Source organism: Dreissena polymorpha, chromosome 7, assembly GCF_020536995.1.
Source record: "Dreissena polymorpha isolate Duluth1 chromosome 7, UMN_Dpol_1.0, whole genome shotgun sequence".
Classification (NCBI taxonomy): Eukaryota; Metazoa; Mollusca; class Bivalvia; order Myida; family Dreissenidae; genus Dreissena; species Dreissena polymorpha.
Window position 1 is genome coordinate 6,782,906 of NC_068361.1, and position 144,179 is coordinate 6,927,084.

A 144,179-nucleotide genomic window follows, 5' to 3' on the forward strand; every position below is an offset into this window, starting at 1 on the left:
GACCATTCCAATCCGGACAAAGCCACATTATTCGTATGCCGTTATTGTGACGATTGGGCTCAGGTAAATAAGTCATCGCGCAAGCATGAAATAAAATACACAGGGGCAATGATGAGGTACACTTGCAGTTACAGCAGGGCGAGTCAATCTTGATACATCAGCAATCTCCGGAATCCTCCGTAAGATGTAAAAACCATTCACTTGATCCAGAGTGCAGCGCAAATCAAATACCGATAGGTAAAGGTACGCTAATTCTGAAACGGTTAAGTTAACAATTTTCGCAAAGAAAAGAAATCGTGATTAATTCTGAATAATCTGTACCAAATACTATTAATAACTTACTGATTAAATGATTATTTGTACGGTGATGCACATGGCTGAATAATCGATATTCTACTGAAATCTTGAAACTAATAATATATTTTTCGACTGTGATATAACTGTACACAAATTTTCTTAATAGATATCCAAACAATATATAACCACTTTAAACACGTATTTATAAACGTTGACGACGTGTGTGAAGTACGTCTTTTTAGCAAGTTTAGTACATAGATTGAATCATGCATCCCAACAAACACCCGACGTTGAATAGACGTCGAATGTTGGTTGAATTTCGGTCGCGACGTCGGCAACCAAAATACAACGCTGATTCAACGTTAGAATGGCGACGTGTAAACAACGTCGGGAAAAGACGTCTATACGACGCTGTTTTTTTGGTCATAAAATAACTATGTTGAAGAAATGTCTACCCAACTGGCACGTAACGTTCAAATAACGTTACGCTTAAATTCTATTTAGGTTATGATCACACAGAACGTTTTCAGAAAGTTGTAACAAAAATCAAAATATCAGTATTCGTAACTTTTATTGTGAACATTATCGGAAAACCAAATTTTAACGTTACGTACATTCCTAAAGTTCGCAGAATGTTATAAGAACGTGTAACGAGAGCGCCGATGGCGTTAAAAGCATAGGTGCAAGATACAGGGAAGTTTCTGCTTAAGTAAATGTTAAGGGAACAGTTGACTGAATGAAAAACTAAAAGGTATTCAAGAATGAGGCTTAATTAAACGTATAATATAATGACAACACAACAGTAACAACAACTTATCGTGTAATGTTGTCAGTTTAAAGCTCGGAAAAACAATGCTCAATGTGATATATGCAATAAATTGATCATTGTTCAATATAGAAGAAAATGAAGCAATATGTTTAATTCATATAATACATTTAACATTAATGCACAATATAAATTACAATAATACTTGCGATCATGGTGAATCAGCTACTCAGTTTCAAAATGGCGTCACGTGGTATAATGTAGTTCGATATCGCCATCCGCGAATTTCTCAAATCAATAATTTCAAACAATTACCGACTATTTAAATAGATAATCTTTCCATTTACATCAGTGTTTGAAACGCTTATGAAAAATAATTACCCAAGCCTTTCAAAATTTAAGCACGGACAGATCTGTATCGAACTATTCTTTTCACAAATGATAATATACGTTTCCCTATTCGTCTGCGTCAAGAATTTGTCGTAAAAATTGTGGTAAGCGTTAGATGCAGACGTGCACAACAGATTTAGTTCTGAATACAGATTTCTGAATGCAGACTTTTATAAAAACTCCTCACAACAGTTACTTCCCTTGCTTCGCCCGGTTAGTAGGTCACATAACCCCAAACCGGAACTCCTGTTTTTAGGGTTACATGCAGTCAGTTTGATACTTAGCACACATTGTTGAGTGCATGCTGCCTAGGATTTGTAAAATACATTGCAAATGGTTGGTTTTGGTATCAACTTGAAGGTATATTTGTAAGCAATAAGAAAATAAGCCATTTTTGTGCTCTACTTTTTGTGTTGATGGTTCCCGGCTTCGAAAGTAGGTCATACTATTTGAGCCCAAAATGGTTGTCTGCACAGCTGTCAAAACCGGTTTGCCTATTCTAAGGTAAATATTTTGAGTTTGCGCGTATAGAATTTAATGACATGCATTTTTTTCAAAAGATTATGCATTAATCTTTCCAATGATGTATGATGATATAGTGGGTATGCGCTTGATCATGGTAAAAATTGATATCGAACTTCAACTATTTTATATGTAATATAGAAGGAAATTAATTGCGCATGCGTAACCTTTAAGCACATCCGACCAAGTTAGTCGTCTGCCAGAATTTTGACATTTGACCATCAAAAACTCTCTGTATTGCAAAACATAACTGCCAGATGTCATTTTGACCCAAATAAGGGCTGTTTGCAATTGGGCTGTTGCACTTGGGGTCATAAGGGGGGTAAATGCTGGAAAATCACACCGAAACCTGTTCCGGAGACATATTCTAAGACTACTTAAACACCCGGTATTGTTTTTCAGTGCCATTTTGACATTAATTTGCATCAATCTCAATAATGAACCTAATGCATGTCTTTATTTCATCTGTATTTATTATTATTGTTTACTTTTTGAGCCTTTTTCTGTTAAAAATGCCCGCCAATTTTGGACCTACACTTCTATCCGCCTTCGCCTTCAACCCATTCAGGCAGATCTACTCAGAATAACACTACTTTGCCTTATTTTACCTGTTTGGATATCTCGCTGAGTTCAAGTAAAATCAAGTATTCAGCTGAAAACACAAAAATGATAATAATATTATGCTTTCTTTCCTGGAAGAATGTTGTTGCGATAGACCCTGCATGAAAAACACCAGGGAATCTGTATTTAAGTGACCTTAATATTATGCGTAAACCTAAGTGTGCATTTGTAGGCGGTGTCGAAATGGGTCTATAGCTCTGCCTGAACTGTCGTCCAATTGGTTTACAAGTCCGGCTGAAGTGACAGGCCATCAAAAACTGTACAGTGTGACTGATTCGGAGACGGCCCTCAACACTCGCCCAGTCGTGTCGAGAGGATCGGTGTCTTTGCAGGTTAGTACGCCGTTATTTTCAATTAAATCTATTGTAAAATGATTTCTTTGATATCCTGGCACACTTTTGTCACCAAAATTAGGAAATTTGTGTGTTTTACATTGACTGCAGCTCTGAAACCAAACTTTGTGGCGATAACTTTGCCGGTGTGCCCGACAAGGTGATGCCGGCGTGGTGAATTAACCATTTGCAGCAAATAAAGCGAGAAAGACTATTGAAAGCTTACTCTAATTGTATCTAACTTACATTAGTTGGCACCGTAATGGGCAAATGCGCACAAAAAACCTTTTTTGTTTTCTCAGATTACACGGAATTGAGCACCCGGGCCAGACTGACACTTTCCGGAGCCTGCCCTAGACGGAACTCGAGCCGAGGAATCATAGGTCCAGGTGTGACAAAAGACTTAAAGCTCATGTCTGACGATGACTTTTTTTAGTCAGGAAGCCAAGTGTGTTGTTTTTCCATGCAAGCGAGCCCTTTTGTTGGGTCAAATGACATCAGCATTGCTGCTTCTACATGGATTTTACCTAAAATGTGCAAAAAAAATATAAAAAGTTTGTTCGAATCCAGTTCAAAACCTGCTTTGATGCACAAATATTGCCATTGATGATTTTTTTCACTTATTAAGCCATATGTAAGATAAGCTTTGCCTATTAGAATCGAAAGACATGCCTTGTATGGAGTCTAAGTGCTGCATGTATGATGTAACCGAGTTTGGCTTTTCTACCTTAATTCTTGACGCGAAACGCTGTTACGCATGGCGCTTTCAACGGCAACTTTTATGAATTAATCTGTGTGTCATTGTACCGGAACTTTGTGATCTTTCTCAAAACAGATTATACCTGTGGGAAAAGTGCCTTTAATTTAAATTTGAAGGGGTTGGGTTCTCTTAAAGGTCACATAACCCCAAACCGGAACTCCTGTTTTTAGGGTTACATGCAGTCAGTTTGATACTTAGCACACATTGTTGAGTGCATGCTGCCTAGGATTTGTAAAATACATTGCAAATGGTTGGTTTTGGTATCAACTTGAAGGTATATTTGTAAGCAATAAGAAAATAAGCCATTTTTGTGCTCTACTTTTTGTGTTGATGGTTCCCGGCTTCGAAAGTAGGTCATACTATTTGAGCCCAAAATGGTTGTCTGCACAGCTGTCAAAACCGGTTTGCCTATTCTAAGGTAAATATTTTGAGTTTGCGCGTATAGAATTTAATGACATGCATTTTTTTCAAAAGATTATGCATTAATCTTTCCAATGATGTATGATGATATAGTGGGTATGCGCTTGATCATGGTAAAAATTGATATCGAACTTCAACTATTTTATATGTAATATAGAAGGAAATTAATTGCGCATGCGTAACCTTTAAGCACATCCGACCAAGTTAGTCGTCTGCCAGAATTTTGACATTTGACCATCAAAAACTCTCTGTATTGCAAAACATAACTGCCAGATGTCATTTTGACCCAAATAAGGGCTGTTTGCAATTGGGCTGTTGCACTTGGGGTCATAAGGGGGGTAAATGCTGGAAAATCACACCGAAACCTGTTCCGGAGACATATTCTAAGACTACTTAAACACCCGGTATTGTTTTTCAGTGCCATTTTGACATTAATTTGCATCAATCTCAATAATGAACCTAATGCATGTCTTTATTTCATCTGTATTTATTATTATTGTTTACTTTTTGAGCCTTTTTCTGTTAAAAATGCCCGCCAATTTTGGACCTACACTTCTATCCGCCTTCGCCTTCAACCCATTCAGGCAGATCTACTCAGAATAACACTACTTTGCCTTATTTTACCTGTTTGGATATCTCGCTGAGTTCAAGTAAAATCAAGTATTCAGCTGAAAACACAAAAATGATAATAATATTATGCTTTCTTTCCTGGAAGAATGTTGTTGCGATAGACCCTGCATGAAAAACACCAGGGAATCTGTATTTAAGTGACCTTAATATTATGCGTAAACCTAAGTGTGCATTTGTAGGCGGTGTCGAAATGGGTCTATAGCTCTGCCTGAACTGTCGTCCAATTGGTTTACAAGTCCGGCTGAAGTGACAGGCCATCAAAAACTGTACAGTGTGACTGATTCGGAGACGGCCCTCAACACTCGCCCAGTCGTGTCGAGAGGATCGGTGTCTTTGCAGGTTAGTACGCCGTTATTTTCAATTAAATCTATTGTAAAATGATTTCTTTGATATCCTGGCACACTTTTGTCACCAAAATTAGGAAATTTGTGTGTTTTACATTGACTGCAGCTCTGAAACCAAACTTTGTGGCGATAACTTTGCCGGTGTGCCCGACAATGTGATGCCGGCGTGGTGAATTAACCATTTGCAGCAAATAAAGCGAGAAAGACTATTGAAAGCTTACTCTAATTGTATCTAACTTACATTAGTTGGCACCGTAATGGGCAAATGCGCACAAAAAACCTTTTTTGTTTTCTCAGATTACACGGAATTGAGCACCCGGGCCAGACTGACACTTTCCGGAGCCTGCCCTAGACGGAACTCGAGCCGAGGAATCATAGGTCCAGGTGTGACAAAAGACTTAAAGCTCATGTCTGACGATGACTTTTTTTAGTCAGGAAGCCAAGTGTGTTGTTTTTCCATGCAAGCGAGCCCTTTTGTTGGGTCAAATGACATCAGCATTGCTGCTTCTACATGGATTTTACCTAAAATGTGCAAAAAAAATATAAAAAGTTTGTTCGAATCCAGTTCAAAACCTGCTTTGATGCACAAATATTGCCATTGATGATTTTTTTCACTTATTAAGCCATATGTAAGATAAGCTTTGCCTATTAGAATCGAAAGACATGCCTTGTATGGAGTCTAAGTGCTGCATGTATGATGTAACCGAGTTTGGCTTTTCTACCTTAATTCTTGACGCGAAACGCTGTTACGCATGGCGCTTTCAACGGCAACTTTTATGAATTAATCTGTGTGTCATTGTACCGGAACTTTGTGATCTTTCTCAAAACAGATTATACCTGTGGGAAAAGTGCCTTTAATTTAAATTTGAAGGGGTTGGGTTCTCTTAAAGGTCACATAACCCCAAACCGGAACTCCTGTTTTTAGGGTTACATGCAGTCAGTTTGATACTTAGCACACATTGTTGAGTGCATGCTGCCTAGGATTTGTAAAATACATTGCAAATGGTTGGTTTTGGTATCAACTTGAAGGTATATTTGTAAGCAATAAGAAAATAAGCCATTTTTGTGCTCTACTTTTTGTGTTGATGGTTCCCGGCTTCGAAAGTAGGTCATACTATTTGAGCCCAAAATGGTTGTCTGCACAGCTGTCAAAACCGGTTTGCCTATTCTAAGGTAAATATTTTGAGTTTGCGCGTATAGAATTTAATGACATGCATTTTTTTCAAAAGATTATGCATTAATCTTTCCAATGATGTATGATGATATAGTGGGTATGCGCTTGATCATGGTAAAAATTGATATCGAACTTCAACTATTTTATATGTAATATAGAAGGAAATTAATTGCGCATGCGTAACCTTTAAGCACATCCGACCAAGTTAGTCGTCTGCCAGAATTTTGACATTTGACCATCAAAAACTCTCTGTATTGCAAAACATAACTGCCAGATGTCATTTTGACCCAAATAAGGGCTGTTTGCAATTGGGCTGTTGCACTTGGGGTCATAAGGGGGGTAAATGCTGGAAAATCACACCGAAACCTGTTCCGGAGACATATTCTAAGACTACTTAAACACCCGGTATTGTTTTTCAGTGCCATTTTGACATTAATTTGCATCAATCTCAATAATGAACCTAATGCATGTCTTTATTTCATCTGTATTTATTATTATTGTTTACTTTTTGAGCCTTTTTCTGTTAAAAATGCCCGCCAATTTTGGACCTACACTTCTATCCGCCTTCGCCTTCAACCCATTCAGGCAGATCTACTCAGAATAACACTACTTTGCCTTATTTTACCTGTTTGGATATCTCGCTGAGTTCAAGTAAAATCAAGTATTCAGCTGAAAACACAAAAATGATAATAATATTATGCTTTCTTTCCTGGAAGAATGTTGTTGCGATAGACCCTGCATGAAAAACACCAGGGAATCTGTATTTAAGTGACCTTAATATTATGCGTAAACCTAAGTGTGCATTTGTAGGCGGTGTCGAAATGGGTCTATAGCTCTGCCTGAACTGTCGTCCAATTGGTTTACAAGTCCGGCTGAAGTGACAGGCCATCAAAAACTGTACAGTGTGACTGATTCGGAGACGGCCCTCAACACTCGCCCAGTCGTGTCGAGAGGATCGGTGTCTTTGCAGGTTAGTACGCCGTTATTTTCAATTAAATCTATTGTAAAATGATTTCTTTGATATCCTGGCACACTTTTGTCACCAAAATTAGGAAATTTGTGTGTTTTACATTGACTGCAGCTCTGAAACCAAACTTTGTGGCGATAACTTTGCCGGTGTGCCCGACAATGTGATGCCGGCGTGGTGAATTAACCATTTGCAGCAAATAAAGCGAGAAAGACTATTGAAAGCTTACTCTAATTGTATCTAACTTACATTAGTTGGCACCGTAATGGGCAAATGCGCACAAAAAACCTTTTTTGTTTTCTCAGATTACACGGAATTGAGCACCCGGGCCAGACTGACACTTTCCGGAGCCTGCCCTAGACGGAACTCGAGCCGAGGAATCATAGGTCCAGGTGTGACAAAAGACTTAAAGCTCATGTCTGACGATGACTTTTTTTAGTCAGGAAGCCAAGTGTGTTGTTTTTCCATGCAAGCGAGCCCTTTTGTTGGGTCAAATGACATCAGCATTGCTGCTTCTACATGGATTTTACCTAAAATGTGCAAAAAAAATATAAAAAGTTTGTTCGAATCCAGTTCAAAACCTGCTTTGATGCACAAATATTGCCATTGATGATTTTTTTCACTTATTAAGCCATATGTAAGATAAGCTTTGCCTATTAGAATCGAAAGACATGCCTTGTATGGAGTCTAAGTGCTGCATGTATGATGTAACCGAGTTTGGCTTTTCTACCTTAATTCTTGACGCGAAACGCTGTTACGCATGGCGCTTTCAACGGCAACTTTTATGAATTAATCTGTGTGTCATTGTACCGGAACTTTGTGATCTTTCTCAAAACAGATTATACCTGTGGGAAAAGTGCCTTTAATTTAAATTTGAAGGGGTTGGGTTCTCTTAAAGGTCACATAACCCCAAACCGGAACTCCTGTTTTTAGGGTTACATGCAGTCAGTTTGATACTTAGCACACATTGTTGAGTGCATGCTGCCTAGGATTTGTAAAATACATTGCAAATGGTTGGTTTTGGTATCAACTTGAAGGTATATTTGTAAGCAATAAGAAAATAAGCCATTTTTGTGCTCTACTTTTTGTGTTGATGGTTCCCGGCTTCGAAAGTAGGTCATACTATTTGAGCCCAAAATGGTTGTCTGCACAGCTGTCAAAACCGGTTTGCCTATTCTAAGGTAAATATTTTGAGTTTGCGCGTATAGAATTTAATGACATGCATTTTTTTCAAAAGATTATGCATTAATCTTTCCAATGATGTATGATGATATAGTGGGTATGCGCTTGATCATGGTAAAAATTGATATCGAACTTCAACTATTTTATATGTAATATAGAAGGAAATTAATTGCGCATGCGTAACCTTTAAGCACATCCGACCAAGTTAGTCGTCTGCCAGAATTTTGACATTTGACCATCAAAAACTCTCTGTATTGCAAAACATAACTGCCAGATGTCATTTTGACCCAAATAAGGGCTGTTTGCAATTGGGCTGTTGCACTTGGGGTCATAAGGGGGGTAAATGCTGGAAAATCACACCGAAACCTGTTCCGGAGACATATTCTAAGACTACTTAAACACCCGGTATTGTTTTTCAGTGCCATTTTGACATTAATTTGCATCAATCTCAATAATGAACCTAATGCATGTCTTTATTTCATCTGTATTTATTATTATTGTTTACTTTTTGAGCCTTTTTCTGTTAAAAATGCCCGCCAATTTTGGACCTACACTTCTATCCGCCTTCGCCTTCAACCCATTCAGGCAGATCTACTCAGAATAACACTACTTTGCCTTATTTTACCTGTTTGGATATCTCGCTGAGTTCAAGTAAAATCAAGTATTCAGCTGAAAACACAAAAATGATAATAATATTATGCTTTCTTTCCTGGAAGAATGTTGTTGCGATAGACCCTGCATGAAAAACACCAGGGAATCTGTATTTAAGTGACCTTAATATTATGCGTAAACCTAAGTGTGCATTTGTAGGCGGTGTCGAAATGGGTCTATAGCTCTGCCTGAACTGTCGTCCAATTGGTTTACAAGTCCGGCTGAAGTGACAGGCCATCAAAAACTGTACAGTGTGACTGATTCGGAGACGGCCCTCAACACTCGCCCAGTCGTGTCGAGAGGATCGGTGTCTTTGCAGGTTAGTACGCCGTTATTTTCAATTAAATCTATTGTAAAATGATTTCTTTGATATCCTGGCACACTTTTGTCACCAAAATTAGGAAATTTGTGTGTTTTACATTGACTGCAGCTCTGAAACCAAACTTTGTGGCGATAACTTTGCCGGTGTGCCCGACAATGTGATGCCGGCGTGGTGAATTAACCATTTGCAGCAAATAAAGCGAGAAAGACTATTGAAAGCTTACTCTAATTGTATCTAACTTACATTAGTTGGCACCGTAATGGGCAAATGCGCACAAAAAACCTTTTTTGTTTTCTCAGATTACACGGAATTGAGCACCCGGGCCAGACTGACACTTTCCGGAGCCTGCCCTAGACGGAACTCGAGCCGAGGAATCATAGGTCCAGGTGTGACAAAAGACTTAAAGCTCATGTCTGACGATGACTTTTTTTAGTCAGGAAGCCAAGTGTGTTGTTTTTCCATGCAAGCGAGCCCTTTTGTTGGGTCAAATGACATCAGCATTGCTGCTTCTACATGGATTTTACCTAAAATGTGCAAAAAAAATATAAAAAGTTTGTTCGAATCCAGTTCAAAACCTGCTTTGATGCACAAATATTGCCATTGATGATTTTTTTCACTTATTAAGCCATATGTAAGATAAGCTTTGCCTATTAGAATCGAAAGACATGCCTTGTATGGAGTCTAAGTGCTGCATGTATGATGTAACCGAGTTTGGCTTTTCTACCTTAATTCTTGACGCGAAACGCTGTTACGCATGGCGCTTTCAACGGCAACTTTTATGAATTAATCTGTGTGTCATTGTACCGGAACTTTGTGATCTTTCTCAAAACAGATTATACCTGTGGGAAAAGTGCCTTTAATTTAAATTTGAAGGGGTTGGGTTCTCTTAAAGGTCACATAACCCCAAACCGGAACTCCTGTTTTTAGGGTTACATGCAGTCAGTTTGATACTTAGCACACATTGTTGAGTGCATGCTGCCTAGGATTTGTAAAATACATTGCAAATGGTTGGTTTTGGTATCAACTTGAAGGTATATTTGTAAGCAATAAGAAAATAAGCCATTTTTGTGCTCTACTTTTTGTGTTGATGGTTCCCGGCTTCGAAAGTAGGTCATACTATTTGAGCCCAAAATGGTTGTCTGCACAGCTGTCAAAACCGGTTTGCCTATTCTAAGGTAAATATTTTGAGTTTGCGCGTATAGAATTTAATGACATGCATTTTTTTCAAAAGATTATGCATTAATCTTTCCAATGATGTATGATGATATAGTGGGTATGCGCTTGATCATGGTAAAAATTGATATCGAACTTCAACTATTTTATATGTAATATAGAAGGAAATTAATTGCGCATGCGTAACCTTTAAGCACATCCGACCAAGTTAGTCGTCTGCCAGAATTTTGACATTTGACCATCAAAAACTCTCTGTATTGCAAAACATAACTGCCAGATGTCATTTTGACCCAAATAAGGGCTGTTTGCAATTGGGCTGTTGCACTTGGGGTCATAAGGGGGGTAAATGCTGGAAAATCACACCGAAACCTGTTCCGGAGACATATTCTAAGACTACTTAAACACCCGGTATTGTTTTTCAGTGCCATTTTGACATTAATTTGCATCAATCTCAATAATGAACCTAATGCATGTCTTTATTTCATCTGTATTTATTATTATTGTTTACTTTTTGAGCCTTTTTCTGTTAAAAATGCCCGCCAATTTTGGACCTACACTTCTATCCGCCTTCGCCTTCAACCCATTCAGGCAGATCTACTCAGAATAACACTACTTTGCCTTATTTTACCTGTTTGGATATCTCGCTGAGTTCAAGTAAAATCAAGTATTCAGCTGAAAACACAAAAATGATAATAATATTATGCTTTCTTTCCTGGAAGAATGTTGTTGCGATAGACCCTGCATGAAAAACACCAGGGAATCTGTATTTAAGTGACCTTAATATTATGCGTAAACCTAAGTGTGCATTTGTAGGCGGTGTCGAAATGGGTCTATAGCTCTGCCTGAACTGTCGTCCAATTGGTTTACAAGTCCGGCTGAAGTGACAGGCCATCAAAAACTGTACAGTGTGACTGATTCGGAGACGGCCCTCAACACTCGCCCAGTCGTGTCGAGAGGATCGGTGTCTTTGCAGGTTAGTACGCCGTTATTTTCAATTAAATCTATTGTAAAATGATTTCTTTGATATCCTGGCACACTTTTGTCACCAAAATTAGGAAATTTGTGTGTTTTACATTGACTGCAGCTCTGAAACCAAACTTTGTGGCGATAACTTTGCCGGTGTGCCCGACAATGTGATGCCGGCGTGGTGAATTAACCATTTGCAGCAAATAAAGCGAGAAAGACTATTGAAAGCTTACTCTAATTGTATCTAACTTACATTAGTTGGCACCGTAATGGGCAAATGCGCACAAAAAACCTTTTTTGTTTTCTCAGATTACACGGAATTGAGCACCCGGGCCAGACTGACACTTTCCGGAGCCTGCCCTAGACGGAACTCGAGCCGAGGAATCATAGGTCCAGGTGTGACAAAAGACTTAAAGCTCATGTCTGACGATGACTTTTTTTAGTCAGGAAGCCAAGTGTGTTGTTTTTCCATGCAAGCGAGCCCTTTTGTTGGGTCAAATGACATCAGCATTGCTGCTTCTACATGGATTTTACCTAAAATGTGCAAAAAAAATATAAAAAGTTTGTTCGAATCCAGTTCAAAACCTGCTTTGATGCACAAATATTGCCATTGATGATTTTTTTCACTTATTAAGCCATATGTAAGATAAGCTTTGCCTATTAGAATCGAAAGACATGCCTTGTATGGAGTCTAAGTGCTGCATGTATGATGTAACCGAGTTTGGCTTTTCTACCTTAATTCTTGACGCGAAACGCTGTTACGCATGGCGCTTTCAACGGCAACTTTTATGAATTAATCTGTGTGTCATTGTACCGGAACTTTGTGATCTTTCTCAAAACAGATTATACCTGTGGGAAAAGTGCCTTTAATTTAAATTTGAAGGGGTTGGGTTCTCTTAAAGGTCACATAACCCCAAACCGGAACTCCTGTTTTTAGGGTTACATGCAGTCAGTTTGATACTTAGCACACATTGTTGAGTGCATGCTGCCTAGGATTTGTAAAATACATTGCAAATGGTTGGTTTTGGTATCAACTTGAAGGTATATTTGTAAGCAATAAGAAAATAAGCCATTTTTGTGCTCTACTTTTTGTGTTGATGGTTCCCGGCTTCGAAAGTAGGTCATACTATTTGAGCCCAAAATGGTTGTCTGCACAGCTGTCAAAACCGGTTTGCCTATTCTAAGGTAAATATTTTGAGTTTGCGCGTATAGAATTTAATGACATGCATTTTTTTCAAAAGATTATGCATTAATCTTTCCAATGATGTATGATGATATAGTGGGTATGCGCTGGATCATGGTAAAAATTGATATCGAACTTCAACTATTTTATATGTAATATAGAAGGAAATTAATTGCGCATGCGTAACCTAGTAACTTCTAGTATAAGGGAGACCACTGCGTAGGAGATTGAGATTTATAGTGCAGATAGAATTGTTTTACGAACGAAATTTGTTTTAGGTTATAAGAAGATTTTTTGACATAAAACGGTCTTAGAAAAATTCACTAAAACGGTGTCAGCAATAATTCTTGGAAGAAAACGTTAGAAAAATGTTTCCAAATAAAAAATTGTAGAATTACCACTTACTATATTAAATAGAAATTTCGTCTGATTTTTGATCAGGTGAGGCTTCATAATGGTCAACCGTATCATGTGCATTTTCGAAATGTAGTATATACCTTAAGCATAGGTGCGTTGCACCTATGCTAAAAATCACACAATATAAACATGTACATTAAATATGTTTTCATAAAGAATTTGACGGGTTTTTTTGTTGTTGTTTTTGTTTTACAAAATACGCTTATAAGTAGATTTGCATTTTGACCCGTTTGTGTACATGTATCTTCGAATGTTTGCAAGCGCAATTCTCTTGTTATCTTAAAATAAACCAGCAGATCTCCCGCGTGCGCGCCACTCGTTTCCTTTGTTCACTGACTAGTGGCAGCATTCAAGAAGAACTAGTTCAATGACCAACTGGCTAATTGGATTTTCAAACTGTGCTGTTAATAAATGTAAACAATTTTGTTCAATAATAAGAAAAGTTGGAACCTACAATCGACGATAAACAAGAGTTTGCGAGGCAGGTGTTTATTGTTATTTCAGTTTGTAATATTAAAATTGATATCATTATGCACTTTAAATTCAAATTCGGAATTATAGGAAAACTCGTACCATGGAGACTTCGTACCACTTTTGAATATACAACGTTCACTTAGTCATGTTTGGTAGTTATTTGTTGTTGAAAACATTCTTGAAAACACATGTTATTTCGTGAAAAATAAATATGTACACATAAACACCGTTATTTTGAACACTGATAATCCGAATTCAACGTTAATTGAAAAATAAAAACAATTTACAATGTTATCTTTAACTCAATTATTAATTTTATTAAAATCTAAAATTGAAATATATAATTATTTAAAATGTAGTTTATATAAATCGTTTGTTGGGCATGACATGATTAAGATATTGATCTTGTAGGTTAATTTCAAATTTAGTTATGAATTGATACAGTCATAAAATACATTATTAAATTTAAAGATGTTGTAATGCTTGATTGTTTTACCATGCATGCTAGTCAATATAAATTGCCGCCATAGAGTCTTTTGATGATTTTTGCTTTTGCAGACTCTTGGCAGACTAAGATTTATTCTGAACGCGAATTATTTCAGCTACCATGTATGCTAGAAAATTCGGTTTCATATATTTGTATGTTCAAGATGACGCATACGTGTGTTTTCTTGGTGTTATTCATGCGGTACATGTATGTCTTAACATTTTTTCTCCGTTTTATTACAAAAAAAGAACAGTCGGTCATTAAGATATTTTTTGTACTTCCAGGACAACTGGGAAGACACCCGCATAGATCCGGATTCAAGACAAAAAAGAAAAACAATGCGATGATATGTATTTGTATAAATTACATTCATGCAATAAACTTGTGTAGAATAAAGATGTGCTGGTTTTCAACCTCAATATGAAAATTAGATTTAGGTTCGTTTTAGGTTTAATTATAACGTTATTCCGCAACGTTTCGGGAACGTTAAGCGAACCATACATTTTAACGTTGCAAAGTGGTTGAATTTGGGTGCAAAGTGGTTGAAGTTTGGTTGCAAAGTGGTTGTAGAATAGTTGGATTTTGGTCGAAAAATAATTGAATTTTGGTTGTAACATGACGTTGAATCAACGTCATAAAATGACGTCTAAATTTTTTTCATTTACAACCAAAATTCAACGGTCATTCAACGTCATGGTACAACGTCTTTTCAACGTCTATTTAACGCCATATGTTTGCTGGGATCCTATTTAGTCTTTTTAGCACCCTTTTTAGCCTATTTAGCCTATTTAACTCGTTCAGTACATAGGTTGGAAAATACATGATACTTAGCCTTTTTAGTATATTCTTTTCAGCCTATTTGGGAGGTTTGGTACATATTTTGAAAAAATAAATCCTAAAAGCATATGTACCAGTATTTTTCGCTTATTAAGCGAACTTAGCATGTTTAGTGCATGTCTGTTATTAAATATGTCCTATTTAGCATATCAAGCATATTAAGAAGCCTTTCAACAAGTGTATTAAGTAGGTTGAAACAAACATCCTATTTAGTCTTTTTAGCACCATGTTTAGCCTATTTAACACGTTCAGTACATAGGTTGAAAAATACATGATACTTAGCCTATTTAGTATATTCTTTTCATCCTATTTTGGAGGTTTGGTACATATTTTGAAAAAAATAAATCCTAAAAGCATATGTACCAGTATTTTTCGCCTATTGAGCGAAGTTAGCAAGTTTAGAACATGTCTGTTATAAAATACATCCTATTTAGCATATCAAGCATATTTATTAAGAAGCCTTTCAGCAAGTGTATTAAATAGGTTGAAACAAACATCCTATTTAGGCTATTTAAAAACCTATTCAGCCTATGCAGTCTATTTAGCTTTTTAGCAATCTTATTGAATAGGTTGAAGCATTCATCATATTATTAAATTTAAGCCTATTTAGCAAGTCATTTGCATTATTTACACAACCAGTTTGTATGAACCGTTCAGTGCCCCTTTCGAACAAACAAGAGTTATCCCAAGGAAGTGACACGCTGATCTACCTTCGGCTGACCTAGTTTCGGCCCACGGTTTTTGTTAGGTTTGTCGTCAGGAGGATGTTCATCAAGCCTATTAAGCGTAGTATACGCAATATCTACGGCAAGTCGATATGCAACTTTAAGGGCCCCTTTCGGAAAAAACAAGAGGACTCGACTGCCTGTCATGATTGCCTACTTTCGGCTCGGAGTTTTAATTACGGTCGGCATCAGAGGGACGTACATGAAGCCTATTTAGCGTATTATGCGATATATCGACGACGAGTTGGTATACACCTTTAAGGGCCCTCTTTGAACAAACAAGAGTTATCCCCCGGCAGCGACCTATCGCAAGCATATTTCCAGTCGGCTGCGTGTCGGGCTGACCTAGTTTCGGCGCGGGGTTTTAATTAGGGTCGGCGTCAGGGACACGTTGAAACAGCCTATTAAGCGTAGTATGCGATATATCCACGACTAGTTTGTATGTACCTTTAAGGTTCCCTTTCGGACAAACAATAGTTAACCCCCGGAATCGACCTAGTTCGCGCTGATCTCCCGTCGGTTGCCTGTCGGACTGACTTTCTTTCGGCTCGGGGGTTTAATTAGGGTCAGCGTCAGACGTTCATTATTGTATTATGTGCTTTATACAAAGCGAAAGGGTAATACTATGCACTTTTAAGGGCCCTTCGAAAACACACGAGAGTTATCCCCCGGTAGCGACCTATTTCAAGCATATCTTACGTCGGCGCGTGTCGGGCTGACCTAGTTTCGGCTCGGGTTTTTAATAAGGGTCGTCGTCAGGTGGACGTACATACAGCCTATTTAGCGTATTATGCGATATATCGACGACGAGTGGGTATGCATCTTTAAGTGTCTTTTTCGGACAAACAAGAGTTTTCCCCCGGAATCGACCTAGTGAAGGCAGATCTCCGGTCAGCTGCCTATCGGACTGACCTTATTTCGGCCCGTGATTTAATTAGGGTCGGTGTCAGGGGGGGGGGGCGTATTAACAGCCTATTTAGCATATTATGCGCTATATCTAGGGCCCCTTTCGGACACACAAGAGTTATCACCGGAAGTGACCTAGTGCACGCTGATCTCCAGTTGACTGCCTGTCGGGCTGACCTAGTTTCGACCCAGGGTTTTATTTAGGGTGGGCTTCAGGGGGACGTACATACAGCCTATTAAGCGTAGTATGCGCTATATATACGGCGAGAGGATATGCACCTTTAAGGGCCCGTTTCGGACAAATAAGAGTTATCCCCTGGAAGCGACTTTTGCACGCTGATCTCCTGTCGGCAGCTTGTCGGGCTGACATAGTTTCTTCCCTGGATTTAAATGAGGGTCGGCGTCAGGGGGGGGGGAGGAACGTACGTACAGCCTATTTAGCATATTGTGCGCTATATCCACGGCGAGTGGGTATGACTTTTTAAGGAACCCTTTCGGATAATCAAAAGTTATCGCCCGGAAGCGACCTTGTGGAGACTGATCTCCCGCGTTGATCATTACAAACACCATCATCGCCACCACAACCATCACCTTCACCACCAGCATCAACACCAGCAACATCATCATTTCCACAACCACTACCACCATCGCCACCATCATCAACATCATTATAACCACGACCATCAGCATCACCATCACAACCACCGTCACCAAACCATCACCATCAATAACACCATCACCTCCAATATCACCACCACCATCAACACCACCATCATCACCACCACCATCACAACCATCACCACCACCATCATCACCACCAGCACCACCACCAGCGGCTAAATTGAAGAATCTTCATGGCATCCGAAAACGTTGCGCCATCCTTCTCCAGCAGTGGAACCGGATCGTGAAAGAGTCCCATCTGACACGAACTAGTTACTGAAATAAAAATAAATTAAACACTACTTTATTGAAAATATACACTTTAGTATCATTTTAACCAACGATAAGGGGCGATAACAGAAAAATAAAATAAACACGTATTAGCATTTATACCGGTAGGTAAATTAGAATACGTCCTTTTGCAAGAAAATGTCAGAGTTTACGTTAAACAGCTGCACTTAAAAAGGGATAAGATTATGTAAGACCTTAATTACTGCCTTAAGTTAACCGTAATGCTGTTGGAAAACAAAGCGAAAACGCTATCGAGAAGACTTGCATTTTAGAGCTAATTATTAAGGCGTTTTAACAATGCTTATGCTGACTCGGACGACTCGGACTCGCTGTACCAGCACCGTCGACCCGCGTCAGTGTTTACGCTAGCGGGCAAAAAAGTGTGTCCCTCGCAGTAAAAACTGAGGAGCCTTGCCAGAGTTTTTGCAGACAGACACAGACAGAGCGTCAACAACATTAAAACGTCCTAGCTCTACAAATCATGTCGAATGGACAGTGTTGTCTTTCTGCGTACCAACAGCAGTACTGCTTACCATAGGAACTCAACGACAATCGCACATCACAATTGTCTCTTTAATCACATCTGCCTAACGTCAATTTCAAAAAAGATATATTATCACTTATCTTTGTTTTTACAGCAGTGGCAGAGATGACATTTCAACGATCCATACTTCGGTCTTTTTACTGTGACCTCCAGCAGTTGGTCATGGTGTATCCGATCCCATAGCGAGTTACTGTCTGTATCCAAATAAACGGACAGCTGTTCGAAAAAGATGTTAGAGATGACACCTATTTACGTATATTAAATACAGACATAGGACATGTCGCCAATATGTTTCGTCGAAATCTATTGATTAAAGTTTTAAAGTGTTCCAAATCACAATGTGATTTAATTTTTTCAAATTAGTTGCAGCGCGACAATCTTTTACTTACGATAAAAACTGTCAGTTTTGAAAGTTCAAAATGAGTGGATTACGTACAAGTATTCATACACTTTTGGGCGCACAAGTGCATTGTTAAATGGCTATCGCTTTCATGTGGAAAACAACAAACATATAAATGTGTGATTATGTTCTGCTTAAATTCGTTAATATACTCGTTGTTTTCAATACTTTTAGCGGTGTTTTAGTCAACAAAATATTTGTTCGTTCTTTTTCGTTTTACGTGATACATGTGTATTTTTTTCATTTTCCTCAACCAAACTTTTTAACTAATCACACTTACAAGCACTGTCTCAATTGCAAAGCATACGCAAATATTACAGTAATAAGTAAAAAACATTTATATTTACCTAATCAGGCGAACTGCACATCCATTCATTTCAATATCCCAACAACCATTGATCAACCCGATCAAGTTTCACACCTTGATAAACCACATGATCACATCTCAGGAAGGTGTAACGTCCCACTAGCTCAAAAAAAAAATAAAGTAGTGGTGCAAAGATGGACACTGTCAATTGTATTTAATACAGCAATTATCAGCTTATTCACACAACTGAAGCATTGTGTCGAACTGTTAATGTATGATTAAAAAAGAATACTTTACATATTTTGTGATTTTAAATCTGCATTAACTGTTGTCCTATAATCTAACCCTAGGCTTGAAAGCGTATATAACGTATAATAATTATATAAAAAGAATCGCTGAATGATATTTGGATGGCACCAGTCGAAGTTTAACGAATCCTTTAAGCGTTAACACACACCTAGTGATATATATTTTTTAGTTTGGCCACACACCGTCAGATCGTCGATGGTATTTTTTTACTTGATCGGACGTAGGTTATATACTGTTAAAACATCGTCCAATTTCGAATAAGATCGTGGCGACAAAGTATGCAACGAAAGGCACTGAGCAATGTTCAATAGACTGATAAAAAGCAAGAGTTTAGAAAACCCCACTAATCACGCCGGTACAAACAACGCTGGTCCACTATGTCAACCAATTTAACGAAGATAGCTTACTTTAAATAATAACGATTCATACGGTGTGTGACTTAGAAAGGATTATAAATGGGTCAGCTTTATTTGTACCTGCAGATTAGTGTGTTTTTCCAAAAAGTTTTTTTTTTCCGGGATACATTATATTATCGTCAAGGTATCGGACGGCCACCAGTACAGTCATCCAAAGGCCCTTATTTTTCGGGCGGCGGCCTAAATTCGATTCATCTTTTAGTGAATTTCCTTTGCAATAATCATGCATGCGCGACGACCCTCACATTCACATCGGTACATTTATACTTTTATTAAGATTGAAATGCATGCCCCATTAGTAGTTCATTACATGTATACATGTAAGCGTAAAATATATATAAATATTATACAGTGCTCCAGCTAGGATTTAAAAAGGCCAGGGGGGCTTTTTTGTCAAAAGGGCACTCTCGACGCGCCTGTATTTTGTCAAAAGGGCACTTTCGAGCGCGCGGGCGTTTCTGGAATGCTTCCTGTTGCATGTTAATTTATATGTTATTAATAATTGTTAGAATATATTTTCCCATTATTATTAAACCATTCAAATATAATGTGTAAAATTGAGGTATAAATTAATTACAATGTAATAAGAGATTAATTAAGGATCATAAGTAAAAAAAAATAAGGGCAGGGGGGGGGGGGCAGGACGGAGGTTCGGGAGGGCAGGGCGCCCTTCAATTTAGGCCTAGCTGGAGGCTGGAGCACTGTTTAATTATAAACGTGACATTGACCTACCGGTCGCGATCCGTTTCGTCACAACCCACTTATCAGACCCGCAGACTAGACGCACGCAAGAACGCAGGGCAAATACACACTTTTGATGTAACATTGTGAAGTCAGCTCGGACACCGTTAGGCTGACGCAAGGGTACATCACTTTTGACGTATGTTTATTAATTTAAATAACAACAGAAGTGGATCTGCGAATGATGCGGTTGACATGCTGCACCGTACGTCAGTCGGTTGTTGTGAACTATGTATTTTACTGTAAACAACCCCGAAAATACTACCAGAAAAGAAAAAAAGAAAAAAAAAAGATATTAGGCGTTTATCCTGACTTTGAAATAAAGGTAGAAAATTGACGTTTAAAAACAAAGGTTTTAGCAGAGGCCTGTTGGTCCACGGTCGCCCAAATCATTTTGGCCAATCAGAACACTGATCTTGAATCAGGGGAGAGGATAGGCTATAGTAAGTGGTGGTGATCTCCCTTTCTGTTTTGAACTTGTTTAACAAGGGTTTTTAGAGAGTCCAGAGAATTTTATTCTCGTCAGTATTTTATACTGACCAAAGCTTACATACTATAAAACAGCTGTTGTTGACCAGAGACTACGTTGCAGTTTAAGAGAACCGCGTTGCGTGACATTTAATCGTTTGAAAGTGCTCGTTTAGAATTTGTAATTTGATTTCGCGACGTTACCTATTTAAAAACTGAACGTTGTTAAACTTGTTTGGAAAATCCAGGTTCGGATTGTATTTGAATTCGGGCGTTTGTTTGTTGTCTTGTTGTATTTTGAGTTTTTAAACTTCCCCAGGGTTCGTGGAACGATGTCCTTTGTTATTCTCATACCGACAATAAATAAATTTTGATTTGATTTGATTCGGGAAGCCTTTTGTTTATTCTGGAATCCGGAGAACTGCCCCCTTATTTTAAAGGTGGCGGAGAGGTGCCCCCCCATCAAATCGGTAGGGGCAGAGAACTGCCCCCCCTGTCAGAATTTAGTAGGCGGATATCTGCCCGGTGTCATATTAGTTATTAGTTACGTAGTGAAAACAATACTTACGGATAATTTTACTTTATCGCCGTACACATTTTATCCGGTAACAAATTAATTTCAGTACAAGTATATTGCCATTTATCGAACTGAATTACACAAATTGTCTAGAGGCATGTGATAATACTGTTTAAGGCCCTTGGTTCGCATCTTCACCACTCACTATACATGAATGCCTTGTAAAAGTCGTGTTTTAATAAGAGCGCGAAACATAGTCGAGATCCACACAGGAAACGCGTGCATATTAATACTGGCCATGTGTCGCAACTAAATATAGACGTGCAAAACAGTACTTATGGAGGAAAAGTTACATCGGAATTAATTTACATTATAAAGATAGTATTGACCCATGGAAAAAAAAACGTAACTAAACGTATAAAAAAGTAAATTAATAGGCAAAGCAAAGGCAATAATTTAGCTGACTTGAAGAAAAAAGTAAAGTGAAGTCGAATTAATAATCAATTTATTTATGTTGTTTAGTTAATTCATGTGAAATACAAAATAACATACATAAATACACACATTACATGCATACATACATTCACAGTTACAATCATACATACATACATTCAGACATACATTAAAAAATATATACATGCTTACATAAACGTTCAAAACATACATTCATACATACATACAATCTGCAACAGTTAGCATTTTGAGCAGATCATGTCGACATGCCAAACAAACAAAATCGGTAACAGTTTCTTTAATTAGCAGCTAATTAGGCAGGCAGAGAACTTGTTACCGTTAACGATAAGCACCGCGATCTTTTAATTGGTAGACCGGACCGACCTTAATTGTTAAGAACTTGTTAGCTTTGAATAAAGCCGCATACGGGTTTATTATATTGAACTGTCCAAATCCGTAATTGGCGAAAACAAACAAATAAATTATTGTTTTCAGCTTGCATACGGATGGATTAAATTGCATGCTAATTGTTTGTTTTAATTACGGGGAAAATATCAAATAATTCAGCCGCGAAAACTTTTTATTAGCAAAAAGTGATTTGTTTTTCTTTGTTAACATAGACGAAAATCCCGTGATTATCAAGATGGCGACGTCCATGCCGAGGCAGGTATTTTTTTGCCGTTTTATAACTTTAATACTTGTACAACTTTATATTACTTTTGAAATTTCACTCAATTTCCAGACATAATAGCAAGAAAGTTACTGGCGTTATTGTCATTATAATACTCGTTTTTTATATAGCCGCGAAATTTCTTTAATTAGGGGGCACTTCTCCGGGTCATCAATTCTGACAGGGGGGCAGTTCTCCGCCCCTTATTAATCAGCATGGGGGCAGTTCTCCGCCCTATAAAAAAACAGTGAGGGGGCAGTTCTCCGCCCAGTGAAAAATCTTTGGGGGGGGGGCAGTTCTCCGGGGGGCACTTCTCCTAGAGCCGTTTATTCTGTTTCAGGTGAAGAACATGTCTGGTGCAGCAGCGATGTTCGTGTTCTTATTGCCGGGGATTCCAATGTCCATCGTTTGAAGTCTGCATGTCCTCCAAATGCAAGGATTGACTTTCTGCCCGTATCTGGTGAATAATTTTTAACTGTTTATAGTTGAGTGTGAGACCCAACATGTTTCTGTGGCATGCTGCTTTATATTACCCCTTTTACTGTCTTAAATAGTCGATATAAATTGCCGCCATAATCTTTTGATGATTTTTGCGTTGGCATAATTATTTTAGCTACTGTCTTATACTGCAGTGAGGACGATTGAACTTTACCGGTACGCAACACTTAACATCAAACAGGGTACCCTAACCCTTAACACCTAACACATAACAACTTACGCAACACCTTATCCTTTTATCCTATATATTTCTTTAGTATCGGGGGCTACCGCCCCCAAATCCCCGCTTTGTCGATGGTTGTAAACAACTGCGTACCGGTAAAGTTCAATCTAGCCCTGCAGTGTTTGTTGCTGCCTTTGGAAAAAAGGTTGCTAATTTTAATATTTATTTGAAGCTTTGTGTACCAAATAATTGTTTTTATGCCCCCGGTAGGGTGGCATATAGCAGTTGAACTGTCAGTCTGTCCGTCCGTCCGAACACTTTAATGGTCATAACTTTTTCAATATTTAACATAGCACCGTTATATTTGGCATGCATGTGCATCTCATTGAGCTGCACATTTTGAGTGGTGAAAGGTGAAGGTCAAGGTCATCCTTCAAGGTCAAAGGTCTAATATATGGCATCTGTCCATCCGTCCGAAAACTAACATTGGTCATAACTTTTTCACTATTGACGATAGCAATTTGATATTTGGCATGTATGTGTATCTCCTGAGGCTGAACATTTTGAGTGGTGAAAGGTGAAGGTCAAATGTCTAATATATGGCGTCTGTCCGTCCATCCGAAAACTTTAACATTGGCCATAACTTGTTCACTATTGATGATAGCAACGCGATATTTGGCATGCATGGGTATCTCCTGGAGCTGAACATTTTGAGTGATGAAAGGTGAAGGTCAAGGTCATTCTTCAAGGTCAAATGTCAAATATTCTGTCCGTCCGAAAACTTTAACATTGGCCATAACTTTTTAAATATTGAAGATAGCAACTTGATTTTTTTTTTATGCATGTGTATCTCTTGGAGCTGAATATTTTGAGTGGTAAAAGGTGAAAATCAAGGTCATTCTTCAAGGTCAAATGTCAAATATTCCGTCCTTCTGAAAATTTTAACATTGGCCATAACTTTTTAAATATTGAAGATAGCAACTTGATATTTGGCATGCATGTATATCTCATGGAGCTGCACATTTTGAGTGATGAAAGGTCAAGGTCATCCTTCAAGGTCAAAGGTCAAAATTTGCAATATTGAAGACAGCAACTAGATATTTGGCATGCATGTGTATCTCATGGAGCTGCACATATTTGAGTGGTGAAAGGTCAAGGTCATCCTTCAAGGTCAAAGTTTGAATACATGTACATGGCTTCAAAGCGGTGCAATAGGGGGCATTGTGTTTCCAACAAACGCATCTCTTGTTTTTAAAGAAATGCTTAAAACTCCACTGAATATTGCTTCAATACCCAAAAAGATATTTTACCCTAACAGTTTCATGGTATTTACATGTACACGTCATGTATATTATTACACTGATAAAACATGTATTATGGAATCAAGCAAAATACCCTTTCTGCTGTAACCAAAATGGGGAAAAAGATTGCAAATCCAGAAATTTGACGCAACATAGAACAAGTGAGATAAATATTAACAAAGATAAGCCTGCTTGTCTCGAACATAGCAATGATGACTATTTTTCATAATATTCAATAACAAATGACAACTCAAGAAAAATTATTGCAAATGAAAACCAATTCCAAATGGAAGATCTTATTTTACTATGCAGGTGCAAAGTATGTGTCTGACCGGAAGGGCTTTAGAAAGCTGCTGCATCAAGAGCTGATGTCAGGTTGTTACGACATATTGTACCTGCATCTTGGCTCTAACGATGTTTGCTGCAAGGATAGCGATTTCTACCTGTATGTTGAACAGTAATTTTTCAGTTTTAGTTTTTATTTAACCTATTTACCTTAGCTTTATTGCAGGGAACGCACTATGCTTATTGAGACACTCGAGTCTGTTCCTGGGAAGAACCAGAACTTGGTGTTTATGGAGAAGATAATGAGAACCTCCTAACTCCCTATCACTAGGCGGACACCACATCCACTACAACATTATGCTTTTACATTGGCCTGTATTATTGAATGTCCACACCAACCCCCTAACTAGAAACCCTGGATCCGCCACTGAACAGCTTAGCAGCATGAATAAAAATGAGCTTGATCAACTTAGTATCATTTTCTTATTAGATTTTTTTGGATTGGCATTTTAATGAAATAAAATAAGTTAGTTTCTCAAATATTTTTGTAGTTGTTTGTAACTTTTTATGCCCCCGGTAGGGTTGCACATAGAAGTTGAACTGTCCGTCAGTCAGTATGTGTGTCAGTCTGTCCGTCCGTCGGGAAAAAAAACTTCAACGTTGGCCATAACTTTTGCATTATTAAAGATAGAAACTTGATATTTGGCATGCGTGTGTACCTCATGGAGCTGAACATTTTTTATTGGTGAAAGGTCATCCTTCAAGGTCAAATGTCAAATATATGGCGTCTGTCCGTCTGAAAACTTTAACATTGGCCATAACTTTTTCAATATTGAAGATAGCAACTTGATATTTGGTGTGCACGTGTATCTCATGAAGCTGCACATTTTGAGTGGTGGAAGTTCAAGGTCATCCTTCAAGGTCAAAGGTAAAAATAAAAAAATACAAAGCGGCGCAATATGGGGCATTGTGTTTCTGACGAACACATCTCTATTTAATAATTGTTTGTGATGGGAAGATAATACAATTAGCAACTAATACCATTACCTTATTATCCCTTGCCATAGGAGGAGGGATATTGTTTTGGGGTTGTCTGTCCGTCTGTCTTTCCATCTGTCCGTCCAGCACTTTTGTGTCCGGAGCCATATCTTAGAAGTGCTTTGGCGGATTTCATTGAAACTTGGTATGAGTATATGTATGGATAAGAGGATGATGCAGGCCAAATGGCATCGTACACCATCTGTTAATAGCAGAGTTATGGCCCTTTGTTTCTTAAAAAATGCTTCTTTAGTGTCAAATATAACACTTTTGTGTCCAGAAGCATATTGGCAGGGTATATCAATTCAATGAATTTGCTTGTTATTTTTAGTTGTGTGACGGAGATCCTTGATGTTGTATTCAGTGTGTGCACTGAAATACACGTGGTGCTTTGCGTGATTCTTCCACGTGATTTTGATGTGAGAATGTTTCCCCGATGGCCACTCTCAGGGGCACAGTTGAGGAACTACTGCCAGTGGATAAGGAGCGCAAACAGCATGCTGTGGGAACTGAGTCACCATGTGCCTTCTGTGAGATACATGGACTATGGAGCAACTAAACAGGTATAGGGAAAGATCTAGAGTGAAATAGGAAGTTTCTCAGCAACTGTTGCATGGAATTTCATCATCATGAAACTTAAAATAAATATATGCATCATTATACTGCGGTGGACCAATCCCAAATTCTGTTCAGACATCCTTCTTTGCTCAAGAGATATGCCCCCTTAATTGGTGAAAATTGACTCATTGAGCAGTTTTGTTGCAATTACTGGTTTCTTAATAACTTTTACATGAAATATCATGAATTTTAAAATAGATGTATTACTTTGTGGTGGTACACTTGCACGTTTTGTTGGTTTCAGCTCTAGACGTAAAGCCCCATAATTAAAGATATCTGTCTGTGCTGTAATATGGAAGTTAATGAAATTAAAAAAATAAACATGTATTATCATTTTTTTAGAAGTTCTTGCATAAGTTTCGTCAGGATGATCATTTTGGTCAGTTCAGAGTTGTACACTCTAATTGATTGAAACTAAAATATTTTTTCATTCGTTGAGGGAAACCAGTTCATTTAATTTGCTGCTTTAATATCTTAGTTATGTTTAAAACAAATTAGTACGGTAACTATCTATAATCAAAATTTAATTTTAAGAAGTCCCTGTACTTGTCCCATGATGGACTACATCTGAGTGCTGAAGGGGCTAGGAGGTGTTTAGCATCCATACAGGACGACCTGCCAAACCAGCTGTGTGTGGAGGCTGCTGTTCAAGATCCTACAGAATGGCCAGCTCTCTCAGCCACGGAAGTACCGGTTCAGGAGCATGACAGCACCATAGCACTCTTTTCGGATATTGTGCAGACTGTGAGTTTAGTGCTACAACAAAGTGGACTGCATTTATGAGCCATAAGCAAATGTGATTTATGCACAAAACTGCAATTCTGCGTCAGGCTAAAACCTTAACATTGACTCTAAAATCAAAGCGCTTCCACCTACAAATATTCATAACAATTTGATTTTGCTGTAATGTTTATATTTTTGATTAAAATAAGCCGTTTAAAAAAAGTATAATACCTGTATTATGGTTAAATAAATTGTAGGGAGCTCAACCAGAGATTCAAGACAAGGTGGATGCAAGTGAAGTACCAGTTCCCAGGGACTTTAAGCCTCAGACACATAAAATAACGGTAACTTTTCTATGCATTTAATCGTACAGATATTTCATCATTCTTAATGAACATTTATAAAGTGATTGCAATCCAGTATTGATTGCTCATATGGCTTGTTACAGCCTATAAATTAATGTTATGTCAAGAGCCGTAAAGCTGGGCACCCTGTCATGTCTCTTTTTAGCCTCGCCTTTTTGCCCCTGATCAGCACCATAATGCCCTTCATTATTGGTAGCTGTAAGGCAATAGTTGGACTGCAGGTCCTATACTTTTAAAGCAATGCCTTTAATCATCTAAGGCATTGTTTGTCATTAAGTGGTAAACATGAAAAGTTCAACAGATGTCTTTGTGTGAAAGCCAGACCACAGAGTTGATGTCATAACCATTCAGTTATATCAGAACATAACATTCTGTAATTGTATAAAAAATAAACTAGTTAGTTTATATAATTTTGTTTTCCATATTTTCACACACACAATTCATTCTCAGGTTGTCACAGCCAGAGCTAAGAGGTCTGCAACCAGAAATGTCAAAGGTATGGAAAGAAGGTAAAAAATACTGTTAATTTCAGATAAATAAATGTAATGCATTCTTAAGTAGTTTCATAAAAATCACCTTTCTTAATGGAATTACATACAACATAAACATATGCCAACATAAGGCACTCATTGTTGCTTTATTTTTAGACACCCCAACAATATTTATTAGCGAGGCTGTTTTCGGAGAAAACCCGAGGTATTGTTATAGCCTGCTCGTCGTCCACCGGCGTCGTGCTAAAACCTTATCATTGGCTCTAAAATCAAAGTACTTCCACCTTCAACTTTGAAACTTCATATGTATATGCACCTTGATGAGTTCTTCACACCACACCCATTTTAGGTCACTAGGTCAAAGATCAAGGTCACTCTGACAAGCTTTTGCAGCCGAGCATGGCACCCGTTATGCGGTGCTCTTGTTTTATATAAAAACTTGCTGCATGAATGCTATTACTGCAGTAACTCTCTTGTTAGTTTCATGTCAAATAGGTTTAATCGTTTTGTTAGTTTTATATTGACGGTCATTGGAATTAGTGGTCGTCCAATATTGTCCGGGACAACAAAAATATAGTTCAGACATAGTTTCCCTTTTTTACTGGATGGCAATTTTTAGCCTGAATGAATATTAATTTTACATGATTGTGCATTCACAGACACTGCATTAATGATCCTGTTTTTTCGTCAAGCATTAAAGGTCATGCTGCAGTGGATTTATTTACCTTGACATTACTGAAGATGTGGCTGTTTTCCTGCCTGCATACAAGTTGAATGGCTTATGCTTGGTACTAATTTTATGACGATATGCTCCATACTTTTTAACACTTTCCATCTTGACAATTTACATAAATATTTCTTTCATAGGTATTTTCATTACTTTGATTTTAATATAAATCAGCAGAATGTGTGTTTGATTCATCTGTGTCCTATTTGTATGTATCATAATATAGTAATTGGTTCAAGCATGAAAGACAATGATTGCCCTGTTTATATGACACTATATTTGTAGCATGCCAATTGATCTGATAGCATGGCACAATGCTATAAACAAATTTTATGTTTTCATTAAAAAGAATGAATTTAATGAAAGGGATGTATTCACATTATTTCAAATCATCTTCAAAGGTATACGCTTTTCAAATTATATAACCGGTAGTAATTTGTAGCATTTGTACTGGTAATATGGACTGATAGCATAATAACTTTTCAGAAACGCAAGAAGATGGAAGTCAAGACTGGTAAGGTTAAAAGGGAGAAACCTACCATGACGAAAAAGAAGAACAAACAGGTAAATCAATGACAGAAAGTATTCTTTCTTGTCAGATAAACAAAACTTGTTCAAGAAGATCCTTTAAAACACACATTCATCCTTTCATGTATGGTCATTTAGATGTTCTACAAATACAGTAAAACCAAGCTTTAAAGACGACACAAAGAACCTTATAAAATTAGTCTAAATAGCTGGTATTCTTACAATTCAGGTATAATTGATTATCACCAATAACCTGTTAAGCGGGGTTTTGGTGTATGTAAGTCTTCCATGTGCAAGCTTTTCAGGACCAGTCCTGGGCCTGTATTGAATTCATTATAATGTAAAGATGTTCTAAAGTATGAACCAATTGTGGTACATGTTTTTGTTTTGTTTCAATTTCCATGAGTTTTTCACAAATATTACTGAGATGCGATTTTAGAATCCTCAGGCTGAGTGGTATTTTTTAGGTCCCTTGCTACAATTGCCCAAACTGCAGGGTGTGCTGTTCATCTGAAGATGCCCTGCTCGACCATTTTATAACGAAGCATTCATCGTGGAAAGTTGATAGGCCTGACACACTTTTCAATCAGGTTTTAAAATGGAACACATATTGTTGTATAGCTTTATGTTATGTAAATATACTCTTAAGATTTTGAATGAAAAAATATAATACTTTTTCTCCCCTAACAGTTTAACCTGAGGGGACTTATGGTTTGCGCTCTGTGTGTCCGTCATTCTGTGAGTCTGTCACTTTTTCTGGATCCTGCGATAACTTTAAAAGTTCTTCATATTTTTTCTTGAAACATGGATATATGGCAATATGGACATTATGTACGTCATTTCATTTTGTTCCTCATCAAAATTTCTGGTTGATATGGCAACAAATATATATAATGAAAAAAAAAATCCAAAAAAATCTGATAATGGTGGAACCTGTAGGGGACATACATTGCTTGGCAATAGTCTTGTTTGTCTAGTAAGTATTGTATTAAAGGAAGGGTTATTCTATTATAGGAAGATGAAATCAACGTGCCATCCAACATCCATTGCCACCGAGACACTGAAGAGACGCCCCAACAAGATGACAACGCCGCAAATGAAGATCAAGTCAATGTGCCATCCCACTTCTTTTTCCAACGAGACACTGACGAGACGCCCCAACAAGATGTAGACACTTCACAGCTTCTTCTTATTCTTTCAAATGACGTTGAACTTAACCCTGGACCGGTGAGATATTCCTGCCTTATAATAAACAATATTAGTGGGCAAGTTCCTTAATCAGAGGAATTTTAACCTTGTTAATGTTCTATAAATAAATAAATATATATATATATTATATGTGTGGTTAGGGTAATTTAAGGAAGGTGCTAGTTTGAAATTATTATCTCATATATTGACCATTTTCTATTTGTATGCCCCAAGATCAAATGATCGGAATATATTGTTTTTGGCCTGTCTGGTTGGTTATAAGAGAAATATAAGTACTTTACTAAATTCGAAGGTTTGTAGGCACTTAAACTTATTTAAATCATATACTCACATGTGGGAAGATTTAATTCATACAAATATTGATAACAATGATGATGAAGAACAGCAGTTATTTGATGACAATATTGATGATGAAATGCCTGTTTCGGTTACATTAAGTACTGCTGCATACAATAACTTCAATGAGAAATCTGGACTTTGGAATTTTAAGTGTAGAAGTAAACATTCTCCCAGACTTAAAGACAATAATGAGTTAAGGAAAAGTATCATAAAACGTGATCAGTGGAATGATTTTAACCTTGTTCGATGTTCAGATGGCTGCCTAAAAGGACCTGTATTATTTCCAGATATTCCAGACAATACCGGTCCCTGTGGAAGCGGTTGACTCAAGCGAGAAGATGACGATAATTACAGTGAAAATGGACTGACCATACACGAAAGACAAAGGACATTAAATATTTACACAAATTTTGCACCTGTAAAATGTGACATTCATATACGTGAATGCTATAATTCAATTAGTAAGCCATGCAGAATTCTTTGGGATGAAGGGGACTTAGATTGTTTACATGTATTAAGTAGGGATACAGCAGCAGGAGATGAAATAGGGTGGGATTTTGTATCTATGGTTATGAATTCTAGTTGCACTTTTTCCTCTTACTGCCAGTTTAAAAATGAGATGTATAAAACTCGCCACAATAAGGCTAGGTTTATGGATCAAACAGTTTTTTTTAATTTTTGGTTCAGTTGGGCTTCAAACATGAAAATAGATTTCCATATACCCTGTGGTGTATGTGGTTATGGTCCTAAGAGATTGTGCTGTGATGGTACAAAAGTAGGGGTTGGATTTCGGAATTCAAATTATGAGGAAATTACAGAAACAAACCATGCTTTGGGCATTAATAATACGCTGCATCGTAGAATGGATAGATGTTTTTTTGAAAATTTGAATGAAATTAAAGAGAATAAAATTATTCCAGAGAGGGATTTATTGGACCGTATCGAGTTGTTAAAACAAGCACTGCCCTCTGAAGTTTTGGGTTCCTTCGAAAGATTTTATCAAATGAGTGATAATGAACGAGTTGCATATTCAAATGTTTAAAAAATGCTAGCCACAACAGCGTCCATTACAAGCCTTGTACCCCCTGCATATTGTTACAAAATTCAACTATTATTAAATAGCCCCAATATTGAAAATGATCGATTTAATAGTATTGTTAATGAAACTCGTTCGTTTGCACCTGAACTAAGTGATTTAATTTGCGAGTCTTTAATAAGCAACAATGAAATATTGCCTGATGACATTAGATTATTTTTGCAATATCTAATTAATGAATCAATGTCATTGCAAGTTACTGAACCAGAACCACCTGTACCTCAACTGGGCACATACAATCCTGAAAAGTTTGTAAGGGCCTATTATTTTAATGAATCTGGGTTAAAGTTAAGAAGTGTAAGAAAGTTTTCCATTGACAATGATAGCTGTGTTAAAAGAAATATAGACCATGACGATACGACTTTAGAATTTGAAAAATGTCAAAAGCTTTATTCCAAAGTTGAAACTTCTGCTCGAGGAACATCAACATTATTTCTTTGGTTCTGTGCAGACCATGGACATTGCTATGGTTTCCACATGACTGGGGCAGAAGGAAGAAAAGATCCCGCATTATCACTCTATAGCTATTTAGAAACCCCTCCACAAGACGTGTTTTATGACTTTGCATGTAATTTACAAGAATATTGCCTAAACAGAGAAAGTGGATACTATAAAAATGAACATTTTTTTCATGACATTTTCCATGGCTACTCCCACAAATGTTCTCGTGCTTTTACAGCTAGCAGACTTCAAGGCTTTGAATCTGTAAATTCTGAAATATGTGAACAATTCAACAGCTTTATACAGTGCATTAAAAGGTCGGCCCGTCAGATGTCACAGTCACACTATTGCTTTTACCTACAATTCTTTTTAAATAACTGAATGGAATAAGAAGAAAAAATTATCATATGAAAAAAGATAAGAATTGCTTTAGCTGGGTTAGTTTTATTTGATACTTAAATGATCTATAATTTTAAGTTCATCTGAACTTTGAATACTTACTGTTGCATCTTTTGATGCTTTTTATACGCCCGTATAAATACGGGACGTATTATGTGAAACCCCTTGGCGGCGGGCGGGCGGCGGGCGGAAGGCATCACTTTGTCCGGACTCTAATTCAAATTGTATTCATCCGATCTTCACCAAACTTGGTCAGCAGTTGCATCTAGTTGATATCTAGGCCAAGTTCGAATATGGGTCATGCCGGGTCAAAAACTAGGTCATAGGGTCAATAAGTGCATTTTCAAAGGGGCCACTTTGTCCGGACTCTATTTCAAATTGTATTCATCCGATCTTCACCAAACTTGGTCAGCAGTTGCATCTAGTTGATATATAGGCCAAGTTCGAATATGGGTCATGCCGGGTCAAAAACTAGGTCATAGGGTCAATTAGTGCATTTTCAACGGCGCCACTTTGTCCGGACTCTAATTCAAATTGTATTCATCCGATCTTCACCAAACTTGGTCAGAAGTTGTATCTAGACAATATCTAGGTCAAGTTCGAATATGGGTCATGCTGGGTCAAAAACTAGGTCACAGGGTCACTTAGTGCATTTCAAGCATTTAGCATGGTGTCCACTCTCTAATTGAAGTAGTTTTCATCCAATCTTCACCAAACTTGGTCAGAAGTTGTATCTAGACAGTATTTAGGTCAAGTTGGAATATGGGTCATTCCAGGTCAAAAACTAGGTCACAGGGTCACTTAAACCATTTCAAGCATTTAGCAAGTGCTCTCTAATTGAAGTAGTTTTCATCCGATCTTCAATTTTCAAAGGGGCCACTTTGTCCGGACTCTATTTCAAATTGTATTCATCCGATCTTCACCAAACTTGGTCAGCAGTTGCATCTAGTTGATATATAGGCCAAGTTCGAATATGGGTCATGCCGGGTCAAAAACTAGGTCATAGGGTCAATTAGTGCATTTTCAACGGCGCCACTTTGTCCGGACTCTAATTCAAATTGTATTCATCCGATCTTCACCAATCTTGGTCAGAAGTTGTATCTAGACAATATCTAGGTCAAGTTCGAATATGGGTCATGCTGGGTCAAAAACTAGGTCACAGGGTCACTTAGTGCATTTCAAGCATTTAGCATGGTGTCCACTCTCTAATTGAAGTAGTTTTCATCCAATCTTCACCAAACTTGGTCAGAAGTTGTATCTAGACAGTATTTAGGTCAAGTTGGAATATGGGTCATTCCAGGTCAAAAACTAGGTCACAGGGTCACTTAAACCATTTCAAGCATTTAGCAAGTGCTCTCTAATTGAAGTAGTTTTCATCCGATCTTCACCAACTTTGGTCAGAAGTTGTGTCTAGACAATATCTACATGTAGGTCAAGTTCAAATATGGGTCTTGCCAGGTTAAAAACTAGGTCACGAGGTCCCGTAGTGCATTTCAAGCATTTAGCATGGTGTCTGCTCTCTAATTGAAGTAGTTTTCATCAGATCTTCACCAACTTTGGTCAGAAGTTGTGTCTAGATGATATGTAGGTCAAGTTCAAATATGGGTCATGGTAAAGTTATCAAGTTGTCCAAAGTCTTAAAACGGGCGTATCTTGTGACAGTTTGGCACTCTTGTTTCTATTTAAAGACTGAGCGAGTAAACACATACTATGTATTATTATGCAATAATTGTTTTGTGTTTATATCTCAACTGAGCATAAAGTGCTCAGGGTGAGCTATTGTGAATGGTCTTGGTCCGTCATGGGTCAACATTTTCTACTTAAACAACATCTAACCTCTGTGCCAATTTTAATGAATCATGGCACGAGTTTTCTTGCATGAACCTCTATCAAAGTTGTTAAATGAAATGCATTCCATGCATAAATCTGGTTGCGATGGCAACCAAAAGGAAAGCTTATATATTTGGCATAAAACATCGTCTGGTTGACCTCCTCCGTAAATTTCAAAAGATGCTATACCCAACTCAAAGGCAAATTTGTCCTTATTTGCTCATAGTGAACACTTCTTTTAAAGGGCCAGGAAGAGAGTTCAAGTTTATAGACAAAAGCAACAGTCAGATGAGCGATATAGTGTCATCATGGCACCTTTATAGCTGAATCATTTATGAAAAATTGTCAATGATATGTTCTGTGACTTGTATGATTTGCAGTATTCATTTCGCTGTCTTCATGCACCTTACAAAAGCCATTTTATTATCAGTGTTCCTGATTCTGTTGTAGCATTTATTCTTGAAATTCGTTATTTTTCATATTTTTCCTAATTGTTATGCTCCCGAAATACAATTTCGCCGGAGCATATAGTTTCCAGTTTGTCCTTCCTCACTAGTTTCCCATAGCACCTTCAATTGTTTACCGATCTCTTTCATATTTGGCATGTAGGTACCTTGCATGGACCTTAACCTTTTGATGAGGTCACTGGGGTCAAGGTCACCAAGGCTAATAATAGATTTTTCCGTCACACTTTTGTCACAGTTTCTCATAGCACATTCAATACTTTAACGATCTCTTTCATATTTGGCATGTAGGTACCTTGCATGACCTCTTCCTTTTGATGAGGTTTGAGGTCACTGGGGTCAATGTCACCGAGGCTAATAATAGAATTTTTTAAGGTGGTTATTAACACATAGATTGACATAGCGCATCATCGGGGAGCATCCATCAGTTTCACTGATATTCTTGTTGTATGTTATATACGTGATCATAGATACTGTAAATTTTGTCTTATGCGACAGGTTTATCATGTAGAAGATGAGTACCCTGTGTTTATGCAGTGCCCATTATATAACACAGATATGATTTGTTTATTCCGCAGTGTTTGAATGAAATGGAAACTTTGGTTTGTTCAATATGTTAATGGCCGATGAAAATGACAAGCACATATTTTTGATTGCAAAATGTGTGTATGTGCATGCTAATATATAACAACTACGTAATTATCATGCAAATTAGCTGTCATTTTAATTCTGCATGCTTGTATTGCATTGTTTATTTATATCTGATAAAAAATACTGATTCTTAGGTTACTTTATAAGTATGTTACTATTTTGCATGCTTACATGTTATAGGTAGTTAATTATAAGGTAATCCTTGTTTTGGTGGTATTATAATGTATAGCAGCATTTGTTCTACGAAAGTGCATGCGTGTTGCATCATATGACTTTGTTTTCTTTAACTATTCAGGTTATTTTATATAATTATGAAATTAAACTATGTATTATGGCCCTGTGGCCTGACTGCAAATAAATATTCGTATTTGTATACAGTTTTTGTAATGTTATGTATGGTGGTATCATGTTGTTTCACTTTTTGATCAATATAACTATTATGCATACAATGTGTTATTATTCTTACCTCAAAGGAGCCATATCAATACAAATTACAACTTTCCTTCAAGTGAACAGGTTGACACGAGTGACTGGTGTATCGGGCATATCTAGGTTTTAAAAATGACAATGAGATTTACTATACGGTTAAACATTGTTATAACTGGTGACACGATTACAAGCGGTACATTTACCGGTAGTTTCATACAAATGTTACATAAATTCATGTGCCATATCAAGTACAAGCGGCACGTACATAGATAGTTCGCATACCCATGTTCAAGTAATATCTATTACAAGAGACAATTGTACCTTAGTTGGCATAGTCATGTTCAAGTGAACAATGTCGCATGCGTGATATCATTCAAGCGTCACGTGTTTCGGTGGTTTATATACGCATATTCAAGAGATCCATGTCGCATGCGTGACATTACAAGCGCCACGTGTACCAGTAGTTTGTATACCCATGTTCAAGATACATAACGCACGTGTGATATCAATTACAAGCGGTACATGTACTAGTACTTTGATATTAATGACGAGCGTCACTTGTAACGGCGGTTGACATACGCATGCCCAAGAGATCCGTGTCGCCTGAGTGATGTTCATGGCAAGCGTCACGTGTACCGTTAGTTGACATACGCATGCTCAAGAGATCCATGTCGCCTGCGTGATGTTCATGACAAGCGTCAAGTGTACCGATAGTTGACATACGCATGCACAAGAGATCCATGTCGCCTGCGTGATGTTCATGGCAAGCGTCACGTGTACCGTTAGTTGACATACGCATGCTCAAGAGATCCATGTCGCATGCGTGATATTAATGGCAAGCGTCACGTGTACCGTTAGTTGACATACGCATGCCCAAGAGATCCATGTCGCCTGCGTGATATTAATGACAAGCGCCACGTGTACCAGTAGTTTGTGTACCCGTGTTCAAGATACATAACACACGTGTTATATCAATTACAAGCGGTACATATATAGCCTTGTTCAAGAGATCGATGTCGCCTGTGTGATAGAAATATCAAGCGCCACGTGTACCTTTAGTTGGCGTACCTTTGTTCAAGAAATCCATATCACATACGCGATATATCAAGCGTCACGTGTACCGGTAGTTGGTGTTACCTTGTTCAAGAGATCCATGTCGCCTGTGTGATAGTAATATCAAGCGTCACGTATACCTTTAGTTGGCGTACCCTTGTTCAAGACATCCATGTCACATACGTGATATTAATATAAAGCGTCACGTGTACCGTTAGTTGACATACGCATGTTAATGAGATCGATGTCGCCTGCGTGATATTAATGGCAATCTTCATGTGTAGGGGTAGTTGACATACGCATTATCAAGTGATCCATGTCGCATGCGTGATATTAATGGCAAGCGTCACGTGTACCGTTAGTTGACATACGCATGCACAAGAGATCCATGTCGCCTGCGTGATGTTCATGGCAAGCGTCACGTGTACCGTTAGTTGACATACGCATGCTCAAGAGATCCATGTCGCCTGCGTGATATTAATGGCAAGCGTCACGTGTACCGTTAGTTGACATACGCATGCTCAAGAGATCCATGTCGCCTGCGTGATATTAATGACAAGCGTCAAGTGTACCGATAGTTGACATACGCATGCACAAGAGATCCATGTCGCCTGCGTGATGTTCATGGCAAGCGTCACGTGTACCGTTAGTTGACATACGCATGCTCAAGAGATCCATGTCGCCTGCGTGATATTAATGGCAAGCGTCACGTGTACCGTTAGTTGACATACGCATGCTCAAGAGATCCATGTCGCCTGAGTGATATTAATGACAAGCGCCACGTGCACCAGTAGTTTGTATACCCGTGTTCAAGATACATAACACACGTGATATACCAATTACAAGCGGTACATGTACCGGTAGTTTGTATAGCATTGTTCAAGAGATCCATTTCGCATCTGTCAACTCCATGAGAGTGCCAACCGAGATGTTTGATGAGATTCTCGCACGAGTGAGCCAAAGGATAACGAAACAGCGCAACAACTACAGACTTCCAATTGAACCAGGGATGAAGCTATCAATTGCGCTGCGGCATCTTGTGTCTGGTTCAAAGTACCGTGATATGCGATTCGGCTGGAGGGTACCCCACAACACTATTTCTCTTCTCGTGCTAAAAATAAGTACCGCTTAATTTACTATAGTGTTAAAATAAATTTAAAAAAGGCTTCTGTTAGTCATTTTAATATTTTTATATATTTTAATGTCTACGTCTAGCATCAGTTTATATGAATTGCATTGTGTTAAGTTATTGGTATAGGATAAAAGGCAAATAGATGAGTGCGCGCATTACAACACTAACCTTCTAAATTGTATATTGTAATTAGTACTGTCTTGTGCGCATATCTTGAAATGCACACAGTTATAAGAACATTTTATGAAGTAGTATATTTTTACTTTATCATCCACTCGCTAAAAGTCATGGATTATCTACTACATGTGTCATACACTTATAATCCACGCGAGCTTATTATACTGTTATCTTTTACGCGTCAGGTCTGTAGAGCAGTCATAGATGAGTATGCTGACGAGGTGATGCCGTTGCCAACAACAGCTGCCGATTGCACGCGATTAGCGGACGGCTTCAGGGACAGCTGGAATATCCCCCATACTCTTGGTGCTATTGATGGCGAACATATTGCTTGCAAATGTCCACCAAGATCCGGGTCTACGTATTTTAATTACAAGAAGTACTTAACCGTTGTCCTGCTAGCCCTGTAGGATTCTGAGTACAAGTTCGTCTGGGCTGACATTGGAGGCCGTGTTGCTGCATCCGATGCCCAGTTGTGGAACGATTCCGACCTGAAGGCAGCAGCTGAGAACGGAGACCTTAACCTGCCAGAACCTGAAGTTTTGCCACATGATTCTGAGGATGTGCCCTACTTTTTCATCGTTGTACGTTGTACGTTGGTGTTCGGTACTTTTCCGTTTCTCTCACGTTGGGCGAACGTTTTGTCCGGTACTAATGCATTTCACTGCCGTTTTATCCGGTAGAAGTCCTTTACTCGCACAGTCATATCCGTTAGCCGACCGTTAATTATCAGGTACATTTCCGTTAAACGTTCGTTTTTTCCCGTTATAGCACCGGTACTTGTGCGGTCATTGTGTGTTTCCTACGCTTCACACACCTTTTGCGAGAATCTTGAGCGGCAAAGCAGGTAATTTAATCACCGGATAATCAAAATCTGCATTTTTGTGCGTTTTTCTCCGTTGCATATTCGTAAGTCGGTCTGACCGGGCCTTGTAATTTTGTAATTTGCTCAATTCGTTTCTATCTAAAATCATTACCCATATAAATCGCGTCTATTCGACGTTAACCGGTTTCATAATAACAAAACACATTTCACAATGTATAGGCTCAAACAAACTTGGAATACTTAGGGAAAACGTAGAGCAAAATAGGAGGTAGCTTCACCCAGCTCCTTTTTTTGGTTCATCGCTCCTGTCCCTTTAAGGCATCAACATTGAAATGATGAATATCCTCCAAACTTTAATTAATTTTGTCAAGTATTCGATAACAACACTCACGAAGCACATGTGCTTACACCTGTAATTAAATACATTTTACTTACAAATACCCTTGATATAACACATAATCAGAAAATGTCATCGTCTGTTCCGAATTTCCACACTGCTCACTTCTTTAGCAGCACCAGGCACCTTTTGGGATCCTAGATCTTTCCATTGGTATACTTTTGACTGTGTAGTACCATTTGCATTTCAATTTTCTTGTGGATGTATCATCAGCTACGAAAACTTAGTTTTCTGTACGGTGTCAAGCGTTTGGGTATGTAGGAAGTTCGTCAGAAACGGTTAATGACGCTATTTTTGCATTGATACTTCATGCTGCCAAGCAATGACTGTATGCATACAGACACATCCTTAAACTCTATATCTACAGGCGTGTACGAGTACTTTAAAACCACAGCTCTTCTTAATATTCGTACAATAGTGTACTATAAATTAAATAATCTTATTATGTATCCCTGATTTGAAGTAATCTAAGACCAGAGCACATTTTCACCAACATTTCAAGTTGAAATAATAGACTCGTACTTATATTTTACAAGCAAAAAAAAATTCTGTAGGTATCAAATTATGTTAAAATAATAAAGTGTTCTCTGTCTAGTTCTCCGTATATTGAATGCGATTGTTTTACGATAAGAATACCTAATAGGTCAAATGCTTTTCCATTGCCTTTCTAAAGTCCCAGTCTTACACAGAGCAAAATTCATTTAGACAACTATCCGATTGGAATAATTTTAGGTTCATGAGGATCAATGTTGACACCAGTACTTCCTTCAACATTCAGATTTACAAAAAGCCTTATTCGTTTAATTTCTTGTTTCATAAAATACATAGTTTTGATGATTCATAAAGAGTCATTTTGATGTAAACGTCGTATTTCTTTACACTTTAGTGTGAAATTCATGAAACAACAAGATATGTGTTTGTCAGAAACACTATCAGTACGTCCCCTTCTGTGCCGCTTTGAAGCTATATATTTGACCTTGACCTTTCACCACTCAAAATGTGCAGCTCCATGAGATACACATGCATGCCAAATATGAAGTTGCTATCCTCAATATTGCAAAAGTTATGGCAAATTGTTAAAGTTGGAGCAAACAAACCAACCAACCAACCAACCAACAGGGCAAAAACAATATGTCCTCCCCCCTATAGTGGAGGTGGAGGGGGACATAGAAATAACAAGATGCGTTTGTGAAACACAATGTCCCCCTATATGACGTTTGACCTTGAAGGATGACCTTGAAGGATGACCTTGACCCTTCACTACTCAAAATGTGCAGCTCCATGAGATACACATGCATGCCAAATATCAAGTTGCTATATTCAATATAGCAAAAGTTATTGCAAAATGTTAAAGTTGGCGCAAACCAACCAACCAACAGACCAACCAATAGACCAACCAACAGACAGGGCAAAAACAATATGTCCCCCACTACTATAGTGGGGGACATAAAAAGCAAGGCAATCAAATCATATCGATAACAACGTTGAACTTCCATCATATACCTTTTTGGCAAATATGGAAGTTATGTAATAATAACAATACAGTGTTGTTGTTTTGTCATTTATTAAGTATACAGATCATTGCAAGATTCTGATGGCTTTTCTTGAAATGCATCACCAGCCATCTGGAACACTGAAAAAAGGCAATGGATACTCTGTTAAGTTATGGTGAAAAACAAATTATTTGCATTTTTTGTACAAAAATAAATTAAAAAGGCTCACATTATACTGCAAGCAATTCATAAGTTGCCTGCTGGTGACCCCCCCCCCCCCCAACATCATTAACAATAGTGCATTGTCTGTATATTACCATCAATTCAAGATTGTATGATTCAATCTCAATGCTTTGTTTTGGTTAAAATTGGTACAATGAATCATATTTATTTTAAGCTAACTCACATGCAATAGTTACTGAGAAACGGCTCCGAATGGAAAAAAAATCTTAAATGTCAGTCTAATAAGGGGCCATAACTCTTGAGCTATGAAGGTATAAATCATTATAATGTCAGGGTCAAAAGTATTTTATGTGGTGTGTTTGTGTTGAAAGTGTTCACAGATCCATGGAAGTGTTAGAGATATGTAGAAAGAATTATAAGCATTCTACAACATGTGTCATCACTTTCAGACTCTACCTGGGACATTTCAAAGGTTATCCATCACTGAAATGAATGTAATAAGTTGAAAAAAGGCTATATTTAAGGTAATAAAAAATATATTGGTACATAATTTGAACCAAACTTCTCAGGCAGTTTCTAATAATGGACTTTAATCAAAGGTTTACCAAAAATGGAATTTTTTTAACAAACAAAAAAGGCATGCCATGGCTAAACTATTAATTAAATCTTACCTACCATAGTGATTTTATTTACAAATGATCAAAGAAATGAGTGAAAATATATACTGTCTATGCTCACAAGTGAAATAAAATCGCTACCAGAACCAACACATTTTCACTTTATTTCATGACTCTCTGAACAAATTGTATACTATTATAGTTCTTGAATACATTCATATTGGCGAATTTGGCAAGAACCAGAATGAAATGTCACTTTGATTTTCAAAAATTTGATTCTTGAATCATATAAGATTTGTTAAAGGGCATATTGACAGCTAAAACGGAATTTTATTCTCTGAAATAAATGTATGCGTTAATATGAACTTATTTATATGTTTCTTAAAGCACAGACCTTGCTTTATATATTGTAAATATGTACATTACTAATTAACAAGAGCTGTCAGAGGACAGAGCGCTCGACTATTCAAGTGCTTGACAGTATAACGTAAGCCATCATGGAGAGGGGGTATAATGTGTGTGTGTGTGGTCATTTAATAGATGATATTTCAAAAAAAAGAAAAAAAAGAAAAATTTGAGGGGGGGGGGGGGAGTCAAGGTCATTCAAAAGTCAAGGTCAAATTCAACTTGCCAGGTACAGTACCATCATGATAGTAAGAAAGTATTTGAAGTTTGAAAGCAATAGCCTTGATACTTTAGAAGTAAAGTGGATCTAAACACAAAATTTAACAAAATATTCAAAGTTACTAAGACAAACAAGAATATCAGTGAAACTGATGGATGCTCCCTGATGATGCGCTTTGTCAATGTATGTGTTAATAAACACCTAAAAAATCTATTATTAGCCTCGGTTACCTTGACCCAGTGACCTCAAACCTCATCAAAAGGTAGAGGTCCATGCAAGGTACCTACATGCCAAATATGAAAGAGATCGGTAAAGTATTGAAGGCGCTATGAGAAACGGTAGCAAAAGTGTGACGGAAGGAAGTCTATTATTAGCCTCAGTGACCTTGACCCCAGTGACCTCAAGCCTCATCAAAAGGTAGAGGTCCATGCAAGGTACCTACATGCCAAATATGAAAGAGATCGTTAAAGTATTTATTTTTTTTAGGGGGGCGGGGGGGGGGGGAGTTCTGGGGTGGGGCATGGGGGATGGTTTGGGTGGAGCCCCTTGTGGTATGTCAGGTAAGTGTTGTTTTGTCAAAGTATGAATCAAATGTGATCATAAATCCCCTCCGATGAAACTGGTAGGGGACAATAATGAGCGGATACAAATTTAAAGGATAGAACTGAATGTTCAAACCTTTTATCTTGTTTGAACCTGATTGGTTTTGCAAATCGCATTAATTAATTGTGGTGAGCATTGGTGTTTTGTTTCTTGGAACAATGAAACGGGATATGTGATTTACTAAGAAGAATCAAAATCATAATGTGGCAAATGAATATTTATCTTCAAGTGTGAGTGATGCCAAATCCAAACTCTGCATATTGAAACAATATGGTCACCATTTGAGTGAGATTTAAAAGAAATATTTCTTAGTGGCCTAGGACCTTTGACCTGAAAGTATAAATTCAGCATATAACCTGATTGTAGCGAGTTGTTGAATGAGCTTTCTTGCATATATAATGGTATGTGAAAATTGAGTATTAAGTGTGACTTTGACCATGAGACGAGTTATTCCAAACCTAAGCTTTCAATTTTGGCTCGTTATGCATTTATACTTCACATTGCACCCTCTATTAATTACCTTGAAGACTCTCGTCACACCTTGGGGAGGTTGCTGCTGGGAGATAATTTTTAGGTCCAGGAAGCGCTCAGAAGCAGTCAATATAGCAGTAAGCATCTTCCAGCACCCTGTTATGGAGAGAAGAGTATTGGGGTTTATGGTGAGAACTGTGAGTGTCATTCTTTTGTACAGTTGTAGTGGCAGCCATTGTGTGAATACTCATGTAATCACTCTCACTTAAGTATCAATAGCTAATTATATATATATATATATATCATTCGGAAACCATTTTACTGCTTCAGGTCACTGTGACCTTGACCTTTGACCTAGAGACCTGGAAATCAAAAGGGGTCTTCTACCAGTCATGATCAATGTACCTATGAAGTTTCATGATCCTAGGCTTAAACTTTCTTGAGTTATCATCCGCAAACCATTTTACCGTTTCGAGTCACTGTGACCTTGACCTTTGACCTAGTGAACTGATAATTGAAGGGGTCATTTGCCAGTCATGATTAATGTACCTATGCGTTCTTGAGTTATCATCCGGAAACAATTTGATGGACGGTCTGACCGACATGTGCAAAACAATTAACCCCCTCTTCTTCGAAGGAGGGCATAATAAATTAATTTTGTTCAATCTATCTATTTATCCATTAATAAGTTCACACTTTCAAAACAAATATAATACAAACTTGGTCATAAACAATAATAAAATACCCCTGCTGTCCCTGTGAATGTTTATGAGCGAGGATCAAGGAATCAAGACCATTACTCTTGGATGTGAAATCAATGCAAATAAAAATTGTGTTTTGAAAATCTTCTTTTCATGCTGATCACATATTTACAAGTTTGAATGGATAGACAAATCCACAACAGACCAACCAACATACAGACTCCAATATACCAGGAATAACCCCACATACTGCATTGACACAGAATATTTTGCATGCTGTCTTCACAAAATAAGAAAAACATATTTACATGTTTGGCGATTTTAAGAGTTATTATGCAATCGTGACCTTGACCTCAGAGATATCGACAATTCTTTGGCATGACACACCGTTAAATGATGGTAAACAAATGTGCATTTTTTTTGTTTAATCTCACAATGAATGACATAGTTATGGCCCAGATAAACTCACAACCAAACTTAGATAGATATTCAGTCACTATTTATTCCAAACAAGAGCGCCGCATGACGGAGCAATATACGCCCGATTCGTGTGCCATTGGAGATGATACACTGATGATTGATGTATTTGTTTTGGAAATAAGCAAAAAAAAATTTCAAAAATCGCGAAAAAAATAAACCCGATGAAAATATCGCAAAATAAAACTGGATAAAAATATTGCATAAAAATATTGCATGTGTTAATCGGTTGCATGTCTCCAATCAGACCTGACTGATATATAATCTATATACTACCTCTGACCAAGTTTGGTGAATTCAACTTGAACTAGAGCTTTGTCACTGAATGTGACTTATACCCCCATACCACTTTGACGCAGGATAAAAAGTTGTTTAAAAGTTTCGGATGAATACAATTTGAATTAGAGTCCGGACAAAGTGGCGCCGTTGAAAATGCACTAATTGACCCTATGACCTAGTTCTTGACCCGACATGACCCATATTCGAACTTGACCTAGATATCAACTAGATGCAACTACTGACCAAGTTTGGTAAAGATCGGATGAATACAATTTGAATAAGAGTCCGGACAAAGTGGCGCTGTTGAAAATGGACTAATTGACCCTATGACCTAGTTTTTTACCTGGCATGACCCATATTCGAACTTGGCCTAGATATCAACTAGATGCAACTACTGACCAAGTTTGGTGAAGATAAGATTTATACAATTTGAATTAGAGTCCGGACAAAGTAAAATGCACTAATTGACCCTTTGACCTAGTTTTTGACCCAGCATGACCCATATTCGGACTTGACCTAGATATCAACTAGATGCAACTATTTACCAAGTTTGGTGAAGATCGGATGAATACAATTTGAATTAGAGTCCGGACAAAGTGGCGCCGTTGAAAATGCACTAATTGACCCTATGACCTAGTTTTTGACCCGGCATGACCCATATTCGAACTTGGCCTATATATCAACTAGATGCAACTGCTGACCAAGTTTGGTGAAGATCGGATGAATACAATTTGAAATAGAGTCCGGACAAAGTGGCCCCTTTGAAAATGCACTTATTGACCCTATGACCTAGTTTTTGACCCGGCATGACCCATATTCGAACTTGGCCTAGATATCAACTAGATGCAACTGCTGACCAAGTTTGGTGAAGATCGGATGAATACAATTTGAATTAGAGTCCGGACAAAGTGATGCCTTCCGCCCGCCGCCCGCCCGCCCGCCAAGGGGTTTCACATAATACGTCCCGTATTTTATACGGGCGTATAAAAATTGTGTTGAAAGCCTGTCGACAGGTGTCGCAAGCCAGTGTTATAGGACCTAAAGTCAAAATCCATGTGACCTAATTTTTCGGCCCGGCATGGCCCACGTTTGAAGTTGGCCTAGAGATCATCTAGATTAAACTTCTGACCACGTTTGGAGAAGATCGGATGAAAACTACTTGAATTAGAGAGCAGATACCATACTGAATGCTAAAAAACGCACAAAGTGACCCTGTGACCTAGTTTTTAGCCCGGCATTGCCCATGTTAAAACTTGGCCTAGAGATCATCTAGATAAAATTCTGACCAAGTTTGGTGAAGATTGGATGAAAACTACTTAAATTACAGAGCGGACAGCATGATGAATGTTTTAAACGCACTAAGTGACCCCGTGACCTAGTTTTTGACCCGGCATGACCTATATTCAAACTTGACCAAGACATCATCTACATACAACTTATGACCAAGTTTGGTGAAGATCCAATAAACACCTTGAATTAGAGAGGGGACACTTAATACAGAGCCATCGACAGACAGACAAGGTCACTCCTATATACCCCACTATACTATGTTTCTGGGGATATAATAGCAAATAATCAAGAAATATAAAACAAGATAATCTTGATAATAATAATTAATACTCAAGCAACAAACATATGAACCAGGTATCGCATTGTGGAGCACTAACCAGTTTTTACTGCGGAAGACGACAAGCTACATTCTGTGTGTGATGGGCGGTTGGGAACCATACCCTTCAATATGAAAACTTGCCAGCTTCTAAGTGTTCCACACAGAGGTCAGCACCTTCACTGTCTCCAGCTCAATCTCTAGGTACACCTACCTATATATGCAAAAATCAATTGAGTGAAACCACTAGTTTGATTATCCATTAGATGCATTCTTGATCAAACATTAGAGCAGTAGTACCCGTGTGATTTACAATATGGGTATTTTTACTGGATGCTGTAAAAATAACAGTTTGCTTTTGTTCACATCAATGACCATGATAACACATTAATGGCTATAAAAGAAATAATGAAATTAGCTGAACAAACGCGAGTTATCAACAACCTATGGCATAACTAGCAAAACCATCAGTACAGTTTACAAAAAAAAACGCTTCTTTTGAAAAATGGGTTGTTTGTACAGTAACTGTAACACTATTTACTTACTTACAGTTTCGTTTCACATTCATATGCATTTTCTAAATTTTGGCATTTAAATTACATAAAAAATATGAGTGAAAATAGTTTCATGCATCGTCAGTAAAACAAGAGTGCCAAACTGTCACAAGATACGCCCGTTCGAAGGTTTTGGACACCATGCTCAATGCTTGAAATGCACTAAGTGACCTCGAGACCTAGTTATTGACCCGGCATGACCCATATTTAAACTTGACCTAGATATCATTTAGTATAACATCTGACTAAATTTGGTGAAGATCATATGAAAACTACTTCAATAAGAGAGCAGACACCATGCTAAATACTTGAAATGCAATATGTGACCTTGTGACCTCGTTTTTGACCCTGCATGACCCATATTCCAACTTGACCTACATATCATCTAGACACAACTTCTGACCAAATTTGGTGAAGATCGGGTGAAATCTACTTCAATTAGAAAGCAGACACCATGCTAAATCCTTGAAATGCACTAAGTGACCTCGTGACCTAGTTTTTGACCCGGCATGACCCATATTTGAACTTGACATAGATATTGTCTAGACACAACTTCTGACCAAATTTGGTGAAGATCGGATGAAAACTATTTAAATTAGAGAGCGGACACTGCTGTGGACGCCGTCCGCCAAGGGTGAAACTATAATACGTCCCGTTTTTAAAAACGGGCGTATAAAAAAAGGAGAGCATAAGATTTGGCTGTGTGAGAGGGTGTTTTGCTGCGTAAATGCGCGACTCTCACGCTGAATGCCCGATACTTGACAGGCGCATGAATGTTGATGCAAACTACTTCAATTATAGAGCAGACACCATGCTAAATTCTTGAAATGCACTAAGTGACCCCGTGACCTAGTTTTTGACCCGGCATGACCCAAATTCGAACTTGACCTAGATATTGTCTAGACACAACTTCTGACCAAGTTTGGTAAAGATCGAATGAAAATTATTTGAATTAGAAAGCGGACACGAAAAGTGTGACAGACTGACAGACAGTGCGAAAACTATATACCCCCTTTTCTTCGAAAGGGGGCATAAAAATAACTTATCCATAGACATCGGATGTATTTTGTAATGGGAATGCTTTGGAGATTACCATAACATTCTGTGCACACGTAAAACCTTTATGAAGAATCCTCAACATTAAAGATTTATTAATATTTTTGAAAATTAAGCAAACATTCATTTTTTTCCATGAAAGCATTACAATTATGGCTTTTTATAAGTATAATATGATGTATGAAATAGTTTTTTTCTTTTTAATTTTATGTTAATGTTGAATCATTCAATCACTTTAAAAACATTGCAAGTTATTGCATTTCCACAAAGCAAATGAATCTTAGCAGGTAAATTCAGTGAATTTATCATTGGTACCCCCAGCCCATAATTTTAAAAATCTGTACAGAAGTTCACCAGATGATGTTTTATGCAAAATATGTATGTTCGCACTGCAGTTTTTGAGAAGAATATTTTTAAGTGTTCATTATATATATATTATAGAAGGAAAACAAATTTGATCCGAGGGTGGGGCAAATATGATCCAATGATACTTGAACAATCTTGGTGAAGGTCCACAAGATGAACTTTCATGCCAAATATCTTTGCTCTAGGCCTTGTGATTTATGAGAAAATTTTTGTTTTTGAGGTTTTTTAATATACTAATAAGGAAATTACATTTCCCTCCCCAGTGGGGCAATTTTGACCCCAGGAACATAGTTTGAACAATCATGGTACAAGTCCCACCAATTAACCTTTGAACTCTTAAGTGTAATCTTGAGTTTGGAGATTTTGACGTAATTCTTTCTTATGATACACCGTCGAGTGATGGTGAACAAATGTGCTTAATGATTTTAAAATCTTACAATGAATGACACAGTTATGGCCCGGACAAGCTCATTTATGGCCATTTTTTACTTTTGAACTAAAAGTGTGACCTTGACCTTTGAGATTTCGACATTATTCCTTCCCATGCAACACCGTCAAATTATGGTGAACACATGATTTTAAATTGAATTTAATTCTGACAATGAATGACATAATAATGGCCCAGACAAGGTCATTTATGGCCATTTTTGACATTTGAACTCAAAGTGTGACCTTGACCTTTGAGATATTGACGTTTTCTTGAGCAGTGACCGGCCGTGTCATGATTGTGAACATTTATTGTAAGTTATTTGAAATTCCTCCAATCAATAACAGACTTACGCTCCAGACAAGCCTAACCCGGACTTTCATACTGACGGACTGATCCACATACACCAAACTGCCAACTGTGACAAATATGTCGAGCTCTCCATAAGTGGGCTCGACAAAAAATCGACTTGCCCACAGGTAAAGGTCCACCACACAATGTTTCATGCTAAATATCTCAGCCCAAGGCCTTGCAGTTTCAGAGTAGATTTTTTAAGTTTTTCCTTTTGGTTGCCAGGGCAACAAGGATTTCATGGAAAACAATTCTTGGAGCAACATTGAAGGAGCTACATGCCAGGAATATTCCTGCCAGTTTCATCAAGCTTTGCCCAAAGGTTTAGTAGGAGATATTGTTTAAGTAAAAATGTTGACATATAGACACACATCGCAAAACAGACAAAGACCAGCAACAATAACTCAAGTTGAGCTATAAAGGGTACATCTCTGAAATGACCAAATCATCCTGATGACTCTTATGCAAGAACCACTGAAATGATAACAAATTTGATCTAATTTGAATTTCACTAAATTCATACACCAACATATGCAGACAGAAATTTGACATTTTCAATCAATTAAGGGGCCATAATAGTTTAATTTTACAATGGCTTCAAGGCCTTTCCCCAATTTGGAATGTCAAACTGAACTTTTGCATTATAGTTTATCTGTCTTCAAGGTAACAATCTGGTAAAAATATTATACATAAGACAAGTCGGTCAATTAACAGGCGAACAGCTTTGTTGTATACTTAAATAAACCCAATTTTAATGCCTATTAACTTCAAGTTTCATTCAATTCTATGCAATTGCTACTGAAAAACAACTCTGGTCTGAAAAGTAATTTAGGGTTATCTTTTCGAATCAATACTAGGCTTATTTATATTACATACCCTCAGGTTTGTATACTTGCCAGTTCAGGAGGCGTTATAGAGCGCTATCAGTTTAATGATTATTCCCCGAATATCTTTCAGGTGTGCCAGCGGGGTCTCCTGGAACACCTTGATCGTTTTCACTACATGCTCACTTTCAGTGAAGTGGCGCTCCAGGTTTGCGTCCGTCAGGATGGCCGCACTCTCCTCTACCCTCCGAACAACCTCGCGACAGCTCTTATCCAGGCAGGTTGAGGTCAGGAAGCCTGTGAGAAGGAGATCGGCCGAAAAAAAATAAAGCTAAACAAGCAAATTTGTTGAATTGATATCCCCCGCCAATATGCTTCTGGACACAAAAGTGTTATGTTTGACACTCAAAAAAGCTTCAAGATACAAAGGGCCAAAACCCCGTTATTAACAGACTGTGTACAATGCCATTTGGCGTGCATCGTCCTCTTATCCATATATATACTCATACCAAGTTTCAATGAAATCGGCCAAAGCACTTTCAAGATATGGCTCTCGACACAAAAGTGCTGGACGGACGGAAAGATGGACGGAAGAACAGACAGAAAGACGCCAACGCCAAAACATTAATAAGTAGATGTCCAAGAAGAATGAATAATTTACATAAATCAAATCCTAAGTTTACGCTTACATTGTTCAATGTGCGGGCGTCCGCTAGACCATTCCCTCGCACCACTTCAGGAAGTTCTTGATTGCCGTTAGAGCATTCCGCACCGTCTTCAGCTGGTGAGTGGTGTTGAGGAACTGTCGTGGACCTCCATATGGCCCATCCACAACAGCACGTCACTCAACACCACTCCTTCCAAGTAGCCAGACAGGGCCAGGAACCGGTTGATCTTCATGTTGACCTCTTGTGTTTTCGACTCGTTTGCCAACCCACCTGGCCTGCTCCGCAGGAACATGTAGTCTACATATGAGTCAACGATTGAAACTGCAACAAGTATTATTGGATGATATTCTATGCTAGATGGTGAAATCGCATATAATTTAACTAACAACCAGTAATTCCAAAGTATTATAAATAAATAATATTTATCTTAAATTTTAATGTACTTATATATATTTCCTCACGGTTTTTAATATATATACATGTTGCAATAATAATGACTATCAATTGAAATGTATATAATTAAAAAAAAATCTGGGAAAACAGGGCTTAATGCACCAAGTACTGGTTCTACCCCGAAAACGGACTCAAAACTTTACACTATATAAGCAATCCATATTGTTACTTGCAGCTTCTCCGACCATGCATCACCCTTGCATTGGGTTCCAGGCTCAGGCAGTATTTCCGCGTTAGGAATGAAAAGTCCTCTTCCTCCTCCTCCTCCTCCACCTTCTCATCCTCCTATGCCGAGTCATCATGAGTGGCGAGTCTGCTGGTCACCTTTCCTGAAGTTTTCGCGACCTGTAAATGACGTTTAAATGTATAAGTTACAAATCGTTTGGTATGGTTTTGTATTAGACATTGATAGAAATATGAGAAATTAAATACAAAAACCACACGAACACAATTTAACACTTACTTTCCGGAAACGGCCCTCTTGTGTAAACAAAATTGAATGTCCCAGCCTCCATTTTGTGCTCCTGTTCTAGATGACGCAGCCGGTCAATCACCGACCGGTCGCACAGCCAGCAAGAGTAGCAATTCCTCGGCTTTGTCTTCTTCACTTTCCGACCGTCTTAGCACGTGCCTCTGACATCAACGGTTTCATGGGGTCTGCCGTCAGCGCTTGCACCCAGCGAACGTGGTCTGTTACCCGGAGGTACACAGTCGTGTTGCCTTTTACCACGCAAATGGGGCATTGCCTTGGGATAGGCTTTGCGTTTGGTGTCTGAAATATTAGTTTGAAATGTGTACGAAGCAGGTGGCTATCAATATATATGATTTATTAAGAGATGATGAGATAACAGACCCAGTTAATTGATTGAAATAATGATTATGTGATTGAAGCTGTTATGCTAGGGTAAAATACCAAGGAATGTGTATAGATATTGTTAACTTTTTTTTAATGGTGTTAAAAATGAATATTTTATTGCAATATTTGCACATGCTTTGTTTTATCTTACAAAGTAATCACTATTAACCTTAAGTTTATTCTCATGAAAAAAACATACCATTAAATATACCAATAAATGTATGGGGTCAATATACAAAAGATACCGTCTAATTATTTGGACACAAACCACAGTTTACCAACCACTCAAAATGGCGGCGACATCTACTTTCACTTTAACCATTTACTGCGCCCGCCACTGAGCATGCGCATACTTGGTTTTACATGCTATTTTTAGTTGGGCGACGGTGGACCATCGTCCATATGTTAGTATTGATGTGCTCTCTTTTCACTGAATAGTCGCATATCCACCGCATGAAATGTTTGTTATGAAGTGCACGAATATTAAACCACACAACAGCGTTCGTAGATATAAACAAATTTTACTACGTGAGATCACATCCCATGGTTTATTTAAGAAATAATATTTTTCTATCATGGTTTGTTGTCGAATAACCCACAGTAAGGAGTATAGATGCGTAGGAATTAAATCACGAGTGCGAAGCACGAGTGATTTTATAACACGCATCTATACAACTTACTGTGGGTTATTCGATAACAAACCATCATAGAAAAATATTATTTCGATTCTAATACGATTCTAATTGATTTGGTTCAAGTTTTAGGACGTGAACTATATTTTTCAATACCGCGCCCTTCTTAGTACAAAGTTCACTATTAAGTGACGTCATTGAATTGTACAAACATATGACGTCGTTTTCATTTACAAATATTTTGCAAATGACGTCACTTTCATTGAAAACAACAATCGTAGAAACTTAATGACGTCACATTTATTGATGCTACTGAAAAGCTGACATGCTATATAAATACTTTCTGAATTACGTTTCCTAACAAATAACATTCTTTGTAGGCGTGGTTATGCCAATAATCAACCAAATATACAATTAGTTGTTTCATGACACTTATAAACATGCTACATTTATTACATTTCTTTTAAAGCGGGTTTTAGCACGTGCATTTTACTGCAATATTTTATTTATTTATTCGGAACTATTTTCGAAACATTAAGCTCCGCCCATAAGTTATTGCAGAATAACCCACGCTTGATTTCCTTCTTTGTCTATAGAAAACAGGTCACGTGCCGTGTTAGAATATGAATTTATTTCTTCGTCATCGAACCATGTGGTATGTTGATATTTAATTAAGACGCAGTTTTCTTTGCACACATTCAAATAACACGGTTACATCCGCGTCATGCGAAAATGGGTCTTATGGCATTTGCGGAAAGCGTAGCTTAAGCCCAGCCTGCGCACTTACGCAGTCTGGTCAGGGGCTACGCTTTCCGCTATAAAAAGCACACAATGTATCGTGGTATCTCCAGAGAAGCCTATTCAGTATGCATGTTCTGACAAGACTGCGCGGATGCACAGGCTGTGCTGGAGCCACGCTGGCAGCATATTGCGTAAGACCCATTTTTGCATGAAGCGGATCTTTAAAAATCATTGCGTCTTGTAAATGGAACATCAAACCAAGATATATTCCGATAGAAAATTGAAGTCACACTGTCTTATTTATAGCAAACTGGCACTTGTCGGTAGCCTATTTTGACTTTCATTCGTCACACATGTGTGGCTAGATAATTAAACGATTTCCCTTTTTTCATTGATACTAATATTTCTTTATTTTTCTCACAATTCTAGACACATGTCATTTACCGATAGGTTTTCATAATATAAAAGAACATGATACTACTTTTCATAATAAAATACAAAAACAAGAACATAAAATAAAATCCTTCCAGATCTCAGCGTAGTAGCCACGCTGAGGCACGTCGATGCAGTTGCCGAGGCTATTTGCAGAGCAATTTCGAGATTACAGGGAAAAAATGAAAATTTATGTCAAAGAATAAAATCTATATAAGAAATTGAGGCAGTTTAATGAATTTTAGGCACTGATATTCACAAACAAATATTATCATTAAGTACAATTGGTTCATGTTGAGGCAGATAATTATTTCAATTTAATAACTTCAACTGATGCCAAAATGGCTCAGCAAAATGATTTGGAAAATCCGTATATTAAACAAAGCGTCGCACTGTACACTTCGATGCTGCTGTAATCATGGCATTGTGTCACACAGGTCTTACTGACAATACCGTAGTGACGTCACCTTTTATGTATAGAATGGTAATCATGGTGGACATCGGAACGTACCGAGCTAGAATCGGGTGTTTTACGGCAAGGTCTACTTCGGGTGGTTGGCGTTTTCGGCTTTATTGGTATTCTCCTCTTTACTGATTTAAGTTGAATAATTGTACTCCTCATACGAATCAATATGTCCATGTGACGCAATCGGTAATCGGAAATCGGTGATTTAATGTATAATGTAGCGTCCACGATTCCGATAATTTAGGTATAAAATGTGGTTTAAATGGCCTTTCAAACAAACCAGAGACGTTCTAGGTATAAACAAAAATTCCGGGGGGGATGCCCGGACCCCCCCCCCCCCCCCCCCCAGAATGACCCAATATACTGCCTCGGATAAAATTTGGGTCTGGCTACGCCACTGATGAGTGGTCCTAAAAGGGCATTTTAAACGAATACTCTCATTCAATAGATTGTATGGAGCATGCTTATTTCGAGAAACAAAAATGTGTTCTGTATATAATATAATTAGATATATCCATTAACAGTACCATAAAGTATACTTATTTATCATTTGGTTAATTTGAAGCATACATTTTATAGCAACATGCTCGAAAACTTGTGTTATCATTTTTCTTTTTAAGTGCATTAAACTTAACGGTCTAACCACTTGCTGAAGTACTTTGGTAAAGATGAGATTATTCTTAGACCCAATTGCGATTTTATACATTAGATAGTGATTTGAAGAGATTGGAGTTAAAACGTCTTATTTCATGAAACTATAGTTGAAGCGTTTCTTGAGTTGTTAAAGAGGCAATATGCATATGAGTGTAACAACATTTACATGTTATTATAAAAACGTACAAGCCGTCATTTGAAGCCAGCTGAAAAGATTTATAAGGCCAACATTGCTTTAACCCATTTATGACTAGCGTCTATAAAAAGGCCTTGGCAAACAGCGTAGACCCAGATGAGACGCCGCATGATGCAGCGTCTCATCTGGGTCTGCGCTGTTTGCTTAAAGGAATTTCTGTAAGAAATATTCTAAATATAGAAATAAATATACTAGACATCCCTAATTTTGGAAATAAGGTGATCGTATAAAGAAGGATGGGAGAGTCCACTAGGCATAAATGGGTTTAAGTGAGTAATGTTTGAAAAAATTCGCGACAACTGGTATGGAACAAAGTTTGAAGCAATGGCTTACAATACTCGGCTAAATTATGTACCGCTACTGCCAAGTTAGACTCCACTGGTCAGATTTGGATGGCTGCGTCGGCCAATAACGAATTTACAGCGCGCTATCGCTTTCAGGCATTTATCAATCCCGCATCTCTTACATCGCATGAGGCAACTGAATGGGTGAGAGATTTATAAAAATATACTGCATCTAACAGATATTTTTCATCATTCTTGATTCATGACTCCTCTTCAAAACCTATGCCGTATTATAATTCATGCCAGGAAACCGTCCCGGACGGTTTCCTAAACTGTATCGGACGGTTTGTTGTCTACAAAATAAATCGCCCGGTACAGTTTACAGACGACCGAGCGGTTGAAAAGTATATAACTGTCTGGGACAGTTTAGAAAACCGTCCGGGACGGTTTATAAACCGTCCCGGACAGTTAAGAATAGTTTTGGACCAGTTCGTACACCATAGATTTAACGAAATATTGATACGATTGCGGTGTATACTCTCAACCTCCGCGCAGAGATTTGATGGGAACCAGCATAGATGGATCAGATCATTGCCTTCATAACCAACCACCTGATGATAGCCTAGCCCCTTGGTACAATGATTTTACCGTTGTTATTTTAACTTTTTTATTAGGAAATTATTTTTTGTAAAACGAATCTATATAAACGTATACAATATTTTCAAAATATCAAAGAAAATGATGCTACTTTTTATACTTGAGAAATCAAACCAATAAAATAAAATCCCACCAAATCTAGTAGGATTTTCTTGTGATGGCAGAGATTGTATGTGAGAGAAAGGACCGACAACTCTGCGTGGAGATTGGTATACTCTAGGCGGATAGGAAAAGCACTTTGAAGGACTATGTAAGTCAAATGGTACAGCCATACAACTTAAATATCCACAACAGCACTGGGTGCTTACCATAGATTTTAATGCTTGGTTGCCTCACCAGATAAGCAGTAGATGAACATTTAGGACTGCAAGCTGATGAAATTCTTGAGCACGCGTCTCTGATACTGCACTCCTATTCAGGATATGTGACTCAATACCTGTACATTTGAGCAGCGTTCTGAAAGCACTGGGCTTAATGCATGTGCGTAAAGTGTCGTTCCAGATTAGCCTGTGCAGTCCGCAGAGGCTAATCAGGGACAACATTTTCCGCTTTTATGTTATTTTTAGTTTCAAGGAAGTCCCTTCTTACCGAAAATCAAGTTTAGGCGGAAAGTGTCGTCCCTGATTAGCCTATGCGGACTGCACAGGCTAATATGGGACGACACTTTACGCACATGCATTAAGCCCAGTTTTCTCATAACGCGGCTCATTTATATTTCGTACAGTTTATGACATATATAACTATTGAGATACCGTTTCAAGATAGTCTTTAACTTGCAACTGAAGTGTACTGCATTATATCTAACGCATGTACGTGATATGTATCAGCTAATAGATAACATAGATTGTGTCCTGGGTTGGAATGACAACCGCTGAATATATATATAAATATATATATATATATATATATATATATATATATATATATATATATATATATATATATATATATATATATATATATATATATATCTGATAAACCACATTTGTATCATTTATCTTAATATTTCATATCAACAGTTTGTGAATTACTTTACTTAAAAATGGAGAAGACTGGATTTGGACCATTTAAAAACGGTTGAAATTACGGATATTTTAGCTTTTTAACTCATCGGGCACGACGTGCCCATGTTGAGCAGCCGTGATTACCATTTGTCCGTCGTGTGTCGTCCGTCGTAAACATTTACCTTGTGAACACGTAAGAAGCCACATTTATTGCCCAATGTGCATGAAACTGGGTCTCATCATTTATACAAATGACATTCAGCCGAGTTCGAAATGGATCACATGGGGTCAAAAACAAGGTATAACAAGGTACATTTTAAGAAAATATTTGTCAGCACTCTAGAACCGTCAGTGTTGTTTCCAATCATCACAAAACTTGATCAGAATATTTTGTCAAATGTATCACTTGTAACACTGTTCACACATACGTGATTTAGCTCTGTGCAACTGTACTTGATTTGAGTTATTGTTACACAGGACCTCTCGTGTGTCGTCTCGTTTTCTGTGAAAAAAAATGCTGCGTTCTCACAATGAAGACTTTTTTTCAGCCTGTCTTGACAAAACTTGCAACTTGTTTGACAGTAACATATTGCTTTGTAATTGGGTTATATTAAACCGGTGACTTCAGAGCTGGTACATGTCCACTTTTCAAGCAAAATGCATTTTCTTTATAAATACCAAACGCAGTTTTATGATTTCAGAAACATCAATATTATTTGTCTTTTGTGTTTGCAAAGTATTCAATTGTCATTATGAATTGGTCTGAGCATAATTATAATTATCACTTAAAATTAACCTGACACAACCAACTTGTGCATACTTATAAAATGAGCGAAATGATAGGAACTAGTCATAGTATTAATGAAATGGAATTCTCGAAGGCATGGCCCCTACAGAATGGAAATAAACCCTGTTTAACAGTTTGGCAGTTCGACGAATATTTTAACGCATGAATTACCAAGCCTAAACCAAACTCGTGTTTTATGTATACAAACAGAGTTCAAATATGAAGACCCAGAGTTCAGAGTCACGGACGAAGTTAGGAAGGCCTTTGACGAATGTGGATTCATCATCGTCAGGTAAACCTTTGTGTTTGTTCGGATTTTTGCTGTCAAACAGAAATGTTCTCATTTGAAGACACTCAATCTTCTCCCTTTTTCGTTGACACGCTTAGCCGAACATAGCGGAGTACAAGAACTAAATACGCAGATAAGTTTGCCAGTACTTTATTGTTTAACTCAGAGGTAGCGTGAACAATGTCGAATATATAATTTCCTGACCAATTCGCACACAAGTTATGAGGCTTGCTTGGGATTTGAACTCAAGAACTCCAGCTTCACATTGCTGTTATCTATCGGACGATCTCTCCAAGCCCGTCAGGTACATTTATAGCCATTTTAATTTCCGAGTAAATTGATATATGCACATTTCTTAAATTTGATATTTCCATTCTAACAGCATTTAAGTAACTTATGTTTAATGCGTTTTGTTGATTTATTCGCGCGTCGGTCAGTTTTTTTTTAGTCAAGCTCCACTTGTAAAAAAATTATACATGTTGGCTAAAGCTAACAATTGTTCATAGTCTAACGTACATATTGTTCATAATCCGTGGTGAATTGAACCATTTTCAAAGTTAACACGAATTGTTAACTGTTTCTGCAGCTTTAAGCCACATGGAAAAATTCATCACAGCCATAAAATAGAAATCTGTCTTCATCTTTAACCACGATGAACTTAACCAACGGCCCCCTTTTAATTAATTTTGTTCAGTTTTACAAGTATTGGCGCATTGTTTTCCCGGACAGATTTGTTTTTGTTTGGTTTTTGATTTTTTTAGCAGAGATGAAACATTAACTCATGTTCGCTTTACTATAGGGAGATCGTGAGTTGACGGTCATGAACGGATCTTTCTCAGAGGCACCATTAACCCATTTATGCCCAGTGGACTCTCCCATCCTTCTAAATTGGATCAATTTATTTCCAAAATTAGGGGTGTCAAGTATATTTATTTCTATATTTAGAATATTCCATAAAGAAATTCATTAAAACAAACAGCGCAGACCCAGATGAGACGCCGCATTATGCGGCGTCTCATCTGGGTCTACGCTGTTTGCAATGTCCTTTTTTAAGGACGCTAGGCATAAATGGGTTAAAAACTTCAAATGCAATGCCAATGTGGACACTGGCATTTAATATTGACAAATGTTTTACACAAATGAAAGTGCTCGCCCTGATATTTGTTTGTATATTACAAAAGCAACAAAAACAACATACAATTATAAATAATAATTCCACGTTGATTGAAAAAACACCAACACTATTGTTATTTGAGATCATAAATTGTTTTATATAAAGTACCTTCCTGCATTGATTATCGTGTTGTTCTGTAAGAGGCTTGATGGATGACGTGGAGACGGGGAAAATAAAGAAATCACTGGAGGAATATGGACTTGTTGAAAAGTACGCGTACGGGGTAAGTTGTAGTTAAGTCATACATTCGATTGGGTCGCGTTCTGAGAAAACTGGTAATCCGCACAGGCTAATCAGGGACGACACTTTCTGCTGTTATGTCATTTTTCGTTTAAATGAAGTCTCTTTTTACCAAAAATCAAGTTTAGGCGGAAAGTGTCGTCCCTTATATAGCCTGTGCGGACTGCACAGGCTAATCTGGGACGACACTTTTCGCACAAGCATTATGTCCAGTGTTCTCAGATTGCGACTCAAATATATATTCATTTATATGATGCATTACAATTATATTACATGACGGACAGAAGAAGTTAAATATTTTGGTTAATAATAAGTTAATGTTTTTACACGAACTAAATAGCCAATGACGTTAAATGAACCTTTTCACAGATTTTCATATTTTGAAAAATTCAATTTACTATGTTTACTAACAATCAATAATGTTCCTAGTAATCTTAACAAATTATAAAATCAAGAAAAACGTTAAATAGAATTATTGCCTAATCCCGGTTTATACTCAGGACCTAAAGAAGCTTAAGCAAGAACGCTACCACTGCGCCCCGCAGGCTTATATGAAACATAGTGTCTGAGTACTCAACATATTTTCAACTTATCGAGGAAAGGCGTTGTAAACATTATATAATACCAGGTTTACCGAATGTTTATCAATCATTTATTGAGTCACGTTCTGAGAAAACTGGGCATACTACATGTGCGTAAAGTGTCGTCCTAGATAAGCCTGTGCACTCCGATACTTTCCGCATAAATTTCGATTGTTTCTAACAAGAGACTCATTTAAACAAAAAATGTAATAAAATATGAAAGTGCCGTCCCTGATTAGCCTGTGCAGTCCAATCTGGGATGACACTTTGCGCGCATGCATTAAGCCCAGTTTTCTCAGAACGAGACTCATTTAACCTATATCTTTAAAACATTTCTCTTCGCCAGGGGTGTTATTTTGCTTGTGTAAACACATACATATTATAAACATTTTGTTAATATGCCAATGATTTTGACGATTGACATTATACCAAACTGTGAACAAGGACTTTAACGGACGATCCGCCGTCTTTATACTATTCTTCTTTTGAAAATATTTGAAAAAACAAATCCACATGCATAACGTTATACATAAAGATGTAGCTTCATTCTAAGCGGACACAAATTATTCGAGTGTCAGTAACTCAAGTTTTATATATTAGTGTTATGAAGCATTTTTCTACGTGCTACGAGCATCTATTGCAAACAAGTTTTTGCCACAAATGGTCAGGTACCAGACGCGGTTGGACGGGAACCGAAGGTGTTGCTATGGTGTTACACCGGAAATGACGTTTTGGGACTTGTTCCCAGGCTTGAAAAAGTGGCTTCCACGGCTGAACAGGTGATTTTGTTATAAATAACAGTTGCACAGATAAGCATGAAGCAAAATGTGTGCATGATTTTAATTTATTTATATATTTAAAACATGCATAAGTTCGAAAGAGGAAAGATGTAGACTAATCTTAATACTTTACCCTTGATATGGCAGCAAGAACAAAGCAACAACTCACCCTATTAAACTGTATAGATCTATAAAAAAAACTAAAGAAAACCAAATTGCTTGAGTTATATGTTATTACGATGTTGCGCATACGCAGTTGCTGGGCGGGGACGAGTTGTACCATTATCACACCAAGGTCATGATGAAAGACGCGCAGAAAGGAGGCAGCTTTGAGTGGCACCAAGACTACGGGTATTCAAAAACCGTATTAAATACAAAAATACTAATTTAAATAAACATACATAATACAAATGATTTCCAGTATTAAAACTGGACAATAACGCTAATTTAATGACGTCATGACTTAAAAAAAATTAAATATCTGTGAAATACTTACGGCCAAATCAGCCTTTCCATGGAATCTTAGCTTCAACTGATAGATTACTTACAGCTTTGATCTGTTATTCTTCTTTGAAATAAATGTTGGAGTATGTTATAAGCGTTTATGGAGAAGTAATAATAACAATAATAACAATAATAATAATAATAATAATAATAATAATAATAATAATAATAATAATAATGATAATAATAATATAGTAATATAGTAATTAAGTAATAGTAGTACTAGTAATAGAAATATATCAGTTGAAGCTAAGATTCCATGCAAAGGCTGATTTGGCCGTATGTCTTTCTCAAACATTAAGTCTCTATATATAATGTACCTACCTTTTTCAACGACAAGATACTGGTACAAGAACGGAAACCTTCGACCGGACATGATTAGCCTGTTTCTAGCTGTGGACCCATGCATACAGGAAAATGGAGGACTTCAGGTAGTGTTTTGTACTAAGTTAAGACCTTCAAAACAAAATACTGATGTTTTGTACTAAGTTAAGACCTTCAAAACAAAATACTGAACACGTGTATTGAAATCTACATGAAAACAATCCCTGTATGTTTGCCTTCTTTTTTCAGTCTCGTATAGTTTATGAAGGTCTCACCCACGTGTAAATTACATATGCATCAAATAAAATCAAATGAAGTGATCATTCTATACAGAATTATGAAATAACGTTAATAATTCGCATCTATACATTCCAAAGTAGATGTCAATCCTATGATTAAATTAACATACATTTATATATACCTTGCTGCTAAAAGGAGGAATACTAATTATTAAAATTATCAAACATGTGTTACATGATGAAAATCACACTAGTTTTTACTTTATACTGTGTAACATGTGTTTTGCATTCTTTAAAGTATAAATAACATTCGTATAGTATGTGAAGTGCAAAAACTGATAACGTTTTTATCATTAAGTAGCATGCTATCGCAGCTAATTTCACAAAAACAGGGATTGCAATGAAAACTATAAAGCTTGTTATCATCATTGAACAATAAAACCCTTCTTTTACTGTATACGCTATAAGGAACAATCCCCGTCTAATTCCCTAGTTATCAGACATTGATTTGAATTCATTCATGCCTAGCGTCTAAAATAAAGGCCTTGGCAAACAGCGTAGACCCAGATGAGACGCCGCATGATGCGGCGTCTCATCAGGGTCTGCGCTGTTTGCTTAAAATAATTTCTGTAAGAAATTGTCTAAATATAGAAATAACTATACTAGAAATCCCTAATTTTGGAAATAAATTGATCCAATTTAGAAGGATGGGAGAGTCCACTTGGCATAAATGGGTTAAACATGGATTACAGTTTCAACTCCATCACTACATACAGGGCATATTCTTGTACATAGCTCTCATCGTTCATATCGATGGGTTTCATGTCTTATGGGCACAACGCCAAATCTGAACATAGTAGAGGCAGATTTGTACAGATAGGGAATCAAACATTAATATATTTAATATTTTTATTAATGTATATAACTTTAATATATTTCGAACTTTCAAAAACAATAATTTGAAACATCTTTATGTGCTGAGCTTTTTTAAACCAGTGTTGTTCACACTAAAAAACGATGGAACGACATTTTTATATCATAAAAAGCAAGACGCATGGCACGCAGTGGCTATCTTTTATTGTTATATATTTGGTTGAAATAAAGATCGTGTACATGAATACTAATACAATTGTATGACATACTCCAAAGGTTCTGGTCGGAAGTCACTCTGGAGGAAGGGTGGACCATAACTTTGACGGCGGTCAGCAGGGGGCCGACAAGGAGCGAGTGGAACACCTGAAGAAGATCTATCCGCACTGCTTCGTCAACCTTCAACCAGGTTATAAACTTAACCTATGTTATCGACCTTCAACTAGGTTATTAACTTTCAACTAGGTAATGAACCATCTAACAGGTTTCAATCTTTACCCACTACCCAGACAACCTTCAAGATTATCCATCAACAATTAAACCTTCGACAAAGTTATCGAACTTCACAACATAAACCTTCAACTAGGTTATGCATATTTGTTAAATAAACTTGCATCCATGTAGTTAAACTTCAACTAGTTAATAAACATTCAATTATAAATACAACCTTCAACCAGGTAATCGTCATTCAATTAGGTAATGAACCTTCAACCAGGTGATTGATATTTATCAAAGTTATCAACCTATGACCAAGTAAACAGCCTTCAATCAATTAATCAACTTTAACCCTGTAATTAACCTTCAACCAAGTTAACAACTTTCAACCAGTTAATCAATTTCCAACTTCGTATACAACCTTCTACAGGAACATGTAGTATTCAACCTTCAATCAAGTAATTCATATCCAGGTTATAATTTGTAAACCAGATTATAAGCCTTGAACTTGGTCAATAACTTTCTACCAGCTAATCGACATTTAACCAGCCAAACAACCTTCACCTTTGTAAAAAGTCTTCAACCAGGTAAATAACCTTTAACCAGACAATAACTATTATACCAGGTAATATCAAACCAGGTCATTTATTTCCAACCAGGTTATAGCCTTCAACCAAGTAATCAATATTCAACCAGGCATAAACAATAATATGTAAATGTTATTGTACACTCCAAGCAGTGCGGTACCCTATGTTATGGTTACGCATGACAGAGTTGCGTGATAAGGTACACATTTCTTGAAAATACAATACTTAAATTGGGATACCAAGAATTGTTGCTGTATTTGAATGATTTCTTTGTGTTTCCTGTATATGTTATTTGTTGGCCAATATGCCAGTAAAACTATTAATGAAAGGATTTATTTGAAGACGGGGGCCTTTAAGCATGCCATTCAATACAGGTGACGGCATCATCTTCCACTGCCTCCTGCTTCACAGCAGCGGCCCTAACGACAGCGCCATGAGACGCTGGGCGTTCAACTGCTCCTACAACAAGCGCAGCAACAACCCTGTGAAGAAACATCACCATCCGTTTTATCATAAGCTGGACAAGGTAAGCATGGACCATGTAGTACAGCGATGGACATACGCAGGGTCGCACTGGCTAATGACCCTTAAAAGTTAGAAATATGTTATATTACAAGAGATTTTAAAAGAACGACTCGATGGTTGAAAACTAAAGTCAAAATGTTAGTTACCCAAATCATGTATTTGCACAATTCGTATAAATCTAGTTTGGAATAGATGATAACTACTCGTTGTATAATAAAACGCAAAAGGTAGTTATACAATAATATTTACTGTTTTATTAGGAAAATTAGTAAAAGTTGACTGGATAACAAACTTTGTAGACTGAGATCGTACACAGGTTATACTAAACCATATACTCATTAAAATAAGGAAAGAAAAAACTTTTTTGGAGTAAACGATGACCACCGATTGTGTTATAAGCTGGAAATTGAAATAATTAACTGTTAATAATCACTTGTTAACCGACTTGACGGTCGGTCGTTGTATACTAGTAATCGGCAAGAAAGGTAGTATTTAATGATGTAACAATGTTCCTGACCAAAATCCTGTGGAAATGCCCGAACATACATGTATTATTAAGACGCGATAAAGCTTTTAAAGGTAGACTTAGAACGCAGTTATTTCTCTTCATCTAGCAATAAACAACGAAAAATATAGCTGTGTCATTTCACTCGAATCCATTAAATTTGTTGGGCATCAATGTTTAAGACTGTTATCTTTATACATTAAATATATATTTCCGAACTTAGATCGATCGATCAAACGATTTAAGTCAGTTCTGCAGCTGTATAAACGGCTAGTAGCATTGTCCGTATCTAACTGAAATACACGTTTTTATTGTCGAACGTAGGTCGGTAACAACGTCCTCCGTGAGTGCGATAATTACTGCGAGCCAGAAGGAAAAGAGTTCGTGGACCCTTCCACTGACGCCACTGTGAAAGCGGGGTCAAAACCAGCTGAACAATAAACATATGATTAAAGCCCTTGTAAACCGGAAATAATGGAATGGTTTTTAAACTGTCACGAGTTCTAATGAAAGAAAACAATCCTGTATTTCCCTGAAAACTATATATTTGTTAACATTAAATAAATTTGAATACGTTGATATTCGAAATTACTTAGTGAACATGCAATATATACTCTACTGTCCCCTTGGTGCGATCGTCCTGTACTTACTTTGCTAAAATAAAATCGTGAATAGAAACGAAACTCAGTGACTGGTTGAATTCATGTGATATTTCAATCTCTTGCACGACGGTTACATTACACTCACCTCTGTGATGGGCTCAGAACGGACTATTGTTATGAAAGCGTCTCATTCATGTCATGATCATACCAAGCGTTCATCATTGAGGTAACAGTATACTAAACAATATCTTGCACGACGGTTACATTGCATTCACTGCATTAAAGAAAACCATCTCATACCATGATATCTTATATCAGTCTTAATTCATTATTATAAAATTGATATGGCTTTTTGTTGTTAAGAAACCAACATACATACACACGTCGAAGCAATTCCTAACGTCACTCAATAAACATTATGTTCAATTATTTTCATATGTAAAGTGCGTGGAATGATTCCATCTGCGTAAATGGGCAATAAAATAGTTCCAAAGAGTTGCATTAAAACTCGCAAGTATTTGCACGATTTATCGTACATTTAAAAGTCATATTTCTTCATTTAATGCATGCGATCTTAAATATCCAATCAAATATACATTGAATGCGTTTGTTCGGTTTTAGCTATTTTATAGACAAAATGGCGTGCTGAGCCTTTCGCAGAGTTGTATGTGAGAGCAAGGAACGACAACTCTGCGTGGAGATTGGTGATATTTACCCTTATAGAACAACATGTGTGAATGAAATAAAACTGCATAAAACTGCGAAAACTACTTTTTTATTCTGAAACTATTTGGTAAAATACGAGTGCAATTTTCCAAGAGGTAACAATTCAAGTGTGTCTAAATTTGAAATGTTAATGATCAAAATGTTTGTTCAGAATTTTAAATCACGAACAAGATACGCGTTCACAGGGTCGTTGCCATATCATGGAACTTGCTAAGGACATTACATGGACCTACGTCTCCATCGACCGTAACCAAAGAAGTATCTTGGTGGTAAACATGGTATGTCAGAACAGAACAGAACATATCTGTATAATGTTTCACAGGTCACATAATACAATGAACATACATGTATCGTGACAACAGGTGAGCATATGCATATATTGTGTAATAACAGTTTCATGAAACATTGGGAAATCCGTCAGAGAAAAACTATAAGAAATGGTGTTGTGGGGAAGGTGATCTTTGGTGTTTAATCAGCTACTCAGCTGTTAAAAGCGATTAAATCATTATCATTTTACAGTTAACATACAGGATATCATTTAACAGTTAACGAATGTGAAGGTAGTATACACAAAAAATAAAAAATGTCGGTGAACCTGGTACTAGAGTAATTCCCGCTTTTGCCTCCATGTATAGCTCTAAGACATGGAATCCTGTCTTGGGATTTAGTCCTTTGATCAGCAGCTTGTTTTTGTAGCTGGGCGGGGTAATGGGTCTGACGTACAACGTAACGTCCAGATATTGATCATCAACAAGGTGCTGCCTTCCAGCTACTTCTCTGGCAACTGACACACACAATATAGTTTAATTTGAAATAAAAAACACGGATGACGTTCATTCAAATACCAACACTAACGATATACGAAATGACTTTTACAAGTGGGTTTTACAAACAAAAAAACCTAGACCAACGTAGCCCATATTAGACTGGTGCGATAAAGATTCGTAAAAACATTGTTAAAATTGTGTTATCATGTTCACTTTTTACAACATTATATATACTATCTTCGTCACTGAGACTTAAATATCATCATTAAATCTTTTAAATGGCTTATACATGAGACTTAAATAATCACGATTTCTTTTTAATCCAGTGGTGGATAATGTTCTGGCCAAAAGACAGACACTCGATGGGAAAACGCTTGTAGTCAAACGATACATTCCGAGCATTGGAAAGGCAGAGGAGGCAACTGTTGGAACACATGTTTAAATGTCTTATGCAGCCTGTTTGAGCGCATAACTCGATACAAAGAGTGTTTTCCCTTTGGTATAAGGACTTGATCAACATATTTTGTTTTTAAATAAAATGCATGTAACTCATTGATTTTGCACCATCATACAGAATGTCGCGCTTATACGAGTTAACAAATGATCGCATCTTTACTTTAACAAGAAAATAATTCCTGTGCTATATTCGTTAATTTCGTTAAAACCGATAGGCATGATATATGTATATATGTAAACATTTGCAATGAAATGAAATACTCTCACGTACCCAAATCATAATAATAGTAGTTAAATAAATCGACAAAGACTTGATTTGTAAAACAAAAACAACATGGAAAAAATGGCCAGCTAAGGAGAAATATTTATTGAACTTTCAGGAGAAAGGGATAGGAATCCAGTGACCAGAGTTTTGAAATAAGTCAACAAACCCATCCTGTTAATTTATAACACTGACATAAATTTCAAGGACTACGCATTTCAAATAATGATTTTTTTCGAAAGAGAATGCAAATTTCAGAATTGAAGTTATTTTTTAAAAGGATCAAATTAAAGCATACGAAAATTAAAATGCTCTGCAAAACACTTGTAAACGTAAATGAAAATAAACAGTTTCAAGGCACATCGTTATAGCGACATAATATGTACATAAGGTATGGTGAACATGTTTTCTTTCGATAAAGAGTACATGATTTCCATTGCAAAAGATTTTTCAATTGAAAAATACTGGTAAATAATCGACTTTTACCCCAGATGCATAATTTAGATAGAGAACGTGTGTCCTTCAGTTTTCTGTTTAGATAAATATAGATACTCTACTTATTTTGTCTAAAATTATCAATATTAATTAATTCATTTAATAATGTATTTGCATTTGTTTTATAATGTTTAAATTTACCACTTCCTTTGTGAGTTAATATATTTTGTAAAGTATGAATTCACATATGAGCAATTGTTGTTAATGTAAAACGATACTGATTCTTTTGAAATATAAATGAAAATATAACGCACATTCTTTGTATCAAAACATATCGGACATAATTAAAGAATTATAATGTCAGTAATGATGATTCGTTTCTGGTGATATGTAAGAATTAAATTGAAGGTATGTAATAATGTACGATAGTTATTGATTTCCTCACTTCAATATTCTATTGTTAGACAGTGCACGGGTATGGTGTCTTAGGTTAGCCTACGCCAGGAACATTTCTGTGACTTTGATTGCCTCTTGAGTGGAGGTGACTCAAGCAACGTTACAGGTTTCCTTTTGTTATATAAGTCAATGCAGGGGTGAGGTCTTCTAGGTCAGCCTAGGTCGGTCAAGCTAATTATAATCACTTTTACTACACTGACCCATAGTCCTGTTTGCATAACGCATACATTGGACACTCTGCTGACTTGTTATCCCCGCCATAGGCGAGGGATATTATTTTGGCGTTGTCCGTCCGTCCGTCTTTCAGTCCGTCCTTCCGTCCGTCCGGCTTTTTTGTGTCCGGAAGTGCTTTGGCGGATTTCATTGAAACTTGGTATGTGTATATATCTATGGATAAGAGGATGATGCACGCCAAATGGCATTGTACACCATCTGTTAATAACGAGTTATGGCCCTTTGTATCTTGAAACAAGAGATGTGTTTGACAGAAACACAATGCCTCCTATGCGCCGCTTTTAAGCTATATATTTGACCTTTGAATTTGAAGGATGACCTTGACCTTAAACTTTCACCACTCAAAATGTGCAGCTCCATGAGATACACATGCGTGCCAAATATCAAGTTGCTATCTTCAATAATGCAAAAATTATTGCAAAACTTTTACCGAGGTTAAAGTTTTAGGACACACACAATAAATGAATGAATGCCAAACAGACAGGCCAAAAACAATATGCCCCCGATCTTTTGATCCGGGGGCATAAAAAATGCTTTTTAATATAATCTTAGAGCTTTATCTCCATTAACACATGAGCCAGAGCCATAACACTTGCCATAGTTGTTCTCAATCATCTGGGGGTGCTTTACATTCAACACACATAATCCTTGAGGCTTAGGTCATGACCTTTTGTATCTTGAAAAAATGCTTTTTAATATAACTTAGAGCTTTATCTCCATTAACACATGAGCCAAAGCCATGAAACTTGCCATAGTTGTTCTCAATCATCTGGGAGTGCTTCACATTCAACACCCATAATCCTAGGGGCTAAGGTCAATGTCACACATTGAGGTCAAAGGTAAAAAAAGGATGAATTATTCATTATTTAGTCATTCCTTTACTATGCATCAAGGGATTCTGTAATACTGTCCACAATTGTTCTCCATTATCAAGCTGAGTGGAATATATAAGATCCAGGTTGCCAGAGTCATGGTCAAAGTCACAAACAAAGGTGAACATCACTCATTTTGATTAACTATGCCTTATTTGGTAAAGATAATTCCATACTAAAATGGATTCTCAAAATGTCTTAATGTAATTGTTCTCAATTATTAGGCAGTGCAAGACCTATGTGTTTTTGACCAAAGTCAAGTTCACACATCAAAGGTCACACATGTGTAGCAATATTTATTATTTAGCCATTATATTACTATGCATCAGTGGATTCTGTAATAACCTTCCATAATCCTTCTCCATCTTCTTCCTTGATGTGTGTCATATTTAAGATTCATGTTTAGGGTTAAGGTCAAGGTTCATGTCTAGTGTTAAGGTCAACGTCACACAATATACTTCATGTACGGCCCAACGATTCACATCAAGGGCCAAGGTTACACTAATGCTTCATGTAAGGTCGTACGCTAAACCCCTAATCTGACCAGCATTTTTCCAGAATTATGTATACATATTGTACTTAGAAATAACAGGTGTAGATTTTGTGTTCCAACAAGGGAGAGCATATAGTCGCTGACTTGTCTGTCCTTCCTTCTCACATAATTTTATCTGAGGGAAGATATTGTTTTAGCGTTGTCCATCCGTACTTTCATCTAAATGAGATTGTTTTGGCGTTGTCCATCCGTCCAAAATGAAATTTGTTTGTACATTAATGCATTTCATTTATTAAAAAAACATATGTATACAATTTTATGTTTTCAGTTTTTGATTTTCCCAAATATTAATGATTTACACATGCACGGCCCATATTCGCCCACCATTTTTAACTGCTCGCTTTAAGCGGAGGGATATAGAATTGGCGGTGTCCGTCAGTCCGTCCGTCTGTCACAATTTTGAAATTGGCGGGGGAAATCAATTCAACGAATTTGCTTGTTGATATAGGTGTAGGTCACCCAAATGACCCAAGACACCTAAGTTACCCTAGGTGACCCAAGTCACGTAAGACACCCGAGGTGACCCAAGTCACGCGAGACAACCGAGGTTACCTAAGTCACCCAAGACATTCTAGGTGACCCACGTCACTCAATACACCCTTGGTGACCCACGTCATTCAAGACACCCTTGGTAACCCAAGTCACTCATAACACCCTAGGTGCCCCAAGTCACTCATAACACCCTACATGTAGGTGACCCAATTCACTCATAACACTCTAGGTAACCCATGTCACTCATAAAACCCTAGGTGATCCAAGTCACTCAAGACACCTTAGTCACCCAAGTGATCGACGCCATCCAAGTCACTTATGACATACGAAACCGGATTGTATAGTGATTGAACGCACATAATTCGAACAACACAATAATTATGAATCATCAATAACGTAAATATTCATTGATTCCAGTTTAAATTGAGGAAATTGAGTATCTAATCCAACGGCTTAGGAAAGCAACCACAGGTGTTTGTTGCCATAACATACATCTTGATGAAACGTTAACAAGTTACAAAAATTGGTGGCAACGGCGGAATATATAATTGCGACCTTTAAGCATCCTGACTCAGCGGCACGATGGATTCACACCAGGAACAAAGCGTTTTGGATTGGATAAGAGCCGAACTTGAGCATGTCAAGCTAGAAAAGGCTAAATTAAAGCTTGAAGCCGAGATCACTGGTGTTGAAAGGGAATTGGACCTGACTGCAAATAGATCGACCTCGACGTCAATACCCAAACATTTGGTTCACCAAAGAACCTAGGTCAGTAAATTTTAAGCGCACTGAAATCCAGATTCATGGTGACAATAACCAGGCTGACGAATCGATAACGACGGAAAAGTATATAACCACGATAAGACGGGGTATACCAAGGGCTCTTAATGAGACTCGGAGAAGGCTAAACCCTCAGTCATGATGGAGCCTGCCACGTACGATTGAACGTTTGATAAATCTCTATATCACTTGTCCGATAGTAGATGTTCTTTGTTCTAAGATATGAATGCAGGACACTGGCAAGTGGAGGTTGAAGAAGCTGACAAACCTACGACGGCTTTCGCCAGCCGAAGAGGTCAGTTTGAATTCCAGGTCATGCACTTGCGGTTATGCAACGCGACCGCAACATTTAGACGTATGATGGAGATAGTGTTAGAAGGTTTACACTGGGAAATATGTTTGATTTATTTAACTGACGTGATTGTCACTGGGAAAACAATTGACGAAATATTGATGAATCTGAGAACTGTGCTTGATAGGTTTAGGGAGGCTTGACTTAAAGTGGGGTTAGGGATTTTGTCCGCAAATAAGGTGTTGCTAAGGAATGAACATTTGTGGGAATTATTCTCTAACATATCGGATTTTCAGGGATTAATCCATAACAATCCACGCTATGAGTTTTTAGAGATTTTGGGGGTCGAAAACAGATTGTTTGGGATTGTTAGGGCTACGAAGGGATGCTAGCATTCTGCGCATGCGTACGGGTGAAAAGTTTAGAATGCGAGCTTGTGCAAGTACTGCGCATGCGTAGGGGTGAAAAGGCGGAGTTATTATCGCGAACTACATTGAAGCAAAGATCTACAAATAAACAAAGATTGGAAACATCCGTTCGAACCAAATGAAAGTATCGAGAATTGGCAAGGCAAAAACAAGATCTATATCAGGAGACATAGATTCGGAAGTCGCTGATCTCACTCTGTTATCTGGAGTTTTTATGCGTGACGGCAGCGTGTCCACCCGCTTGATTACAATATTCAACATTCATCACTTCGCGCAATTGAACTGAATATATTAACAAAAGTTTCGATATTTATAGTAGCGTTTATACATTAAAGGCGATTTCAAAATTAAACAAACCAGATTTAAAAACAAAATTATGTGTATCTGGACCAACATTAAGCAACAAAACGTAAAAATAATTTTTTAGGCCAAGAACACCTTTCAATTGCCTAAAACGTACAGTATATGTATATAGGTGGTATCGAAATCTATAGTCTCTAACGTAATGCTTTTAACATTCATATTTTCGCGGGTATTAAATAACAGTATTTGAGAGATTTCAGTCGATGAAGATTTTCCTATTGAAAAGTACATATCCGCCTTTTTCTAAAACTGTGTTGTTTCCTTTATACATAATTGTGATGTACGCATCATTTTTAAATTATTATAATATTAAAATGTTCAAGACTAAAATAAACGTTTTGATATGAATGTGAACAGTTTTGGATATATTCATTAGCGAATCTTTGTAACATTTCTGGCCGATGCAGATTTCGCATTGAAAGGTACATATCCGGGTATATCCAGGAGGCTTGTATCGGCTGTTTTGCTTCTACTTGCAGGCGATGAGTGTTGTCTTTTGTGCATTATTATGAAGTTATTAAGTGTTATCAGTTTTTCCCTTGGCCTTGCAAGTGTTCAACGGTTTATTTGGAACGTCGCGACTTCCTAATATTCAATACGAAAACCTGGTCATGCGTGACAAATTCACTGCGCATTACGCTTACAGGATGAAACTTGTGTGTCAGCTTTTTAATCTGTTCATGTTTACTATCTATATGGTTATAAGATTTGAAAAAAATGGAACCCCACCCGCTCGAAAATATAACGGGGTTGGGGTATCGTAAGCTTAAATCACGTTAAAACAAAATTGTATTACTTAAATCTCTTAAAATATTAATTATTATATTATATATATTATAGTATTAATATAATCTGTCCAATTGAAACATTCACATTCATTCAGGTCACTCGCGTTTATTTTATAACTTTCATTTCCAGTGTACATATTTAGATATAAAACAGAACCGGAAACCTTCAGTGCTTTTTAAGGTATCTCAGGACTCAGATTTTTCGGACAGTTTTCTGTTTTAATATAACAATAGCAACAACATTTTTTTGTTGCACAAAAAGCTGAAATAGTGTGCATATTAGCCATATAGCCCTTCATCCAGGGTCATCAACATATCTTTACTAACAGTATCTTTTGGGTTACATGTATTTAACGATCTAGATTTGTTGGACAGCGTAAACTTATTTCTGTAACCAAGTTGACGACAATCTATCATGGAAGAAACTCCTGGAAAAAAGGTCATATTCTTCATACGGACCTTAATTCACATACCGAGTTTCACTAATTTAGATTTAATATATTAAAAGTTATCGCAAAATCCATAGTTTCGGAAAGTTTTTTTAAATAAATGTATTTATGTAACCAAAGCGACCACAATTTTGTTGGACGAACACCTTAAATTAACTTTCATAGCTTGATTACTTTTAGTGCTGTCTCGGGATCCAAATTCCTACGGAATTACAGACAGACGTACCGGCGGTAAACCTATCGTCGTCTAAGGTTTCATTATGATACTATTGGCATGGCAAGTTTTTATTATGTTTATTTACTCTTTTTATTCCAATATTCCGCCCAAATGGGCTTTATCAAGGTTTACAAATATAAATTTACTACATCTGTTTTACTGCCTTGTTCAATTGATGTACAAGATAGTAAAAAGATGTAGTACATTTATATTTGTAAACCTTGATAAAGCCCATTTGGGCGAAATATTGGAATAAAAAGAGTGTGTTATACCATGAAAATATATATCTTTATGCCCCTTGCTAATTGTTCTTTGAATCGTGCACTTTTCAAAGTAAATTATTATGCTTAAGCACTTTGTGATAAAAATGAAACGAATATAACAAGTAAATCAGAACCTTTTTGAAGTATAAATCTTAAAACATTGGTGTGAAATTCAGGGAAAGTGTAATGTCGGCTATATCATGAGAGAAAAAATTGCAGTAGGCACATCCAGCTGGCGGGGCCGGGCCCCAGGGCCTGGGTACGGGCCTGCTCTGTTTTGATATTGTATTAAGCGACATTTGTCTTGCGCGACCAGCGACCGATGATTTTTGTGTATTTATATGTCCATATCTTTGATTTAACGAACTCGTGGGGTTTAAATGGAAAAATATAATGACTGTTCGAGGACAAACGTGATCGCCGATTTATTCTCATTTTGAGGCCACTTCCTGATAAGAAGCCATAAAAACAGTTTATCGCCGATAAAATTGGCTTCTTCTGTCTCGCGATCAACATGCTTAACAAATCGTTTAATAGCATTTGCAATTAGCTCTTCCTTTCGAATCGTTAGCAGAGAACGATGGTGGAGTTAACGGTTAAGTGCACCACTCGATGCGATAATATTGAGTAAGTGATTGACGGATGTTCAGTCCAAGATGCAATTGCAATTAACCAGAAACTAATAAATTTATCTCGGCTTTTCTACGAAAGGCTTCCTGTACATTTTCAAAAAAAGGCGACCGTTAGTGTTAACGTAGTTCTTAAACACATTAATCGTTAATAGCGGACACATTTTATTGTTGGATTATTACTGGTTATCAAGTTGGAAGGTAGTGATATTTTTAAATACACTTATATCTAGATAATTTAAAATAATTTAACTATTAAACAAGATAATTGGGTCACATAACCAGTATTTGAATTTGATTTGATACTTATCCGATTTTCTTGTTATTTTGACCCCACTTATAAAGTGAACATGCATAAACTGGCTAATTCTGGTAACATATCTATATTTAGATTCATTTGATTACAGAAGTTGAAATCAATGTGGTAAAAGAAGAAAATCCTACATTTCAAATGGAAGGTCTTATTTTCAAGACCATCTTATTAAGAGACCACGTTTGTTAACACACTTAATTGGTCTCTTAATACAAAATTGACTGTATATCTGTAACTATAGCAATCACAATTTTTTGTCTGACAAAATAAATTTAATAAAGGGCTTATTCCCCACATTGCTCTTTTTTCACATACTAGCTTCCGTCAATTTAGTTTTTTTTTATTTTGATTTTATCGCGATATCCAGACTGTTCAGGAAAAATTGAGAGACGAACGGACGGAAAGACACAAACTGATTAACGCGTATATTCCCCATATGGAAATCTATCAACGAACCTAGCTTGTATACTAAGAGTAATCGCAGGATATACATTTTAGTTATAAATTATTTCTGTAATTATTTCATTTGTAACCATAGCAACCTCAATGTGTTTAATGCACAAACAAAACTGACATAACGTGCATATTCCCACATGGACAACTTAAAAAAATAACAAGTTGTATTAACCTTGATTTATCGCATGATCAAGATTTGGACGGAAATACGAGAAGACGAGCACACGGAGTGACGGACGAACGGTATGACGAGAACACGGACAGACAGGGGCGAACGATAGGAAATTAAAACAAAAGACATATTATCCTACCGCTATTTTATACCATTTTTTTTTATCCAGAATTGATCAAGTGTCTATAACGTGCCCAGTTTTTACTCTACCGCTTCTAAAGAATTGCTTTCGGATATATGTATATTTATGAAATACTGTTCCATTTTGAGATGGTATCCCGTTGTAAATATAGAAATAAACGTCAACTGTTTTGCAAAGATTTCCCTTGAGTTCTTATTCGTACGAACTCAATAACTCCAGTAAAAAATAAATGTAATACTTTGAATATAACCAAGATTTTTTATGATTTAACATACTTCTTGTGACTTTATGTCAGGAAAATTTCTCTTCAAGCAAAGATTAGTATCAAAGATGAGCTGGTGTGGTATTCCAGAAGCATCTTAAGTTAAATTTTATTTTTATCCTTAAATTGGGAATCTTTCTTAAGTGTTTCATTTCATACTGCAATAGTTAGGCTTCGAAAATTATATCAAAATAACATCATTATGTAAAGTTATTTGAGGAATACCAAAAAAAAAACACAACATGCATGTCTTTATTTAGTAAAGAAATATAAAACATTGTAATTTTGAACTTAAGTGAAAATATTTAAGAAATGACTTAAGATGTTTCTGAAAAACGACCACAGGACAACAATTGTTTAATCTACAGGATAATTATATGATTATAATTGTCACAATGTGTCCCGAACTTGTTTTAATGACATCTAAACAAACGTGATTTCAGTGTTATGGCTTTGATAACTATATGCTTCGACACGTATTTCATACAAAAAGTGTCGAATTCGATTTTGAACTAGGAAGTATGAAGTATTGGTATTGTTTTATATGACTTCCAAATACATATAAACATTTGCAAAATGTCAGGAAAAAGTTTATTCACGTATGAATCTACAATGCCATGCGATTTTTTTCTGGTCATTGCATTCGTTATACGTTAGCCAAGGTTGAAGGTTGCCGGTTTGACTTCACTAACGAGAAAACGCTTTTACGGACTTAAAAAGTATACAAAGAAAACACGTCATGTGAGCGCCTTTGAGCACATTTTTACTTGATTAAAGAGGCAATTGATAAAGCTTTTCAGTCTACTTGAGGCATCTTGGAGCTGCTTCCGGTGCAGTTTGCTTTAATATTGGTCTAAGCGTTGTCACAAGTTTAAGTGCACGGAAATTTTACTTGTTTAAATGTTTGCATGAACATCAAGTACGGTACGAGTTACGGGCGGGTTAGATACATGAAGCCTCGTTCTGGAAAAAATGGACTTAATCCATGTGCGTAAAGTGTTGCCCAGATTAGCCAGTGCATTGTGCACAAGCTAAACAGGTACGACACTTTCCGACTTAACTGGATTTTCTTGTACATAAGACTTTCAATTTGTGTTTAATAAAAAAGCGGCGGGTGTCGTCACTGATGTGGAGTGCTAATTTCGTCAGTAATGAAATGAGACTTATTAAAATATAATATTCAAATTTGAAGTAAAAATCTTTCAGGTGTTTGTTCATATCTCTTTAATAAATAAAATGTCAGAATCATCATGCCTGTGTCCGAATTATTCAAACCTGTCAGTATTACTTTTTATTGCACCTCCCCATTCCAATAGCATTGTGTCTGTCTTTCGGTCATATTGATTTACATAAGTGGTCTTAAAAGTAAAAATGCGGATATGTTTTTTTAAATTTTGATGCACATGTCCTTTACGTAAATTAAAGAAGGCAAGCATGAACATGGAATTCTAAATGTACCACTACCAGTATATTCCCGAACCCTTTAAGCTATACAAAGTCTTTAAAATTTAAATCACATATGTGTATCGATAATTGTCCGGGTATGCGAAAGCGAACATTATATTACTTAAAACTTAAATTAATTGCTCTTGTTGGGAAATCAGTTGTTATATAATGAAATTAAAATTCAACGCTTTGCGCGGATGATGCGTTGCATTCAGCATAACATAATACATTCATTTTGTTCTAGAGGCAGTTATGAACACTTCTGCGGTGGAATCTGTTGTCACCTGTGAACCGTACAACTTTCTGGAATGCCATTTAGCGCGCTGGATTTGGCGCATTCTGCCGGGATTGTGCATCTGCGTTGGAACGATCGGCAATCTGCTGAACGTCATCATACTGAAACGACTTAATCTACGACGATTCCCCAGGAATATATTTCTAGTGTTTCTTGCAGTGAGCGATGCAACGTTTCTTTGGACGTTCGCTCTTAACGACGTCCTGTTTGCGTTACACGGGTACACCTTTCTCGAACATGGCGATGTTCTCTGTAGGACAACATGGTTCGTTGGGTACACAGCTGGAGCTTTCTCTACTTGGGTATTAGTTCTTCTGACAATGGAAAGAACGTTGGCGTTGAAGGCTCCAGTGTTTTCGCGAAAAATGCTAACCATGAAGAATTGTAATTTAGCATGCGGCGTGACCTTGACCGTCATTGCGGTACTCAATTGCAACGTTCTCTACGGTTTCGACTATAAGGATTATGCCCATGGTGAACAACTTAGTCCTGAATTCCAAAATGTTACAAAAATTGTAGCGAGTGACTATCCATGTTTCTTTGTGTCAAAGGGGTACATGGATTTTTATTACACCAAATGGAATATCATTTCAATGACGTTGTATTTCGTTATACCGATTGTTTTTTCTATTGTTGGAAATATAAATATAGCGATGGTAATAGTTTTAAGAAGACGAAAAACGGCTAAAAACAAGGTACCGGATATGATTTTTACCTTGACTTCAAGCGCAAGAGAATATGGAAAATCAACTGACGGCACTTGTAATTCGTCAACTGATTTTAATTACACAAACGTTATATTGCAAAATACGAACTTTTCTATGGTGGGTACAATTAATTCAGACAGAGACGAAACTCAACTTAAAACGGACCTGTCCACATCGAATACGAAACCAACACGAGACGGTTCTTTTAATAGACATGATACAACAATAACCAAATCGGAATCTAAGAAGAAGAAGCGGAAGGGAAAAAGAGGCCAACATGCAACGAGACTTTTGTTTTGTATCTGCGTCAGTTTGATACTAACATCCATTCCGTGTGCCGTTTACGAAGTTATCCGAGGACACCTTGAGGATGTATCACCCAAAGTGGCTTCCAGTCTCCAGCTGTCAAGGGCGGTCACACATTCACTGTTGTATATGAATTTTGCATTGAACTTTTTCTTTTACTTCGTTTCCGGAACGCTGTTCAAAAACGAATGGAAGAAAATGGTGCGCCAGACAAGACAATCATTAAAGAGACTACACATATGTTAACATTGAGACTGGACCATACATGAGCCGCGACATGCGAAAATGGGTCTTCTGCCATATGCAGCCATTGCAGCTCCACACCAACTTGTGGAATCGAAGTATGGACAGGAGCTACGCTGTCAGCGATGAGTAAACTCACTACGCTGTCAGCGATGAGTAAACTCACTACGCTGTCAGCGATGAATAAACGCAAGCTTTCGTGGTCTCATTAGCGGACAAGGTAACTCCTGAACCGACTGAACGGAACTGCAGGCTGGGTTGGAGTTATGCAGGCCGCATATGGCATAAGACCCGTTTCTGCTCTACTCAGCATATATCTGCGCAAAGTGAGGCATAGCCTTTGTTTAAACGCATTTACAACGTGTCCTTTTCATTCAGAGTTAAACGTGAGATAATTGAGAAGAGACTTGAATACTTTGCATCAGATGTTATGGAAATATCAGTCGTCATTGATGAGTCCGTATTTGCATGAACGTTAAACCAAACTTGCTTAAACATGTTTATAATCTACTGACACTTGTAGCGAATTTAAAACAAATAGAATGTATGAATTAAAACATATGTATTGGTTTTTACACGTTTAAGATATAAAGGTTTGATGGTTTTAAGATAAACGGATATGATCAGTGTGGTCCATATATCCAAGGAACTTCAAAAGCATGATCGCTTTTAGACATTTATGCCCGGCTATTTCTAGGGTTTTATCAAACGTTAACAAAAGTATTATGCGATTGGTCTGCGAGAAACTTGTTTAGATATTTCAAATTGACCGAACTGATGACCTTCGCCTTGTTAGGTGGACGCCGTTCTTTACACCGCTGTAATGTATTGATAATAATTAGCGATTCTAGAAAAAACAATTCAAATCGACTATATATATTGCCCAGTTAATTTATTATCCAAGTACATGGTGTAGCACTCTTTGACAGAAACATGTGAGCCCAGACGAAAAAAATAAGGGTAAGAAGATAAAAAGGTTTTTAATCTTCAGCAATCATATTGCAACTTTCTATGATGTCAATACCAATGAGTATTTGCATAACGTGATTTTTGACACGCTTGACATGTGTATCGATTTCTTATTTAGGGCTTTTGCCCTGTGTCAACTTTGCCCCAGTCGCTCTGTGGGCATAATTTACCTAGTCGGTGGTGTTTTTACATTACATAACAATATATATAAACATATACAATTATATAATTGCACACTCACTTCCAAAAGTGTACGACGTAGACTTACGTATTTATCATTTGCTTTCGAATTTATCATAAATGACTATTGAAAGTATTGATATTTTATCCAATCATTTGTGTAATGTTTTATAGCATTTTAGTTTCTAGCTATTTCCATGATATAGGTAGACAAAAGAAAATATCATTCCTCTGCAAAAAACAGACTCTATTGACGATCTTAGTATTTATAGAGGAATAATGCTTGTTAGTTGCTTTTCTAAGTTGTTCACAACCATTTTTAACAAAGGTATCGAATTGTTTTGTAAATATACTTCTTAAATTTCAGATTCACAATTTGGATTTTGCAAATATTGTTCAATTGTTCATGTTATTTGTTTTTTATGTCTCTTGTGCAACACGTTTTGAATGAAAACAAACGTTTGTATGTACTATAATTGATTTGTTTAAATGTTTTGTATATATTGTAGTTAGTGATATTAAATATGTATAAATCTGGTATACATGTTCCCACTTTTTTAAACTTCGAATATAACTACTACAGTAGTCATGCTTTTGTATATGAATTTATATGCAGACTTTTTGACGCCTTAAGAATGAATGGTTTGGTAATAGGTATGAATATATGTTCTAGATATGCATATACTTTTAAAAACTACTATTGAATATGAATGCTACTTGGATTTATAGGAAAGGAGTCTACGTTTATAATTTGTAAAATTTAGGGCTTCTGCCCGCCCCTTGAAGATACTCACGCAACAATATTCCTCGTGAAGAACATTATTGCCTTTTTTTTGTAATACACGGTAGAGGCTGAATTCAATTTCTTTATGATTGTTCATGCTACAGTTTACTACGACAAATATATATTTAACGGATTCCCTAATGAATTCATCCGTTGTTCAGTTCCATAATTTATCGACATCAATATGACCATTAGAAATATTTATGGACATAAATATGTAAACGAAAAATTTATAAAACTAAATTTTATCATACATACAAGTTAATTGAAATTTTGAAATAAATTGTTTTCTTTTTTTCCCTTGACAAACGTTTATGTATCAAGTATCTGACATAATTTGATATAATGTGCAATAATTTATTTAGTTATAATTTTTGTTAAAATTATATCATTTAAACCATAGTTAATCAAACATAATATTTTATCATTACTGCCTTTAAAATTGAATTGTTCTTGACAAACACACACACGCGCGCGCGCGAACGTACGCATACATACATTTTTGATTTGGTTACCATTATTATATAATGATACCTGACATTACTGTATTTATAATTGTATGCAGTAACAACGATGTACACATGAGTAAGTGTTAATAAACTTTCTGTTCTGTTCTGTTCTGCTTTGTTTGTCACTATTTAAGAACGTCTGATAAAAAAAGCAACGTGCACGGACCCACACAGTAACACATACACGCACAAACACGCACGCGCCTAGACACACACACGCACGCAGATGATTTGCATATTGAGACACTTGGACAGTATTTTTATGATGGCGCTTTGCAACATAAGATGTAATATACCGGTACTTAAACAAACCTGTAGTGCGTTCAGTTACAGCGAACGTTCGCTACAGTTCGTAATTGAACGCTAGGTTCGCCGCGAACGTTCGCGAACCGTCTCGGTAGGTAGTTCGCTAGCGAAACCAATCGTTCAATAAGACCGAATCGGAAACGAACGTGATGGCGAACGTTCGCTGTAACTGAATGCACTACTGTTTAACGGTAATTGTTCATCCGAATTTTAAACGGGAATTGTTTACCATTTAAATTACCACTTGCAATAATAACACAAATTTGCCCAAAACAAATAATAATGTATTTTTAATGTAGCTCGTAATATCTTCGTGATAGGAAATGACGTAAAAACAATAAGAATCAGTGTTCTATTTACTGCAACATATATAAATTGTAGAATACGGAGAATACAGTTGATGACATTATTATTTAAATATGGGTTTACAATGAGTTTACATTACACATGTAAGGCTATATTATATTTGGAAACTACCCTATAATATTTAGAATCGACTTTGGCCAATTTATTACGAAGTTAATGGTATAAGAAGCCATGATTTCACAATTTCTTAGTCAGTGCACGATTATGCTAATTTGGAATGAGTCCTGGCGAATCTCACTTATTTTAAAATATCAATGACGTCAGAAGGGCGTTAAGGAATATTACCATCCAAAAAAGTAGTTTTAATATCGAATTGATATAGTCCCGTTTGTCATCAAGACGGCTCTCTAGTTCAAGACATTATATATATATATGTGTATTTTTTTCTTCAATACGCTACGGTAAGTTTCGTGATGATATATATGCAAAAAGTGCTGCAAATTAGTACCAGTATGCAATCCGATAAATAACATATATAATACTAATAGTCTAATACTAACCCATGTCAATCAAGAATCGGAACTGTAACTCTTAGTTTTCATATTTAGTCTGTGTTAAGTAAATACATGATTTAATGTAGATTCTACTGTATAAGGTGTTAACGTCTGTAGAATGTTAATCTTGCCTGAACGGCTTGTACATTTCTAATATTAGAAACTGGTTCACAGAGTGATTTCTTATTGTAGACCACAGTGAGAATATTAAACGGTTGTGTAATCTTTTTGAACTCAATAACCAAATATTCTACCACAGTCGCACACGCATGCAAATTAGAATGAGAAGGGAGCTTACCGTGGGTTATTACCACGATAAACCAACGGTTGTTTAAAGTGAAACTTGGTTTAATTACTACGCATCGGAACACCAAACCGTTGTTTATTACCGCAATAACCAACGCGTACACGTTGATTTTTATTTCTTACATAAACAAAACATGTTTTTATACTGTCCTTAAGCCGTTCTGAATGAAAAGTAACCAGTCTATTTTTGTATTGACACAGTCTTTTGTTGTTTAAATCCTTGAGAAGAACACTAATTTTTACTCACGATGTACACAACCCATGTAAATGTTTATGACCTGTTTGTACGTAAAATTCCATTCTTAACAGGAATATGAAACTAGTCGCTTGTTTGATGACGTCATCATAGGCCGTGACGTCATATTTTCGGCACATTTGGCACTCATTCAATTCTCCTTTTGGCCACGGCCTAGGCCATCGGCAACTTGTTCGGCCATCGGCCTCGGCCTTCGGCCACCCTTAAGTATATAAGTAAGGCTCTCTTTCGGCCAGAGGACTCAACAAATTCGAAAACTGACGAAAGATCATTGACGTTATTTAAAAGGCGAGTTTCTGATAAGTTGGTTAGCATTATAAGTTTTATTAAATTAACTTAAACGTTTGAGCTTCAAAATAAAACGAACACTTCTTTAAGTCAAGCTTTGAGTAGTAAAGTGAAGAGATTTTCATTTTCAAAGACTTAACTATTATTTATGTTTGTTTTGACTCAAAAGCAACCAAAGTTACAATTTCAATATTTATTTATCAGAACTTTCAAGGTAAAATGCTGAAATAGAAAATAGAGAAATACTTTAATTATTTCTAAAATTACTCTAAGACTTTATATATTTAATGAAATTATTGTCCTTTCGACCCATTAAAAGCTTTTAAACACTGTCAAGACTTAAGCTGAAAATACAGTCTCACTGAAACCACTTACAACTGACTTATTTACAAACAAACTCACTCGATACTTACAGAAAAGGTTCTAAATAATATAATCATAAGTTTAACAACAATAAAAACCTCAAAACTTACAACATGTGGGGGCTACAGACTCAATTTGGGCATTGTTCAGCAAATCGCTGCTTCGTTACTGAATTCCGGATAATATGCTCGTAAAATCCGAAAGAAATATATAAAGCAGGAAACACGGTCGGAAAGAAAATCTACCAATAAAGATAACGAGACAACACAATGTTCATGATGTATATGCTGATATAGCAACCATGATGCCTTATGATGATATTCTAACTCTCGCATAGATTAATAGATAAAATAGGGAACATAAATGAAAATAATGCTCATCTCTCAGCGGTTATTTCGTTGATATGCTGTTGAACTTTTCTGTTCAGTAAAATGTTAAACGTTCAGCAATAAACTGTAAAACATTAATTACCGTTCTTTCGTTTTCTTAAACAAAAGGAAAAACCTGAGTCGTAACAATATTATCTGTTCAACAGTCTATTCTTAGCAAAAATCCAGTTAAGACGGAAAATGTCTTCCCAGATTAGCCTGTGTGGACTGCACATGGTAATCTGGGACGACACTTTACGCACATGCATTAAAATTCTCTTTTCACAGATAACGGCTCATTCATTAAAGAACTGACCTATTGTTGTTTTTGTCTCCAAGCGGCCCCGGCGTACTGTGGCAGAAAGCGGGACTCAGCGGAAGGGGACGAAAAGGGCTGGTCGGGTCACGGATTCCTTGCATGCTTTGTGAACAGACCGGGCTCAATGGAAGTGGTCTAGAAACGCAACTCATTTAAAAAAATTGAAATGAATGTTAATATAATTATTTTACGTATACGTTGTTTTGATTAAACGCGGCATAATTCACAAACGTGTTTAGATCTTGTTCGCTTACTGGTCACTATAAAAATGTAGAAAACTGTACTAGTGAGAGTGTGCGTGGTGTTAAACAGAAACAGATCTAGGTTCAAATAAATAAGAGCCGCGCACTGTGATAAGAGGTTAAATTCATGTGCGTGAAGTGTCGTCTCTGATTAACCTGTGCAGTCTGCACAAGCTTACCAAGGACGTACTGCACTGGCTAACCAGGGACGATACTTTCTGCTGTTATAATATTGTATGTTTGAAGAAAGTCTCTTCTTGGCAAAAATAAATTTCAGGCGGAAAATGTCGTCCCTGATTAGCCTGTGCGGAATGCACAGGCTAATCTAGGACGACACTTTACGCACATGCAGGAACCCTCTTTTTCTCAGAGCACGATTCATATATGTTTTCGCAAGCATATGCTTTACAAGAGGGACCCATTTGTACATGAAATGTATGTGATACATATATATCTCTATCTAAAAGCACTAGATATATCCATAGAAGTAGTCCATTTAATGGCCAAAAACACTCTGTATACGTGTCCAGCGTACCAAAAAAAAAAAACGTACATGAACCAACACATTGAATCCGGTTTTCTGGTTATGCTCTGGAGTAATAGTACTGGTAGTCTAACAGGAAAACAATAACATAAAGCTATTATACTTACGTTTACACGTGTTGTTCTTCTCAGTATTGGATGTCGACTTGTCTCGTCGACGGTCAAGCAGCAAGAGAGAGAGAGAGTTTTTCGTCTCGAGCAACGATCTCCACGAACTCTTTTTCTCGGGCTTAGGCTAACGTCCACCAACATGCTTGCTGCGGCCAGTTCCCTCACATCGCAAGCGACTGGTGCCCGGCACAACTCTCCTTCCACTCTTCTCTTTTTGGACCTCCACCCATCCTAGGAGCCATATGGTTCACCCAAGGTAGACTCAAGCGGATCAAAGACCCCCCTCCCGTAGGCACAGGGGTGCTTTAACCTAACGACGTAATCAAGAACCGCTGCATTCTAGCGGTTGGTAACCATTTATTGAAGTTATATCCAAAGTTTGATCACAACAGTTAAACATAACATAAAGAATACTGGTCGGCTTTCGTCCGACAATTACAATAAATCCGGGCACTGAAGTAGTGCTGCGACAGTGATCTTCAAGCACTGTCGCATAAAAATAAAGAAGAATTCCAACAATTACAAGTACCTGAAAATGCTAGTCGGCTTTCGTCCGACAATTAGAAATACACTTTACAAACAAGCATTAAGACAGTTTTTCCTAAAAGGCAACTCCTATATGTATTTTGATTTTGATTGATCTATATAAGTTAATGTTTTCGGATTACATTTTCCACATGTTAAATATTTGCATCTAGTGCTTTCAGGTTTCTATATGATATGTATAAATACATTAATTGTTCAATACACAGAATGTTGTCATTGTTTTTTCTTCGTTCAAATGTTTTCATACATAAACAAGATTTTGTCTAAGCATGGGGTATACTTTCGGTAATCCATCCCATAATCGGAATTATAATACATGGCATACATACTCTATTGCCAAACAGTAAAGTAAAAACTGAAAAATGGTCTGGGAAAAAACTCATCCAGCCACGTAAATATTAAGTTATGCTGTAACAGTGGCCCTCAGGCACTTTCACATAAAAATAAGAAATTGAAAAGTGCATTTTCCCACATATATGGGGGATACCGTAAAGTTGTTCTTCACGGGAAATAATAGAACACATCCGTGAGTGAGCAAAGCACTTCATATATAAAATTGCAGGAAATTAAGTGCGGATGGCACAAACTAATCTGGGACGAAACTTTACGCCCATGCAGTAAACCCCCTTTTCGCAGAACACTGCTCATATTAAGAATTTCTATTGACGACAAAAATGGGATAACACCGCAAATCAGATAAAGTTTGCATTAAAACATCATTAGAGTAGTAAGGAGGATCACAAAAAAGAAGTGACCATACCGCTGTTAGTATTAAGTGACTGCAATTTATTGTAATTGTTTAATTTGGAGGTCAATTGTATCTTTAATTGTCTTCCAGAAGTAAGCTGGTTTCTATCCCTAAGTTATAATACTGATAGTATTATTATTAAATAAATCTGTGGGCATGTGTAGTGCGATTGATTGTTGAATTCGTTTCTCGCAATGGTGATCAGGACGATAAAATGTATCATATAAAAATGATTTTACAGACATTTCCAACTGTTTATATAAAATGTTTTAATTTGGTCATTATACATGTTCAGAGATTTTGTAAGTAAATAATACTGTGGACTTTCGGATAGCCAGGTGTCTTTGATCAAACTAAATGTTTAAAGGTTAATAAGAACAGAACATAATACATATGGGCCGTGATTTGTGAATAGGGAGTTTAATGCATGTGCTTAAAGTGTCGTCCCAGATCTAATTAACAAAAATCCTGTTCAGGCGTATATTTTCATCCCTGATTAGCCTGAGCGGACTGCACATGCTAATCTGGGACGACACATTATGCACATTCATTTACCCTCTTTTCACAGATCGCGGCTCATATTTTGATTTAATAATTTGTACAGTTTGTCATATTTCTATATACCCACACTTCAAACGTATCTGCGTGCTTAAAACCCTTAAATTTTGTCGTAACACGTATATACATTAAAGGGGCCTTTTCACAGATTTTGGCATTTTTTAACTGATTCATTAAATGCTTTATATCGATAAATGTAAACATTGGATCGTAAAAGCGCCAGTAAAAAATCAAGATTAAAATTAAAAAAAGGAAAAGAACATAGCCCGGACCAGGTTTCGAACCAGTGACCCCTGGAGTCCTGCCAGAGTCCTGAAGTAAAAACGCTTTAGCCTACTGAGCTATTCCGCCGAGTACACATATTGGACGTATTTTATACCTTATATAAGCAATCTTCGTAGTTTCACAAAATTTAACGACAAAAACAGAACTCTCCAAATTATTCAATCGTTTCGCGTTGCAACGCTTTATAATTTTTAGGTTTTAAAATCGTCAAAAGATGCATATAATGGCTATATTAGACCATGGTAAATGTTCAGTATTACTGTTTCCTCACAAATATCATAACTAAACCGAAAATTTGCGAATCTGAAACAACTTTTTTCAATTTTGTCAATTTACCAAAGCGTGAAAAGATCCCTTTAACAAAAGTGAGCATTCTAAGATCAAATATTGAAATAAATATGTATGTATTTAACATAAATGACGATGTAAAATGTTACATACCTTAAAGTTTCTCCGAATGACCAAACATTTTAGTTAAATGCGTTTTACACGGACTACGTTGTTAAAATAATTAACCTGATTTTAATATTACCATTTATGATTTATTTTCGGCTATCACTTAATACTACTTCTAATTAGTATGGTTCTTCATATACTGGTGGTACAATTGGGTTTAACATTCTTCTTTAAGGAAAGTGTGTATTGTGTTTTATGTTACCGGTAGTGTATCCGAATAAATCTGCTTTTGAAGCAATACGTGATTTGTGTCTATTTGTATTCCATATTTAACCACTATAATAAATAAATGGCCGAGATAGTTCGTTTATCTGCAAAGGTATGTTCATTGTATTATAAACCCGTTATGAACGCTTTGATTTGATTAACAAGAAAATACTTTTACAAATTATCATACTACCCGACAACAGTTATCCAATGGAATTCACTACAGCCCCATATACCCGAGGCAGCCACAGTAGAAATTTTTAAAAACCCTTACTTACGGTGGCATAGAGGTGTCATTCACTCCTCTTTTTTCAAATTGCACTTCTCTTTTTTCTATCTCGTGGCCACGACTTACTATCTCGTGGCCACGAGTAAGCTATGTCGTGGCCACGAGTTAGCTATGTCGTGGCCTCGAGTTACTAAGTCGAGGCCACGAGTTATAACAAAGAGGAGTGCATAACTAAATAAAAGAGCGATGCAATAAAAAAAGAAAGGTGTCGTAAATAAAAGAAGGGTGCATTAAACAAAAGTGGAGAGAATTTTAACTATCTAGTTGTCACGAGTTAGTAAGCCAATCAAATTTTGCGGAGCAAGATCACCATGAACTACCATGTGGAACAATTTGATTGGCTGACTAACTCGTGGCCACGAGTTATCTAAGTCGGGATCTCGAGATAGCTAAAATTCTCAGCTCTTCTGTGTAATGCACCATTCCTTTATTTACTGCTCCGCTCTTTTTTAAATTGAACTCATGTTTTATTTAGTTTTGCACTCCTTTTTTTCTATCTCGTGGACAAGACATAGCTAACTCGTGGACGTTTATAACCAAGCTTCGCATCGAAATGAATGACATTATATGTTAAGATTTCAGTTCACATGTTAACGGGTACACATGACTGTTAAAAATGTTTTATTTCTAATTAAAATCGCGTCGATGGACATTAAAATAATACACATTTAGTAAGGGGAAAACTTATGGCATTATTTATTCGTTCGACAAAAAATACTTTTTGTGAATAAAAGCCTCAACTGAAAGAGGTAAAAGTAAACTTGTGTTAAAATAAAGCGTTTGTGACATATTTGAGGGGCCTTTCACGTTTTGGTACATTGACATTTTTTTCAAATTTGCAAGGTTTCGTCTTAATTATGATATTTGTGAGGAAACAGTACATTTACCATGCTTTAAAATATCTACAATGTGCATTGTTTGACGATTTAAAAACCTGAAAATTATAAAGCGTTGCAACGCGAAACGATTAAATAATTTGGAGAGTTCTGTTGTTGTCGTTATATTTTGTTATTTTGTGAAATTACCAGGATTGCTAAAATACTGTATAAAAAAACATCCATCATTGTATGAGAACGGATAAGGTTATTTTGATGTCATAACACACGTTCGTTATGTGATATATGAATCGGTGTAATACATGAGTTACAGATGCGGTACGAGCTTGTGTTAACACTCTTTTTTATCAAATATTAGAACAATGTTTGTGTTCATAATGTCTTATAAAAAGAACACTATGCAAAAAGAAAATCTATATTTTGCTTATACTCATATTTTGACGTGCAGCACGAATAAACCATACACGCGAGCAGTGATGTGTCAGAACGTCATGTCATGAATGAATTATTTTTATAGTTTTTTTTTTTAGAAAATGTTCCCCATCAGCAATGTTCGAAGTTAAAAGTTGATATATTTATCCATTTTAAAGAAATTAGCATTATAAAAGTGTTGAGTATAAAATGCCTTCGAATATTTTATGTTATTGCGAAAATATCTGCTAAAGAGCAGCATTATGTCACCTATCCTCAAATACCGATAACACTTTAAATCTCCGTTAACAGCGAACATGCACGGGTGATAAAATACTATAATTGCTTTAAATAGGCGCGATTTACATTCTACGAAACAGATATGATAGAAGTATTGTTTGGATAAAGATTTAAATAGAAACTCACTATATAAATCTAAGGAAAACATATGTGAGTTTAGTATTTGCGGTACGTTTCTCTTCATTTTGCGTTAATTATTAACAAATAAGTGATCCAACTTAATATTCAATGGACTAAGACTAAGACTAATATTTCTATTTGGAAATAATTGTGTATTCAATTAAAAATAAAATAAAAGTAATCTGAAAATATAATATGCAAAAGAATGCGAACACATTGTTTTAATTTCTTCTGGATGAAAGATATACAATGTATATTAATTGTATGCATAATGGCGAGCATCAACTACTCATTAATCTTTAATGACGTTGTTGTGAATGTTTTACAGAATGGGCATCTTTATAGTGGTGCGTCCATGTTTGAAACCACTGTCGACTGGGATGGCGTTGTTGCTTGTGGTCTTCTTCGTCATTTCCGAAAAATATGCGACGTTCTATCATACGCCGGGTCTGTATTGTTACTGTAATGTAAACATAATTGCATACACTAGGTAGGAATAATTGCAAGCAAACGTTACGTCTTACTGTGAAAAATAAGCTTAAACAATTAAGTTAATACCGTCTGAAAACAAGTATTGCTCTGTGGCATTTTTTTGCTCAATTGCTAAATATATATTATAACTTAGGTTTAACTTCATGAAACACTCTACCAGAGATAGGATGACTCTCGGGAGTTTTTGTTTGTTTAGAATCGGTGCTGCCAAAAAGTGGAAAATGTGTATAATCCCTTCATCGTTCTTTTTCTAGTAAGTTTCAAAAGTACGCATATGTTTTGCATTAAACATTCAGTTTTGCACTTTGAGTGAAATAGCGCGTTTTCTTCAAGCCTTGCAAGAAACTTGCATCAGCATAATAACACTCAACCGGAAAATGACAACTCGTTCGCGCCTGACGCCCTTTCGTCGCTTCCTCTGATGCTCGGCGCTTCGCTGTCTTCTTGGCAGTTCCGTCCATCACAATCAGTCATATTTGAGACGACGGACCCAGTTAACGTATCCATTACCGCGTCTGACGCCTCGCCAGATGGGTTTACTCATACAAATTCAGACCAAATTATTCCCAACAGCAAGGATACTTCAATGGTCAGTCAATTACAGGATCTGGATCTGAGGTCAAGGGTTTTAAACACATCGTGCTTCAAGGACATTTTACTCAACGCAACTTACAAGGGAAAGGGTCGCGGAAATTATTTTCATTCTAAGGTTTACAATGTCGCATATTGCAAGGTGCCAAAAGTCGGCTCAACCTTTTGGACACTTTTATTCGCAATTCTTGACAATGGAGTCGATGTTGGCAAAAAGCTTTTGGAAAATAAACGCAGTTCTGTACACGCCGGAAGTTACTCATTTTCGTCCTCGTTCACATTCTTGAAGAGTGCGCATGTTCCAACAATTCTCCCAACACGTGACCCATATTCTCGGCTTTACTCGGCTTTCATCGACAAGTCGCACTTGCCCACTAGAATACACATAAATTACGCTGTCCTAGGCATTCAAAACAAATCACTGTGCCCAACGGATGTGTCTTTTCAAGAATTTCTCCAATGGATTTTAAACGAAGCGAAAGCAGGCAAATCTTTAGATGAACACTGGGCACCGATGTATTCTATTTGCGGATCTTGCGAGGTTAACGCTCGGTACATTGTAAAACAAGAAACATTTACAAACGACATCGGCGTCGTATTACAGACGCTGAACGTCTCTTCAGATAAATACGACTTCATCATGCATACGCTGGAGGGCAAGCGGATCCAGTCATCCTTACCGGGAATTGTGGCTACAATTCTAGAGCGGAGTTCTGGGGCCGCGGTGAGCCGATGTATGCATTGGGCGGAGGTCACTCGAAGGATATGGCGCTCTTTCCAGATACAGGGCTACATTCGCGAGGACCGAGGATATCCACAAAGCACGTTCGAGTCCATTCGAAACAATTCGGATCCCTCCCTAGTTTCTGATATAATATTGGCGGAAATATTCAAGTATACTTTGTCGTCAGAAGAACGAAAAATTCAACGAGAAAATGCGTTAAGGAAAGCGTATGAGGGCATCAGCAAAGATGTTGTCGACGCGATTAAAGACTTGTACAGTGTGGACTTTTCAATATACGGTTATTCTTATATTCCACCAAATGAAAGATAAATCAATCAAATTCTCCTTTCTGGGATAAAACTACTTTCAGAATAGTTCTTCACTGTCATATGCAAACAAATAGCCTGAATTTAAATATGTTTTTTTTCTTATATGCATACCATGTTTAACTTCTGGGTTGTATGGTTATGTCATGTATATTTGTAGATTTCATCATTATTAAGGTATTTTCATTGATTTTGTGTACATAGTTTGCATGTATGGTTTACATATCTTGGAAATACCTCTCAACTGCACATGTTAGAGGACTTGAATTACTGTGCTATTTAGGTTCTTTAAAACAATAACGTAGTTTAACTCCTTACCACTTAGAGACGTATTTTAACCCTTTACCACCTAGATATGTATTTTGACGCATGTGTAGTCCCTTAGACATTTATATCTGATTTAAGACCTTTCTTACTAAATTCAAGTTTTAAAGCTTCAATTCCAACATTTAGATACTGATGAGCAGCAAACATCATAAAACCTAAACAGACTGCGAGTTAAACGCAGGCTGTTCTGGTTTTATGCTGTTTGCACATAGCCATTTTCACTTTGCTTCTAAGTGGGAAAAGGTTAAACATATGTTCATATGTTCTACTTATTCTCCTTCGTGTATTGTACAAGATCCCTCTCTAAGGCTTTGTCGTACAAAAACGGGTCAAGAGTCATGTTGTGGCGCATTTAAAAGAAAAAAGAAAACTTTTTACAAAATCATTCATGGCTTATTTTTGTACCGTCCTTTCATTGAAAGCTTCAAGGCTGGGAGCCGAAACAAGGTGGTTTGGCAGATGATTCCACAATCTTGTTTCTGACGTGAAGAAGGTATTTTAAGGTAGTCTGTCCTGCATTTGGAATGATGTATCTGATACGGCTGCATCATGTTGATGATGTCGCAGGGCGGAGATTGGGACCAGGTGGAATGTCAATTAGGTTGTTTATAATTATGTACATGATAGTGGCATTAGCGGTTGGTCTTTTATCTTTGAGGGTCTGCCATCCAATGTCATATGTGAGCTGCTACAAAGGTTCTTAAGTCCCTTTTCATGTAACGGGAAGCGCGTCCCTGGACGGCTTCAATATGGTTAATGCACGTCTGTGTGGGGGTGCCATGCAGTTGCAGATTACTCAAATGTTAGTCGCACTAAAGTTGTGGATATGCGTGTTATGAGTGAAGGTGGGCAGCTGGATAGGTTGCGGCTCCGGAAGCCGTGGGTTTTGCTTTCCTCCCAGTTGACTGCGGCTACATGAGATTTCCAGGACATGTTGTCCGAGATCGTCAATCCGAGATATCTCCCTTCCATCACATCTGCAAGCTTCTGTCCATCGATTACATATTCCGAATGTATTCGGTTGCGCTTTTTGGAAATGTGCACGGCTTCACATTGTGTCGGACTGATTGTAAACTACCAGTCTTTTCCCCATTTCTGTAGGGCGTCTAGGTCAAACTTGAGTGTTGTTTCATCCTCAGTTATCTTGATCCCACTGTACAGAAGACTGTCATCGGAAAAGAGTCAGGTTTTTGAGGTTACAGTACCCGGTCGGTAATGTACACCAGAGATAGCAGTGGTCAAAGGACAGAGACCTGAAGGACGCCTGATGTGACGTCGGCTGGATTTGAGAACTGTATATCAACAAAGACCCGTTAGCTTCGTCCAGTTAGGAAGCTCTCTATCAAGGTTAGGACTGGTCCTCTGATAACGTAGTGTCGCAGTTTCAGCAGGAGTTGTTGATGTGGAACAACATCGAAGGCTCTGTAAAAGTCGAGTAGTATTGCATCGATTTGCTCCACAGCTACAATTGATGCAACACGATGAGAATTTGTTGCGACTCACAGCTGCTTGTTCGCCGAAAGCCTTTTTTGATCGGCTAGGATTAGAAATACGCGTTTTATCCAAATTTCCGATGATGTTCTTTATGACTCTCTTTATTTCTATCTATGATTATCGGTGGCGGAATTATTACTGTATTAATTTTAAGTTGTTGTATAGGTGTAGCTTCTGCTCGCTTTTTTCGATATATAACTGTTTCGTCTCGAATGTTCCCTTTTATTATTTGCCATGATGTATTTGGATTACCTTCGCGCTTAAAAGGTGCAATTGTAGATAAAAAAAGTTCCGATACATCTTTGATATTCTTGTCACAATAAACATGCTTGTTAAAATACCCCGGACCTCTGCAATGAAAATGTAAATCGATTTGAATTGATACTATAGAGTAGTCTGAATTGAACCCAGGGGAAATGTTACAATCTATGTGGCACTTTGCAATGTCTTGACATATTGTTAAAAACTATTATCGACAAAACATATACGGTGTTTGCCATGTATAAACTTTACTATGTGGATTTTTTAACGCCAAGTATCACATAGATCATTGTTTTCAATTATTACGTCTATTTATTTTGTTTTATTTGTATCTGATCGACCGTTCAAATAATCTAAATTATAACCAATAACACTGTTTAAACCAAATCTTTAACAAAAGTTTAAAAAAAGTGTCCTTTCCTAAATATGTGACAAGTCCCTTTAATAGGGGTATTCCACTAAGACCCGATTCTTCACGATTTGTCAAGATTTCCAATATTTTGAGGTCGGGGACATTCGTTGCTCAATCGGCGACGGTCCTATCTCATTCGTAGCTAGTCGTGGGTCGATCGTAAGTTATTCCTGCAACTCGTGAGCTCCCGAAAAATCGTGGCCAGATTTAAAACGTGTTTGTAACTTGACAAGGACCTCCAAGACAGAATTTAAATACATTTGACTCGTAACAGCGTCGTAGTGCGTTCTTGAGCGTCTAATGGAATCGTAGGTAATTCGTGACTCAATCGGGAAATCGGTGATCACGTGATCTGTCTACAAATCAGCTACGACTTTGTCAAGACTCTCACGAGTTCACCCCGAATGAGTTGCGAGCCCGCTAAGATTTAATTCGCAAGAGTTTAATCGAACCCTACGATTCGTCGTAACTCAATCGTACCAGTGTCGTAACTGAATCGTAGACTGTCACGAGTCTTCCCGATTTAACAAATGTGATAAATCGTAGCGAATCGTGGGCTTGTTTTCGTAGTGGAATAGGGCCATAAGACAAGTTTGAACATTAAGAGCCTTGCTGAGTTGCTTACCGAACATATTAAGTCATGGCTGTCCGTGTCATTTGTCAACAAAGTCTGACATGTCAAGTATTATATTAAGGTAGCGCACCTCTAATGATTTCCCGCGATTTCTTCGAAGGTTGGAGAGCCTACTATTAGGTGCCGTAGCCTAGTGGTTAAGGCGATAGACTAGAAATCTTTTGGGATATTCCCGCGCAGGTTCGAATCCTAACGACGACGTATACTTTTTTGCGACGCGTTTTATTTATTTTCTTACGTAATTTGATTTAATTTGGCATATAAGCTATATTTATTGTTAAATATGTTGCAATTTTTATGCACATTCTTCAATTATTAAAATTAAAACAACGTTATGGCGAAATTGGGTGATTTACTGTTGAAAATACGAACCATGCATGTTGCATTTTTATTTCAAAAAGTAAACGGTAAATTTGTCTAGTTCTTGGTATTTTTGCTGTATATAGTGTTTCTATAAAAACTAAGTTTAAAATATGACTTAAATGATACTATTTTGAATTTTATGACACTTTGTTTTTAACCGACCCAATTTTTACTTGGCTGAAATCACTTACATTTCATGGCGCTCTTCAATAGATAAAAATTTGTAAAAAATAAATGTCTGTAAAAGAATACTTATTTCATCTTGTTTAAACTTTAAACACCTTTACAGCATCTGTACACACCAACTGCATGCCCATATTTGGAAATTTGAATGAATTATGGAACTTTTATATACCACAGGGGTGAAAATAAACTGGACAAAAGCCGAGCGTGGGGGTGGTTTTGAAAAAATCGGTATATTTTTTTTAAAAAGCATGGAAAGCCTACCTACAAATTTGCATGTAGTTCAGTGAAATGATGCTGATTAAGAAAATAATTAATTAGATTATGTTTGGATATGTGCCCATTAGAGGTGCGCTACCTTAATTAAATAATAAATACTTAATGACGCTCCTTTGTTATTCAAACAGCTGTTGATACGTGTTCCAATTGTCAAATTGATCTTATAGTTACGTGTAATGTTTCCATTGTTGCATAGAGCAAAATTAACTTGCATCAGCTTCAATCATATCGCGCCGTTCAAGCTGTCGCAAGATATAACGAGAGATAATTATTACGCAGCCAATTGAATCTCTGATAAAACAAATCGTCAATATGATACATGCATCTTTTAGCTTATATTGTTTGAAATACAATGACATGAATGACAACAATTCGCGTTTATTCGAACACATTGTGTACTATACATACAGGAAATTTTAAACGCAGTTATATTTCAATCTTGTTTGTGGTTTGTAGGGAAATATCAGTGATTATAGTGACATGTCAGTGATTTAAAAAGGCTGGTATTCAAATCTTAAATAATAAAAGGGATGTTGAAGTGCCTTTTTCTTTTATGAACATTACGCAATTATTGAGCCAAAAAAACTTCGGTTTTCATGTCAGGTACAGAAGTAACATTAGCTTGCTCCCCCCAAAAATGTAATCAACTAAGCCATGTTGTGAATATATCCGAACAATTATTAAAGAAGTCACTTAAGGTATCACTTAAGGCTGTCGCGCCGCCGCAACGTGACATGTTAATAAACTCTGAGTTGCATAAAGCTACACAAATCCACAGGACATGAGGTACCTTCGCATTTAATTTTTACAGGACATCATCAGATGTCATCAGACTTGTTATTTTTTTAATCAAATAAAAGGAATTACTGTTTTCGAGTCTGTAAATCGAATTTTCACAATACAAAACAGCTGAGCAATACTTATTATAACGAAATGAAGATTTATACTACACTATTTAATATGAATATGTAAAGAATTTAACAGAAGTACTTACTAACAAGCTGAATTTCACAAAAGTACTAAAATAGCCTACGTCATATACCTCTGTAATCGTAACTTTCGCTTTAGATTATGACGAGTTAAGGATAAAGCGCATGTTACATGAAAAGGGGGTTTAATGGATGTTCGTCAAGTGTCGTCCCTTATTAGCCTGTGCATTCCGCTCAGGCAAATACGGAACGAAACTTTTCACTTTTTTTCGTTTCATGAAAGGCTCTTCTAAGCAAGTTAAGGCGGAAAGGGTCGTCCCTGATTAACATGTGTGGACTGCAAAGGCTAATCAGGGACGGCACTTTACGCACATGCATTAAACCCTCTTTTCACAAAGCGCGGCTCATATATTTTCCACATTTATTTTTACTGGACACAAGAACCGTCAGAATCGCATGTTCTTCCGGGCCTCAACAATTTTAATCGGAAATGTCCGGCGTCCGACGTCTTTCGAATGGGTTGTGCTACATACAACAACATTTATTAACTCTTAAGCATACAATTGCTTTTAAGCCAAATGCATTATACAATTATACACAATACACAAGTGTAACGACATGGATGATAATTATTATGAAATTAGGTAATCATTATAAAAAATTATGTAATGGAGGAACTATTTTACTGATTAATAACAAAGGATATTTTCTTCTAACATCGATAATGAAAGTTGCTAATAAAATAATGCGACACAGAGTACATTGTTCTACATAATTAGTTACATAGAAATCACTTTTACGCGAATATAATTCCGTCGTTTTAGAGTATGCACTTGTAGCTGTGAAATAAAATGATAACTATAATCATGTTGTTGAAACCCCGAATTATTATGTATATTAATACATGTACATGCCTACAAACAACAATAGAGAGACGATTTTATAATACGCACACGCAAACACTAACAAACTAGTCTCGGCAATAGGATTGCTAAATGAGCATTCAGGCGATTGTCATCTGTAATTGCTAGCGTCATTTCAAACAACATTACGATTTGTTCTAATGGTTTCTTTCGTGTTTATTTTATAATACACTTAAATCCCTTTTGGTTTATAATAGCATCCCAAAGTGATTCAAGTAACAGTTCCCGTTTCGAACAAGAACACACTGAGTGTCCCACATAATGAGCACACTGTTAGATACGATCTAGAGAGGAATCCTCCCAGTTGTGCCATCAGGGTGGCTACTAGGGGCGATCGCTTAGGCGAAATCCGGGATATTTGCCTGAGGGACGCGGGCTTATCTACGTGTAGAACATCAGCAAAGTTCAATGTGGGGCACACGTCCCGGATACTTTCCAACTTTCTGTGATGTTTGGGAGCGGATACCGATCGTTGAAGCATATGTTTCTACGCTTGCTTAGACGGCAACAAGCCTGATTCAAGATACTTGTCTAAACACGATTGCAGTTGGTATTTATGCAGCAGTCTGTAGATTTCCGGAACGAAGCCTTTAGTCTGTTTGTCGTTGTTCAGGTATCGTACAAGTCTGTTAATGAACACTTGTTTGGCAAGACATCGCCGAGCTGATATAGTTCCTGCACAGTTAAAAGGAATTTCGCTGATTGGTGTTACAGTTGCGTGGCTTATAACAACGTTGAAATTTAATGTAAACCTTTGATAGACAAAACATAAATAATATTACATGCTTTATTCAGAGTATTTAATTTGTTTCTCCAGAACGACATGCGTTTTAAACGTGGGCAATTATTGCTAGATTCTCATGTATTTATTGATCAATCTCTGTTTTTCCATATTTTATTTTGATCACTCTACCACACGGTTACACAAATAATGTACAACTCTTCACAGAAATTACTGCATGCTAATGTTGTTAAATCTTAAGATTTGTAAGTGCTTGTATCAGATAATTGACTGTCACGTTTCTGTAATAAAACTTTGATAGAAAATTAATGTTTGGTTTACTTATATTAGATTAAAACAAAATATCGCTTTCTAATTTTATCATTGGCACATCTTGTCATCGAAGTAAAAAATACATGAATATATATTAAAACATTATATTTGCACGCGGTTAAATACCACACGTGCCGTGGTAATAGATACTTTGATTAAAGGTTTAATGCTATATGAACCAGTTATTAAAGCAAACAATTAGGCAGAAATTATGAGGTACCATTTCAATGATTTCACATGTATGTTTTTTCTTCCGAACGTCCAATCCTTTACTGAAATACGTTTAACCTCATTAAATAATAATAATGTAAGATTTATTCACTACTATCGAGAAAGGCCTATCTTGTTCTTCCAATAAGACAGTAGCTCTTCATGATTAGAATTGTTTTGGATATTCTTCGCTTAACGTAATGTCAATTGTTTGTAAAAAAAAATTCTCCAATTTAAAGTGGGAAAGAGGACCAATCCCGTGAAGCAATTTGTGATTATAGTTGTTCGATCTTTTATACATATGTAGCGGTAGCCGCTTTAATAAAATAAAATGCCCAAACATCTGTTATGTTTGCCTATCTATATTGCACACGTGCTACTAAATTTAATATCGTAAAATTGATACCCACCCATATTATGTTACAGTAATACCGTCACATGGTATAGGCTTTTGTTGATTCAGTGTTTAAGAAATATAGTTATTGCTAACGCGTATCGCTACTGAATTAGTGTGAGCAAACTACAGATTGGCGTGCCTAATGCATTTCCTATACAAAACATATGACAATCTAATAACCATTTATTGCACAACTTGAGTACTTCTTCACACGTCTCGGTGCCCTTGGCCTCACGAACCGGTAGACATTCAGAGAGACGGACGAACTATATATCCCAAAACTCCATTGGGTGTGGCAACATGAAATCAATTCGTGTACAAAGGATCAAATGCTACGACGGTCAAAAAATACTCGAGTTCAATGCGAAACTGAGGTAACTGACGATCAAACGTTTTGCACTTACATCATTTTAACATGAAACACTTTAACTGCAGTGTATTTACTATAAAGCATAATTAATAATAAAGCGTTGAGACATTTATTCTTTATTTCTATCAATTTAACACAAGAGAACCAACGAATGTAGTCGTCATAAAGCTGTCGACATGAAAGGTAAAATGGGATGTCACATGAGAGGTCATATGGGAGGTATTAAAGTAATTTCGGAGGGCACATGAGAGCTCATATGGATGGTCACACTGTAAGTCATATGGGAGGGCACAGGGGAGGTCCCAATGAAGGTAATATGGAGTCGCATGGGAGGTCAAATGGGCGTCATATGGGTGGTCAAACAAAGGTTATATAAGAGGTCACAGGGAAGGTCATATAGGAAGTCATATGTTATGAAATATATCTGGTCACATATTAAGTCATATTGGTAGTTCCAAAAGAGGTCATATGGGCGGCAAAATAAGAAGTCATATTGCAGGTCAAACGGGAGGTCATATGAGATGTCATGTGAGCGATCTTATGTGTGGTGAAATGATAGGTTATATAAGGTCACAGGGGAGTTAAAATGGCCGTCATATTGGAAGTCACAGAGGTCATTAGGGAAGTCACAAAGGAGGTAATTTGGGAAGTCACAGAGGAGGTCATATATAATGTCACAGAGGTCATATGGGACGTCACAGAGGTCATATGGGAAGTCACAGAGGAAGTAACAGAGGTCATATGGGAAGTCACAGAGGTCATATGATAAATCACAGAAGAGGTCATGTGGGATGTCACAGAGGGGGTCATATGTGAAGTCACAAAGGAGGTCATATGGGAGGTCACAAAGGAGGTCATATGGGAAGTCATAGAAGTCACAAAGGAGGTCATATATAAAGTCACAAAGGTTATATGGAAAGTCACAGAAGTCATATGGAAAGTCACAGAGAAAGTAACAGAGGAGGTCATATGAGGAGTCACAGATGAGGTCATTTGAGGAATCACAGAGGTCATATAGGAAGTCACAGAGGAGGTCATATGGGAAGTCACAGAGGGTCATATGGGAAGTCACATAGTAGGTCATATGGTAAGTCACACAGTAGGTCATATGGGAAGTCACACAGGAGGTCACTGAGTAGGTCATATGGGAAGTCACAGTGGTCATATGGGAAGTCACAGAGAAAGTCATATGGGAAGTCACAGATGTCACATGGGAAGTCATAAAGGAGGTCATATGGGAAGTCACACAGCAGTTCACATAGAAGGTCATATGGTAAGTCACAGATGTCACAGAGGTCATATGAGAAGTCAGAGGAGTTCATATGGGAAGTCACAGAGGTCATATGGGAACTCACTCAAGATGTCACCAAGGTCATATGGAAAGTCACAGAGGAGGTCATATGGGAAGTCAGAGGAGTTCATATGGGAAGTCACAGAGGAGGTCATATGGGAAGTCGCCCAGGCAGTCATATGGAAAGTCACAGAGGTCATATTGGAAATAAAAGCGAAGGTCATATGGGAAACCTAAAAAGATGTTATATAGGAAGTCACAGAGGAGGTAACATTGGAGTTCATATGGGAAGGCACAAAGGAGGTCATATGGGAAGTCACAGTGGAGGTCACTAGAAAGGTCATAAGAGGGCTACCGTAAAAGGTTATATAAGAGGTATCAGGGGAGGTCATATGGGAGGTCACTGGGCGGTCACTGGGAATGTACTATGGGATGTAACAGACAAGGGAGGTCACAAAGGAGGTTATATGAAAGGCCATATGGTAGGTTTCATGATAGATTATATGAGTCATATAAAAGTTTATATATTTGCGGTCACATGGGAGGTCGCATTTAAGGTCATATGAAGGGTCATGTAAGTGGTCACATGGGAGGTTGCATGAGTGATAACATTTGAAGCCATAGTGAGGTCATGTGGGTGATCACACAAAAGTTCAATTGAAGGGTCATATAAGTGGTCCTATTAATGGTCACATTTGAAGTAATATGGGAGTTCATGTGGGAGGTCACACAGGTCATATGAAGGGTCATATAGGTGGTCATATGCGTGGTCAGATTTGAAATTTTATGGAAGGTCATGTGGGCAGTTACACAGGAGGTCATATGAAGGTCATATAAGTGGTCATATGAGTGGTCAGATTTGAAGTCATATGAGCGGTAACATAGGAGGTCATATGAAGGGCCTTACAGGTGTTCATATGAGTGGTCAGATTTGAAGTTATATGGAAGGTCATGTGGGCAGTTACACAGGAGGTCATATGAAGGTCATATAAGTAGTCATATGAGCGGTCAGATTTGAAGTCATATGAGAGGTCAAATGGGGTCACAAAGGAGGTCATATAATTGGTCATATAGGTGCTCATATTTTAGGTCATATGGGAGGTCATGTGGGGGTCACAAAGGGGTCATATAAAGGGTCATATAGGTGGTCATATGACTGGTCAGATTTGAAGTCATAGTGAGGTCATGTGAGCGGTCACACAGGAGGTCATATGAAGGGTCATGCAGGTGTTCATATGAGTGGTCATATAGTTGGTCCTATGAGTGGTCAGATTTTAAGTCATATGAGCGGTCACAAAGGAGGTCATATGAAGGGTCATGCAGGTGTTCATTTGAGTGGTCATATAGGTGGTCCTATGAGTGGTCACATTTAAAGTCATATGGGAGGTAACATGGAGGTCATATGAAGGTTCATATAGGTAGTCATATGAGTTGTCAAATTTGAAGTTATATGGGAGGTCATGTGAGCAGTCACACAGGAGGTCATATGAAGGGTCATAAAGGTGCTCATATAAGTGGTCACATTTGAAGTATAATGGGAGTTCATGTTGGCAGTCACACAGGAGGGGACTGGTCATATGAAGGGTCATACAGGTGGTCATATGAGTGGTCACATTTAAAGTCATTTGGGAGGTCATGTGGGCGTCACATAGGAGGTCATATTAAGGGTCATATAGGTGGTCATATGAGTGGTCACATTTAAAGTTATATGGGAGGTCATGTGGGGGGTCACATAGGAGGTCATATGAAGGGTCAATTAGGTAGTCATATGGGTGGTCAAATTTGAAGTTATATGGGAGGTCATGTGGGTGATCGCATGAGAGGTCATATGAAGGTTCATATAGTTTCTCATATGAGTGGTCACATTTGAAGTTATATGGGAGGCCATGTGGGAGGTCACATAGGAGTTAATATGAAGGGTCATATAGGTGGTCTTATGAGTGGTTACATTTAAAGTTATATGGGAGGTCATGTGGGGGGTCACATAGGAGGTCATATGAAGGGTCATTTAGGTAGTCATATGCGTGGTCACATTTAAAGTTATATGGGAGGTCATGTGGGTGATCGCATGAGGTCATATGAAGGGTCATATAGGTGGTCACATTTAAAGTTATATGGGAGGTCATATGGGAGGTCACATAGGAGGTCATATGAAGGGTCATATAGGTGGTCACATTTAAAGTTATATGGGAGGTCATGTTGGCGGTCACACAGGAGGTCATATGAAGGGTCATATAGGTGGTCATATTAGTTGTCACATTTGAAGTCATATGGGAGGTCATATGAAGGGTCATATAGTTGGTCATAAAAGTGGTCAAATTTGATGTTATATGGGAGGTCATGTGGGAGGTCACATAGGAGGTCATATGAAGGGTCATATAGGTGGTCTTATGAGTGGTCACATTTAAAATTATATGGGAGGTCATGTGAGTGGTTGCATGAGAGGTCATATGGGTTGTCACAGGGGAAAGACTATGTAAGGTCGAATTGGAGGTCCAATGGTTGCTCGAAAGGAAGGTGACATGGGCGGTCATCAGACTTGTCATTTCTGGAAATTCCTGCGTGAAGTCTCCATGTCCCTCTTTGTCCGCAGAAGTAGTTTGCTAAAATCAAATGGAAAAGATCACATGAATGCAAATATAACAAGAGCTAGGCCTTGCGGGTGCAGACCGCTCATCTATTTTCTTTTTAAAGGTGAAGGGACTCTCATTTTGAATCACAAAGGAGGGAGGGGTGGAGTGAAGAGGGGTGCATTGTGTGGGGGTGTGGACATTTATTACATTATGTTCAAAAAATGCAAAAAAAGGAAAAATAAATAGGGGGGGTGGGGGGTGGTGGGGGGTGTGGGGGTGGGGATTATTGGGTGAGAAGGTTGGAGGGTATTTCAAACATAAAATAATAAAAATAAATATTTGTTTTTAACCGTTTCAAATAAAAAAAATTGGGTGGGGGGGTGAGGTGGGGGGGGGGGGGGGTATAGTGTGAGGGTGTGGTGGTAATTTGTGAGATGATCTTAAAAAAAAAAAAAATTAGGGGGGGATTCGGGTGGGGGGGTGGGGGGAGGGGGGTGGGGGGATTCTTGGGTGCGATGGTTGGACGGTATTTCAAACATAAAATAATCAAAATAAATAGTTTTGTTTTTTAACTGTTTAAAAAAATAATTGGGGAGGGGGGTGGGGTGGGGGGGGGTATAGTGTGAGGGTGTGGTGGTCATTTGTGAGATGATCTTAAAAAAAAAAAATAGGGGGGAGGGGATTCGGGGGGGGAGGGGGGGGGCACGGGCGATGGTTTGGGTGGAGTCTATTGTGGTATGTCAGGTAAGAGTAGTTTTGTCAAAGTATCAATAAAATCTAATCATAAATAAAGAAGTTATGGCAATTTTAGCAAAATTTAATAATTTGACCTTGTGGGTCAAGGTCATTCAAAGGTCAAGGTAAAAATCAACTTGCCAGGTACAGTAACCTCATGATAGCATGAAAGTATTTGAAGTTTGAAAGCAATAGCCTTGATACTTAAGAAGTAAAGTGGATCGAAACACAAAATTTAACCATATATTTAAAGTTACTAAGTCAAAAAAGGGCCATAATTCCGTAAAAATGACATCCAGAGTTATGCAACTTGTCCTTTTACTGTACCCTTATGACAGTTTGCGAGTGTTCCAAGTATGAAAGCAATATCTATGATACTTTAGGGGTAAAGTGGACCAAAACACAAAACTTAACCAAAATTTTCAATTTTCTAAGTATAAAGGGCCCAAAATTCCGTCCAAATGCCAGTCAGAGTTACATAACTTTGCCTGCACAGTCCCCTTACGATAGCTAATAAGTGTTGCAAGTATGAAAGCAATAGCTTTGATACTGTAGAAATAAAGTGGACCTAAACACAAAACATAACCAAAATTTCAAAGTATAAAAAGGGCACATAATTCTGTCAAAATGCCAGTCAGAGTTACATTACTTTGCCTGCACAGTCCCCTTATGATGGTTAGTAAGTGTTTCAAGTAAGAAAGCAATAGCTTTGATACTTAAGGAATAAAATGGACCTAAACACAAAACTTAACCAAAATTTTCAATTTTCTAAGTATAAAAAGAGCACATAATTCTGCCAAAATGCACACCAGAGTTATCTAACTTTGCCTGCCTAGTCCCCTCATGATAGTAAGTAAGTGTACCAAGTTTGAATGCAATAGCATTGAAACTTTCTGAAAAAAGTGGACCTAAACGCAAAACTTAACTAAAATTTTCAATTTTCTAAGTATAAAAAGGGCACATAATTCAGTCAAAATGCACGCCAGAGTTATCTAACTTTGCCTGCCCAGTCCCCTCATGATAGTAAGTAAGTGTACCAAGTTTGAATGCAATAGCATTGATACTTTCTGAGAAAAGTGGACCTAAACGAAAAAACTTAACCGGACGCCAACGCCGACGCCGACGCAGACGCCGACGCTAAGGTGATGACAATAGCTCATAATTTAAAAAAAAAAATAGATGAGCTAAAAATTGTTATAAGCATGCACCATGCTGTAGCAGTTTACCGTTCAGATCTGATTAGACTAAAATAAATGATTAAGATGATGATGCAGATGAAAACAGATGACTGATTTGCGGAATTAAATCATTTACAATTTACAATCTGAAAAGTACAGCAAATTATATTTTATTTTTGTATCTGCAAGTCAGTCAGCTCTTAGACAAGGCCAGTGAAATTGCACGAGGTCTGAACAAAAATCCAAGGTGCTGGCCTTCATGTACCTATCTTAATAGAGATGAATGGAAGTAAATTAAAACTATTTATTTACAAAAAAATATCCAAATATTTGTAAGAACCTACTTCATTTGAGACAGCTCGTGTATAAGGCCCCTAACAATTGCTGAACCATCTTCATGCTGGCAAGCTGATCCCTCCACCCTATGATTAATACAGGATTCTTTGGTCTTAGTCTCCTCCCCAAAGTCTGCTGCTCCTTTTTCACCTATTTTCTTCCTTGGCACAGATGCTCCATTTGCAAGAGTTGCTGGTGCTGACATTGGCATTTCTTTCTCTAGAGTTGTTTCCCCTGAAATATCTCCTTTTTTGCAAGTAGTCTCCCCTGAAACAAGAATTACTTTAACCAATGTCGCCTCCCTTGATATAGATGTTTCTTTGATTAGAGTTTGTCCCCTTGACACAGGAATGCCTCTCTTAAGAATTGCTTCCCCTAATTCAGTTGCTTCTTTGTCAGGAATTTTTTGCTTTTGTTCGATTTCCTCATTTACCAGTAGAACACTGTTGAGGTCAGTTTGCAGTAAATCACTGGTCTGTTCTAGATGGCTGAAAACAAAAATTGGATAAGGAATGCGAGTATGACATTAATTCAACTAAAAGCAATTGTTTTCATTCCTAAGAAATGCATTTTTGACATATTTTATCTTGTTTATCACCAAACAAGCTTCTTGCCAATGATTAAATATACTTACATAGTGTTTACTTATTTAATTAAAAGCCATGTGTATAATAATTTTATCGATAAGATATCAAAAAAGTATAGCGTAACCCCCCCCCCCATAAAAAAGGCACAACATGTATATGAAAAGGCACAACATGTATATGATACAACATATCAATAAATTATAAGGTACAAAAGATGTCATGAATAATATATTACTTTACAGACTAAAACATCTGTTTTGGTTGATGATACTCAACCACCATTGTGCTCGTTATATATGACTCCCAAGCTTTATACCTTACCCACTTCTTAAGTACCTTTCTGAAGGAAACTGTGAATTCCAGTCAATGTCTACCAGTTGGGAGCTGCTCATACCTCCCTCAACACAGAACACCACACTACACTCTAATATAGGAGTGAAACAAATAAATCAAACAAAATAAAGATATGTGAACTTACCGGTAGTATATGTGTACCAGTATTTATCATCAGGCCTTAAAGGAACTTATTAACTTCTTTATATTGTTTACAGTTTCATAATATAATGATTTCAACACTTTTGTTATGGATTCAAAAAATAAAAGAACACTTTACCCCAAAGAATGAAATAATATTTAGGGCGCAGACACAAAGTGAAATGTCATTTTCAAACATGAGCAGTTATCATTTTTTTGAAATTGACAAGTTATAAAGCCTTTACTGTACAAACATACATTGACTGAGTAATTTTGAGTGTTTTCTGTACATTTTGTTAAAAATGTAGATCGTTTTAACCCTTTCCCACTCAGAGGCACCCTGAAGTTGCTATATGTGCAAACAATATAAAACCAGAACAGCCTGGGAATATCTCACAGTCTGTTCAGGTTTTATGTTGTTTGCTGCTCATCAGTATCTTAAGGCTTGTGAATGAAGCCTTCAAAATTTTAATCTAGTAAGAAAGGTCTTAAATTAAATATAACTTTCTCAGAGACTACAAACATGTTAAAATAGCATCTAAGTGGTAATCGGTTAATACAACATAAACTGGGTAATGCTGTGCAACAGCTGTGAAGGTAAAGAGGGCATATATGTTATGACCTTTTATTTCAAAGATACCTTAGTTCTTATCTCAGTGGAGCAACTGATCTAACATGATTTTTTTCTTGTTATACTCGGGGCTTTTCATCAGGAAATTGGGAAGAGGCCCTAGCCTATCAAAATGGGAATTTCATGCCCGATAACTGCTCATTTTGAGAAGACCGTGTTTTTAAATGTTTTTGAAACAAAGTCTCTTTCATGGTGCGGAAGTATTAGAAGACACATTGTTGTGCATTCTTAATCATATTAGAGCTTATTGCTTTCAATTTGGGAGATGCCCGATATGTCTAATTAAAAAAAAACATAATAATTTGGGAAATTCTTCTATCAATTTTGGAAAAAAATAACCCTATTTTCAATTGGGAAGTAGCTGAATTTTGGCCTCTGCTATATAAAGGTGAAATGCACTGATACTTGAGATCATTAGTTCAAATGTTTCAATATATAAAGTTGTACAAGCAATTTACTTCTTATACATTGTGTATATACTAGTAGTATCAATTATTACAGCAATAAACGAAAGATGAAATGAAGATTTTCATGTTAGCTGAAAGGGCTCAGAGCTAGAATTTAATCTGAAAACATTGAGGATGCAATTTACATCCAATAATTATTTGTTTGCCTTTGTACCACCAGAACAATGTCTGATTCTTATCAAATATAGCAATGGATTCAAGCTTTCACAGTACCAGTGTAGCGCAACAGATTTCATTTTCATGCAGTTAACTTCAGTAGTTTAATTTGCTTTTTTTCAGGGAAAAACTTATCAAGAAATAAGCAGTTTCATAGTGCACTGTTTTTAAACCCTAATACAGTTAATCAGTAAATTCAGGTGGCAGTTTGAAATTCTGAATGCTTGCAATAATTAAAATAAAAGTGTTATAAACCACATATATGAACTCATGCACAATTATCTTTTGTTGATTTACAGTTATTTCAAACAGACAGACTAATTGCCGGTTATATGATGAACAATTACTCATAACCCATGAAACACCTGATTTTAATGTAATTGTTGAATTTTTCAATATCTGGTGTTATATGAATAGTTTTATGTAAAAATATGTTTGATGCAAGTAGAAGTTATGAGCATTTTTCGAAATCTAAACGCAAAGTGTGACGGACAGTCCGATCACTATATGACCTCATTCGGGGGCATTAACATGTCTTAGAATATCAAAATAAATCAGAAAGCCACATAAACTAGAGAGCGAACACCATGCTAAATCCTTGAAATGCACTAAGTGACCCCGTGACCTAGTTTTTGACTCAGCATGACCCATGTTTAAAATTACCTAGATATTGTCTTGGTACAACTTCTGACCAAGTTTGGTTAAGATCAGATGAAAACTACTTCAATTAGAGAGTGGACACCATGTTAAATCCTTGAAATGCACTAAGTGACCGTGACCTAGTTTTCGACCTAGCATGACCCATATTTGAACTTGACCTAGATATTTTCTTGATACAACTTCTGACCAAGTTTGGTAAAGATGGGATGAAAACTATTTGATTTGAGGGCGGACACGAAAGTGTGACAGACTGACAGTGCGACTATATACCCCCTTTTTCTTCGAAAGGGGGCATAAAAACAAGTTGGTGGGCAACATGTTTGAATGACAATGCTCAGAATGAAATAATGTGGTAAATGAGTCCGTCCTTAACATTTGAAAAGGGGATACAGACAATATATACAGAACAGGGTGAACCTTTTACTAACATTATTTTTTAATGAAGTTCTTCTTGCTTTTCCTTACAAACCAGCTTACTGAAATACATTAACCTTAATTTGAACTACACAACTAATGCCAAAGCAAATAGAAAAGCCTTTCTTCCTTCAAAACGTCAAGCAATATATACGGTGTATGAACACATTTAGGCGCAGCTTAAGTTGTATTATGCCCCAATTTCACCATTAACGCATTTCACGCAAGTGTGACCTGAGCCTATCCATTAATCATGCAAGTGTAACCTTGGCCTATCCATTAATCACCCAAGTGTGACCTTGGCCTATCTATTAACCACAACAGTGTGACCTTTGCCTGTGAGTGGGGAACTCTGGTCTAATTTAGTGACCTGCCTTTTGCAAATAGTGCTTTTTTGAGACTATGTTAATTAAAATTGCATATTGCAGTTAACAGTATCCAGATTAAGTTTGCAAATCCAGATTATTTGCAAACTTATTTTTTTTATTTATTGAACAATTGTTATGAAATTTTGCATATTTGTAGGGGGCATTGTGTACATACATATAATTGAAAAAAAAAAGTTAAAATGTTTTTAGAAAGTAGAGTTATTTGATGATAAAGTTGCCATCCCCCGTGGGATCCCAACGGGGGTTTGGTTCCCCCGTTAAGAATTGCAATTTTCCAACGGGAGATTTTTCCAGACGGGAGAATTTTACCTATATTTTACAAAAAATGTAATTTAAATGTTATGCTTTGTTTTCTGTTTAAATGTTTACAAATACACATGCTGAAGTCATAATTGTAAGAAATAAGTACTTAAATAAGAAAATAAAGTGTTTGTAGATTTTCTTCCCCCGTTGGAGTTTTACGGGAGCTCCTGTGAAACTCCCATTTCCATTAAACATCCGTGGGAGGTTTGACGGGGGACCCCGTCAATCCCCCATTGTCAATAAAATCCAACGGGTGTTTGACGGGGGACCCCCGTCTAACTCCCATTTAAAAAGAACTCCAATGGGACTTTTACGGGGGGGTGTGGGGGGGTAGGAATCACAATTCATTTAACAGTTAATACACATAGCAATATATTACATTGTATAAAGACACCAAACTTTATTAAATAATTGATGTTTTCTTTTTAAGGTGTCGGAATCAAATAATAATTTTTGAGTTTTCTTAAATCAGTACCAAAATTTACGTTGAATATAATGTCCTTTTGGTAAAAGATTAGACCCCGATATTTCTGTATAGATGAATATAAAACGTTCCGACCATAATTTTGCAACACTCACTGTATATATAAAGTGACTTGTCTCGAAAATATATTGCATTTACCTTTTGATAATCCAAACGTTGCTTTTATCCATTACTGTGATGATATATACAATCCAGAAAGACAATAACATTGGAAGCATAATTATTGTCATTCGGAATTGTATTTCTTTTGCTGTTTATTCCCGTGTAACAGTTTTGGAGGTTTTTTTTTCTAGAAATTTAGCTTGCAAACATTTTCGGTGCAATGTCGTACCTTAGTGTACCGGTTACATTCCACAAGTTGTTTTTTTACACAAAATGCCTGAATAGGGCAGTGTGTTAGGTTCATTGTTTTGTTATTGTAGTTGTTTGTTTTTTATCTTTCACAACACCGTGCACTGGGAGCGTTATTAGCAGAGACATGCGGGAGTCTTCTTGAAACATACTGTACTGGCTAGTTTCAAATATGGGACACAACACCACTTCTCCAATAGAATCGATGATGTTTAAATACATTTGAGTTATATTTGCAGTTTCAGTTATTAACCGTTTTGTTTTCTGATAAGGATATAATATCCCAGACGTTAGTTCCTGTGCTGTCTTTTTCCCTCTAAACAAACAGACATATAACACCAAGGACTTATATCACTTTTCATTATTGTGTATAAAATACAAAATACCACACACAACTGAAATATTTGATATAACCCATATAAGCAGTATGATTTCCTTTCTAAATGTAATAAAAACTTAATTTTCAATCATGAACTAGTAGTTTCAGGAAAACAGGAAACCAAGAAAAAATGTGAAACCAACAAAGGCATAGAATTGTGAAATATGCAAGCCAGAGTTCTCGACTTATGATTGTTGAACGCTGCACTTCTATACACCACAACCTACCTTTGTTCGAAGTTTGATGTAAATGGGTCTTATTGTAATTACGTTATGACCCGGACAATAAAAAAGTGAGATAAATAAAGTAATGAAGGGGCTATAGCTATAGTTCTTGTGCACTGAACTTCTCATCAGTGAGATCTATCCATATATGCATGTATGATGTTTCATGTGAATAGGTGATATAGTTAAAGACTAATACTCCGGACAAAGTACTGGAAGCTGCCCGACCCCAGGCATGACATAATTAATCCCTTAATATGGACTCCATTGGTCATTGTCGACTCGGGTACTACTTACGTGTACCCCGGGTACTCTTAAGTATACTTACATGTACCCCGGGTACGGTAAATATACTAAATCGTACCCGGTCGATATAAGACTGTACTCGAGTTGTATTCCCGCCTAAAATCTTATGTCGTAAAACGCGCTACCGATTATCTTAAACAAACTTCTATTTAAAAAAAACTGCCTCAACATGCTTTGTGAGTATGAGTTTCGATAATATAGAGGCCATTTTACAGAAAATTGACATAAATATGAATATATTTAATTAAAAAAAAGATGTGTTTGTGAAACACAATGTCCCCCTATATGACGTTTGACCTTGAAGGATGACCTTGACCTTTCACCACTCAAAATGTGCAGCTCCATGAGATACACATGCATGCCAAATATCAATTTGCTATCTTCGTGAAACACAATGTCCCCCTATATGACGTTTGACCTTGAAGGATGACCTTGACCTTGTGAAGGATGACCTTGACCTTTCACCACTCAAAATGTGAAGCTCCATGAGATACACATGCATGCCAAATATCAAGTTGCTATCTTCAATATTGCAAAAGTATTCATAAAATAAGCGATTTGGGCCACATATATTTGACCTCTGACCTTGAAGGATGACCTTGACCTTGACCTTTCACCACTCAAAATGTGCAGCTCCATGAGATACACATGCATGCCAAATATCAAATTGCTATCTTCAATATTGCAAAAGTATTTATAAAATAAGCGATTTGGGCCTCATATATTTGACCTCTGACCTTGAAGGATGACCTTGACCTTTCACCACTCAAAATGTGCAGCTCCATGAGATACACATGCATGCCAAATATCAAGTTGCTATCTTCAATAATGCAAAAGTATTCATAAAATGAGCGATTTTGGCCACATATATTTGACCTCTGACCTTAAAGGATGACCTTGACCTTTCACCACTCAAAATGTGCAGCTTCATTAGATACACAAGCATGCCAAATATGAAGTTGCTATCTTCAATATAGCAAATGTTATTGCAAAATGTTTAAGTTGGCGCAAACAGACAGACCAACAGACAGACCAATAGACAGGGCAAAAACAATATGTCCCCCACTACTATAGTGGGGGACATAAAAATAGCCGACAACGACCGATTCAGCTTTAAATTTCCCGCGTACGTTTTAGTATATTTACCGTACCCGGGGTACATGTAAGTATACTTAAGAGTACCCGGGGTACATGTAAGTAGTACCCGAGCCGACAATGACCAATCGAGCCTTAATATGCCCTGTATTTGACAGACATATAAAAGAGACAAATGGAAAGGATGAAAAAAACAACACAGCAGTAATTAGTTTTATCAGAGACATAGATAACAGAGATAGACTGCTTGCCAAATATCGGCAAACTCTCGCGCATCCAGTGGTTTTGGCGAGATAGGTTTTAACGCGCAACTGTTTGACGGTTGCAACGGTAGTAAACACGCTTATCAACATTTCTAAAACTCGCTTTCGCATTCCAGTTTTTGCGATTTGAAACAAATATGTTATGTATTATTAAAATGAGAATGTATGCGGTATTATCACTCAACGGTAATGTGTCAATTAAAATAAATCACATGCCGCATTGTTTTATTAAGCGATTTTATCTGGCTCCAGTTTGAAAAAAAAACAATGCTTACCGGTATATAAAGATGGCCTTTGTAATGAGATAAAGGAGCGATAAGAATCTTACGACAAACAACTAATAATAGGTTGTTTTAATTAGGTTTTTGTTTTTCATTTTAATTGCATTTTTCAAATTTGAATAATCCGAATGCCATTTACCTGTAGTATAATTTGAATAAAGCTCTGAACAAGTTTTTCTTCTTATGGAGAGAATCTGTTCTTGGTCTGCTCTAATCTGCTGTTTGTGTTCTTTGCTCTCTTAAATTACCGCTCAATTCAATGCACAATTTTACCAATAATAAATAACATTACAACCTAGAGTATATGTATAGAAATCTTCAGACCTGTATACTGTGCCATTCTCCGATATTTAGCATATCGATCAAGTTATTAAGTGACTTTTCTGTTTTTCTTCAACATGTCTTAGGCGGATTTTGTGTCATGGGGTGACGAGGATGAACATTGTGATAGTGAATTTGTTGAGGACATTAATCAGTCCGTTGTGTATGAGTGCCCAGAATGCAAAAAGTTAATGAAAAGAACATATGGATTCCATGTGTTGTTAAAAAGCACAATCAAAACGTTAAAAGTAAGTCCCCTTATGTACATAATGATAAACTAAATGAAATGTGTTCCGGCTTCTACAGAGGAGCTTATGCAACCATTTATGTGATACAGTCTCTAAGTAAACCTCTGTAGTAACAATTTTAGTCTGTGCAATAAAAGAATGCATGAACATAGTTTTTACAATTTAATGATATTTCATCAAAACTTCATCATTCATAAACACATATCAATACACCTGGCATAAAAAAATAAGCAATTTATTACACGTATTAAGCAAGTTGTTGATATTACAAAATTAATAACATATCGGGAGAAAACAGCTAATATTCTGCAGAGATGCAGGCAACAAACATGTAAGCATAAGAGCCATTATCGTATGGGGCAGAAAATTCATAATCACATAAGAATTTTTCATCATGGAGATTGGACTATAAATGCGACTGAGAGTGTTAACATGTTTTTACCATAGTCATGTAAGGAAAAAAGCCCCGCCCCTTGGTGGCCATGTTTTTCATGATATCATTGGGACACTCTATAGAGTGTTAAAAAGGTTTTTCGAATCCCGGACAATCGCTCCTACGGACAATCGCTCCTACGCTAAATTTGACAAGGCGGACAGTCGCTCCTACGATGTTTTGACAGGGCGGACAGTCGCTCCTACGATGTTTTGACAGGGCGGAAAGTCGCTCCTACGATGTTTTGACAGGGCGGACAGTCGCTCCTACATTATTTTGCCAACCCGGACAATTACTCCTACATTATTTTGTCAACCCGGACAATCGCTCCTACATTATTTTTGACTCCACGGCAAAACATATTATTCGCTGATCAAAGGCTTACACCTTTAATTAACCAACAATTAAAAATGCCAACCTGTTAACAGAAAGCCAATTTAACATGAGCCGATCAATTTGATTTTAATTAATTAATTTACTTACTGACAAACTATGTTACAGTTTGTCGATTCTGTAAATATAAGGTAGTTATAAGGGCACTTTGGACAATGGTTCCTACATTATTCCTATCGGGGACATTCGTTCCGATATTACATTTATTGGAATAAGTGCCATTTTGCGAATGGAATAAACATAAAAACCGCATTTAATCAATAATTGCTATAACAAAAATGGTAGTATCAATTGATAATGACCACTTTGACACCTATGATGTGCAAACCGTGCATAAAGATTACAGAATGGCGTCACATTAAAGGGGCCTTTTCACAGATTTTGGCATGTTTTGAAGTTTGTCATTAAATGCTTTATATTGATAAATGTAAGCATTAAATTTTAAAAGCTCCAGTAAAAAATCAAAAATAAAATTTAAAAAAGGAAAACAAAAGTAGCCCGCAGCAGGACTCTAAGTAAAAACGCATTAGCCAACTGAGCTATCCTGCCAAGGATACATAAGATGCGTATTTTATACCTTATATCATCGTAGTTTCACAAATTTAAACGACATCACTAGAACTTTCCAAATTATTCAATCGCTTCGCGTTGCAACGCTTAATAATTTTTAGGTTTTTAAATCGTCAAAAGATGCATATAATGACTATATTAGACCATGGCAAATGTTCAGTAATACTGTTTCCTCACAAATATAACTAAACCGAAAATTTGCGAATCTGAAACAACTTTTCTCAATTTTGTCAATTTACCAAACCGTCAAAAGATCCCTTTAAAGTGAATTAAGGTTAGTAAACAATTGGCTAGGTCATTGTTTTCACATTTGACCCATTGATTGATATGACACTGAACAATTTCTTATTCGGCATTTCTATGATTATTAAAATACGGAACGATTTTTGTATGTGTTGAATTGTAATATATTGATAAAATGTTATATGTATATGTTACAATAACACAAAATAGACAAGAACAATTATACATTGAATACAAAATTCATGAAATGCAACATGCTGGCGAATTCAAATGTACAGACATTTTCGATTTCTAATTTAAATATCTGGCTTATTTCGCATTTTTCGACACAAGTTGGCAATTTTAATTGCCGGTTAATCATAGGTGTTAGCCTTTGATCTGCGTACACTACATTTTGCCGTGGAGTCAAAATAATGTAGGAGCGACTGTCCGGGTTGACAAAATAATGTAGGAGCGATTGTCCGGGTTGGCAAAATAATGTAGGAGCGACTGTCCGCCCTGTCAAAACATCGTAGGAGCGACTGTCCGCCCTGTCAAAACATCATAGGAGCGACTGTCCGCCCTGTCAAAACATCGTAGGAGCGACCGTCCGCCCTGTCAAATTTAGCGTAGGAGCGATTGTCTGTAGGAGCAATTGTCCGGATACCAGGTTTTTCTATAGCTATATATAGACATATAAGGAAAAATGCCCCACCCCCTGGTGCCCATGTTTTTGAACCAACCGGAACCATTTTTGAACTTGCCCAAGATATCATTTTGACAAATCTTCTGACCATGTTTCATGATGACGGACAATAAACCGGAACAATTTTTTTAACTTGTCCAAGATTTCATTTGGAAAAATGTTTGACCAAATTTCATGAAGTTTGGACAATTAATGTGGCCTCAAGATTGTTTACAAGGCAAATGTTGACGCCACACAACACGCACTCCACGACTGCCAAAAGGCGATCAAAAAAGCTCACCATTAGCACATTGTGCTCAGGTGAGCTAAAGGGCAAAAAGATAATCACTAGAAATTTGTTCCCACAAAAAATGGTTCTGGGCAACTTCCCAACCATGAACATGTTCAGTAGTGTGTCCTGCTTCATTAACACATACTTTTATCCTTAAATATGTTTTGCCATGCTTTGATCTGAATGTAAAAAAGCGAATGTCCAGGTCTCTAGCGTGCGTATTGACAATAAATTGCTTTGGATCACTTCGTTCAGTATGTAACACTCAACCCTGATAGGCACAGTGATCTCAACTTGACAGTCTCCAACGTCAGCTTAGTCTGGTTCTGTTGTTGACGATGACTAACCACACTGAGTTGCTTTGTCTTCATACAATGCAGTGTTGAGAGAAGTATCATCCTCAGTTCTCAGTTATGGATTCATCCTCATTGAGCAGGAAACCATCCTCAAGCGCTGTTGGGGATGATTCATCATGTCGAGATGGCTTGTGCTTCTTCTGCACCCCATAACTCAGTCACTCCCTCCTGGGCATGGCCAAACTGAAAATACAAATGAGCATATCAGATGAACACCAAATAATATGAAATGTATTATATGCTATTCTAAATTTAGATAAAACAAGAGATGTGTTCATCAGAAACACAATGCCCCCTACTGCGCCGCAATTTGACCTTTGACCTTGAAGAATGACCTTGACCTTGAACTTCCACCACTCAAAACGTGCGGATTCATGAGATACACATGCATGCCAAATATCAAGTTGCTATCTTCAATATTGCAAAAGTTATGGCCAACGTTTATTTTTTTCGAACGGACGGACAGACTGACATACTGACAGTTCAACTGCTATATGCCACCCTACCGGGGGCATAAAATATAAAGGCCTCATGGAATTTATAAAGAAGGCACATAAGCATGCAATTTATAATGTTTCATATGTGAATTCTTTTTCTTTCTATCAGCATTTTAACCATGTTAACCCAACAACATTCAGGCTGTTTAGTTGACTTGTTACTGCATAATGTAATAATGGCAATTTCTCCATAAGATATAACAGACTACTGCAGTTGACGGCCAGTTACCTTTAAAATAGGATTTATGTGTGTTACATGAATATTGTAACTTAAAAACTCTTCCATTATACAAAATTCCTTTTCTTGTAATAGAATGAGCTTCATTTTTATAAATTCATTGTCATATTTCAGCAAATAAACACAGAAAGACAATAAACAACCAATCCACCATTTACACCACACAATAACTGGTAATAAGACAAAATGCTGTCTTATTTCCAGGTATTGTGTGGTATTTAATATTACCTGAGCTAAGACACCTTATTAAATTATCTTCCTGTATTATAAATTGATCAACAAGCACCTGTTTTAAATTAAATTCTTAGATTTAATATTCCTTGATCAATGGATTAAAATTAAATTATTAATTAAATTCTTATCTTAATTATTAAATGACTCTTGTTTCAAAACTAAATTTATAAATTAAATCATATATTAAATGATCAATTTATTAAAACTTTCCTTAACTTATAAAACTGAAGCACTTTTTTAATTAAGCACATTCTTCGATGATTTTAACTACACAAAATAAACAAACCATTATTTATACTAATTTACACAAAGTAAGATTGTGAATGAGAATGAAGTCAAATTATAAATGTTTAAATTATTATAAAAAGTTGATTTAATTGGGGAGGGCTAATCTCTTATCTGGCACCATACTGTGTCTGCCATTATAACTTTGATATACATCAAATGATATACATCACCATTCGGTGGACGGACGGACTGACCGACATGTACAAATAATCTACCCCCTCTTCTTTGAAGGGGGCATAAATATGGGAAACCATAAAACTATTGAAATCAGAAATTTGCTTATATATAAATGCATAATATATTATAGATTGATTATTAAATGAGGCATGTATTGATACGTCTTGCTTATTACAGCATTTAAACTTAGAGCAGATAATATAAAGATTTGTTAGAGAGTAAATTTTCCCCCCACAACTAAAATTTTGTACATAACATCTAACTGTATTTTTTTCTTTATCAATTGTGGATTTTAAAAATTCACTTAACTTTGTTAAAACAGAAAGAGCTTTCTCTTACATCATACATTCTCACAAGTCGTATATTTTTACAAAATGCATAAACATATTTTTGGTGTTATTTTGATGCATGTGTATTGTGTATTTATTATTATGGTAGTTTGATGTTTAGCTGTATATGCTTATGTCGCAAATAAACTCGCTGTTCTGTTCTGTTAATTTTATAATATTGGGATTTATTGTGCTCGAATCAAAGTCAGGGGAAGTCTACACTGTGTATTAGCAACCTGCTGTGTTGATCACTATCTTATAAGCTCAATACACAGGCACCTGGCTTACTGTACTGGAAAAATTGGATTTACTGCCAAAATAACTGATTTCATTTATTGCTAAATTGTTGTGTACCTTAAAAAAACTTCAATAAATAGTAAACGCTCTACCATTGTCTTATATTTATACCGTTTGAAAAAGTTAATGACAATTATTGCAAGCGTCCGTTTTATTTACCATTATTATTTTAAATACGCGTTCAATGGCAAATAATACAGGTAAAATCATTATTTGATGTGGATATCAGTACAGTTAATAAATGTTAATAAATGTCTATATATTCTAAGCATAGCATACGCAATTGTATAATTCCGAACTAATATTATTTACTTAAATATGATCTAGCTAGAATCAACATCAACATGGATCAACATCACCGTTGTACTTTTTATTTAGTTTTCAGTAATCTGTCCTTGAAATAGAGGTAGCCTTATTAAAGACAGCGCTAAGTGTGAAAGTGGAGATTAAGAAATAAGATCTATTGCAGCGCACTGGCGGTATAGCATGTAGTCTTAAATAAGACACATTTAAGACATGGATAAAATACAAATATGACACATATGAATCTTTCATTTCTTCAAAAAATAAGCACGTAGTCACATATAAATAAGACACATTTAAAACACAGAAACAATATGAATAAGACACATTTGAATCTTTCATTTCTTAAAAAAAGCATGTGAATCTTTAGAATACAATATAAAATAACATGTATTACTGACACATTATTCTCAAACAACATGTTTAATTTAAAAAATGTATCCGTACAATACTCAATATCCTTTTACAATGAATTTAACAAGTTTTCTTTAATGACCGATTCATCAAAGAAACACAAATTCCCAACCATTAACAACATGTTCAATTAAAAAAAAAAATGTTTCCGTACAATACTCAATATCCTTAAAAAAATATTGCTCAAAAATCTGTTTTACTATATAACGTCTGGCATTTTTACCTATGGCATTTTTACCTGTGGCATTTTTACCAATTTACCTCTGGCATTTTTAACGCTGGCATTTTTACCTCTGGCATTTTTACCGCACACCATATAAATGGGTATCAAAAAGTAAATTTCAGTAGCGGGAAAGATATAATAGCAAATTCAATAAGTATACTGTATTGATATGACAGACATTAAAATTCAAGTATGAAATGTGTCCACTTTATCAAATTCTAGTATTTAAATGGGTCCAGTTTATAAAACTTCTTGTATTGAAATGGGTCCACATTCTCAATGTTGTCGTATACAAATGGGTATGCTTTAAAAAAAATGGGTCTACTTTATCAGAGTTCCAGTATAAAAATGGGTCACATTTCGCAAGTCTCAGCAGAACACCCCCCCCCCCCCCCCCCCCCCCCCCCGGGTTTAATGTCTAGGTGTTTGTTACCCCTCACAGCAATTGCTAGGGAGGGGGGGCTACATCTTGTTCGGATTACAATAATTTTAATGTTTAAGTGGTCATTATTTTATGTTATTTTCTATTGATGCAAAGAAATACTTAAATTACTTCCCAAAATGTATAATATATTATAACATTATTATTTTTTTTGCAAGCATTCCCCACACATTTGGCAACGTCAATATGGTGAAATAATCAAAAATAATATTTTCATGATATTGTTGAAAACACAATAAGAATCTTTTATTGACATACCATATATATATATCGCTCAAATCAGCCAATGAAATAAATGAAGTGTCTTTATTTGTGTCTAGCCGCAGGAAATTTTATTGGACAGTCTGTCTTACAAAGGTCACCCTTGTCAAAAAAGTGGGCAAAACCCGGTTTTAATCCGTGTTAAAACTGTGTTAAACCCTGCGGTATTGGCACCGGGTTAAAGCGTGTCTTTTAAACACACTTTTTGCTTACCGACTTGGTTTTTTGTAGGTAAAACCTGGATTTCACTCACATAAACCAACACGCTTATACCTTCTTATACCAACTAAAACTAACTTAAACCAACTTAAGTGGGTTAAAAGTGAGTGTGTTTTCCTTCTCTTTGTTGGCTTTTAAACCCGCTTCTACACATCAAGTCGGTTTTTCCTGTTCTAAAGCGAGTGAAAAGTGGGTTTTTGTTTGAGCGTTAAGTGAGCTAAATGTGTGCTTTTCACAGATTAAGCGCAGTTTAAACTTACTTTAAAACCGTCTTATACCAACTTAAGTTGGTTAAAGTGAGTGTGTTTTCCTTCTTTATGTTGGCTTTTAAACCTGCTTCTTCATATCAAGTCGGTTTTTCCTGTTCTTAAGCGAGTTAGAAGTGGGGATTTGTTTGAGTGTTAAGTGAGCTAAATGTGTGCTTAACTCAGATTAAACGCAGTTAAAACACGCTTTAAAACCGAGTTTTACCAACTTAAGTTGGTTAAAAGATAGTGTGTTTTCCTTCTTTATGTTGGCTTTTACACCCGCTTCTACACATCAAGTCGGTTTTTCCTGTTGTAAGCGAGTTTAAAGTGGGTTTTTATTTGAGCATTAAGTGAGCTAAATGTGTGTTTTTCACAGATTAAACGCAGTTAAAACTAGCTTTAAAACCTGTTAAATGCTCAGTAAAAACCCACTTTTCACCCACTTGAAAACTGAACAACTTTATTATGAACAAAAATATCATAAATTATATTCTAATTACTTTTTTAAACGCTAAAACATAAAACTTTACATATATATCCATATACACAACATGATAAAACTATTTTGACAGACATGGCATTGTTATAATAAAATATAATAGTGTTATAACATAACATTGAACACAAAGAAAGAACTGAAAAAAGTAAGATTGTATGGAATAAATACAAACAAGAGATGTGTTGGTCAGAAACACAATGCCCCCTACTGCGCCGCTTTGAAATAAAATTTCTATTTATCATTTGGCAGGTATAGAAATTTTCTCTCTTTGCTTATTACTTACATTGGATTTTGACCTCTGACCTTGAAGGATGAACGTGACCTTGCACCACTCAAAATGTGCAGCTCAATGAGATACACATGCATGCTAAATATCAAGTTGCTTTCTTCAATATTGCAAAAGTTATGACCAATGCTAAGTTTTCGGACGGAAAGACAGACAGATTAAGGATCAGACAGATCAACTGCTATATGAGACCCTACCGGGAGCATAAAAATAAGTTAATGTTGTTGAAACAGGTGCAAATCTATATAACAAAGTGAAAACAATGGTTAAATAATCATTTTAACAGCACATTTTATTTACAAAGACTTCAGTCTAGTTGTTCATCAGCTGCAGATGCCTTAAACAACCTCTCATCTTTTCTTCAACATCAACCAGAGGCTTGTCAACGGTTTTGGCTATGACATCTGAAAAAATATAATAGACTATTCATTTTAAAAACATGCAAAAAAACAACAAAATCTGATCTTAAATAGAAAATACTCTAGCCAGAAAAAGAGGTTAAATATTTGCATATTAAGGAAGTCAACACAAATGGGTTTATTACCGATTGTCCTGGAGACAGTGACTAGAGACACGGACAAAGTTTTTCAATCCCTGTCTTCATGAATAAAAAAAAACCTATTGTTAACTGTCACTTGGATTATAAAAACTCCCCCTTTTCACAAAATTTAATGATGTAATATAATGATCATTTATGCGACTGTAAACAGTAAGTGATCTGAAAAATATTTGTAGAATGTGTATTTAATTTCTATATGGTTAACTGGTACTTCAAATTTTTATGATGAAGAAAATACCAATGATTGCATTTCTCTCAGCAGCGGGGAGGCTTGGTCTTGGTGATCCAGTTGTAGTTGTTGCTCCCTTCATGGAGCAAGTCACAAGCTGGTGGAAAGTGAATAGTCGGCACATGGCCTGTGCGATGGCCATCACCTCCCTGGTTTCATGCTGGATTTCAGCTTAAATGATACTCTGGAACCAAAAAAAGAAAAGGAGTTTTGACAAAATATTTACAATTGGTAATTTTCCAAAGCTTGTAATTTACTTTCATCACATTTCAAACTCTAAAAATATTTGTCACATTGGTCAGAATTGTGACGCTTTTAAAATGCAATAACCTGTATAGTTTTACCTCTCAACAAATCCAGCTTTCTTGTTCAAGGACAGGGCGAGGTTTGCCCACTTCAGTTCCCCTCAAGTTGGCCAGCTCGTGCAGGGTAAAAGCCTGGTGTAAAAGTCCATACATCAGGTAGTATGATTACCCCTTTTGCTCTTGGGGCAAGAGTTTAACCTTCAAAATTAAAATATGAGGGAAAGAAATATGTTCAGTAATAACCAGAAATATCTATAAATAACAATAAAGATGAAAATAATCATAAAACACAACCACAATAATTCACTGTACACAACATTTACACTTTGTCATGTGTATGTTCATCTATTTTTGCATCAAATTGTGTTGTTTTTCCTTTAAGTTGCAATACATTAACTTATCAATTTACATTTCCCAGTGACAATACATAAATATAATAATGATCATAATTAATTCAGTAAACTTAATAAAAAAGGATGAAGAAATGACAATACAAACCTGTTAAAACTGTTCTTCAGTATTCCAAAAAAAAAACAGTTGAACTTCTTTTCCAACAAACTTATTGTTGATTTCCATATTGTAGTAAATACACATTGTTTTCATCACACAATACTTCATGCTGACAGTATTTCAATACATTTTACAGAACAATTATAAGTCTTAATGTTAATTTAATTTAGCTCAATTCAATTGCTGAAACCATCTTGTTTTTCAAAAGTTGTTGTTTTCAAATAATTTCCTGTGCAAAAAATTGAACCAATCAGAAGTCTTATACCTCATTCCAGCCTTATGTCTGGGCAAACCCTATCAGTAGCCTTATCTGCCCCTGATAATCAGTACCCTGTTTAGCTCTGAATGCCTGACAGATTGTTATCTGTTTATTGTTGGTGGTGTGAAAAGGGGTGTTTTTAGGTATTGTCTTGTTATTTTGTTGACTGTTTATGTAACACAGGTCATGTTTGGCATCTTATTATTTTATTGCAAATTAAGAAAATGGATATAATGGTATCATATGAAAATATCAAAATCTTGCATAACTTATGAACACAAATTAATAGATTATTTCCAAAATAATGTTTCCAATACCATAATTATTTAAATATGCAGAACAAGTAAATACTGTTTTAAACAAATATAAACAATCATATAAGATTGTTTTAAAAATTAAAAAAAATAAAATAATTTTAAGACATAAAGCAATCATTAGATATTGTTTATAATAAAAACAAATATAAAGAAAAAAATCTAAGCGAAAACACAAACTCTTTCATTTTCAGGTATAAAACTAAGTTTTATCATTTTTATAGTTTTTGGCAGTGATACTTGTTGTCCATCTGTGAACCTGTGATGTTCTGAAAGAGCCATTTTCATCCAATATTCACTAAAAAATTATGGGGAGCACACACATTTACAATAGGGACAATGGCAAACAAGCTGTAAAAAAGCACCTTTACAATTGACTTGTATTATATATGGCTATAAACATGAAACAAAGACCTATTTGAAGAATTATTGTTTTATTGATCAGTATTATTTATAAACAAAAGACCAACTTATTGAAAAGTGTGTTAAAGTGAGTCTTTTAGCCTGGTTTCAGCTCTCAAATTATTATCAAAAAAACCAATTTAAACTCGCTTAAACCCACTTCTGTTTAAAAAGGATCAGCTCCTGTTGTAAAAGACTCGCTTATAAAACAAAAAGACACACTTAAACACACAAAAACCAACTCATAAATAAAAAGGCTCACTTTTGACACACAAAAAACTGACTCCTTACAGAAAAAAACTCGCTTAAACACACATCTTCTTAAAATAACCAACTTTAAACTCAGTTAAGCACAGTTTAGCGCACATAAAACTCGCTTTTAATAGCAAAAACCAACTTCCTCTGAGAAAAACTCAGAATAAACACAGTTTTATGTTGGTTTAAGTGTGTTTTGGTATGAAAGTGGGTTATTTTTTTGACAAGGGCAGGTAAGGTGAAAAGCTGGCTTAGACAGCTTCCACGAGAAAGTACAATTGAAACATATACATGTAACTGTTAAGCATGTGCTAATTATAGCAAAAAACAAAACCTGCATATTATTTGGCTCTGGAGATAATCTGTCTACTGGGGTCAGTGATGTCCCCCAATAGCTTATCTTATCAGTTAATTTATAAACTGCAGTGTGATAGCTCTTATAATGAGGTGAAGCAAAATGTCTATGTCACAAAAGAATGTTACTTTCAGTTGCAACTGGGCAGACATGTGGTCAATTGCACGAAAAAAAATCAATGAAATTAATGATTTTAACTTATTTTTTAACATGATTAATGTTTTTTTTCATTGATATATTATTAATTGGTAATCTCAACCAAAGTGATCAAATTGATTACAGATGTATTAATTCATGCATTTAATAATATTTGGGCTTCTAGACCCTTTATCAACCACTGTTCATCTATAAAAAAAAATCCTATTCTTATTATGGGTGTCATGATACGCTCCCCTTCATTACTATACGGATCGCGGTACAGTGTGTACGATACAATATGTACCGGGATACGTATTGTCAGATGGAAACAACATACAAACCATTTTAAACCATTTTTTCAATTTTATTTAAAGACCTCTACATACATTCATTTCTTTAATTTGTAAAAAATGTAATTTTATTTTAAATTCATGATTACAAAATTTGTCATTTAAAAATGTGATATGAGATGATATTGGGAGAATTTCCGTTAACATTGATCCAATTACTGTGCCACATATTTTATTGATTGCGCCATTGGAATCTTTCTTGCCGCGTATTGTTACGACATCCAAACATTAAAAGTTTACTTGGCGCGTTGGCGCATATGAAAAATGCTGTACCGTACCATACGCACTCGAAGGCGTATCATGCACTGTACTGAGAGGAGACTATTACCATATACCGTCCCACACAGTACCGTGACACCCTTAATTCTTATCCTATTAACTTGCACAAAAAAGAAAGATGCATAGTACTGCACGATTATTGCATTTGATGTTCATGGGCATTTGAAAAGTGCGGTCACTCATTCAACTTCTATCAGAAAGGAAAGAAAATGCCAGAGTCTCTCCACTGGTGCAGAAGTTGCATGAATTGCTTTTTCAAAATGTAACTTGTATACATGGGTTAACATGGTTCACTAAAATTCTCATGAAATCAATTATTTGACTGATTACTTAACTGTTCCCACACCTAATTAAGCTCCAACACTTATTTTTTGCATACATGCAGATCATCAATGCAATAGACTGTATTCGGAACTCCACTAATCGTTAGGTACAATAAACTTTTTACCATTATGACCCTAGTGTCACATGAATATTCTGGTACCGTACTTGCTTAGTTTGAACAAGACTATTTCCAAGCAATATAAGTCCAATACCGATGAAACTCCACCATTTTCAGCAATATTTCTAGTCTATTTGTTGCCATACCAATCAGAATTATTGACATTGGAACACAATGAATTGACATGCATAATCTCCATGTTACCTTCTATCCATGTTTCAAGTTTCATGAAAAAATATGTAGAACTTTTAAAAGTATCGCAGGATCCACTATTTTCAGCAATATTTCTAATCTATTTGTTGCCATAGCAGAATTCTTGACGTAGGAACAAAATGAAATGACGTGCATAATCTCCATATTGCCATCTATCCATAATTTCAAGTTTCATGAAAAAATATGAAGAACTTTTAAAGTTATCACAGGATCCAGAAAAGTGTGACTGACTGACTGACAGACAGAGCAAAAACCATAAGTCCCCTCCATTTTCACCTGTAGGGGGAATAACAATACGCATTCCCGTGGATCTAGGTCAATTTTATTTGTAACTCATGTAAATTAGCCGAAAAACCAGTTGTAGGCAAATTCCAAATAAGAACTATTGTTCAGACTTAATCCCTTGAAATACCCCTTGGACCGAGAGCTATCAGAGATCTACACCACTTGAGTAATTAACTACATGATAAGTTGGCAAGTATCTGATGTTGTTAATGTGTCATTTGTCTTCATGAATTGAAATTGAATCTGCTTTTTGGTCAAAAGTAATCATAATCATAAAATAATAATGAGTAATGACCTCTTGTAGTGGTAATCTATAAAATTATTATTTAAGTAAAACAAAAGCTATAATTAATGATCAATCCATGATTAATGAAAAAAGTAATCAATTAATAATCATGATGATAACAGATTAACAATTATGATTACCCCATGTCTGCTACTGGCAACTTATTGAAAATATAACCCCATTTCTCAGGTAAAAAGTTTTATCAACTCATCAAATAATTATGAAATGGTATTTGTACTAAATACTTCAGGTAAAAATGAAAGTTAGATTTAAAATTTGAGATTTGCACAACAGTAGATAGCAGCTTGTGCTTCAGTGATTGAGACACAAAGAAACTATTATCAAGCATGTGCAATACCCTTAATGTTTTGAAGCATATTTAATTTGCATGAAATGTACAACTCTTTTATCTTGAAATAATTAAGGAGAAAATCAGAGCTTCCCTTGACATACTTTTTTGTATCTTCATCACACCCTAGGGTGAATTAAAAAGAGACAAAACAAAAACACAATTTCTGATAGAATATTGGAAATAGTGTCACGAAGCATTTGGAGATTCTCAGAATGTTCAAAAGAAATTGTAAATACATTTTAAATGTTTATTTATGGATTATGATGAACAATTTAATGATCAATATAAAAAGTGCTTATGAAATGCTGGGAACAAATTAAAATGAATGTTGCCTGATTGAAATCCCATTGTGTTTTTTCCAGAGACTATTTATCATCTTTGATGTGAGGTGTGAGCATTTAGAAGCCCTTAAATCAATTGAAAGTCTGTCACATTGAATCTTAAATTATGAGTCTGAATATTGAAATGTGTAAAAGGTCCCTTTTTTGGGCTGGACTAAATGACTGCCAACTTATGACATTGAACAACAAGTTTTACTGTAAAGTGTCAAATGAGCAGTACAACAATTGGCCCAGTGACACCCCATTTGCACAAATATTTGTTTGGTACTTTTTCAATCATTTTTGACCCAAGCATTATAACTCCTTAGTAAACTCCTAACAACAAGTATCGTTGAAAACGATGGATGCTCCCCGATGATGCGCTTTGTCAATCTATGTTAATAACCACCTAAAATCTATTATTAGCCTCTGTGACCTTGACCCCAAATTACATCAAGCGTCATCAAAAGGTAGGTCTATATATGTAAGGTACCTACATGCCAAATATGTAAGAGATCAGTAAAATATTGAAGGCGCTATGAAAAACTGTAACAAAAGTGTGACGGAAAAATATATAATTAGCCTCGGTGACCTTGACATTTACCCCAGTGACCTAAAAACTCATCAAAAGGTAGAGGTCCATGCAAGGTACCTACATGCCAAATATGAAAGAGATCGGTAAATTAGTTAAGGCGGATGGCCCTATGAGAAACTGTAACAAAAGCGTGACGGAAAATCTATTATTAGCCTCGGTGACCTTGACCTTGAACCCAGTGACCTCAAACCTCATCAAAAGGTAAAGGTCCATGCAAGGTACCTACATGCCAAATATGAAAGAGATCAGTAAAGTAGTGAAGGCCCTATAAGAAACTGTAACAAAAGCGTGACAGAAAATCTATTATTAGGCCTCTGTGATCTTGACCTTGAACCCAGTGACCTCAAACCACATCAAAAGGTAGAGGTCCATGCAAGGTACCTTAGACATGCCAAATATGAAAGAGATCCGTAAAGAAGTGAAGGCCCTATGAGAAACTGTAACAAAAGCGTGACAGAAAATCTATTATTAGCCTCGGTGACCTTGACCTTGAACCCAGTGACCTCAAACCTCATCAAAAGGTAGAGGTCCATGCAAGGTACCTACATGCCAAATATGAAAGAGATCGGTAAAGTGTTGAAGGCGCTATGAGAAACCGTAACAAAAGTGTGACGGAAAGAAGTAAGGAAGGAAGGAAGGAAGGACAAACTGGCCACTATATGCTCCGCCAAAATTTTATTTCGGGCAGCATAAAAATATAACACTTGTTTAACCCTTTCCCACACAAAAGCAAAGTGGAAGTGGCTATGTGCAAACAGTATAACTTCAGAACAGCCTGTGAATAAAACGCAGGCTGTTCAGGTTTTATGCTGTTTGCTGCTCATCAGTATCTAAGGGTTGGAAATGAAGCCTTTAAAACTTGGATCTAGTAAGAAAGGTCTTGAATTAAATATAACTTTCTAAGTGACTACAAATGCGTCAAAATACTACTTAGTATCTAAGGGGTAAAGGGATAAACAAAAAGTAAGGATTTGTAGTAAAAAACTAAGAAGATTGCCAGTAATATTACAAACAAATAAAACTATGTATTTAAAACTGATAATATTGTCTTTGTGAAATTAATCTGCAGATTCATTAGCCCATTGTTCTCAATAATTAAATCAAATACAACTGATAGATTTACCATGCCAACACATTGTTTAAAACAATTATTATAATACTTGTTTTCCTCAATAAAAAAAACAACTTATTTCGTATTCATTTAAAATTAATAAAAAACCCTCAAATCTCAAGATTGTTTGACCTGGAGATAATAAGATATTTGTGTGGAGTGTGTCCTTCAGCTTATCAGTTACTGTGTTACTGATTGTAATCTAATAAACTGTGGGTGACTGTGCTCTCTAGGGGTCTAAGGTGACAAAATAAGATAAGACTGGATGCATGTATTTAAGAGGGCATAAGGCACTATTTGGATTTTTTATATTAATAAATGACATTAAATAAAAATGGAAACTAACAAACTAACAGCTCATAGATTATGGGCATTCAATAGTGGTGATATTATATTGTTAGTAAAAAACAACTGCATTAATTTATCAAAAAGAAACTTAACACATAAAATTGTCTATTTGGTATCTGAAAAATCTTTTCTTGCTGAAATTGTGATGTACACACCATCAATGCATTTGGTTACGTAATATCCCATATTTATACGAATTCACTGATGGTATTGACACAACTTACATGTAACTGTAACAATAATAAATATTAATAATAATTATACTGCGAAAAAGTTTCCACCGTAGATTTTCATTTTCAAGTAATTGATCGCCTGATAATAAAGGCCAATTTGGTGCAGTCACACCAGCAACCAGTATTCGATTTCCATTCTGGGACCAGGGTCCATGTAAATTGTTTCGGTGGTGACAATACAATATAGGTGGAGCTTTAATTAGGTACTCTGGTTGATCCACATGGCACATGACCATGTCAACTTTAAAATATGTTTTTCAATGAGTCAGAGATTAATGCATAGAATTAACCCTTTGCATGCTGGGAAATTTGTCGTCTGCTAAAATGTCTTCTGCTGAATTTCTAAAATTAGCATTTTCTTCGATTTTTTTCAAAGAACACAACAGAATAGCAAACAGTTTGGATCCTGATGAGACGCCACGTTCTGTGGCGTCTCATCTGGATCCAAACTGTTTGCAAAGGCTTTCAAAATCCGGTTCCCGCACTGTAAGGGTTAAGCTCTTAATATTGAAAATTCTTCCCACATTTTGAGTCTTAACTGCAGGAGCACATTGTCATAAACATGATAATACATATTCATCATCACACACTGTCATGTAATTATTCAGGTGAGGAAGAAACTAAGAAATAAAATATATGCACACATGCAGACATTTGTTCACAACCTGTGGCTTTCAAGCCTAAAAGATGCAGCAGACGTAAACATCCTCAGGTGTGAAAAATGATGTTCAATAAATTTAAAATAATCTACAGTAGATACACTTGATTAACCACACAGACGAAATCTACAGTACTGTAACGACACTGAATTGCACTTAAGTATGTGAATAATTTCATCATTGTTCAATTAATTAATTAATTCAATACCAACAACAAAAAATCAATTATAAAAGTGGATAACATTCATTAACCCTTTCAGTGCGGGAACCGAATTTTAAAGGCCTATGCAAAACGTGGTGTCTCATCAGGATCCAAACTGTTTGCTATTCTGATAGTATTCTTTGAAAAAAATCAAAGAAAATGCTAATTTTAGAAATTCAGCAGACGACATTTTAGCAGACGACAAATTTCCCAGCATGCAAAGGGTTAAGGGGGAAGGGGATATATTTTTGCCCAAATTTCAAGTTCCGAAAGGCAGCAAACAGTCAAATCCATTTCATCAAAACAGAAAGTGACACAAGTACGCCTATTTGTGTCAGTGTCATAACATAGCGCTAAGGCAACATGCATTGAAAATAAAACCAAAGACAAGGCCAGCTTCTTCACTTGTGAAACTATTGCCCTTGATCTTCCCCCCCGGAAGCGAGACAATTCACCCCCAAGACAATTCACCCCGAGGAGACAATTCACCCCCTAGACAATTCACCCCTGCTCCCTAGACAATTTTTTTGGATCTTTTGCTGTTTGTTTAGGATTTAGTAATTACAAATATCTGTTTTCTAAGGATAGTTATTTGTATTCTTTTTTATTTTTATGAAGTTCTAATAAAAGCATATTAAGATGTTCTCAGAATTTCTTTCTTTTTTTCATAAAATTACTTGCAATTGAAACATAACTGTGCTTTTTATCTATTGATGTTTGTTTTTGTTATTAACAATATCTTATTATAACACTGTATTATGTGAATTGGGAATAAGACATCAAACTGGGAATGGACATCATTTTGGTGATTTTCTCAAACAAAACTATTCATTTCATGATCTACATATATTTTTGTAATACATTATCTATAATTTAAGCTTAATAAGAAATTTTCCATGACTTTTTCAATTACAGTGATTGAATTTGTTTCATTTAAAGTGTATTTTGAAACCGTGTCCATGCGCGGCATGGGCACAGTTTCATTTCATGAGGATTTTTTGTTTAAATATGGAATGAGTGATGTATTGGACGTCATCATTGATGACGTTCAATCGAACGAATGATAAAGGGGGCTAAGTTTCGTTAAGTTGGTGCAAATCACTGCGATTTGAGCGCCTTGAAAACTGGCCGAACACGTTTGCTGAAATTTGACATGTATATGTACCAGAATGCGATCTACCTGTTGGCATAGGCGTTATACCTGGGAAAAATCTAGTTTTGGAGTATTTTGTGTTTAAATATTTTTTGTGGGAACGGGCACGCGCTCAAATAAACATTGTGACGTCACTTCACGAACAGCGCTAGAGATCCGCCATCTTGTAACGCGACAAAGAAACTCAGTGTTATTAATTCAATAAACACAGAAAAATATGATTGTGTTTAATAATCATTAATACAAATGTCTATATTTTGTGCAGTGGATGTTTATTCAGACAGATACGGCAGAATTATGTAAGTATCTTTGTGTACTTTACAGTAGATTTGATAGTGGTAAACTACTGCGTACCGGTAAAGTTCAATCTAGCCGATTTTACTACGCAAGAAATTTAAGTATCTCACTGGCAAAATGAGCTTGACACATAAACAACAACCGGATCCGATTTACATTCACATAATATTGTGGGAATCCGATGCAATGCAAATTACTAATGTTTGATAACGTTTGATGAATTCGTTATATCAATATGCATTAACTTTCAAGGGGAATAATTTTAATTGAAATGTGCGATTCAATGACAGTGTTATATTGGGATAATAAGTCGTTTAGCCGTTATCATGATAAGTATTTAGTTTGTTGTGTTTCATTTTCATTAAAACATAGTTTTACTGTTTTATCCTTATAGTAAAACAGTTCAGTAGTCATTATATCTTGAATTTTAAATATTGAAATAGATGTCGGATATTTCATATTTTCGGACGTTGCTACGTAAGCTAGTTGTCAATATAATTATTTATATACTGATTTACCTTTTACGCATACAGTTGTGCAACTGTTGTCTACGTAATGATACGCTATTTAATGTCTATAATGTCTTCCTGCCCCTGATGATAATAAGTCTTTAACTCAACAAACCCCAGCAATGTCAATGGTCTGTCAACATTAGAAAAATATTAGCTAAAGAAACTTCAGCGTACAATTTATATAGTATTGACATACCTGTACGCTGAAGCCAACCCTGTATCGAAAGTCAACCAGAGTGGTAACATATTTATGTCACGCTATAAATCAAAGAATACTCATTTTCTTGGATACATTTCTACATATATTGATGAATGAATATAAATTACTGCACCGAGGAATATTTTAAGGTTCAAATGTTTCAAATGCATCTTACAATAGATGAAAATAACTCTCATCAGTCTGAAATTCACAATTTTGACACCATTGTCGCTTTGTCCAAGACTAGTTTTAATTTGGATACTTTCGAACGACCTTGACATTTTTTTGCTGAAATTGTAAACATCACTTTCGTTTTGTGAAATCTATTATTTGTGATTAACAACATAAGTCTGGTGGATTATAAAACTGATTTCAGTGTGAATCGGGTAGTTTTAAATATTTACTTTTAGTTTGTATTTACACTACAATTTGTTCACAAAACAAGCCAGAATATTCTAAAATACCGGGAAATGTCATTCTGATTTTGAAAACACTTGAGCACATGGTATGTTACTAAAAGTAGAAATACCATCATATGACCGTGAAATCTCGGGAGATTCGCATTTCAAGAAAGTCTGTCACATCGCTGTTTTTCTCCATGTGTAAGAGCAGAATAGATAAATTTTAAATGTTTAAGATAGTAGTTTGTGAAAGAATGTATCAGTTAAATGTGAAAAATGTCAATCTTTCCAATCAAGTGATTGATATGGGCCAATAACTGCATTTAAAAGCTGTTTTGGACCGGTCTTTGTTAACTGTCCACTTTTGGGCATTTTCTGGTTGACTTTCCTAATGGGGTTGGTCCATAACTATAAAGTCGCGCCAGTCAAAAGTCATAAAAAGCGACATTTAAAGTTATGGTAGCCAGAATTAGAAAAATATGTACAACTGAGCAATCAATCATGACAGACTGATGTCTCAGGTTAGTGCAGTGATTTTTCCACCAGATTCTCACCAAGGTGATCCCGGTTGATTTCACCACAATTGAATATATGTCAGTACACAAATAAATTATACAGCAGGTAATGACAATCGATAAATGTCTTAGTTTTAATTTAATTGTTCGCACAAATTTGGACACTCTTTGTGTCTGAGATATGTTGGGATAAATGACCTTTACAACAAAACATACATCTCTGAATCTGCGATACATTACAGTTAAAGTTTAACACATGTAAAATACCAGTATTCAGATCTGAAAATATCCTTAAAAACTCGTATGGTATGAAATACATATATCTTGTGACGTATTTTCATTTTAAATCTTGAATTTGATGACTACTTGAATTTAATGACGACAAGTCGGACATGCAGTTAAATATTTTAATACGTCTATCGTGTGACATAATTTCATTTAAACTCTAGATTGTAACGACATTAGTCTGACGCGTGCGGCGTTATTTTGTTTAACAGTAAAACAAAAATTAAGTAGACTATCAAAAAAATACAAAAAGTGTACTTGTAAATAAAAACTCCTTCATTCCGTATAAAGATTGTACGTTACAGCAGAGCTCCAGATAACTTTTCTGAGTAATTTGGTTAATACCCACTACTTTTGAGTTCAATTGGGTATTTTCATATTCAATTGGGTACAAAAAAGTCGGTACCCACTACTGGGTACTTTAATTGACAATTGGGTACCTTTGTTTTAAAATTGGGTATGTTCATTGTCTTAAATTCTCACCTGCTTACCTGAATAAGCTGGTTGTAGTTCCACTCTAAATTGATTAGTTTCAGAGATTTTGTGTAATTATGTAGATGTATCCATAATATACAGTCTTGATTTAAAAAAAAAGTTCAACGATTTTTTCCACCAGTTTTCTTACAATGTAAGCACTGACAGCGATTGCCTCCGACATAATATCGTCAAGAATTAGTTTCACTATATTTTCCGATTCTGATTTTGTGTTGCCTGCGGTTAAATATCTTAAAATTGAGTTCCTTTGTTCCTAGGATACGATGTTTCCATTTTTAAGGCCTCACGGTTTCGACATTTTCACAACAATAACACGTAGTCACAAAGACACTTTTTTCCGTACATATTATTGTGCTGAAGGTTATACTGAAAGCACTTGGACAAAGCGGAAAGAATCCGGGTATTTCTGACCAGGGTATTTCCGGGACAAATTTACTCGTTATGCAAAGGAAAAATATGATATGCGTAATCGGCAATTTCAATTGGGTTTCGGAACGCATGGTTTTATTTTTCTATGCGTAATCAGCAATTTTACATTGGGTATTTACACAAATGCGCACCTTATCTGTAGCTCTGTTACAGTAATCTGTGAAACAAAGTCATTAATAAAAAAAAAAAATATGTTTGACCACAACGGTGGCTAATAATGTTTACGAAAAATACAAACAATATAGATTTATCTATTACATAACATGTTAGAATTTTATCATGCATTTATAATCACTCATAAAGAGATTTCAATAAACAGTTACATGCATAGACAGTTTTTTTAAGCCAGTGTCTTTTGAATTCAGAAATTAATCAAGATAAACCATAAAATTGGGAAAAATAGATAGTAAACCATAAAATTTAGAAAAATGAGGCATTATTAATATGATTATAAATAACAGAATTACAATAATATTGTTTAAAAGTGCATGATTGAGTGCATTTTTAAATTTATATTATAAAATGCTGCTTGAATTTATTTTTACCATTCACAGGGCTTTTTTTCCTTCTTTATGAGTGGCCGTGGAAGGACTTTTCACAATTTTGAAAAGGACAATTCACAAACCTAACATGGCCGTGAATTTTTACAAAATGGGCCATTTTTCACAATTTTAATAATTTCACGACTCGGTTTTTCACAATTTTAAGAAGTTCGCGACTCAATTTTTCACAATTTTGAAAAGTTTGGCGACTCAATTTGTCACAATTTTGAAAAGATTGCAACTCATTTTTTCACAATTTTGAAAAGTTCGCGACTCATTTTTTCACAAAATAAGGGGGCCAGGGCCGCTTCACAAAGTCAGGAAATAAAGCCCTGTTTCATATGTAAAAAAAGAAATATAATCTGCTAATGCAAAATATGCGTAAGCTGGTTTATGGTCATTTCGTAGCAAAAGAGAAGAAAATAAGTGCATTAAATAAATGAATTCATATTTTTGTATCTGGAATAGTTGTACTTTAAATAGATCCTCCACCCTTTTATGGCCGAATAAGGGCTAAATTGCTTTCCGACTTGAAATGAAAAGGCATATTGGTTGATCGTGTAGCGTTCATGTGCAAAATTTGAGAGCCAATCGATAAAGCTTGTTGATGCCAAAACAGGTAATAATAATAATTTATTATCAGGTACATGTACACAAGCAAATAAGTATATTTAACCCTTTCAGTGCGGGAACCGAATTTTAAAGGCCTTTGAAAACAGTTTGGATCCAGATGAGACGCCACAGAACGTGGCGTCTCATCAGGATCCAAACTGTTTGCTATTCTGATAGTATTCTTTGAAAAAAAAATGAAGAAAATGCTGATTTTAGAAATTCAGCAGACGACATTTTAGCAGACGACAAATTTCCCAGCATGCAAAGGGTTATTAAGATGCTTAAGTTGTGGAAGACTCATAATCAGGTTTGGTGTCCCTCAAACCCTAAGCGTCTTGTAATTCCTTATGCAGTTTGTATAGATAGTGCCGCATCCTGACACGTAAAGCTTGTGCTTTGTTGGCAGCGTTAGTTGGCTGTTAACAGGTTCATTGTGGTTATCTCCAACATCAGTCTGTCCGTCTGTCCTAGCCACTATCTCCTACACCATAAGCACTAGAACCTTGAAACTTAAACACATGGTAGCTATGAGCATTATGTGCGACCCTGCACTATTTGGAATTTTGATCTGACCCCTGGGTCAAAAGTTAAAGGGGATGGGGTGGAGACGGGTCAGAGATTTTCACTCATTTTTAGCTCGACTAATGTATATGAAATATATATAATGGAGCTATCCTGATCACGTCGGCGTTACCGTTAGCGTGCACATGTTAAAGTTTGTGTACTACCCCAAATATTTTCTTTGTCCTTTAACAAATTACTTTTATATTTTGCATACATGTACTTCTTTACCAACATGACCCTTATCTATAAACAAGAGCAGACAACTGTATCAAGCATTTTGACAGGATTATTGCCCCTTTTATACTAAGAATATGCATACACTGTCACTCCAATATAACGCGGATGACGGGGTCCAAGCCACGCAACAGCGTTATAAACGGAAAGCGTTATAAGTTTTGAGCTAATTTATTTAAGGGGCTATAAAAACAGGTAAAGTATAGCCTATAATATAGGTCTTGTGTATCTTCATGCTGTGTTGTCAACCGCAAATACATGCATGTAAACCGAATCGTGCGATAACAGTATAACTACCGCTTTTCTAATGTGCACATTTATCCGATAATCCAATATAATTACATCACTTACGAAAAAATAATGTTTAACATTTATGACAAGAAATATGTTTACGAACTTCGTAAACAAATTCATATGCCTACGCCATTTTTCAGAAAAATTAGTACAGTGCATTATGGGACACAGCTTTCATTGGACGAGCGAATTTAAATTTAGAATGAATGCAATACGAGGCAATACGATACATGTACAAAGAAATGTTTTATTGCGTCATACGCAGCATGTAAAAAACGTGCTTTCCATGGACTTTCTGATAACTGGCAAAAATTTAAGTGCATCTCTGTTAACTATTACACTGTGTTAGCATGTAAATAAATCGTCAGGATTTTTAACCAGGTTTTCCAAAGGAAAAAAATGGTTATTAGATTGGCGAATGCGGGCGGGCTGGCGGAACAAGCGTGTCCGGGCCATAACTATGTCGTTCATTGTCAGATTTTATAATCATTTGGCACATTTGTTCACCATCATTGGACGGTATGTCGCGCGAAATAATTACGTCGATATCTCCAAGGTCAAGGTCACACTTTGAGTTCAAAGGTCAAAAATGGCCATAAATGAGCTTGTCCTGGCCATAACTATGTCATTTATTGTGAGATTTTAAAATCATTTGGCACATTTGTTCACCATCATGGGACGGTGTGTCGCACGAAAGAATCACGTCAATATCTCCAATGTCAAGGTCGCCACGACTAAAAATAGATTTAAAAAAAAAAAAAACTTATAAAGGGGGTTAATTTTGTTTGTTCATTTCAAAAGTTCAGTTTGACTTTTCTCCCTTTATCAGATTTTTTTTTCACAATGAAAACCTGGTTTTGTGACAATTTTGTCCCTTGTTAAATGTATTTTTCGTATACGTACTGAAACATTAAACACACACAAAGATAACTTTATTTATCAAGCATGTGTAGCATATAATAAACAATAACACACTTACACAGCCATATTTTATACCAACGAAATACAATACACGATAAATACGGAACATAAACAGGTAATAGTTTTAAATAACTTTAATTTGATAATTATTCCGCTTGCACTTGCCTTATTGAAATTAGCGCATCGAACCGCTCTTATAGGGAATACATGTAATAAACACCGACTCGCTTGTTTTCACACCTTTATTGACATTACACAACAGATTAACACCAATTAGCTGTCGAGTGTCGTTTAACCTCTAATCGATTAAAATCAGTTAAACGGGCGGATAAAGCAATCAAGCTGTGATCGCCAGCTTCTTTGAATTTATGAAAATACATGAAGTTGCATAACATGGATTTGAATCAGAAATGGAAGGTTGGAGAAAAAAAGGGATCCAAGGATCCCCCGCGTTATATTGGACACAGCGTTATAACGGTCCGCACTATATTGGAGTTAAAGTGTATTATTGATAAATCTATGTTAAAGTTTGCATACCACCTCAAATATTTTCTATGTCCTTTGACATATTGCTTTCATATTTTGCATACTTCATAACCAACATGATCCCAATCTATAAACAAGAGCAGACAACTGTATCAAGCATTTTGACAGAATTATTGCTCTTTTATACTTAGAATATGCATATTTTTGATAAATCTATGTTAAAGTTTGCATACCACCTCCAATATTTTTATGTCCTTTGACATATTGCTTTCAACATGATCCCAATCTATAAACAAGAGCAGAAAACTGTATCAAGCATTTGACAGAATTATTGCCCCTTTTATACTTAGATAATTGAACATTTTGCTTAAATTGCCATAACTTCTTTATATATGATCACATTTGATTCATACTTTGACAAAACAACACTTACCTGACATACCACAATGCACTGCACACCCAAACTATCCCCCATGCCCCACCCAAGAATTCCCCCCCCCCCCCCAAATTTTATTTTTATAATTATTTTTGAAACTTCATCTTTTAAATTACCACCAACCCACATAAACCACCCCTCTCCATGATGGCTTACATTAACCTGTCAAGCACTCGAAATCTCTTAAGACAATAGTTACGGTCAATCTCAACCATGCATGGCCGCATTCCCAAACCTGGGGCACCCCCTGGGTCAAACATGCGGCGTGGGAATACGCGTCGGCCTCTGCCGCACCATTCTTCACCATTTGACTTCAAATTAATACTTAAGATTTCTTATGACAACACAGTGTCTCGACCATCCATGTTCACATTACCCACCCCAGGGCCCCGCCCACTTTGGTGGTAAAGATCCCAAGCTATTTCAGCATAATTAAAATCCAAGCCATTTTTGTGGTCAAGACCCGAGCTTTCTCACCATAATTAAAATCCAAGCCAGTTTGGTGGCAGAGACCCCGAGCTATTTCAGCATAATTAAAATCCAAGTCAGGTTAGTGGTCAAGATCCTGAACTATTTCGGTATAATTAAAATCCAAGCCAGTTTGGTGGTCAATTTTTTTTGTGGTAAAGACCCCGAGCTTTCTAACCATAATTAAAATCCAAGCCAGTTTGGTGGCGGATACCCCGAGCTATTTCAGCATAATAAAAATCCAAGTCAGTTTGGTGGTCAAGATCCTGAACTATTTCGGTATAATTAAAATCCAGGCCAGTTTGGTGGTCAAGACCCCAAGCTCTTTCAGCATAATTAAAATCCTAGCCAGTTTCGTGGGGGAGACCTTGAGCTATTTCAGCATATTTAAAATCCAAGTCAGTTTAGTGGTCAAGATCCGGAACTATTTCGGTATAATTAAAATCAAGGCCAGTTTGGTGGTCAAGAACCCGAGCTTTTTCACCATAATTAAAATCCTAGCCAGTTTCATGGCCGAAACCTCGAGCTATTTCCGCATATTTAAAATCCAAGCCAGTTTGGTGGTGAAGATCCTGAACTATTTTGGCATAATTAAAATCCAAGCCAGTTTGATGGTCAAGATCCTTAGCTATTTCAGCATAATTAAAATGCAAGCCAGTTTGGTGGTCAAGAACCCGAACTATGAGCATAATTCAAATCCAAGCCAGTTTGGTGGTAAAGATCCCGAGCTTTTTCAGCATAATAAAAATCCCAGCCAGTTTGGTGGTCAAGATCCTGAGCTATTTCAGCATAATTGAATTCTAAGCCAGTTTGGTGCTCATGACCCCGAGTTATTTCAGCATAATTAAAATCCAAGCCGTTTTGGTGGTCAAGACCCCAAGCTATTTTAGCATATATTTTTTCGGCATAATTTTTTCTTACCCAATTGTTTTCGTACACACATTTTTTTGTACCCATTTTTTTCTGTTTTTTCACTGAATAATGCCCCCTTTTATAGTTAGAAAATTGAAAATTTGGTTAAGTTTTGTGTTCAGGTCTACTCTTATCCTATTTGTGTTAAGGTCTACTCTTATCCTAAAGTATCAAAGCTATATCGTCTACTTAATGTTATAAGTCATGTAACTGACATTTTTAAACATTTTATTTCTTTCCCATTTTTGTTTCTTTATTAAGGCGACATACATCAACTATTTAATAATAATTATTAAGTCTACCTTTTTGGTAAAAATAATGTTTTTTAAACCAAATTTTCAAAATGGACATTACGGACACATGTCATTTGCTGAATGTAAAAAGTAGCATAACTGATATTTAGTTAAATTTTCAGGAGAAGGAAAAAACTGCTTTATTGAAATAAAATAGGGATACTAACAGAGTAAAACAAACACATGGGATATTTTCAGATTTGAATACTGGTATTTTACGCATCTTTAGGCAGTTCTGTGTACCAAGGATAAATACAATACTTAAACATTCATGTACAATGCACAATACTAAAAACCTGAATTGTAACTGTAATGTATTTCAGATTCGGAGATGTCTGTGTTGTTTCTAAGGTCAGGTGAAAAATTAAGTTTATATGTTTATAGGTTTAAAATTGCAAATTGTCCTCTTACTTGCCCTTGTATTTCAAGATAGAATACTTTCCTTCCCAGAGGAAAGAGATCTGGGTTTGAATCCCAGTGGGGGCTTCAGAGGATGATTCATTTTAAGAAAAATAAATATATTTGCTTTACTTTGTCTCTAACTTAACCAAATAACTCTGACAATGCCTTTACAAGTATGCAGTTTTTGATAATTCAATTATGCAAGAAACATGTATAATTTTAGGGTAGACTAAGACAGCAAACTAAGAATGGGCATCCATTTTAGTTTTTTAAGTCAAAACAACAATAAATGCATATAGGAACACATATTTAAATTAAAAATGCAACAATCAGAGGACATAATCAATTAAATAGTAAATGACTACTTTAAATATTTTTGAGCACTGTTTGTTTTTCAGAGATTTGTGAATATGCCGTTTAATGTTCTTCCCATTGAACTAATGCAATATGTGCTATGGAACTGGAATCATATAGTGTTGGAAAGCTGATGTTTCACGTCCAGAGGGTCCTTGCTTCCTGAAAGCTGAAAATTGTATATGATCTCCCCACTCATTCCATCCCGCGAAACCCTTAAGGTGTCGCAAGTCTAGTTAATAAAAAATCAAGTTTTGAAGTAAAATCAATTTAAATGATGCTATTATATATGCAAGTATATGTTTTAATTATAATTTGTAAAACTAGATAAATGCAACATATAAAACTGCATATTATGCACTTTTGATAAAACACAATTTAATCCCAAATTGATGTCTTATTCCCAATTCACATAATACGGTGTTTTATTAACAATATCTTATTATTGTTTTTATGTCATTAAATAATTTATTATGTGTTTATGTTTTATTTAAGATTGATTTTATTCATTAAAACAGTTTATATTTGTAAAAAGTGTATGAATAAATAATAATGGTATTGGATACATTATTTGGAAATAATCTAATTGTTTTATTTGATAAGTTATGCAAGATTTCGAAATTTTTATAAAATTACTATATTTATTTTTAAATGGGAAATATAATAATAAAATATTTGTCACATAATCAGTCAACAAAGTAACAACACCTAAAAAACAACCTTTTTCACACCCATAAAGTTATCAATAAACAGATAATCTGTCAGGCATTTAGAGCTGATGAGGGTACTGATTATCTAATGGTAGATAAGGCTATTACTGATTGGGGTTGCTTAGAGATAAGGCTGTAGTATGGAATGAGTTAACATACTGTATGATTGAAGTGGACTTGAATTGAGTACAATTTTTGTAAAAAGTACATTACATTTCAAAACATTTTTAAGAGGAGCATACTAGTGGTATTATAGTAGATTTAATAAATCATGAGGTATTCGTGTATAAGTAGCATTTTAAAAAATTATAACATAAAATGATGTGAATTTGATACTGGCTTTGAAATGAATACTGATAATTGCAGACTAAAATATGTTTCAATACACAACATTACAAAACACAACTTCTATCACTAATCCTTCAATGAGAGAAAATCCAACAACTTAATGGATAATAAGAATAAAAATAATAATTTTTTTAATGAAACACTTTTGTTTATAGGCAGTTAAATAAAAATAATAATCAAAATATCAGGTGAACAACAATGGAATTTTTTAATACAATACCAGGTCTTAGAATTGCCCAGCCCAACATAATTATTTGTCAATGTGTGTAACTGAAGTCTTTGTTTATCTGAGTTGACACTTTGATAAAGCCTTGTCAGGTGTGTGAATGCTTATCATGTACCATCATGTAACTCTAATGGAACTCAAAACTCCCCATTTTTCTCATGTAACTGCGGCGTGCGTCAGGGAGAAAATTTATCGCCCATCCTCTTTTCCCTTTTCCTAAATGACCTTTGGAATTACTAAGAATCTAAAGGCCACCATGGTATAGAACTTACAAATCCAGAAAACAATATTGCTACTTTTCTCAAAATAATTGTACTATTATATGCAGACGACACAGTCTTAATTGCTGAAAATGCCCAAACACTACAAAACTGTCTGAATGACTTTGCTGATTACTGTAAAACATGGAAGTTAAATATAAATAAGGATAAAACAAAAGTAATTATTTTCGGATCAAGGCAAAATAGAAACTTCTCTTTTAAAATA

General features: G+C 36.3%; 6 protein-coding genes and 4 long non-coding RNA genes across 19 annotated transcripts in view; 5 read left to right on the top strand and 5 right to left on the bottom strand.

Annotated features, from left to right (window-relative positions):
- The first annotated feature begins 1,945 nt into the window (after window positions 1-1,945).
- LOC127837299 (uncharacterized) lies at window positions 1,946-11,983 on the top strand. Its single transcript, XR_008029221.1, has 11 exons — window positions 1,946-2,363; window positions 2,769-2,928; window positions 3,231-3,317; window positions 4,918-5,077; window positions 5,380-5,466; window positions 7,067-7,226; window positions 7,529-7,615; window positions 9,216-9,375; window positions 9,678-9,764; window positions 11,365-11,524; window positions 11,827-11,983. It is a non-coding gene; the product is annotated as an uncharacterized LOC127837299 (long non-coding RNA).
- An 8,588-nt stretch (window positions 11,984-20,571) lies between these two features.
- LOC127837457 (uncharacterized) lies at window positions 20,572-35,937 on the top strand. Its single transcript, XM_052364586.1, has 12 exons — window positions 20,572-20,657; window positions 22,663-22,782; window positions 24,597-24,729; window positions 25,939-26,170; window positions 26,760-26,969; window positions 27,206-27,292; window positions 27,764-27,822; window positions 28,497-28,592; window positions 29,018-29,095; window positions 29,527-29,649; window positions 30,074-30,286; window positions 30,895-35,937. The coding sequence occupies exons 3-8, from the start codon at window positions 24,653-24,655 to the stop codon at window positions 28,576-28,578; spliced, it is 747 nt and encodes a 248-aa protein (XP_052220546.1). The 5' UTR covers window positions 20,572-20,657; window positions 22,663-22,782; window positions 24,597-24,652; the 3' UTR covers window positions 28,579-28,592; window positions 29,018-29,095; window positions 29,527-29,649; window positions 30,074-30,286; window positions 30,895-35,937.
- A 5,112-nt stretch (window positions 35,938-41,049) lies between these two features.
- Window positions 41,050-52,512, bottom strand: LOC127837458 (uncharacterized). 6 transcript variants are annotated; one of them, XR_008029292.1, is made up of 8 exons: window positions 52,395-52,512; window positions 51,720-52,028; window positions 51,426-51,601; window positions 50,825-51,124; window positions 50,322-50,432; window positions 46,619-46,771; window positions 43,544-43,650; window positions 41,050-41,135 (listed from the first exon to the last, which is right to left on the bottom strand). It is a non-coding gene; the product is annotated as an uncharacterized LOC127837458 (long non-coding RNA). The 6 variants fall into 6 exon arrangements; XR_008029291.1 differs by having other exon boundaries at window positions 52,381-52,459; XR_008029295.1 differs by having other exon boundaries at window positions 46,619-46,767; window positions 50,204-50,432; window positions 52,381-52,459.
- Window positions 52,513-57,116: 4,604 nt separating this feature from the next.
- Window positions 57,117-65,700, top strand: LOC127838421 (L-proline trans-4-hydroxylase-like). 3 transcript variants are annotated; one of them, XM_052366186.1, is made up of 9 exons: window positions 57,117-57,250; window positions 58,176-58,257; window positions 59,570-59,651; window positions 60,918-61,028; window positions 61,285-61,379; window positions 61,873-61,963; window positions 63,245-63,374; window positions 64,362-64,513; window positions 65,342-65,700. In XM_052366186.1, exons 1-9 carry the CDS (start codon window positions 57,217-57,219, stop codon window positions 65,456-65,458), a joined length of 894 nt encoding a protein of 297 aa, XP_052222146.1. In that variant the 5' UTR covers window positions 57,117-57,216; the 3' UTR covers window positions 65,459-65,700. The 3 variants fall into 3 exon arrangements, with proteins under 3 accessions (XP_052222146.1, XP_052222145.1, XP_052222147.1); XM_052366185.1 differs by lacking the exon at window positions 57,117-57,250 and adding an exon at window positions 57,276-57,477; XM_052366187.1 differs by lacking the exon at window positions 57,117-57,250 and adding an exon at window positions 57,347-57,487.
- A 9,458-nt stretch (window positions 65,701-75,158) lies between these two features.
- On the top strand, window positions 75,159-81,975 carry LOC127839294 (uncharacterized). The gene is made up of 2 exons (XM_052367571.1): window positions 75,159-75,282; window positions 78,117-81,975. Exon 2 carries the CDS (start codon window positions 78,125-78,127, stop codon window positions 79,424-79,426), a length of 1,302 nt encoding a protein of 433 aa, XP_052223531.1. The 5' UTR covers window positions 75,159-75,282; window positions 78,117-78,124; the 3' UTR covers window positions 79,427-81,975.
- A 9,346-nt stretch (window positions 81,976-91,321) lies between these two features.
- LOC127840044 (carbohydrate sulfotransferase 8-like) lies at window positions 91,322-96,749 on the top strand. The gene has a single exon (XM_052368432.1). The coding sequence runs from the start codon at window positions 91,497-91,499 to the stop codon at window positions 92,718-92,720; it is 1,224 nt and encodes a 407-aa protein (XP_052224392.1). The 5' UTR covers window positions 91,322-91,496; the 3' UTR covers window positions 92,721-96,749.
- A 3,898-nt stretch (window positions 96,750-100,647) lies between these two features.
- LOC127838362 (uncharacterized) lies at window positions 100,648-101,895 on the bottom strand. 3 transcript variants are annotated; one of them, XM_052366080.1, is made up of 2 exons: window positions 101,656-101,895; window positions 100,648-101,357 (listed from the first exon to the last, which is right to left on the bottom strand). In XM_052366080.1, exons 1-2 carry the CDS (start codon window positions 101,893-101,895, stop codon window positions 101,091-101,093), a joined length of 507 nt encoding a protein of 168 aa, XP_052222040.1. In that variant the 3' UTR covers window positions 100,648-101,090. The 3 variants fall into 3 exon arrangements, with proteins under 3 accessions (XP_052222040.1, XP_052222039.1, XP_052222038.1); XM_052366079.1 differs by having other exon boundaries at window positions 100,648-101,144; window positions 101,289-101,852; XM_052366078.1 differs by having other exon boundaries at window positions 100,648-101,144; window positions 101,256-101,852.
- The window catches only part of LOC127838353 (uncharacterized), a 145,342-nt gene continuing 101,810 nt past the window's right edge, over window positions 100,648-144,179 (bottom strand). Inside the window, exons 5-7 of the mRNA XM_052366056.1 lie at window positions 107,589-107,676; window positions 106,674-107,153; window positions 100,648-104,446 (exon numbers count right to left, since the gene is read on the bottom strand). Coding sequence (XP_052222016.1) covers window positions 104,386-104,446; window positions 106,674-107,153; window positions 107,589-107,676 — 629 coding nt within the window. The 3' untranslated portion in view covers window positions 100,648-104,385. The remainder of the gene's footprint in view (window positions 104,447-106,673; window positions 107,154-107,588; window positions 107,677-144,179) is intronic.
- LOC127838367 (uncharacterized) overlaps window positions 114,848-144,179 on the bottom strand; it is a 49,145-nt gene continuing 19,813 nt past the window's right edge. Inside the window, exon 2 of the long non-coding RNA XR_008029786.1 lies at window positions 114,848-117,832. This is a non-coding gene — a long non-coding RNA (uncharacterized LOC127838367). The remainder of the gene's footprint in view (window positions 117,833-144,179) is intronic.
- Window positions 122,934-124,197, bottom strand: LOC127838370 (uncharacterized). Its single transcript, XR_008029790.1, has 3 exons — window positions 123,737-124,197; window positions 123,402-123,576; window positions 122,934-123,008 (listed from the first exon to the last, which is right to left on the bottom strand). It is a non-coding gene; the product is annotated as an uncharacterized LOC127838370 (long non-coding RNA).

Bases quoted from the DNA above. Each gene is read 5' to 3' on its own strand.
- LOC127837457 (XM_052364586.1), top strand. From the start codon at position 24,653: ATGTCAGGTTGTTACGACATATTGTACCTGCATCTTGGCTCTAACGAT. The intron at 26,171-26,759 runs GTATAGGGAAAG...TTTAATTTTAAG, and splicing joins ACTATGGAGCAACTAAACAG to AAGTCCCTGTACTTGTCCCA. The intron at 26,970-27,205 runs GTGAGTTTAGTG...AATAAATTGTAG, and splicing joins TTTCGGATATTGTGCAGACT to GGAGCTCAACCAGAGATTCA.
- LOC127838421 (XM_052366185.1), top strand. From the start codon at position 57,396: ATGTGCATGAAACTGGGTCTCATCATTTATACAAATGACATTCAGCCG. The intron at 61,029-61,284 runs GTGATTTTGTTA...GCGCATACGCAG, and splicing joins TGGCTTCCACGGCTGAACAG to TTGCTGGGCGGGGACGAGTT. The intron at 64,514-65,341 runs GTAAGCATGGAC...TGTCGAACGTAG, and splicing joins TTTATCATAAGCTGGACAAG to GTCGGTAACAACGTCCTCCG.
- LOC127839294 (XM_052367571.1), top strand. From the start codon at position 78,125: ATGAACACTTCTGCGGTGGAATCTGTTGTCACCTGTGAACCGTACAAC.
- LOC127840044 (XM_052368432.1), top strand. From the start codon at position 91,497: ATGCTCGGCGCTTCGCTGTCTTCTTGGCAGTTCCGTCCATCACAATCA.
- LOC127838362 (XM_052366078.1), bottom strand. From the start codon at position 101,852: ATGACCTCTGTGACATCTGTGACTTACCATATGACCTTCTATGTGAAC. The intron at 101,145-101,255 runs CTCTGTGACGTC...TTCCAATATGAC, and splicing joins TCTGTGACTTCCCATATGAC to GGCCATTTTAACTCCCCTGT.